Source organism: Arvicanthis niloticus, chromosome 18 (genome assembly GCF_011762505.2).
Source record: "Arvicanthis niloticus isolate mArvNil1 chromosome 18, mArvNil1.pat.X, whole genome shotgun sequence".
Taxonomy (NCBI): Eukaryota; Metazoa; Chordata; class Mammalia; order Rodentia; family Muridae; genus Arvicanthis; species Arvicanthis niloticus.
This window is the reverse complement of record NC_047675.1, coordinates 47,367,682-47,508,595: the sequence shown is the minus strand read 5'-3', so window position 1 is coordinate 47,508,595 and position 140,914 is coordinate 47,367,682. Positions and strand designations below refer to the sequence as shown.

Here is a 140,914-nt window from a genome sequence, read left to right as displayed (position 1 = left end):
GCTCTGCACAGATAGAGCCCCCTTCCAGGCCTCACCCAAAACAGCCAGCAGAACAGGCTGTGGCGACTTCCACAGATCAATCTCTGGTTGCCTGCCAGGTGTGACCAGCCTCCGGGATGCCCACAACTAACCTGTGGAGGTTGTGACCTGAAGACAAGGAGCAATTGTAGGTTGGTGATACCCAGAGTCACCACAGGATCCTTGCAGAAGGAAAGCAGAGAGGAGGATATAAGTGCTGGGTATTAAACTCACCGAGCAGGCCACCTCTGCAGTCCCCAGCCCACAGTGTCTGACTGTGAGACCCCCTCAGTGTCTTTCATTGTGAGTAAGTGTATGAGAAGATTCTCATGTAATCCGTAGTAAACTCCTGATCAGAGCGACCATCAAGCCCAGAGGGAGCATGGTACAGAAGGGACGACAGCCAACCTTGTCACTTGGGCCAAACTGTGCTAGTAGAACTAGCCTCAGGGCTCTTCTCTAGAACAACCCCTTCCCATCCTCTATGCAGGGAGGCCCCGTGGTCCTTAGACAGGATGGCTGGTCTCCATTAACCAGCCTCCTGGATCCAGAATCCAGACCCCCCTCAGAGCTCTGGCTGAGCCACTAAATTAGGGTTTAAGGACTGAGGAATTGTGCTCAGAGGAGACCATGGAGCTCATTCTCTGCTGATGGGCAGTGGCAGCCCGCAGTGGGGAAGGATTGCCCCACGTCCCTTGAGCAGGAGCATCTTGGAGTCCCTGGCACTTTGCCATGGACAGGTTCTCTCAGGCCTTGTTGAAACCAGAACTCAGGGTTCATGGGAGAAGGATGGGGCCTGGAAGTCTGGGGCTCAGGGAACTGCCCAGCTCTTAAAGCCCCCATCTGCCCATCTGTCCCCAGGAAAAAACAGCACCAGGCCTTCAAGTGGCTCTCAAGATGAACAGGACACACAGTAGTGAAAGCTCTGTCTGCTCAGAAACACAAAGCTGTCCTGAACAGCTATAAACCTATACCAGGGACTTTCCATCTTGAGTTTATCACCTTGGCGGTGGTAATCATTCAGGGACCAAACAATGTCATTTATGGCAAGATCTAGAATGGACCCGACCACAGCAGGTACCCTGCAAACTGTGCCTGAGAGCAAGCAGGCACGGGCTTCCTGCATCTAAGAACCTGAGAGTTTATTTGAAAACACAGTTGTGGGTGCTGTAGAGGCCAGGCCTGCAAGGTGAGGGAGCTCAAACACTACCTAAAACAAACCCAGTGACCAAGAAGTGTGACAGGTTTGAGGACTAACTCTGGGCTTAGAGGGGCCATCAAAGGACACTCGACGTGCAGACAGGTTTAGCCAATTTTTCACACAGGCAGCCATAAGCTCTGACCTTGTCCCTGGGCTGACTCAGTCGCTAACAAACAAGGCCTGGTAACAGGCTACCTCACTCCTTCTTAGACTGACACCCCCCTCAGCCACCATCTGCTGTCTCACCTGGCACCTGGCACAGCCCCATCCTCCTGCCAGGAAAGGACAGCCCTGCTATCTTGGATCTCCTCCTTGCTAGTTCTGCCTACATCCTGCCCTACAGGAAGCTCAGAGCAAAGCAAGACCATGGCGAACTTGCAACAGACCAGAGACTACACTGGGGGAGGGGACAGGCAGGTGGTCCAGGCCTTGTTTTCCAGCCTCCTTTCTGGGCTCTATGTTGAAGACCAGGTAACAGTCACAGACGACAGAATTCAGAGGTGCCCAAGGCTCCTTCCACAGCTCCGCACTTTGCACAGATGAGCAGTTCTGTGCGGGGCAAGCACAGCTTGGGGCACGTATCACCCTCCTCTACAAGGCCCCAGTTAGCGCTGGCTTCTGGAAGAAGCCCTTCCTACCCAGAAGCCCCTGGTCTACGAGCTGAATTCCTTCCAGGGCTTCTGGACCGGCAACTATGATCACCGGCAACTCTTGCCACTGGACTTGCTGTCCTAGCCAGGGCTGTCCATATCAGAATCCCAGTCTAAGTGGGATAAGTGGGTATGGTGTTTCACGACTGTAATCCCAGCACTCAGGGGACTGAGGCAGGAGAATTGCTACAAATTCAAGGTCAGACTGGGTTTCATAGGGTAACTCCATCTTAAAAGAAAGGACCTAGTAGGATGTAAAGAGGACGAGGGAGGGAGGGAGAGGGAGGAGGGAAGAGGGAGGATGGCAAGGAGAGGAAAGAAAAGATTGGGAAGAAGATAAGATGAAGTGGACGGCCCCTCTGACGCCCCTTGGGCTTCCAGCCTCCCCAGAGGTGGATCATGTGACCAGTGTCCCACTGCCACAGGGTTATGTGAATACTCAGTTGTTTCACTTTTTACCCAAATGACAACCCAGCTGCTGCTCTTTGGTCTTTATTCTTCTACCTGATAAGGTGCCTGGCCTCCCTCTGAGGGGCTGCCCTCTGCAGCCCCTGTGTGTGTGCAGCCTAAGAAGACTTGCCCACTGCTGGCTGAGAGGACCCCAGCTCTTCTCTGTCTTAGCGCACTTGTCAGCCATGGCTTGGGCCAGATAGTTAAGTCTGGCGCACAGAGATGGCCCGATGACAGCCAGATGGAAGGCCAGCAGGATACCACTCCACAGGCCTGCCCCCACCCGTGAACTTGGCTTTTACCAACACTGGGGCTAGCCTAGGCCCTAGGAAGGCTGACTCTTGCCTTCGGCAAGGTCCAATCACAGGAAATCTGGCCACCCCCTCAACTTAGCCCTGTCTCACCCCTGGAAACTTGGCCCTTTTCCCAGGACAATGGCCATAACCGCCAACTGAGCCCTATAAAGTTGGTCTCTTCCCCAGAAGACATGGTCACGTCCCTATACACCTGGCTCTTCAGAGCCAGAGTTCCCTCAGAGTCATGGCTACACCTCCTGTACAGCATGCTCCTCCCCCAGGAAACAGGACCCTACTGGTCTGTTTTTCCTCCACTCCCACCTCCTTTGGCCCTGTCAGGCCCTGCTGTCTAGTTCCCAGACTGCTTAGTGACACCTTTTCCCGGGTCGCTCTCTGCTTCCTCCCCACTCACATGACTGGTTAAGTCCTCCTCACCAGGGATGTGCAGACCTCAAGAGTGGATGCCCTCACCCTCCCTTCTACAGGAGCAGCCTGTCTCCTCTGCGCCGTTCCCATCTACCCCTCTGCATTGGCCACACAGCCCTAGTTACCCCTTCTGGCCCACTTCTCAGAGCTGGTGACCTGGGCATCCTCACCCTGTTTTCCCAGCCATGTCCTCCCTTAACTCTCCGACAGTTCTAGGTCAGACCATTATTTGTACTGTGCTCCCCTGGGATCCACACCTGGGGCTTGCTGGTTAAGAGAGGACACAAATGAGGAGAGCAAAGGAGAAAGAAGAGGCAAAGAAAATCCCCCGGTTTCCATAGCAACAACAAGGATGTAGTCCTGTGAACCAAGGAGCTGATCTTCTTTCTGTGAATAGTGAGGGCTGAAGTGGCAGTCCCCTGGGGAGGAGATAAGTCGTAGCCTTTCAAGACAGAAGTGGACCCGGATCTCTTCTAAGTCTACAGGTCCTTAGCTAGATCACATCTTCCCTGAGGGACGTGCAGTGGTGACTGGAGGTCATCACATCAGTGCGCAGGTCACCCTCACCACAAAGAGCTATCGGGCCCAAAATATCGATGACGTCAAGGCTGAGACCTGAAGCCGTTCAGTCCCTGCTCTCAGTTATGCCTCCCCCATCCCCACAGGGTTGTCTCAGTCTTTGCGTCCTATGATGGAAGCATGCTGCCTCTGGGAACTGCTGGCCTGAGGTAGTAAGCTGGGTAGCAGAGCCGGGGCTGGCTGCACAGGGAGGGAGGTGAAGTATAGATCTAAGCCAGAAGAGCAACAATGGGCTCCCACTGAGGGCTGTCCTAGGAGAGCTGTCCAGTGAACGGACATACACTCAACTCTTGTCTCCAGGCTCTACAGAAGGAGGAAGGATAATCCCAGCACTCAGGAGGCAGAGGCAGGCTGATCTCTGAGTTCTAGGCCACCCTGGTCTACAGAACGAGTTCCAGGACAGCCAGGACTACACACAGAGAAACCCTGTCTTGGAAAACCAAGAAAATATAAGTAAATAAATGAATAATAAAATAATTTTTTTAAAGGAGGAAGGGAGGAAGAGGAGGGTCTTTCTGCTAGGGCTCAGTCTGGGGTCTCCCATCTTGGAGCTGCAAAATCAGCATGGGAGAGACCAGAAAGAGAGACAGGGCTTGGCCATTGTCTCTAGAAGCAAATGTATATCTCTAATATATTGAAATGTGCCTGGGAAATAGCTCGGTGGTTAAGAGCACTAATTGCTCTTCCAAAGGACCAAGGTCTGATTCTCAGCACCCACGTAGAGGCTCAAAACTGTCTGTAACTTCAGTTCCAGAAGATCCAACACCCTCTTCTAGTCTCCCCACACACCAGGCATATGCACAGTGACAGACATAACTACAGACAAAACTCCCATATGGATAAAAACAAAATAAAATTGTGTTAGCGGTCTGCATTCTGCAGTACTGAAGAGACTTTTCATAACACATTAAAAGTGAGGTGATGGGCAGTGGATGGGTGGGTAGGTAGATCACGGATGGATAGCAAATGGATGGGTGGATGGATGGATGGATGGATGGATGGGTAGATGGTGGGCAGATGGAAGGGGGGATGGATGGGGGATGGATGGGTGGGCGGATGGGTGGGTGGATGGGTGGGAGATGAGTGGATGGACGCTACCTCACATTTCTGCCACTGTGTCTCCCCCACCATGATTGCCTCTATGCTCACACTGTGACTCACAATAAACTCTTCCTCCCTTAAGCAGTTTTTGGTCAGGTTTTTAATCACAACAGTAAGTGTAGAAATTAGTGAAGATGGCTAGAGAATGGATGAGTGAGTAAAGGATGGGTGGGCAGATGGGTGGGCAGATGGAAGGGTGGATGGGTGGGCGGATGGGTGGGCAATGGGTGGGTTATGGGAGGGTGGATGTGGGTAAAAGTGGAGGTGGTTGGAAGGGTAGATGGTGGATGGATAAACAGATGAGTGAATAAATCCGTGATGGGTTTTGGTACAGGAATAACTTAGGCTGCCCCCTAAATGCAGGAATCCTAGGGTAAGCAGACCTGGGATGGAAGCACAGGTCCGCTGTCCATGTGCTCCTGGTCTGAGTTCGTGAGGGACTTGCCGGCCCTTGGCTTTACCCTCAGAGGAATGGAGATGGCACCCACCTGGGGACCAGAGGTAAGAAGGTGTGACCATAAGGTCCTGCTCCAACTTTGGCTACTGTGACCAAGGCCTCTGATTCTGGCAAAGCCACAGCTGTGGGAACTTGAAGGGGCCCATCCATCCATCCATCCATCCATCCTCTGGGCAATGGGAACCTTTAAAACTCTTGATTCAGGGGCTGGGGAGATGGCTCAGTGATTATGAGCACTGGCCGCTCTCGCCGAAGATTCAGGTTCAGTTCGCAGCTCCCACACAATGATTCACTACAATTGTAAGTCCAGTTCCAGGGGCTTAGACACCTTTCTTCTGAGCTCCACAGGTACCAGATATGATTGGCTCACAAAGTGTGCTCCCCACAGGCCAGTGGGCTGATCCTCGGCTGGTCTTCCCTTCCTCCCCTCCTTTATTTGAGGAAGAGTCTCCTATCGTCATTTAGTATGTTGGTGAGACTTGAACTCTGATCCCTACGCCTCTACCTCCCGAGTGCTGGGATTACAGGTGTGGATCACCACATTCAGTTTATGTTGCCCTGGGATTTGAACCCAGGGTCTTGTATATGCTAGGCAAGCTCTCTGCCAACTAAGTCACATCCCCTGGTGTTTAGATTTCTGCTCCATCCAGAAGGAAGGAAGCAGGCTTGGTCTTAGGTCTTACCAGGTCCTGTGCTGGAGAACAAGGAACAAGGACTGCTCACCATGCCCTTAGGGTCCGGCTGGCCAGAAAAACCTCTGACCCTGATGCCCAGTCCCCTCTTGCCACCTGCCACCCAGCTGTTTTCCTGAAAGGCCTGGCAGGATGGGTCATGCTGGCCTGGCCCAGAGGTGGAGATATCAGACAGCCATGAGTAAGCATAGCTGTGACCTGGCCTGAAGCTAGCTGGCAAAATGTCCAGACTGTTGCCTCTGGCCCTTTTGCCCTGGGCCCTGGAGCCCTGCCCAGACACTGCTGCCTCATGGACAGAAACAGAGAGGGCATTCCAGGCAAAGGCAGAGCCTGGGCAAAGGTGAGGCTACAATCCTGAGATACAGGGTCCAGTATGAGAAGAACTCCTAAACAAGAGAAGAGCCCACCCCCATCCCACCCTCCCACCCCCCCCACTACTGATCCCCCCACCCCAACACTTCTGCCTTACCCTGTCTGTCTTCATGGTGTGGGGATCTCTGTGAAGTTACCTCCCCTTGCAACACTATTTTCTTTGTTACACAATAACCATACATGCTGGTTGCAAAGTATTCTGGAGATAAAAAGTATTCAAAGGACCAAGAACATGGCTCAGTGAGTAGAGAGTTTGGGTAGCATAGTCCTGGGGTCAGTACCTAGCAACACGAAGATTGGGTATAGTGGCACATACCTATAATCCCAATACTCAGGAGGCAGAGGCGGAAGGATCAAGAGTTCAGGTCCAACCTGGGCTACATAGCAAATCTGAGGCCAGCCAGGGCTCAGGAGACCCTATCTCAAAAAGAAAAAAAAAGAAGCTGTGTCAGTTTAGAACGTGACACATTGTGTCTGTGCTTGGGCTCCGCCATCTTCCCAGTGTGCCCTCCATCAGGCACACTGCCTGTCTGCTCCACTCAGCATCTCTTCTTTTCCCACCTTAGCCCTAGGTGGCCGACTTGTCCCCAGGTCCCTGAGTCCCCTGTCCTCTTGACCTATAGGTGAGCCTGTTCAGAGAGACGCTGAGAGTTCAGAAGAGATGGGCTTTATCCCGTGGGCTTCCTTAGCCCAGGTCACTATAGGTGGTGGCCATGATCCTCCCCAGGCCTGGAAGCAGCTCTCTTCTCTCCAGCCTTGTGTTGTCTCCTCTTTGGGGATGACAATGTTTCCCCCGCCCATACACAGCCACAAAGCCTGACATTCCTATTTCTTTTTCCATTCTGACATATAAATCTTCAGGATAAATTCCAGGAAGTAAAATTTCAGGGTCCTGGGACAGACACTTTATGATGTCTGGCCAGCACTGTCCACTCTTGATGACGCCATCATATACCATCCGAAGGAAGCAGCATTGTTACACACCCCACAGCGAGTTGTTTAAGGTCTCCTCTATGGTGACTCACCGCAAGATGGATGCCTGTACACTCCAGTTTATTCCAGCTGGCTGGTTTTATTACATCGGCCCCAGAGAGAGGAAGATACCTGAGGACCTTTGAGGCAGTATTTTATTTTGCGGTCCATTTAAAACATGTTAACTCCCATCTTTCCATCCACAGTGACTTTATCTGTATGGTGGCATGTCCCTACAGCCGTGATGTTTAGGGTCACCCTGCTCCAGTGCGAACTCATCTTACTACAGCTGTAAATGATTTAATTCCAAATAAATTCCTGTCCCAGGACCTGGGACCAAAGCTGACCGTGATTGTTCACAGCTGAACCCACCACATTCTCCAGAAGGATCAGGAGAAGCTGCTCAGGTGCCTATGTGGAGGCCACAGAGTCTCTGGACGTTAGTCCAGTCAGTCTTTCCAGAACCTTCTTTGCTGGGGATGGTCATGATCTTTGCATTAAAATGAAGAAAAAGAGGCCCAGGAAAGTTCAGCCCATCCCAAACCACACAGCTTCGGCGTGATGCCGCTGAGAAAACCTGCTAAGAAGGACCCACAGCACCACAAGCTGTTTCTTGGGTCAGGCTGCCTGTGCCCAAAGGAGGTAGACCTGAAGGGCTTCCAATCTCCTGGGAGAATGAGAGGCACACAGCAATAACTGTCCTGGAGGACCTCGGGCAGCAGGTACTTGGCAGCACAGATGCCTTTCTTTGGGTCCCTCCCTGTCACAGGCTGGTGGCGGGTGAGCAGTGACGTCGGGGTCAGGAACTCCTCGACAGGGCAGGATCCTCTTATCCTTCAACACCAGGAGGCCCTGGTCAGCTCTTCATGGATCCTGTGCCCAGCAGAGATCAAGAGTCTCAAACACGAGACTGAGGAATAATTACCCGTTGTGCAAGGGGAAGCGGGAAGCTCCAGCCTTGGTTTCCTCATCAGTGCGAAGGGGATGGAACAGATACCCCAGATAGCCTACTGCAAATGGCGTGGGCTGCGCCACCTGCTGGATGTACTCGGTAGTGCACCAGCCTGCACCAGGTAGGGTTCAAGGCCTACCCTGAGGTGCTCACAGAGGCCCCATTCCTATGTCCCTTCCTGTGCTGCTAGGTTCTGCCCTCAAGGACCACAGAATGGCCCAAATGCCTGTGACAGGGAGGGAACCAAAGAAGAGCCAGTCTAGGGGGTAACCCAAGGTCATCTGGTTTGGAAGCCACAGCTGCATTCCTGAGGCCCAGATCCTGAGCTCAGCAGACGCATCTCACACATTCTCATAGGCACTGTGTCGAACATTGACACCCATAGATGGATACACACGGGCATGTGTGCTTACACACACAGACACACTCACACAGCAGCAAATCCTTCCACACACTCACACGAGGATACATGCTTACATGTGCACACCTGATTCCTGCCTCCACTGTACAAGGGACCCTCACTCAGGAGTTCCTCAGGGCAGGGGTGGGGGGAGATGCAGCACCTTTCTCTGGGATTCTCAGACTTCCTATAGAGGGGATGTTCACCCCCACCACTCCCCTTTTCTGACTCCAGCGATATTTGGAAGTTCCTCTGTGTAGCTTCTGTTCGCCCACTGTCATTGTTCCAGAATCCCCTTGAAGGAGTCTGCTCTGATTGGTTCTGAAATGGTATCTGTCAGCACTGACATGCGTGCCCGTCCCAGCACACTGATGCTCTGTTCAGTGGACCTGTGGTGTAACTTTCCCTGCAGAGGAGTCAACAAAAAGGTCCATTCTTATAAAACAGGTGCAGACCACAGACTAAGAAAGGACTCCACCCACAACTGGCTTAGTGGGCCAGTGAGTTTCCTGGAGTTGCTCACAGCATCGAGGGTGAGGAGGGTCACCCACAGTGACATGGGTGAGGGGGTGACCCACAGCAGCATGCAGACAACTCCACCCTAAGGCAGTTGTCTTAGGGCCATACCTACTAGTGCCACACTCTGGGCCAAGCATATACAAACCATCATACAGACATAGGTTGATCTTTGTGAGTTCCAGGCCAGCCAGGGGCTACAAAGTGAGATTCTGTCTCATAATCAATCAATCAAACAAACAAACAAACACTCCAACAAACCAAAAAATAAAACTAACCAAATAATTAAAGAGATGCCTTTGGCATCATGTTAAAAAATAATCCCTTTGATTTGATTCGGATGTGAAATGTCTTCCCAGAAGGCTGGTGGTTTGAATCCTTGCTCCCCAGCTGACAGTACTACTTTAGAAGGTTCTGGAAACCTTAGAAGGTGGGGCTTAACTAGAGGAAGTAAGTAAATGGAAGATGCCTTTAGTTTATATCATGTCCCAGGTCCCTTTGGGCTGCTCTTTCTGTTTCTGCCAAGAGGTGAGCATCCTGGCCACACACTCCCTTTTCCATATGTCCTGCATCACCCTGGACCAGAATCTTAGAGCCCAAGTAAATCCTGCATCCCTAAGTCACTTACATCAGGGACCTTGTCACTGCAATGAAGAACTTAAATATCCCGAGGGACAGAAGGTACAGGAATGGGTTAGAAGCCTTCTGATGTCAGTCATGAGGGAGGGAAAGGATCCAGACTGTAAGAACTCAAAGCCCACAGGACATGTAAGGCTGTGGAAAGGGGGAGCCATGATGTCGCCTCAAAGGGGAGGGAACCTGACAGTTGATAAAGTACTTTGAAAGTACTCTCCTGGGTCATGGTGTGCTTCATGTCCACATGGAGCAGATTGGCAAAGAACGCCTAGGATGCCTGACCACACAGTGAGGCACGGATGGGGGAAAGAAGAAACAGAGGTGTCCTGCTCTGCCTGAGGGTCACTGCTGTCAGTGTCCAGCGGGGCAGAGATGTCTACCCTAGGGCTACAGTCCTGTCTATGTAGGGAACCCCTCCACTTTTAAACACCCCCTTGTGGAGAGAGGAGAGAGGGTCACAAGACTCAGGAAGGAATCAAAACCTTTAGGAAACTCCTGAAACACACTAGGCCTAAAGCTTGTATGTAGTAGTAATAACTGCTGTGATGGTCTGTGTATACCCGGCCCAGAGAGTGGCACTATTAGAAGGTGGGGCCTTGTTGGAGTGGGTGTGGCCTTGTTGGAGTGGGTGTGGCCTTGTTGGAGTGGGTGTGGCCCTGCTGAAGTAGGTGTGTCACTGTGGGTGTGGGCTTTAAGAAAGACCCTTCATCCTAGCTGCCTGCAAGTCAGTAGTCTGTTAGCAGCCTTTAAATGAAGATGTAGAACTCTCGGCTCCTCCTGCACCATGCCTGCCTGGATGCTGCCATGTTCTCACCTTGATGATAATGGACTGAACCTCTGAACCTGTAAGCCAGCCCCAATCAAATGTTATCTTTTATAAGACTTGCCTTGGTCATGGTGTCTGTTCACAGCAGTAAAACAGAAGTTGGTACCAGGGACTGGGGTATTGCTGTGATAGGCCTGACCATGCTTTTGTTTGGAGGAATGTGGATTTAGGGACCTTGGAAAGCAGTGGAATTCTTTAAGTTGGGCTTAACGGGCCATCCTGGTAGGAATATGGAAGATGTTGTTGCTGTGAGTGATTTGAACTGTGCAGACCTGGCCCAAGAGGTTTCAGTGGAGAATTTCAATATGAGACCTAGAGACTGGTTTTGTGGAATTTTGGTGAAGAATATGGGTGCTTTTGGCCTTTGTCTGAAGAGTCTGCCTGAGGCTAAGGTGAAGAGATTTATATTAATTACATTGACAAAGGAAATCTCAAAAAAGTCCAGCAGAGACTTTGTTCTCTGGTTAAGTCTCATGAGGAGCATTTAAATTGAATCAAGGGAGTAGTGGCTTTGGGGCAAGCTCCTACCCGGCTAAATTTAGATCCAGTTGTGGTAGTACACACCTTTAATCCCAGGAGGCAAAGCCAAACGGATCTCTGAGTTCAAGGCCAGCCTGAGACAGAGCAGGCTCTAGGTGAAGAAAAGCTTAAATCCAGGCATGGTGGTACTCACCTCGAATCCAGGAGACAGGTATGGAGATCTCTGAGTTCAAGGTCAAGCTACAGAGCAAGTTCCAGGACAGCCAAGCTTAGGCAGAGAGGGAGTCGGAAAACAGAAAGCTGGTCCTAGAAGGGGTGGGGGATGTCCCAGCCCCAGCAAGCAGCAGAACTCAGCAGCCTTGGCCACGTGGCTCTGCCTTTAGAGTGCAAAATAGAAGGGACTCCTGGGACAATTGATGCTGGTTAGCTGGAGCGGAGAAATTAGTGATGATTAATAAGAGACCAGCATCACTGAGATGAAATTTGGGAAGCGTTTTCTGAGAGCACAAAGACGCTGTGTTCCAGAGACGGCCAAGGTTGTAGCTTGTGCTGCCCTGGACTTGGAAATGTGTAAGAACCACCCAGGTGGTACTGGTTTTGAAGGCATGAAGGGGTCATGGAGAGCAGCTGAGGTGTGGCACTGTGAGAGGCCAGGGAAGGCCATTGGTGAAGGTGCAGCCTCAGCTGCAGCTGATGGCCCAGGACTGAAGGGGTCATGCAAAGAAGTTGAGGCTTGGCACCATGAAGGGAGCCTATGAGAGGCTATTGGTGAAGCCTAGTTGCAGCAGAAGACCCCAGAGACAAAGCAAGAGATCTCTTCACAGAGGAAAGGCACACACTCAAGGACTGAGAGGTGACTTCTGGGAAAGTCGAATTGCTGGGACCTCTGATAGCTTTAGGGATGGTAATCCAGGACTTAAACTGGAGGAGGGGCTACTGTCGTTTCTGTCCTCAGGTGAGGAATGGGAGCAGGTAAGTGTGTGAGGCAGATCACGTGAAGGTGTACTTTAATGAAGCAGAAAGCAGTTAGTGGCCATCTTGGTCCATCACGCTGGTCCCATCCTGGTTTGGATGGTCTTCTGCCCTTTCTGTTCGAGCAGTTGCAGCTGCATGGGGCTCTGCTGACATGATAGCTGTTACTTGTCCCTGTGAAGCCACCATGACTGTGAATGTGCCTCTATTTTCCCCCCTGAGACAGGGTCTCACTATGTAGCCCTCATTCACCTGAAACTCACTATGTAGATGAGGCTAGACAGGAACTGACAAGAGATCTACCTGCCTCTGCCCTCGCGCCTGGCTGAATTAGCTCCTTGTTTTTCCTGTGCCTAGTTAGCCTAATTCAGTTCTAGCTGGCTTCCTGAATAGATTTAAAACAACAGCCAACAACAAACAGGCCCTTAAAGCTGGGAGGTGGAGGTGGAGGGGCTCCACCCCAGGTCTCTCTGATGGTAGCTCTGAGCCCAGGCCTCCTGGATAGAAATCCACCGTCATCAAGGCCTCCACCAGTCCCTGGGAACCTGGGACGCCTCATAGCCCTGTTGCCATGGCAACAGCAGACAATGGTTTCTGTGGAGTTCTGTTCTATAAATAACTTCTAGATCAGTCAGGGTGAGGTGGGCTCTGCTGGCAGGTTCTCAGTAGCCAATGCCACAACAGCGAAAGGGAAGTGAGGTCCTGGCCTGGGAGATTGGCTCAGGCTCAGCCCTGGCGGGCTGTGTCTTTTCCTCCTGAAGCAGCTAGAGTTGCCTTTCAGGGATGCAGCTGACGGATCAGAGGCGCCGGTCTGGAGCGGTGTGAGGGTGCAGCAACTCAACCTGGAGGCGCAATAAAATGCTGGGCAGGCATTCAACAGGCCTCCTAAGGAGGACCATTCTGTGGCTCAGCACAAGCTTCGGACAGCCAAGGGCACCTGCAGACTTAGTTCGAGAGATGGGCTGAGCTGCCTGGTGCCCAGAGTCTGAGAGGTGGGCAGAGCCGCCTCGTGCCCCTGAGCCGTGGACAGAGCGGCCCCGTTCCCCTGAGAGGTGGGCAGAGCTGCCGGGTGCCCAGGGTCTGAGAGCACAGGGAGGAAGCAGCTCGGAGAAAGGGAGGAAAAGATCGAAAAAACGGTCTCTGGGTAGAATGCTTGCTCAACATGCACAATGCCCTGTATTTCACTGCACCACACGGATGTAGTGGCACACCCCATATCCCAGCACTAGCGGGGGGAACAAGGCAGAAAGGTCAGAAGTTCAAGGTCATCCTCTAATAGTTGGACCGCATCTAATAAATAAATGAATTAATTCATTAATAAACAAGGCAAGGGATTAAAGACAAGGCTCAGTGGTTAAGAGCACTCACTAGCTGTTCTTCCAGAGGACCTGGGCTCAATTCCCAGAACCCACATGGTAACTCACAGATGTCAGTCATTCCAGTTCCAGGGGATCCAATGACCTCTTCTGGGCTCTGTGGGTACCAGACATGCACGCGGCACACAGACATACATTCAGACAAAGCACCCTCCACCCAACGCACACGCACGCGCGCGCGCGCACACACACACACACACAAAAGGCAAGCCCTGCATTTTCCTCAGACACTTAGGGGAGGCTGGAGGCCGATCACCGCTGGTCTGGACGGCTCTGTCTCTGCTTTGTCAGGTGAGTGTGGTTACACAAACCCCTGAGAAGGTCAAATGTCAAGTGTCATAAGCAACTCAAACCTGATAGCTGAGGAAGACACTCTCTTTAACAGCAGCCTTGGCGAGGCATTCTCTCACGACTTTAAAAGCTTTTTTTTTTTTTTTTTTTTTTTTTTTGTCTTACTAAGGGACTCTGACACTGCTGCTATCACTTGGATGTCAGCTTGGTGACGGCACCCTTGTTAGCCAGAGAAGTCAGAAGACCCAGAAGGCAGAGATGACCCTGACGTGGGAGAGTACATGGCTGGCGGATCCCAGCGACTCCTGAGTTTTCCCTTAAGTTGTTCTTTCCCAAGTAGCAGGAACCTTGTCTTAAAATGGCAAGAGCAGATTTGTGGAGACATCTCAGCAAGCAATGGCCCTTGCTGCACCATTGCAATGACCTGGGTTCCATCCCCAGATCCCAAAGGGGAGAGAGAGAGAGAGAGAGAGAGAGAGAACTCTCATAAGTGATCCTCTGACCTCTGAATGAAAAGAAGAAACAGAAAAAGGAGGACATGACCGTTCCCAGGTGTGGTGGAGGAAAAGGTTTATTGTGGATAAATGGGAGAGCATAGCCAGAGGCAGGGAGACCTGGGAGAAACCAGAGTGGAAGGGACCCTGAGGAGAGGGGGGAGGGGAAAGCCAGAGACCAGGAGGCCAGGAGAATCAACGAACATAAAAGGACTGGGTAACCAAAATGGTCGGATTATACAGGGAAGGGCAGCCCAGCCCCTGGGCTGGAGAAGTTTAGTGTAGTAGTATAACAGGAAGGGACTGAGGGATGCTGGGAGAATCTGGCAGCCAGGTCCATTTTGATGTATTATAGGCACCTCAGCCATTTGTCCCTGGTTTTGAGACATTATCATGCACACATACACAAGGATGATTGTAAGTTAAAAAAAGAAAGGAAGGAAGGAAGAAAGAAAGAAAGGAAGGAAGGAAGGAAGGAAGAAAGAAAGAAAGAAAGAAAGAAAGAAAGAAAGAAAGAAAGAAAAAATCAGCCATGGTAGCCCACAGCTGCAAGCCCAGGACTTGGCTAAGCAGAGGCAGAAGGATCAGGCGTTCAAGGCTTCAGCTAGGTAAGGAGTTTGCTGCCAGTGGGCTACACGAAATCTGTTACAAGAGAAACAGCAGCAGCAACAACAACAAAAAAAATCATAACAGAAACAACGAAACAAAATCTTTCCAATACCAAGTTTCACCTGGGGGTTCAGGAGGCTTCGTTCAGCTTGCCTCAAGGGCTGGGAGGCAGCCAGGCTGGAGAACCCCAGGCTAGACCCACATGCTACAACCATGGGCAGGGTGATAGACGGAAATGCAGGTCCAGATTTGGAATCAGGCTGCAAAAAGGTCAGCTGAGGCCATGAGGTAGGGAAGATGTTAGTGCCCTTGTAACAGAGGGCACCAGGGGGCGCTCTCTCCTCTTCATCTGGACTGTAAGTGAAGGCAACTATGGACATACCAGAAAAGACCCGTGAGGCAGGTTGATAGCCCCAGGCTAGCCATGTTGCCCCTGAGGCAGGTTGATAACCCTAGGCTGGGAAGCTGGGCTGGCTAGCCTCACTGAGGCTGGCTGGGCCATAGGCTACCTCCAAATGACCACTGAGGCCATGATGGCAATGCACTATGGCAGGTCACCTCTGTGGAAAGAGGAAGAGCAGTGGGAGAGCTGGGGGCTCAGGAGAGCAAGCTCTATTGTCCCTCCATTCACATGGAGATTCTAACCTCCTCTCCTAGCAAGAACTCCAGTCTGAGTTTTCTTCACCACAGTCTGGGTGGGCCTTGACAGTGACTGAGGTGGCGCTATGTGGCATCACAGAATTGGCCATAGGAGGGGATGTCCCAGCCACTACGGGTGAAGTGGTTTGCTTGGCAGCAATCACTAACAAAAATGGCAGATGAGAAAGCAGAGCAGAGGCCTCTCCATCAGAGCCTTTCTTTCTGGAAATGAGAAAAGGCAAGAAGCAGGGGCATCAGCATTCCTACTGTGCCCCTGCCGTGCCAGAGTCAGAGCAGGGCCTGGCCACCCGAGGGAGTCTCTGCCTTGTAGACACAAAGGACTCAAACCCAGCCTCAGGAGGTGCTGAGAGAAGCGAATGGCCAGGAAAGGGTGAGGCCATGGAGGGCTCCCCAGCCTCTCTACTCAGGTAGAGAGAAGCCAGGGCATGCGACATCCTCCATTTTTGAACCAGGTCTGGTCTTTGCTAAATGTCACTCTGCAGATGTGGCTCTGAGAGACACTCTCCTTTTGTTTTATCAGGTGGGAGTGTGTGTGTGTGTGTGTTTGTGTATATGCAAAGTATTGGTTAATTGTTGTCCTGGAAGCTTGTTTGCCTCAGCCTGCTCTCAGCCTGCTAGTCTAGGCCTAGCCCTGGACACGTCTAGCTTCTGTACAATCTAATGTAGGCCTAGAATGTTTCCAGCCTCTGAGACTTGCTGCTGAATAAGCTCACCCTTTCTAGTTCTTTCTGATCTCTGGCTGGCTGGCTCAACTCAGCTGTTCTGGTTCAAACTCCTCCCCCAGATGACTGATTCTATCTTGGCCTCTCCTGAGTTGCTCTACTTGGTCTCAAACTAACTTTGGCAATATGCTCTAATCACCTGCCTCCTTCTCACTCTCTGGCTCATTCTGTCTTCATCTGTGTCTTGCCTGTTCTCTCTCTCTGCAACCTGTCTTTATACAACTGTCTTAGTAAAACTGCCTTCTCTCTCTCTCTCTCTCTCTCTCTCTCTCTCTCTCTCTCTCTCTCTCGTGCTATTCTCTTAAGTCACCTCTTTTTTTCTTTTCTTTCTCCTGTGAGTTGGATGTATTCTATCTCTGACTCATTCTGTCATATCTTTCTCTGATTCATCACTTTGTCTGGCACTCAATTAGACATCACTTTCAAACATGGCTGCTTCTGTCTACAAACTACATAAATCCCAAACCTTCATTGTTTGGGGTTACAGGTGAGTACTAAGGGCATGTGTGTATTCCAGCCACACTGAGCCATACCACACGTAAAAATAGCCTTTTTCAGCAAATAATACAATCTTCTGGGGGTGGGGGGCACAGTGTGATCAAATATCCTGCAACACATGTGCATATATATGTGAGTACATATGAGTGTGTGCATGAGTGTGTACATGTGTGTGTGTGTGTGCCCAAGTACATACATGCAAAGGTCAGCTGCCAAGGTTGGATGTGTTTCTCAGCCATTCCCTACCTTGTTTTATGAGACTGAAGTGTCTATGCTGGGCAATCAGACAACCCTGGAGATTCTCCTGTCTCTACCACCACAGAGTGGTTCTGAGGATCTGATCTCCGACTCTCATGCTTACGTAACAAGTCTGTTGCCAGCTGAGTCAGCTCTGGGTCCCTTCTGGCCAGTGGTTTCGGTGGGTAGCCCCGTCCTCCCACAGGAACAGTGATTCTTGTCAGATTCTGGTTTCAAGGGACACTGGCCCCAGGGGATAAATTGAGAATGGCCCTGCTTTTCTGGATCCTGGGAGCAGTCATCTGTGGCTGAGCTGTTGTTGGGAGCATACCTGCGAGCCTTGTCGGCTTTCTTGTGAATCTCCTAATCCGTTCCTCTACTGGTTGTCTGACCTCTCCGACTTGCTTTCTTTATGAGTGAGTTTAGGCAGATTCCACGTGTGGTTTCCCCACTCCCCTGCTGCTGTCTGCTGAGGTACACTCCTGCCATCACCCTCTCCTGTCTGCTTACCTCTGTGCCTCCCACAATTCCCTCAGAATCCCTCTCCTGTTCCTCTCTCCTCACATGGGTTTCCGAGTCTGGAGTCTCAGAGCTACAAGTGACAGATCATTGGGCCATACAGGAAGCCATGGACTCCCTCCCCAGCGCTCAAACAGGACATGATGATACATGACTATAACCCAGGCACTTAGGAGGTGGCAGTGGGAGGGTTCAAAGTTCAAGGTCAGCCTCAGTTGTACATGGGCTAGAGGATACTATGGGCTTCCACAAAACTCTGCCTCAAAACAAACAAATAGCAACAAAATCCAGTGACAACAGTGACAACTGGGGACTGGAGAGACGACTTAGCAGCTAAGAGGACAAAGTGCAATTGCAGAGGGCCAGAGTTTCAGGATCCACACTGAGTGGATGAGACTGCCTGAAACGCTAAGTCCATGGGCATCTCGTGCCTTTGGCCTTGGCAAGAATCTGCATTCATGTGCACACACTCATGTGTAGACCCACAAATACACACATAATTAAAACATAAAAATTAATCACCAGATGTGGTGATGCACATACACACTCATGTGCACTCTCTCCGTGTATGTGTGTATGTGTGTACGTGTATGTGTGTATGTACATGTCTTCTTATACCAGCTATACTGGCTGGTTTTGTGTGTCAACTTGACGAAAGCTGGAGTTATCACAGAGAAAGGAGCCTCCCTTGAGGAAATGCCTCCATGAGATCCAGCTATAAGGCATTTTCTCAATTAGTGATCAAGGGTAGGAGGGCCCATTGTGGCTGGTGCCATCCCTGGGCTAGTAGTCCTGGGTTCTATAAGAAAGCAAGCTGAGCAAGCCAGTAAGTAACACCCCTCCATGGCCTCTGCATCAGTTCCTGCCTCCAGGTTCCTGCCCTGTGTAAGTTCCAGCCCTGATTTCCTTTGGTGATGAACAGCAATGTGGAAGTGTAAGCTGAATAAACCCTTTCCTCCCCCAACTTGCTTCTTGGTCATGATGTTTGTGCAGGAATATAAACCCTGACTAAGACAACAACAGAGAATCTCTACTGGATTGCAGAAGCAGCCAAGCAGATGCAGGCTGTCTGCTGCGGCCAGAACGGGCTCACCAGGGCACTGATCCCACTGAAGCCCACAGTCTTCCTCCACATGATGGCATAATGGCTGCCACAGTGTATACACATGACAACGTCCAAGAACAGGGGGTGCCTCTTTATCTGCATCCCTTCCAGTAGGAAGGAAGTTTCCCCCCCAACCCTCCCCACCCCATGCATACTCTCTCAGGTTCTGTCAAGAGGGAGGGCTCAGCAAACACACAGCTCTCAGATATCGGATGAAGAAGCCAGCCTGGCCCGCAGAAGTGTGGTAGAGCCTGAGGCAGCAAGCTGGATGTGGCTTAAGCTGATTGTCCTGCCTGACCCTCTCCTGGGCTCTGGGCAGCTTGACGGGTAACATTGAAACCTGTGGTCTGCTGATACACACTTAACCTGACTGACTCTCTGGACTGAGGGTTTGGAGTGAGCTGGGATTGAAGATCTGTGGTTCTTTAAATGTGTGTTGGTTGATTTCAGGCGCCTGGTGCCGACCGCTGAACAGGGGGTTGGAGGGATGCAGCTGGCTCTCAGGAGCCCCACCAGCAAGCTACTGCAGCCCTGGCCAAATCCCTAGACTCTGTCTTCTGAACAGAGGGAGTGGTACACCCTGGCTAAGAATGACTGCGATGCTGAGTACTTGCCGCAGGCAGAGGAGAAACATCCTCTGAGCGTTCCTCTTCCCGAGTGGCAGTCACTTCCAAACCCTGTCTTTACTCCACAGCCATCTGTGATGGGAGTGGAAACTGAGATCAGAAAGGTCACAGTGGCACATGGAGTGAGGACCTGGACCCAAAGCTGTACATGTCCAAAGTCCTCTTACCCTTGGGCATGCAGCTGTCCAGTGGGAACGCTGGCGTGAACCTAGGCCCAACTGGTTCACAGTGCAGTCTGAACGCTTCTCTGTAAAGTGGGCTGGAGATCCCTGGGGGAGCACCTCTTTATCCTTCCAGGGAGGTGGTCCATAAGGTTACTCAGCCTAGAAGCTTCTGTGTTTCCCTTGGCAGGGAAGCAGAAACCAGGTGCCAAAGGGAAGGAGCCAGTGTTAAGATGGCACATCCTGGTCCCTTGTGTCACCATCCTGCCAGCAACTCTGTATTCTGCCTCAGCCTCACTTTCGGCTTTATTTGCTGACAAAACAAAACAAAAACAAACAAAACAGATGACCAGGTGTTGGTGGCACATGCCTTTAATCCCAGCACTCAGGAGGCAGAGACAGGTGGAGTTCAAGGCCAGCCTGGTCTACAGAGTGAGTTCTACACAGAGAAACCCTGTCTCAAACAAACAAAAACAAACAAACAAAAAACCATGAGGGACTAGAGAGAGGGCTCAATGGTTAAGCGCTCTTGTTGCTCTTCCAGAGGACCTGGCTGGGGTTCAATTCCCAGCACCCACATAGCAGCTCACAACCAACTTTAACTCCAGTCCCAGGGAAATCCTTCTGTCATCCTTGGGCATCAGGTATTATATGCTGCACAGACCTCCATGCAGACAAAACACGATGCACATAACAGTTTTTAATTGACTCGGTAGGAGCTGAGGTGTGGCTCAGTGGGTGGAACCCTTGTCTAGCATGCACAGAGTCTTGGTTCAGTTCTCAGGCATGATGGGGCGTGCGTGTCATCCTAGAACTCAGGAGATAGACATAGAAGGAGATTCTTGGCTACATCATGAGTTCAAAGCTGGTCTGGGTTACCTATGAGACCCGAGAGATAGAAATAGATGATACATAGATAGATAGATAGATAGATAGATAGATAGATAATAGATAGATAGATGATAGATAGATGATAGATAGATAGATAGATAGATAGATAATAGAGATAGGTAGATGGTAGATAGAAAATAGATTGAGACAGATGATAGAAATAGATGATGGATAGATAGATGGATAGGTAGGTAGACAGGAGGGGAGGAGAGAAATAAAGAACAGGCAAGAATGAGATTGCACACCTGGGATCCCAATACTCAGTTGGTAAGAGGCAGGATGCTTGCCTCAGTGTTAGCCTGGTCTTAAATAGGGAGCTGTAGGCTAGCCTGAGCTGCATAGGAAGACTTTGTCCCAAAATCAAAACAAATCTGGGGAGATGACTCAGTAAGAAAGGTGCTTGCTTCATAAGCATGAGGATCTGAGTTTGGATCCTGACGTCTACATAAAAGTCAGCTGTGGCAGTGCTTACCTATAATCCCAGGGATGTGGGGGTGGAGACAGGAGGATGTCTAAGGCTTGGAACTTGCTGATCAGTCAGCCGAGACACAATGCTGAGCTACAGATTCAGTGAAAGACCCTGTCTTAAAAAAAATAGGTGGAGAGTGACAGAAGACTCTGGACGTTGACCTCTGACTTCTACAGGTGTGCCCGTGCATGTACACGCGTGCACACATTCATGCACATGCACACACACATACATCCATGCATACACACTCTCACTCATGCACACACATGAACACACACACATACACTCATGCACATCCACACATGGGTGTGCATACATGCTCATGCCTACGTGCATACATGTGCATACATACGCACTCATGTACACACACTTGTGAACACACATATGCACTCATGCACACACACACACATGCATTCACATATGGGTGTACACACACACACACACACATGTCCCAAATATTTTTGGGACCCAAAATTGGGTCAGACCCAAATATTTTTGTAAATTTCCACTATTTCATTTTTACTGGGTCTCCTTTAAGATACACACAAGGCACTGCATTGTTCTTTGTGTGCAAGTGAAGTGGACTTTTAAAAATATTATTTATTTTCATGCACATGAGTGTTCTGCGTGCACGTGTGTCTGGGCACCGTGTCCTTGGAGGCCAGAAGAGGGCCTCAGATCCCCTGGGACTGGATTTATAGATGGCTATGTGCTGCCATGTGTGTACTGGGAATCAAACCCGAATCTTTTGGAAGAGCAGCCAGTGCTCTTAACTGAGGGGCCATCTCACCAGTCCCACAGATATGTTTTCTATGAATTTCATTTCAAAATAAATAAAGCATCATCCTGAAGCCTTTTTAAAAGCCGTGGCATAGGTGGAGGGCTAGAGACAGGTCATTGGTTAAGAGCACTTGCTGTTTTTCCAGAGGATCCAGGTTCAGTTCCCAGCTCCCACACTGGGTGATTCACAACCACCTGAAACTCCAGTTTCAGAGAAATCCCACACCTCTGGCCTCCCAGGCATTTGCACATGTGTACATATGGATGTGTTGGGAGCCGACTCCGAGCAGCCATCTCAAGCCATATACCCTGACAAGAGACTTGTTTTCAACAGCCTACAACAGCTGAGCACACTCTGATAACATCTTGTTTATCCCACATAGCTTGTTTTGCTGTTTAGTGACCCCAGTTGCGTGGTGCACGTGGTAAAATGTCTTCACCTGTGTTCTCCTGCTTGTGCTTATAAATACCCAGGGTTTCCTTGCAATAAAGGAGACTAGAGACTAGATCACATCCTGTCTTGTCTCCATTCTTCACGTCTCTTGCCCCTCCATCCGCACTCTCTGTCTTGCTAGACCCTGTTGTCTGACCCCCTCATATCAGAGCACTTAGCCCCAAAGCATGGGGCAGAGCAGTCCTCAACATGGATGCATACATATAATTAAAAGTAACAAAAATCAATCTCTTGTTTGTTTGTTTGAGTCAAGGTCTCTCTACATAGCCCTGCCTGTCCTGGAACTCACTACGTAAATCAGGGTAGCCTCGAATTCACAGAGATCCACCTGCCTCTGCTTCCTAAATGCTGGAATGAAATATTCATACCTCCATGCCTGACCAAAACCAAATACATCTTTTTTAAAAGGCCACTGGGCAATGGGACAGAGAGGTAGCTCAGTGGTGAAGAACACTGTCTGTCACGGCTGCTCCTCCAGAAGATCCGTGTTCAATTCTCAGCACCTGTATATGTGACAGTTCACAAAAGTCCAGTCCCAGGGTCTCAGGTGCATGTTACTGGCCTCTGCAGCACTGCACACAAATGGTGCACGCACAGACCGACATGTAGGCAAAATATTCCTACTCATAAGGTTTGAAAAGACACCGGAAGCCAAAGAGATAGTTCTGTGGGTGAAGGCACTGGCTACCAAGCCTGATAATCTGAGTTTGGTCTTTGGGAACATACCACTGTGAAGGGAGAAAACTGACTGCCACCAATTGTCCTCTGACTTCCTCATACCCCCCCCACACACACACACACTAAGTGCAATTATAAAAACTGTAAAAACTTCAATGTCGGCGCTGGAGAGATGGCTCAGCGGTTAAGAGCACTGGCTGCTCTTCCAGAGGCCTTGGGTTCAATTCCCAGCAACCACATGGTGCCTCACAACCATCTGTAATGGGATCCGATGTAGCCTTCTGGTATGTCTGAAGACAGCCACAGTGTACTCGTATGCATGAAATAAGTAAATAAATAACCTTTAATGTCATCGAGTCAGCATGGTCCCAGGAGCTAGTGAGATAGGTAATTTCCTTCCAGCTCTCAAAAAATAATGAAACTGGACCACAAAAAGAAACAAATGAAATGTTTCCTTTGGTTTAAATAGAGCGAAGTATGCAGTGTCCTTTTAGTTTATGCCCTTCTGAGGAAATGCCAAGGGAGTCTCAAAGCTCACTGGAGTCTCTGGCCATGAGGACTCTGTTCCTGTTGGGTTTCGTTTTCTTTAAGACAAGGTCTCACTGTGGATGGCCTCAAACTTGACGAGATCTGCCTGCCTCTGCCTCCTGAGTGCTGGGATTAAGGGCATGAGCCACTACATCAGGTCCCATGATTGTTTTTTAAGACCCGGTCTCCCTAGGTAGCCCAGGTTGGCCTGGAACCCACAATCCCCATATCTAGCCCCTGAACGCTGGAATGTGACAGATGAAGACTGTCACACCTGCCTCTGTAGACTCAATACAAGTCCCCTTGCTTGCCTTGCCAGACAACTTCCGTGAACTTCCGAGGCAACATGTCTGCCAAGTGGATTTCCTTTTTTCTTCAGAAGAGAGGAGGGATGGGCGAGACTGATATCCCAAACTGAAAGTCTTTTTGAAGCAATCTTTGTGCAGTAACAAATTAAATCCCTGACGGGAATGTTTTGTCAATGTTGTTTTCCTGGAAGGAAAAATAAAATGAGAAGAGCCAGAGGGCTCCAAGGAGGTGTCTGGTAACAAATTCCCACGTGTGCGTGCGGGTGGAGCCACGTGACAGGCTCTGCTGATGCTTCCGGGGCTTGTACCCGTAGATCTGCCCTCTGACCGCAGCCCTAAGGGGCTGGCTGAGCGCCGCCTTTCCCTCAGTGAGAAACAGACCTTTCACGTCGTCGGCTGGTGTCTGAGATGCCTTGCAGAACTCACAGATGTGCCAGGGGGCGGGGGGGGAGGGGCGGGAGGGGGGAGCAAGCATGGGGAAAAGGAGATGCACACAAACAGAGCCAATTCCACCGCAAAGGATGCTCAGGGCTGCACAGGGTCCTCCAAAACTCCGGAGGTCTCCGCCAATGGAGTTAGTTGGGATAAAGTCAGGCTGGATCTGGGAACCCTGAACATAACAGGAGTGGGTGTCTTTGTAAGAAGAGCAGAGGATGGAGGGACACACAGGGAAAGGCATCCAGGGGCAGAGGCTGGTGCCAAGGACTTGTAGCCAAACAGGAACTGGGAAACCCAGGCAAGTTCTGCCTGGAGCTGTCAGACGGATGGGGGCAGGGGGAGGCTCAATCTTGTTAGGTTCCTCCGATCTGTAGGTTCCTGCCATCTGTCATGACAGCCATGGGAAGCTCACCCAAGGTGTCTGAGGGAAAACATGGAAGTGTGTGCGCTGTTTGTCATCCTGTCCCATTTCCCCGCTGTTCCTCTGTCTGGCCAACAAGGACAGAATCTGATTTCAGAGCAAGAGCAGAATGTGGGGGCGGGGTCGGCCTGCCTCTCTGGCCTTTAGGGAGTTCACAGGCTCACTGGACCCTGGGCATTTGTTAGCACCTGCTATGTGAGGCCACCTCCTTTCTCCCACGGGTATACTTGGTGACATTAATAATAAATGACACACATGGAGATCTTTATGCTCTCCTGGTACTCTCCAAGAGAGCGCAGACGAACGCAGACAGTTTGCATATTCTGTCTATTGCATCAATAACTTTTAAAGACTTATTTTACAGCTGGGTGGTGCATATCTTCAATTCCAGAAAATCTTGGAAAGCAGAGGCAGGTAGATTGCTGAGTTTGAGGGCAGCCTGGTCTATAGAGGGAGTTCCAGGACAGCTAGAGCTAAACAAAGCAACCTTGTCTTTAAAAAAAAATGGGTGGGAGGGATGGAGAAAGGGGATAACATCTGAAATGTAAATAAAATATCCAATTAAAAAATTGAGTTGTATTTGCCAAAAAAAAAAAAAAAAAAGTTTGTATTTGTGCATACACACACACGTAAGTGCAATTCCCTGAGAGGCCAAAAGAGGGCATCAAATCCCCCTGAGTTGGAGTTCAATTCCTTGTGAGCCACCTGACGTAGGTGCTAATCGCCAAAATTGGGTCCTCGGCGAGAAGAAGACTCTTAACTACTGAGCTGTCTCAAGCCTCTGCGTTAATAACTTTATCAGGGCAGGTGAGATGTGAGCTCCACTGACGAAGTTACTCTCCAAACAACTACGTTGTAGGTCACTGAATCAGGTACCGAAATCTGCAAGGTACACCGCTCGGTATAGACTCTTAAGAGTGACTGAAACTGCCCTTTAAACATGCCATTGCTTGTAAACACGTCTAACATCTAACATCTAACATCTAACAATGTTAAAGTGAGTCTTAGGGTTGGTGAGATCTGGTGTTAACAGCACCCTGTGCCCCGGGTTAGGAATACAAAGCTAATTCCAAGGGAGAGCTAATATGACCCCCTACGCCTTCGTGTATTGGCGCAGTTGGTGCCACCTCCCATGCTCCAGAGCTTGCCAGCTATCCAGTGCACACTGACTTAGGCTGTGCCAGCTGTTACTGTCCAGGCTCCATTCTGCCCATCTTTCAACATTTGAACTTGTAATTAATTCTTAGTGGGGCACATGATCACTCAGTAAAAACTACATGTCCCAGCCTCCTTTGCAGTACGTGTGGCCATGTGATAAGTTTCTAACCAATTGGAAATAATCAGAAGAGGGGGAAAAGCCTTCTAAGCATCATGCTTTATAAGGAAGAAAATTCCCATTCATTTCCCCCTTCCCTTTGTGTTTCTGGAATGTAGATGTGTTGATAGAAGCAGAAGCATCCAGCGTAGGTCTTAGGGTAGAAACCACATGTTCAGGGTCGGCAGACGGAAGAGACACACACAAAACGAGGCCCAGCACTGGCCTGTTGACTAGGGTTACTTAATCCTTGGCTGTTTCATAGGAGGTAACCTGCTCTTGTCTATAAGGCGGCGGCGTTAGTTTGACCTCTGTTCCGGCAGCAATGCTGCTGACAAACCCACACCAGAATCTGGCTCATGCCAGCTGGGGGACGGTCTCTATCTTCTGAGAACAGCAGGCTGACCTCACAGAGATGGGGCTCAAGTGCCTGCTTCAGGGCTGAGCGCAGTCTGGACTTCAGCACCCACCCTGTTTGGCAAAGTTAGGAAAGACACAAGTCTCACTGTATTGATTTTTCTCCTGATACCTAAGTCCCCAATAGATATAGCGTCTCTTTTATAGACAGAAGCTTTCATGTCAGCTCCAGACATGGCTTCCTACACTCCAGTAGGCCTTGACTAATGCCCTCTCCCTTAGCCTAACAAGACATCCCCGGTGCACCACAAGGAGCCACCTGGCTGGCTCCTCACAAGCCAAATGAGGTGGCCTCTTTGCCGCCACCCTTCATCAGGACAGAGGGTCACTCATGACTCAGTGTGGGCAGGTAGCTGGAGCTTGACACTTGGTTGGCTTCTTGTCTTAGCGGCTTCAGTCTGCCTTAGTGGGGAGGGTCCTGTAAGATTGGCTCTGACTGTGGATGAGAGAGAGTGGGAAAGGGAGGAGGGGGAGGGGAAGGGGAGGAGGGGGAGGAGGGGGAGGAGGGGGAGGAGGAGGGGATGGACAGGGAGGAAATTTTACCAGACACTGGTTTGTGGCTATGGGCAATCTGCTGATCTGCCTACTGGTTTGTGGCTATGGGCAATCTGCTGATCTGCCTTCTCTGCTGTGATTTTGAGCATCTGTGGGAGATGTCACAGTCCTAATGGCTGCATGGCAAATTACCCCAGAATCTCTGTAACTTAGGACAACCTTGGCCCCTGGTCATGAGGAAACAGTATTGTGACCTTTTGGTCTGCAACACAGGAATAGGGACCGGAAGACATAGCCCTTAAGGCTGGGACCTGCTAAAATTGGATTGGTGTCTTGTGCACTCCTCAGATGGTACCTCCTGCCAAGGGAGTCTGTCTCATCAGGACTCCTCCTGTGGATTCACTGCAGACTATAGTGTGGGCTCACACTCCACCCCTGACCCACACCCACGTCGCAGGGCAGCGTTGCTGGTTCCAAAGGCTACATGTCACTAGTGTAAGTGAATCAGGCAAGCAGATTACCCATTCAGGCCCAATTTTGGAAGTCATGTGTCCATTCTACGGTTCCAGAGACAAGGTCAGGAGGAAAGGTCTGAAAGACGTCTGCTCACATTGTAAGGACATTTGGATAGACATTAAGTACCAAATTCAAAACATATAACTGTCTATGAACCGTAGGACTGCCATCTTTCCTTCTCAAACAGACATGTCTGTCTACAAAATGACCCCAACACACAGAGAAAAAGCAAGGGTGTGTGCCCAGTCCTGGTCCCTGGGTCCAGACCCACCTGTGAATTTCTTTTCCATTTAATAAGCCAATGAAGGGGCATCCGTTGTGGATCAGCCAGTGAAGTGCTTGTCTGGGGTACAGGTTGCCCCAGGTTCAGTGTCTAACAGCTCAGGAAACTGTGTGTGACAGTGCATGCCTATAATCCCAGGACCCTCGGGAGGTGAACTGGGAGACTCAGAAGCTTAAGGTCATCCTCAGATACACAGGGCTGTTGTTGTTGGCTTTTTTTTTTTTTTTTTTTTTTTTTTTTTTTTTGGTTTTTTGAGACAGGGTTTCTCTGTATAGCCTTGGCTGTCCTGGAACTCACTCGGTAGACCAGGCTGTGTTGGCTTTTTTCTAATTCTTATTTTATTTTGTATATACTGGTGTTTTGCCTGAATGTATATCTGGTCACTGTGTGTGCCTGGTACCCACAGAGGCAGGAAAAGAAACTTAGATTCCCTGGAACTAGAGTTATAGGAAGTTGTGAGCAGCCCTATGGGTGCTGGGAATAGAACCCAAGTCCTAGGGAAAAGAAGCCAGTGCTGGAGAGATGGCTCAGCAGTTAAGAGTAGTAACTGTTCCTTCAGAGGACCCAGGTTCAATTCCCAGAGCTCACAAGGCAGCTCACAATTGACTCCTCCAGTTCCAGGGGATCTGACACCCTCTACCTCCTATGGCACCAAGCACCCATGGGACACACAGACATACATGAATGCAAAACACCCATACACACAAAATAGATAGTTTTTATTTTAATCCCAGCACTCAGGAGGCAGAGGGAGGCAGATCTTTGCAACTTCAAGGCTAGCCTGGTCTACAAGAGTTCCAGGATAGCCAGGGCCACGCAGTGAGGCCCTGTCTCAAAACAAAGCATTTGTTCCAGTCCCAGATATGTAGAGTTTGAGATCACCCAGGGCTTGAGACCCAGTCTCAAGAGAGAAAGGAGAGAGGGAGTGAGAAAGAGAGAAAAACTTGAGAGAGAGAGAGAGAGAGAGAGAGAGAGAGAGAGAGAGAGAGAGAGAATTATTTGGGGTTGTAGGTGTGGCTCACTGGCAGAGTTTGTTGTTAATGTAGATGGTACCAGTTCCTGAGTCCTAAATTATACACACACTCACATGCACAGACATGTGCACACACATTCGTGCACACACACATGCCCAAGCACATGCATGCTTAGTTACAGCTGACCTTCTGCTATTGGCACTCAAGAGAGTCCTGATTAAGGCCAGGACCGCATGGAGGAGCCCAGTTGGTACCAGGACAGTGTCTAGAGCTGTTAACATTCCTTAATTTGTGGGGTTTTTTTTAAAGACAGATTTATTGTAGCCCAGGTTGCCCTTAAACCCACTATGCAGCCCAGACTGGCCTCCGACCTGAGATCTGTCTGTCTCAACCTCCTAATTATTGATATGTGCCACCATGTCTGGTCTAGCTGGTACTTTGAAGGGATAGTCTTCCTCTGTCCCTGACTAGCAGGTGCCTCCCTGGTGTGAGCCGTTGCTTCCTATGGATGCAAGCTTTCGGTCAGTCGGGTTTCACTTATTGTTATTTGATTTGTTCATCTATTGACTGGTGTGTTATGTCGGGGGAGTGGCATGGACACACCATGGTGCACATGTGGAGGTCAGAGGGCAGCCTGAGGCCATGTAGGTTTCAGAGATGTAACTGAGATTGTGAAGCTTGGTGGCAAGTGCTTTTACCTGCTGGAGCGTCTTGCTAGCCTTTCCTCAGGTTTTAAGTACTCAAAACATGCGCTTCTTTCCCCGAGGGCAACACAGCATCTACGTACAGCCCTTGGATGGTGTCGTGAAGTGGCCTGGTCCAGAGGTGGGCAACTGTAGGCTGGGACAGCCTCGGTCCCCGGGAAGAACAGAAAGTCCACGGGGTTAACATCCATCCCAATGCCTAGCACCGACCTGGTAACTGACAACAGCCCTGCAAAAGATGTCTCATCCCGGTGTCACAGAGGAGGAAACCAGGGTGGTGGTGGCTCGTGGCTTATCCTGGCTGTCAGCCTGTATGGGGACCCTGGACTGAGGAATTGGCTCCATCAGATTGGCCTGTGGGCATGTATATTTGTGAGGCGGTTTCTTGATAGCTGACTGATCTAGGAGAGCTCAGGTCCCTGTGGGTGATGCCAACCCTAGGCAGGTGGGTCTGAGCTGTGTAAAAAAAAAAAAAAAAAAAATAGCTGAGCCGGCCAGAGGGAGCAAGTCAGTGAGCAGCACTCCTCAGTGGTCTCTGCTTCAAGCTTCTGTATTGAGTTCTCCCGCCTTGACTTCTTTTGACGATGAACTGTACCGTATCGGCTAAAGGCAAACCATTTCCTTCCCAAGCTCCTTTTCGGTTAGTGTTTATTGCAGACAAAACAGAACACAGAGGCAGACAAACGGGGCACAACACCCAAGAGCCACAGCGGAGAAGCTGTGAAGCCGGCCATGTGCCTGCCCTGCCTTCCTTAGCGCCAGGCCCAAGGAACCTTGAAAGGATGTGAGGAATGGCGGCTAGGGAAGAGAAATTCAAGGGATGGGTGGGAGGGACTTGGCTTCTGCTAAGTGCAGCTTAGCTAACTAAGCTGGGGTTGAGTGGCTGCGGACCGCCCCCACCCCTGCCAGTCGCTTGGCTGGGTAGCCACAAGTGAGTCACACTCCCCGTGCCTGCCTGGCCCCCCCTTCTGCCTGGTCCTCAGTCTCATGATCAAAAGAAACAATGAGTCTGAGGTTGCAGGATCTGGGAGGAAGCCCTGATCAGGGCACACAGGGATGGGAACCTGCTCTTCTCTAGACCACAGAGGTCTATACAAAGACTGAGTTCTTTGTACAACGGAAGAGCCAGGAGGGAGCAGAACACCCCACCCCCCAGGGCATGCCCCATCCCCCATTCCCAGAGCCACTCTCCTGCAGCCTTCCTGAGACCTGATTGTCACCTTTCCATTGATAAGCTCCCTCATATCCCTGTAGCAATTGTCGAAGCCTCATCTTGTCGAAGCCAGCCCCGGGGTCTGCCTCTGTTATTACAGCACCCAAAGTCCTGGCTGGAACATCAGGAGAGTCTCCAGTTCATCAGCCCACTACGGCTATGGTTTAAGAAGGAGCAGGCGGGTGGCACCCATGGCCTTCAGGCCTTCTTGGAAAGGGCCTTTCCTCCTGTGGTGCCAATAGAGACAAAAGAAGTCCTCATCGGAGGGATCCTGGCATAGGAGGCTGCACCCTGTGCAGTTGGCAGGGAGGGTGCTCGAGAGTGGGGTGGGGCTACACGTGTCAGAGCTGCTGAGACGCCAGGCAGGATGTGATTAACATCGCAGTGGGTGTGACAGCCATCCTGCCTGCCAGCCCCCAAGCCCATTGTTCCGCAGCCCAGCGGCCCCCTTTCCTTCGCCCCACCCTGCTGCAGCATGCCCAGCCTCTGAGCGCGTCAGGTCCCCTCTGCTCCCTACCCAGCACTTATCCACGGTGCCAGGCTCCTAAAAATAGCAGCCTGCCTGAAATGGAGGCCTGAGGCGAACTCCACAAGAGGAGATGGCCTCCCCCTTGTGCTCCCACAAGCCATTCATGAGCTGTTCACCCTGAAGCTGAGCTGAGGGCCCTGCCTTCGCCCGCTGCTCTAAACAGAGAGAAAGGCACCGACGGGCTTCTGCTTATAGCCCAAGCACCTGGCTCTGCTTCTGTCTTTCCAGGGATACTCTCTTCTCTCCAGGCAGCCTCTCTCCAGGCCCCGCCATATCCCACTGGGCTTAGCCTTGGCATGAGAGAGGAAGGAGGGAGCCTGGCCTTGAGCAGACAGACAGCATGTAGTTCTTGCACCTCATTACCTCCATCCCACCGCTTGGTCCTGGAACCCTCTCTGACCACATGTCTTGTTGGCATCATTGAAAATAGCTGGAGAGATGGCTCAGTAGTTAGAGCACTGGCTGCTCTTGCAGAGGACTGGGTTCTATTCTCAGCACCCACAGGGTGTGTCTCACAACTGTCCTAGGGGAATTCAACATCCTTTTCTGGTCTTCAAAGCTGTGGCACACACAGTTCACAGACATACAATCAGGGCCAACACTCAATACACACAAAATAATTTAGACTTAAAAAAGAATAGCAGAAGAATGTGGACGTGGTGGCACGTACCTTTAATCTCAGCACTCGAGAGTCGGGGGCAGACGGACCCCTGTGAGTTCAATATATATATTGGAAGAATGCTGAAACTCGAGCGAGCCGTGTGCAGTGTGACAAGGTTCCAGGAGTCAGTTCTAGGGTCTCTGGAAGCATCGTTTTTGTCTCATCTTAGACACTGTCACATGTCTGTCATTCACGCACTGAGTTGGTAACCCCACTGTACATGTCATTCACGCACTGAGTTGGTAACCCCACTGTAGGGGGAAGAAAAGAAATGGCTGGGATGTGTCTTCTGAGATTCATTTTAAAACACCCGTGAACCTGACGTGTTGGTGTTCCCCGGAATCTGGGAGATGAGGCAGGGGGAGGGTGAGTTTGAGGTTAGTCTGGGTTATGTAGTGAGCACCAGGGTGGTTCTCAAACGTAAACAATAACCCCAAAAACGATGACAAAACAACTCAAGGTGTCTCTCACCTGTTAATCTCAGAGCCCTAGAGGTTCGGTCAAAAGGGTCTGGAGTTCAAGGTCATCCTTGACTATTCAGCAAGGGTCTGTTTCTAATATAAAAGAAAAGCTATCAACAAACACAGTTTTGTTTTATAAATATTAACCTGTGAGAAGCCCATGCTGTGGTAGGATGTGGTATATATGTATGCTTCTTTTTTTTTTTTTTTTTTTTTGGTTTTTCGAGACAGGGTTTCTCTGTATAGTCCTGACTGTCCTGGAACTCACTCTGTAGACCAGGCTGGCCTCGAACTCAGAAATCCACCTGCCTCTGCCTCCCAAGTGCTGGGATTAAAGGCATGCGCCACCACCGCCCGGCATATGTATGCTTCTTAAAGATTCGTTTCATTTTATTTATATGGATGCTTGGCCAGCTTCTGTGTCTGTGCCCCTCATGTGTGCCTGGTGCCCTCGGAGGCCACAGGAGGGTTCAGAATTACCGAAACTGGAGTCACAGGAGTTACAGATGTTTATGAACCACTATAGAGATGCTGGGAGTGGGGAGGGGGAGGGAGGGAATCAGCAAGGGAGGGAGGGAGGGAGGGAGGAGGGAGGGAGGGAGGGAGGGAGGGAGGGAGGGAGGGAGGGAGAGAGTCTGTTGAGACTTGGTGGGATGGTTTGGTTTGGTTTGGTTTGGTTTGAGACAGAGTCTTACTGTGTCACCTAGGCTGGCCTTGAACTCACAGAGATCTGAATGCCTCTACCTCCAGAGTGTGCCTCTAGATTAGAGGCGTGTGCTACCACACCCAGCTCAGTTGAGTATATTTTTAAGATGAAAAAAAGTGGAGTGTTGAGGATGGAGATAGCTCAGATGGTAAAGTCTTTGCTACAAAGCACAGGAATCGGGCTGGAGAGATGGCTCAGTGGTTAAGAGCACTGACTGCTCTGTCAGAGGTCCTGAGTTCAATTCCCAGCAACCACATGGGGGCTCATAACCATCTGTAATGGGGATCTGATGCCCTCTTCTGGTGTGTCTGAAGAGAGCTACAGTATGCTCACATACATAAAATAAATAAATAAAATCTAAAAAACAAAACAAAAACAAAGCACAGGAATCAGAGTTCAAATCCATACTGGTCACGGAGAAAGCCGGTCTTGGTGGTTTGTGCTTGTAATCTCAGCTCTAAACTGTAAATTAGAGGTTATAACCATCCCATGGTTGACACAAACTCAACAGGCTGTTCTCTCTCCCCTCCTCCCCATCTTTCTCTTTCTCTCGTTCTCTCTCTCCAGACAGGGTTTCTCTGTGTAGCTTTGGGTGTCCTAGGACTCACTCCGTAGACCAGGCCAGCTGGGATTAAACCCTCTTTACTGGAGGCTGTTAAGACTTATTTCATGTATGTGAGTACACTGTCTCTGTCTTCAGACACACCAGAAGAGGGCATTGGATCCCATTACTGCAAGCCGAGAGGTGGTTGCTGGGAACTGAACTCAGGACCTCTGGAAGAGCAGTCAGTGCTCTTCACCGCTGAGCCACCTCTCCAGCCCTGGAGGCTGTTCTTAAGAGTAGAGATTATTGAAATGCCTGCTCTCAGCCGAGATGCTGTGATGAGCTTTGTGAGCTAGAACAGTCCCTGGGCTTGAGCAGAGCAGCAGAAACACCAAGCATGGAACATTGGACACAGAGGTCAGGCACTGTGGCAGAGCAAGGTAAAGGGGTGTGGGTAGCAGTGCATAGAAGGGAGGGCTGGGGCAGGCACTGCAGTAGCTGCTGGCTGAGCAGCTTTCACCCCAAGGAGCCACTGAGGGACAGCTGGGAGCCTTCCAAGAGCAGGCAGTGCGGACTCACTTCCTGGAACTCAGCTGAGCCTCTTTCTCTAGGAGACCCCAGACGTTGTCCAAATAAACAAAAGGCTGCTGGGAAACAGCCGGCGGGAGGTCAGGGAGCCTGGCTCAGCCCTGGGGAGGAGGAGGAAGTCAGTGGTTCCCGGGAGCCTGGGATTGTGGGCTGTGGGCTCTGTGGCTCGCAGCTGGCTCCTGAAGTCTAGGTTCTGTGCAGCAAACAGCCCAGATGCTGGCAGGCTGGGCCCAACCGCAGAGGGCTAGGGCTGGGCCGCTGGGATCCGTGGCTTGTACCAGGGTGAGCACAGACTCTTGTGTTTGTTCTTTAAAGACTCCTGGCCCTATAGCATCTTGTGAGGGTTACAGACCCCTGAGCCTTAAGAGTAAACAGACTGGGGCTTCGGAGGTGACTCTCCGTCCAGTACCAGCCTTGCAAGCCCGAGGACCTGTTTGACTTTCAGAACCAATGGATGGATGGAGTGGCTTACACTTGTAATCCTAGCACTGGGGAGGCAGAAACGAACAGATCGTTCAGGCTCCCCCAACAGCTGGCCTGGCCTATTTAACAAGCTCCATGTCAGTGAGACCCTGTCTCAACAGCAACAGAAAAGTCTGGAAGGTGCCTGAGGAGTAATTTCTGAAGTTAACCTGTAGTCTCCAGAAGACAGACAGACAGACACACACACACACAAACACACACACACACACACACACACAAACAGGAACCTTCTTCACTGGGTGCAGACGTATAAATATTCACAGAGGTTTCTGTCTGGACATCAGGAATGCCTTCTGCCACTCAAAACAAATAAACAAAACAAACAAACAAACAAACCAGCACCCACTTGCCTGGTGTCTGTGGCCAGCCAGGGCCTGTGGATGTTGCAAAGACCTTTTCTCCCTCATTCTCTCTTTAGAATGACCCCCAGAACCATATCTTCCCTGGAACTGTATGGAACATTTAGGACCAGAATTCTAAGGGGAGACAAGGGCCAGGACTGCCCCGTATTGTCTTTCAGCGTGCTGAAGATTCCTCCAGCTATGTTTGACACCCAGGGTGGGGAGACAGTAGAGGGAAAGTCACTCCTGTGTTTTAACACACCCATAAGATTGAATAAAACCAACACCAAACATGCTAGCCTTGTCTATCCGCAAGCCTGCCCAGATCTTCGAGTCTCCTGTCAGCCTCCTCGTGTGCTTCTGAGCGCACTGTATGCTGTGTGCATGGGGTCTCCTGCCTGTTTGATGTTTGCCTCACTGTGGTGTGAGCTAGCCCCCCTTCACAAAAGCTGCTCCTCTAGCTTTACCATTGACTTTCTCCGAAGTGAGCGCCACACGGCCATGGGATGATCCTCTCTGGTGGTGCTAGGCAGGAACAAGTGGGAGAAGCCAGCACTCCAGATGTGCCATGCTTGCCCAGCTGTCTAGCAGATCTGGTGTATTGGGCCCATTTTCAGTTTATTGTAGGAATGCCAGGATAGCTTGTTGTGACAAAGTGCAATGGGTCATTCAGGAGTGTCCATAATCCGTTTGATTTGGATTTTCTCAGCAATGACTAAAACACACACTTGTGGGGGTTTTGTGCTGGGTTTTTTCTCTCTTTCTCCACCCCCCTACCCCACAAACACACACATACGCACACAGGTATACGCCACGCTGCCTAGCACACATTAGGTCTTAGTGCAAAGGGACTGTGTAGGCATGAAGGCTGGGAAGCCAGGGGGACCCTGACTTCATGAATGGATTTCCTTACGTTCCCCCCCCCCCGCCCCCCCCCCCCCCCCCCCCCCCCGCCATGCTGGCTCCAGTGCTCTTTCGATGACTCATCATAAGACTCCTGTGGGGGGTGTCTGCCTCACCTGCAGCCCTACCACAGAGGGATGGCCAGAGATCCCCCACAATGCTCAGCCCTCTCCAGGTGGGCTGAAGTCCTGTGAACTCTGCTTGTCCCTCTGACAGCTTCTTGATGTCCTCTCCAGGCTGACTTGGTCACTTGGGTGCCTCTCCTCCACAGCTCATGTGTCTGTCTCTTGGGTCCGCTGGGAGAACCAGTCGGGCTGCCTCAGCGGCGGGGGATCCATCCACGCAATGTCTGTGTCTTAGGGTTTTGTTGTAGCTTTGTGGTTTCTGTGTATGTCTCTGTGTGCGTTTTCCTGTTGCTGTAATAAATCACCCTGACAGAGCAACCTAAGGGAGTTTATTCTGGCTCGTAGGTAAAGTGTATACAGTCTATTCTGGAAGACAGGGTAGCAGGGGTGTGGGGCAGCTGGTCCCATCACGTCCACGGTCCAGAAGAAGAAAGAGGTGAATGCTGGTTCAGGTGGCTTTCTCTGTCTTATACAGTCCAGGATCCCTGCCCAGGGAATGGTCCTGGTCATAGTCAAGAAAGGTCTTCCCACATTAATTAATATAATCTAGATAATCCCACACAGTCGTGCTCAGAGGCCTCCCTCCAAGGTGGCTCTAGATTCTGTCAAGTTGAAGATTGCTACCAGCCCTCACAGTCAGCAAATGAAATGTAAGCAGAAATCTGTTAGATTGTCTCTCAGGAGAAGAGAAATAGGTTTGTTTTTACCTCCAGCATGAGGCATTACACCTTTGTCCCCTGGCCCGGCACTGAAGGCACAAGTTGATATTTGTGCAATGGCAGCCATGTTGGTATCGTGAGGAAACACCCAGAGCCTTGTGAACACTGTCCCTGACATAGCTCACCAACACCGGGCTTCCTGTCCTATGAGAAAACAAACTGCACGCGCGTATGTCACTATTCATTGTAGCTAATGACATTGTAACATTGTAGTTGTTGTTGTTGCTGTGATAAAATGCTTGGCTTACAGAGCCTTAAATGACTTAATGGGTTTATTTGGGCTCAGACTTTAGGAGTCCAGTCTGTCATGGCTTGGAGAACATGGAGGAGAACAGCTTTCTGCTTGCTAAGGATGACACTGAACTTCTAACCATCCTGCCTCCAACTCCTAATACTAGGACCACGAGCTTTTGCTACCATATTTGATTTGTGCAGAGCTGGGGGTGGAGCTTACGGCGCTCCTCACACTGCTCAAGGACTCTACCAAACTGAGCCACATCCCCAACCCAAGCTTCACCTGAGAGAATTCCCTTTCCTCATTTGCTGACTAAGGGGTTAACCTTGATGGCCCTGGGAATCTGCTTCCAGCACAGGTCTTTTCCATCCTGGGATTATTGCCAAGAGATAAGAAATACCAACACTATTTTGGAAAACGTCCATTTTGCAAGCATTCCAAGGGAAACCAGAGACACACGTGACTAGTCCTAATTGATGGATAAGACCATCAACGGAAGGAACGGCCCCAGTCCCTGGTCTGCACCAAAGTGGACTTTGTTTGGAAGAAGCATCACCGAGACTTATGCAGGAAGTCAGACCGACCACGGACAAGTCTGAATGAACGCCTACTGTATACACAGGACCCACTGAGAGTTGGAAGTCCACAGTAGCAGGGTGTTAGAGTAGTCTTTGCTCTTTAGGAGTTTCTGCCCTCACTGGGGACTGTGACGTGTGTCAGCGGGGCTGCCCTGTCAGGACACCACAAGCTACATGACGTTTGATCACACTGACAGCCGTCCTGTATCGGTGTCCCAGAAGTCATCCCTGGGGAAAACAAAGTGTTGGGATGTCAGGGAGGACCAAAGGGTGGAAAGGAGCCACAGGGGTGACATGTGAATATATGTGAATAAGCAGATTTAAAAAAGATCCAGACTCATGGCTCAGCTAGCAAAGCACTTGCCCTGCAACCCAAAGGGCCCGAAACCCCGTGCAAAAAGAGCCGGCGTGATGACTCGGGCTTATAATTGTAACATTGGGGACAGGAAGGTCTGTGGGGCTCCTTAGCCAGACAGCCTAGCCTAATGGGTGAGTTCCAGGCAAATGACAGATTATTATAAAAAACAAAGTGGATGTTCCCCGGGGAAGGGCAGACGAGATTATAACTGTCCTCTGGTCTCTATGTGTACACACGTGTGCAGGTGGACACATAAACACACACAAAAGAAATACAGACCCCCGAACTATCCCAAATGGCAGGAGCTAGATTCCCCCCCCCCCCGTGCTTCTCTCTCTCTCTCTCTCTCTCTCACACACACACACACACACACACACACACACACACACACAATCCCAGAGCCACTGGGAGTCAAACACAGGAGACACTGCGCTTGTAGAGTAGGGAGAACAGAGCTTTGTAATCAGCATTCCGATCCGGCCTTCCTGTCCGTGCCCGACTGCTGGGCTCTCTGAGTTTCAGTTTCCCTGTAAGGGGTGAGAGGGTAAGGCCGCACTGCTAACACAGGGCTGCGGCACCCACCTGGCTCCTCCACAGCAGCTGAGGCTGCCCGCCACTGTGCACTCGTCTCCCACACAGATGCCATCAGGTCCCAGCCCCGGTCTGCAGCCTCTCTTGGGGGACAGGGCAGTGGGTTCAGGACCACACGCCGTCCCTGCTGCCTGACTTCCTCTGCACGTGGGGACAGTGATATACTGACTTCAAAGTGCCCACAAGGGTGAAATGAACCGTGAAGGTGCTTTGTCTCCTGGCATTTTCGTCCCTTCCTGTTCTTGATGCCAAAACCTTTACTCTGGTAGGCTTGGCAGGAGACATGAGAAGGGTGCCACCCTCAAGTCGTAGCTCTGGCTTTTGCCGCGTCTCCTCTGCAAGCGACATGACCTCTCTGTGGTCAGGCTTTATTTATTGTCTGCAAAATCATGATATTCAGGACTGTGGTGCATTAGCCCACAGGGAATTACCGATTCATGTTGGAGTGTCTGCCTACACACACACACACACACACACACACACGTACACACACGCACACAAACACACACACACACACACGCACACACACATGCACACACACGGGTACACACACACACACACACACACACACGCACACACACACACACACACATGCACACACACGAGTACACACACACAAACACACACACACATGCACACACACGGGTACACACACACACACACACACACGCACACACACACACACACACATGCACACACACGGGTACACACACACAAACACACACACACATGCACACACACGGGTACACACACACAAACACACACACACATGCACACACACGGGTACACACACACAAACACACACACACATGCACACACACGGGTACACACACACACACACACACACACGGATACACACACACACACACACACACACACCACGAGGTGGGAGGTGCTTGTGACTGTTAGAGTCACCGTTTGCTACCCCTCCTCCTTCCAGTTCTCAGTGGAGGCCTGAGCTGCTTCTCTCCATTTCACAGGGAGACAGGATGGAGAAGACCAAGGTGAACTGCTAGCTGTGGACTAGACAGCTAGGGAGTGATCCCGATGAGGGAAGAGGCGGAGGCTGGAGGGAAGGTGTAGTCACAAGCCAAGGGATGACAGAAAGGCCCTCAGCCACCAAAAGCTGGCGGGCCTAGAGCCACAGAAGGAAGCGGCTTGTCTGCTTTAGTGGCGGACCTCAGGCCTGCAGTCAGCAAAGTGTATCGTTTCGTTCTTTTATGCTTTAACCACCAAGCTCGTGACCCTTTATAGCTACCTTGAGAGCTGGGTTAAAACTTGTAACATCCGAGCTGCCCCACGTTGGGCGGCCAAACTGTAACGGCCCGTTCTGTTCCGCAGGTCCGGGTCTAGCGAGAGAGAGTGTGGGGCAGGCGACACGAAGAATGGAGACAAGACAGAGGGTCTGATCAAGTCTCAAGTCTCTTTTATTGTGTCTCTCTCCTATTGAAGGGAAATCTGGGGGTTTTTTCTTTTCTTTTTTCTTTTTTTTTTTTTTTTTTTTTTTTTTGGTTTTTCGAGACAGGGTTTCTCTGTGTAGCCCTGGCTGTCCTGGAACTCACTCGGTAGACCAGGCTGGCCTCGAACTCAGAAATCCACCTGCCTCTGCCTCCCAAGTGCTGGGATTAAAGGCGTGCGCCCCCATGGCTCGGCAATCTGGGGTATTTATAGGCTTTTACCACGTGCCTTGTAGGCGTGTGGATATCACGTGCCTTGCAGGTGTGGATATGACGTAAGCCTTACAGGCGTCTATAGCGTGGACAGCACGTGCACCGTGCACCTTGCAGGCTTGGATACCACGTGCGCCTTACAGGCATGTATGGCGTGGATAGCACGTGGACAGCACGTGAACCGCATGCCTTGCAGGCGTGACTACCACGTGTGCCTTGCAGCTGGGGGCAGTAAACAGCAAAACAAAATACGTTGGCTATCAGAGTGTGCTTCAGCTGTTGTAGGCTGTTGAAAAACAAGTCTCACGTCAGGGTATATGGCTCGAGATGGCTGCAAAGCTGATAGCCACTTTCTGCTAAAAGTAGGCTCCCAACAAAAACTGGTGTTAAGAGGCTGGAGAAATGGCTCAGCCATGAAGAGCACTGGCTGTTCTGGTGGAGGACATGGGTTCGGTTCCCAGCACCTACATGGCGACTCACGACTATCTGTGACCTTAATTCCAGATATTTGACGCTTTCTTCTGGCCTCCTTCAGTACTGGGGGATGTCATGGTGCTCAGACACACACGAGGACGAAACAATCAAGCAAACATTTTTTAAAAAATAGGTTTAAATAATTTTAAAATAAGAAATGCTTTAAAAGTAAACTTAAAAACCGATTTTGTGAATCTTTGATTAGAGGCTTTGGCTCAGTGGGTAGAGCACCTAGCACACACGAAGCCCTTGGTTTACATCCCAGCATCTCAACTGGGCATGGTGGAACACACCAGGCAGGCCAGAAGTTCAAGACCGTTTGGGACAAATAATGAGTTTGAGGTCAGCCTAACAAAAGGGATTTTACTTTAAAATTTATTATCCTAGGAAGAGTCTGACATTCGATAGTGCAGCCACCTGGAAGCTTGTGGGTAATTTTGTGAGCTGGGTCTTTTTTTTCACCTTTATTTGGGTCCCAGGAATTCAAATTCAGGTGGCAGCCCTGCACAGTAAGTGTCCTTACCCACTGAGCCATCTTGCCTGCTGTTCACTTTATTTTCTGAGCAAGGTCACCCTTTGAAGCTCAGGCTGGCCTTGAACTTCAAAGTTGCTAGTTTCTCCAGTCTGGCCTAAAACTCCATCCTCCTGCCTCAGCCTTCTGGATGCTTGGATTGTGAGTGTGTATGACTACACCTGTCTTGCCTCCAAGAGTTCAGAGGTACACTCGCTCACCCCACCAGTGCTTTCTTGTCCGGTGGAATGTCTTACCATGTATCAGTCAGCGTGTCTTCTGAGACCTCTAACACAGCAATGGACACAGGAAGGCTTCGCCTGGAGGCAGGTCAGCTCCTCCATCTCTCCGGTTGGTCTAGAACATGATCTTTCTATGAACCCCAGTCCAACTCAGGTGGGACAAAGTCCAGGCAGGCAAGACTGTGCTCCGTGGGTGTTCCCTCAGCATAGACTTGAGTGCCCGGAACTGGGAGATGTGTCCAATTGGTTAAGACACAGCAAAGTGTTATGCTGACATTACACCACCACTGATATCAGCACTGGCTAAGAGATGTCAGGGAGCTGAGAAAAATATATGCATTGCTTGCTGCTGCTGGTGGCACACACCTTTAGTCCCAGCACTCAGGAGTTAGAGGCAGGCAGATCTCTGTGACTTTGAGGCCAGCCCGGTCTACAGAGAGTTCCCAGATGCCAGGGTTACACAGAGAAACCCTGTCTCAAAACAAAAACAAAAGTAAAACAGAACCCCCCCAATATGTATGTGTGTGTATGCATGCATGTGTATATGTGTGCATGTGTGTGCATGTATGTGTTCATGTATATATGTATGTATATGTGTATATGTATGTGCGTGTATATGCATACATGTGTATATGTGCATGTATGTATTATGTGTATATTGTGTATGTATATGCATGTATGTGTTCATGTATATATATGTGTGTATGTATATGTATGTGTGTGTATGGATGTGTATATGTATGTGCGTGTAAGCACACTGTATGTGTATATCTATGTGTGTCTGTATAGGGCTGAGTGGTTAAGAGTACTTACTGCTCTTCCAGGGAACCTGTGCCCTGCTCTCAGTATCCGTGTAACAGGGGCACACGGCCTCCCTTAACTCTGGCTCCAGGGGACTGGAAGCGTCTGACTTCTAAGGCCACCCTCACTCATACATGCATCTATGACACTTTTTACTATACGATAGTCTTTAAGAGCAAATCCATCCCAGATGGAACCGGAAGATAAGGTGTGAGAGTTGCTGCCTTCCTCCTGCAGCTTTGGGCGGTTGGCCATCTTCCTGATGCCCACCGATACAGTGGAAACAAGCAGACGCCTGTGCCTTGTGAGGGGGGTGAGACAGGCGCTGGCCTTGAAGCACACTGCTGTGGAATATAGGAAACACAGACCTAGAAGGAACACACACACGCCCGCGCACACGAGGAAGTCATGGAGTAAGGGACCTAAACTGAGGGATCTACCAAGCCTCAGTTTCCCCTTCTGGGAAACAAGGAATGTCTTTGCCAAGTGGTGTGTGTTTAAAACTCCATCTTTGTTGTGCCTTTTGACCATTTTAGACTATGTATTCTGGGCTGATGTTGAACCCTCTATGTAGCCCAGGCTAGTAATTCTCTTACCTAAATGCTGAGATAACCTGTGTGAGTCACTCCACCCAACAAAGAGTTTGGTTTTTTTGTTGTTGTTGTTGTCTGTGTTTTTTTGTTTGTTTGTTTTTCGAGACAGGGTTTCTCTGTGTAGCCCTGGCTGTCCTGGAACTCACTCTGTAGACCAGGCTGGCCTCGAACTCAGAAATCCACCTGCCTCTGCCTCCCAAGTGCTGGGATTAAAGGCGTGCGCCACCACTGCCCGGCCCGAGTTTGTTTTTTATGTGGAAAAGCCTCTAAGAAGGGAAAAACAGTTTTGACTTTTGTTTTTAAAAGTATATGGTAGATGGAAAAAAAAAAAACCCAAAAACCAAAAAAAACCAACTCATTCACAATTCTCTAATGTTTCTTTTCAAGGCCACCAAGACAAAGTCAGAAATTTAAAATAAAAACCGTGATATATCTGTACATGCCTCCTGGAAATCTCAGCACCTTAGGTTTCTTCTACACCGTCTCACCTGCATTTCCTTCTGCCCAGTAACCCTTGGGTTAACAGTTTATGATAATGTGAGAATGTATGCACAAGATGGTTTTATAATTTCATTTCGGCTTGACTCTCTTTCAAAATATTGGGTAAATATCAAAAGAACATATTTCTATTTTTAAATAAGTATTTTGTAAGAGATGATTAAAAAAAACAAACAAACAAAAGGAGGAAAGTCTCTAGGGGGCTGGGAGCAGAAACCCCACATCTCAGGAGCACTTCCATAGTGTGTGTGTGTGTGTGTGTGTGTGTGTGTGTGGTGTGTGTGTGCGCGCACCATGGCACACATGTAGAAGTCAGAGGACAGCTGGCGGGAGAGGGTTCTCTCTACTACCACTATCTGGGAACTAAGGTTGTCAGGCTGGGCAGCAGGTGCCTCTGCCTACTGAGCCATCCTGCCAGCTCCTTTATTTTTAAGGGTCTTGATGTTTCTGTTGTGTATTCCTGGCCAGTCGGTCCCTGAGCCTCTGGGAGAGTCTCATCTCCACCCTCCTCCCATCTTGCTCTAGGTTGTTCAGACTACAGAGGGCAGCTTTGCCTAACACTGCGCCATCACACTGGCCTCTACCTTTTTTTTTTTTTTTTTTTTTTTAGATAAGGCTCACACAACCCAGGCTAGTGTTGATCCTCCTGCCTCAGCTTCCTGAGTACTGGGGTGGGGTGACAGGTGTATTCTACCACATCTGGCATCTGGCAGGACTCTCCATTTTAAATAAGAGCCCAGGTGGTTTTTTTGTTTGTTTGTTTGTTTTTGTTTTTGTTTTTGTTTTTTTTCTGTTTCCAATGGGAAAATAGAACATCTGGCCCTTCATCCGACCCCTGGGAGAACAATTCTGCTGTAGACAAACCTCGGCTGTGCAGATGTGAGGTCCAGCAGTTCTGGGGGCAGATACCTGCTTATGGCCACAGGTGGCCTCAGTCCCACGTAATCTGTCTCACGTGGAAGCTAGGGTAAAATGGACAGCCTTGTCCCCTGGGGCTGGCGAAACATCGAGTCAACAACTGTGCTGCCTACAATTCTGCCCTGGGCAGGGTGTCCCCCGTAGGTGACTGACATGCCAGTTCCCATTTCCCACACAGGTGAGCTGCCCTGCCAGGCTGCTGTCTGAACCGGTCCACAGCTAGGGATTGTGATTTCGGTAACAGCATTAGGACCCATTGCTGAGGTGGTGGTGCTAGGAACCTGGGCCTGATGTAAGAATCCCATTAGCAGCAGCTGCAGAGATGGCTCAGAAGTTAAGAGTGTCTGTTGCCATTGCAGAGGGCCGGGGTTCCATTCCCAACACTCACATGCGGCTGACAAACCATCTGTGGTAACTCCAGTTCCTGGTGATCCGGTGCCCTCTTTTTGTGCTCTGTGGGCACCAGGAATACATGTGAACGCACAGAGGAGCAGACAAAGCATTCACACACATAAAATTAAAAGAAAAGAAGAGGAGGAAGAGGAGGAGGAAGAAGAGGAGGAAGAGAAAGAGGAGGAGAAAAAAGAATGGAACCAGTAAGTTGGGGTCTGCTTGAGGTCTAGGCCCCACTTAAGGGTTTAAATCTTGGGAGGGCAAGCTTGGGCCCCCATGCTAATCCTTCTCCCTGGATGGATGTGGAGGCAGAGAAAATGCAGGACCCTGGCACTGGGGGAAGGGCCCTTGGGGAGGAGGGTGATTACGGACACAGACACAACACAGGAACTTCACATGATTGGGAAGGCCTGTTCTGGGGACTTGGGGGTGGGGAACACCCCATTTCTGTCTCAAGCAATCTTTGCTGTACTTAGTTCTTTTGAGCTCCCAAAGGAAGCCAGTTTAGAACAAACATAAATGCAAGCAGGCAAGCCAAGCTACCCCAGACCGGATAAACGCTCTGGATGGCTTCAGGGTCATGTGTATCAGCAGCACCCCCACAGGTGCGTTTCCAGGCAGAGGGCCTCCGCCTGAATGACAGCCGCTTCCATTTACAGCAGGCCTTCTCCTGGGCTGCTCCCTCAGAAGCTCGGCAGCCCTTCTGGCTCAGCCTGAGTCCCAGGGTCAGTTCTCAGCGCTCCGTAGGGGTCCCTCAGCCCTTCCTAATATCTTGTGCTCCAGTACTTTGGAAGGAGTAGACAGGCCAGGTGAGGAGACCATGAAGATTGGAGCTGGCATGCAGCCTGTCATCCCTCGGACCTATGCAAACATGGAGTGGCTCAGGAACCCACGGCCAAGGCTGTGCCAAGAAGGGAGCCTTGAGCGCCCGGCAACAGTGGCACGGGCAGGGCGTGCTCAGGACTGAGCTGAAGCTGGGAAGACAGGGTAGGGACGAAAGACCTCTAAAGCCTGGGCGTGTGGACTTGGGTCTCTCATCAAACCCCAAATGAGGTCTGGTGCTACAGCTGAAGCAAAGGGGGACATAACCTTCCCGATTTCCTGCGCTTGCCCTCAGAACCGACATCATCATAATCTGTATCTTCTTCCTTGGAGACCATCTAGACGTGGTTGTGGTGGCCAGTGTCCCTAGGGCATGTGGAGGATTGGGCCAGCCTCCTCAGCTCTTGCCATCCCTGACTAGACTATAAGGTCTATCTTTACACGACCTTTCTGCCCTTGGCTCCAAGGAAGACACAGCTTTTCTATTAGGGCATTCTCATTGAATTTGGGGCCTGTCCTGGCACCATGCGTCTTGATTCTGACCTTTGTTGTATCTGTAGAGAGCCTATTTCTAAACAAGGCCACATTAGGGGGTCCGTGTGGATGTGAACATTTAGGGGCTGTTATTTAATCCAGCACGGCCTTAAATAACACACAGCAAGAGCTAGAGAAGGAGGAGGAGCTGGGCCCAACGCCTTCTATGGTTCCAGCCCCTGCTTTCCAGCTAGAACGAGCCTTGAGCAGCACCCACGACCCCCAGAATCATCTGCCAGGCCCGGCTCTAGGCTGCCTTTACAGATGAGGACCCTGAGGCTCAGAGCGGTTGAGTCAATGGCCCAGGTTACCCAGCTAGCCACAGTCCGGGCAAGGTACCCAGGTGTCCGTGGGTTCTGGGGCACTCCCGCAGGAAGTAGGGGTGTGCTGTGTTCTATGTCAGGCTAACTTGATTCCTGGCTCTTAGATTTAGGAATGGATGTCTTCCCCCAAACTGCAGAGAATCATGATTCATTCAGTAGTCTGCCCTGGGTAAAGGGGTCGGGGATGCCTAGTGGACTCCCCCTAAGCCTCCTAGGTACACTGGGGTAGCTAGGGAAATGTGTCCAAGAAGGTGGGTAGGGCTAGGGGAACAGTTTCACGGCTTTTGGCGGGCGACGTCCGCTCAAGGTGGGAGATCCCAGGCCAGGAATGTTCTGCCGAGAGAGTTTTCAGCACCCTGGACCAGACTAGAAGGAGCTATTTAGTGGCTACAGGCTCCGTATCGGAGCTCAGCTTAGCCCAGGTCTCGCCACTCGATGCCCAGGGCCAGTCGGCCTATACCCCCAGGACGTCAGAGGACGTCATCTAGGAGTGGGTTTGGGGCGTCTTGTCCTGGGCCTCAGTTTCTCTGTCTGCCCAAGGCAGATGCCCTGCATCCGAAGCACTGGAAGCGGCGCCCCTCCCCCAACTGCTGCTTTTCGCTGCCAACCAAAAGCCAGGGTTGGTGGCAGTCCTTGAATCTGCCTCTGCCCGCGGGTTTGCATTTTCTCGGTTCCAGGGCCCGAGGTGCCGGCTGACAGGGCGAGCTGACAGACTTGGCTAGCAGATCTTGGGGAGAAGGCTTGCTCCTCCCATCATCCTCGCCCTAGGCAGACCCGCCGCCTCAAAAACGCAGGTGCTCGCCCACTGTGAGCTCACTGCCTTCTCGGCAGCCCCCCGGGAGGGTATTATTACCCGCATCTTCCCCGGGAGGCGCAAGGAGCTCAGAGAGAAATCGCGACTCGCCCAAGGTCACACAGCTCGGCTCAGGCAGATCAGAGGGATGTCCGGCGCCAGTAGTTCTTCTGGGCACATCGCCGCCTCCTTGCCGTCACGTTCGTGAATAAAGCACCGAGGCCCAACGCCCGGCTTTGCCCAAAAAACAAGGCTTCGGGCTAATCTGAGGGAACAAAAGCGCCCAAAAATCCATCCCGTGTTTTCTACCACGCCGATTCCCACCGACCAATCCGCTGGCGCCGGTCGGCAGGGGGCGGGTGCAGGCGGACCCGGCGTGATCGACAGCCCCTCTTTGGGGCGGGGCCCAGACTTCGACCAATCCTGCGGAGGTACTGAAACGAGCCGGCGCGAAGGACAGGCGGCCTGGCCAATCAGCGTGGGGGGGCGGGCCCGACCAGCCCGGGCTGTCGCGAGAGGCGGCCACCCCGCCCACTCTGCTGGCCACGGCCGCCCGTGCTCGAGAGCGCGCTCTGCTCAGCTCCGACGGCCCGGGCCGCGATCCGTCCGCGGGTCCGGCTGGATCCCTCCGCCGCGCCAGGCCCGTCCGGGCGCCGCGCCCAGCCTCGCAGCGGGTAACGGCCGGCCTGGGCGCAAGCGCAGGAGGCGGCATGGCCGGGGCGGCTCCGTCGGGGGGCGGCCTGCACTGACAGACCCTGCGGCGCGCGGGGAGATGGGGGCGGCCGCCTCCCGGGCGACGACGACGACGACGAGGAGCGGCCGCCGCCGCTGCCGCGCACCGGCCGCCGCTGGGGACGGGCGCGGGCAGGGCGCCTCCCCGTGAGCGGCGGCCCCGAGGCCGCTCGCCGTCCCCGGCCGCCCCGGCCGCGGCCCCGGCTCCGGCCGCCGCGGGGCCCCTGGCGGGCGGCTCCCCTGGCCCGCGCGCGCCCGGCCCGCGCCCGCGCCCGGTTCGCGCGCGCGCGGCCTCGCCCGGCCCCGGCGCCCGGCCGCGGCCCTGCGCGCCCCCCGGCCGCCCGCGCGCGGCTCCCGGGCCCGGCGGCGGGCGCGGCGCGGGCGGCAGCATGGTGGAGAAGCGTTGCCCGCTGCAGAGGGACGGCGTGTACCGCTGGTTCTCCGAACTGCCGTCGCCGCAGCGCGTGGAGTTCCTGTGCGGCCTGCTGGACCTGTGCATCCCGCTCGAGTTGCGCTTCCTCGGCTCGTGCCTGGAGGACTTGGCACGCAAGGACTACCATTCGCTGCGCGACTCGGAGATCAAGGCCAACAACCCGGCGGACCTGGGCAGCCTCACCAACCTGACGGACGAGGTGGTGCGCAGCAAGCTGCTGGTGTCGCTGGCGCTGCTGGGCTCGGAGCAGCGCGAGGCTGCGGGCGTGTTGTACCGCACGCTCACGCACACCGACTCCATCATCCACAACTACGGGCTGCAGCTCAACGAGGGCCGCACGGGCGATGAGTTCCTTCTCCTCTTCACCATGGCCTCCAACCACCCGGCCTTCAGCTTCCACCAGAAGCAGGTGCTGCGCCAGGAGCTCACGCAGATCCAGAGCAGCCTGAACGGCGGCGGCGGTGGCGGCGGTGGCGGCGGCGGCGGCGGCGGCGGTGGCGGCGGTGGCAAGAGCGCGCCCGGGCCCAGCGGCGCGCTACCCACCTGCTCGGCCTGCCACAAGGTGAGCGCACGCTCGCGATGGGGCCGCGCGGCTGGGGTCCTTTACTAGCCAGCCTGGAGAGGACCGGGTGCCTGGCGTCAGCGCGCAGCCTCTTTGTGTGTTCGGTGTCACAGCTCAGGCTAGAACGCGATAAGGCCTTTGTCCTGTCAACCTCAGCTCTTGGGTGACATAACATCCAACAATATGTCGATTTCCTCTGACCAGATGTGGCGCTGGAACCTGGCTCCTGCCTGTCAGGCACAGGTGTCCCCGGGCGTGCATGGCAGGGTATACAGGGACCCGTGTGTGCCTGTGCGTTCGTGGGGGGTTTGCATGCTGGTAAGCGTGTCTGTCTGGAGATCCTGGCCACTGGCAGGGGCTTTTCAGCCTCAGTGGGTCTGCGTGTAAGCTGTCACTGGTGATCCATCAACGGGGAGAACCCAAGCTCACTGAGGTGGGATCTGGTCTTAGGATGATAATGTGCGCTTGCTGGCCAGATAGGGCAGCCTGATCGTCCGCTCAGAAATGCCAGCTTTGGCCTAAATGTTTGAGGACTGGCGAAGCACATGGTTCTTGTGGAAGCTGAAGGAGGCCATGGTGAAAAGCAGATGGAATGCATCTCCATATCCCCCTTAGCTGCAGCCCGTAGTTGTGGATGATACAGTCGGTGTGCATTTGGGCCTTTGGAGCAGCGGTGGAGCCTGAAACCCATGCTTGTTGTGAGAAAAAGGCTCTCCAGTTGGGGGGGAGGGCAGGAGGGGCATTGAGGTACCACACAGTGCCCTTGGTAGTAGGAGGCCACATTCGGGCCTCCTGCCAGCTGCTCGCAGTCTGAGTTTTTTGTAGTTAAAACTCTTGTTCTGCTTCCCCTGCCCAAGGTGAACGAAGTGATGGTTGGGGAATGAGGCTTTGGTCGGGTTTTCTTTCAGCTCTCTTTGAACCTTGGGTTGTGGCTTCTTCTTTCTAATTGTCTTCCTCTAAGAAGCAGCTGTGGTTCCTGAATGGGTTTCTGTGGCATCTTATCTTTTCACTGACTGCGGTTTGCTTTTTTTTTTTCTATACTTTTTCACCTCACTTCCCTCTTGCATGCTAGACAGCTGTCAACAAGAAAGGCAGGGCCCAAGGACAGTTCAGTTCCTCAGGCCATCTTGCTGTCACCTGTCTGTGCTCTCCTCAGCTGCAGATAGTTTCATTGAAGACCAGGAGCTTGACATCTGCCCTGTGTGGCAGGACCCCTGTGTGAGTGAAGCTCACGTGCATCAGGGTCTGTGTCACTCTGCAGAAGATAGGGGCTGGTTTTAACGGGGCAGTGAATTCAGAATAGAAGTGTCTGGAACAAATGTCTTGGGTCCTCTCCCACCCACGCAGTACTAGGGATGGAGCCTCGAGCTTGTGCATGCCAGGCAGGTGCTCTGCCACTGAGCCCCACCCACTACAACCAGCCTCATGATAAGTTGTATAAGATAGCCTTTGAATCAGGCAAAAGTCCATTGAGAGATGGAGTTAATGTAGTCTGCAGGGTCTGGGCACTGGGCACTGCCTTTGTTTCCTGCACTGTAGAAGGCTGGGCGGAAGCCCTCCAGAGGTGAAGGCGGCTGGCAGCTGTGTTTTTCATGTGCTTCCCAGCCATGTTGGCCGTTCATGCATTTGCAGAGGCATTCGTTGTCTGCTTGAATGTCTGTCTTCCCCTAAGCATTGCAGCTGCTTCAGTTTTAGGAATCCTGTGGGCCTGACACGGTTGGGGTCCTCTTTGGAGAGTTAGGGACATTGCTTGGCCCTGGCACAGGGGCCCTTGACTTAGCAGTGAAAGCTGGGTCTCATTTGCTTCAGTCCAGACAGATCCCTTTCTCTCTCTTTCCTGGGCTCTGAGTCACTCACAAAGGAACTGTTCTCAAAAGCTGGACTTTGGGCTCATCTGTGGGTCTGAGATGGAAGCATGATGCTGTACTGGAGGGCAGTCAGCTGAGTGTCCATGGAGCACCGGACTGAACTTGGGCCTTTGCTTCCTCACAAGAAGGTGGCTCTTGAGTTTCTTCCTGAGCTGTGTTACTTGGTCTTGAACTTAGGACTGAGACTTTGCTCTCAGAAGTGAAGGTGTGGAGTGTGTTTGGGTATCATCTGATTTAAATTTTTATTTCTCTGAAGTGAGTTTTCTGGAAAGCTTGTTATTTGTAGTCGCTTCTCCAAGCCCTCATTTCCCTTTTTATTTTAAAATGAGGAGGAGTTGTAGAAGTTTAAAACTTCAGAGGAGTTCTAGAAGTTTAAAAGTGTAGCTTATTTTAAAGACCAAGGTTTTGGGAATGTGGGGAGGGACTCTGTGAGGTGGGCAGCGTTTGGGATGTAAATCAACAAAATAAAAACCAAGGTTTCATTGTGTTGCTCACCATGGCTTGGGAGTTGCTATCCTCCCGCCTCAACCTCTGGAGAGCCGAGAGGATATATATGCACCAAATCCAGCTGTGGACCCATTAAATAGGCGTGGCTTACTTCAGAAAACCATTTGCGGTATCTGCTGATATGGGAGCACAAGGGACTGCAGGGCTTCATCTACTGAATGCTTTCTGTCCCTTAGGTGTGGTCTCAGGATGCTGACAACAGTGTTTGCATATTTAAGTAGAAAACCTTGGTTTTGGAAGCAGGTTAAATCAAGAACTTTTATTTCTATAAGGTACCAACTTGTAACCAACCCCAGCACTCAGGAGGCTGAAGAAGGAGGCTCTGACTTCAAGGCTGCCCTGACGTCTCAAGTTGGTGCAAGAGAGCATTCAGCTTGAATGGTGGTGTTCTGGGGTGTTGTACAGAGCTGTGTAGCCACTGGTGTTGAACTTCAGATCATCTGGTTACTCCTGAAAGACACCAGTGCCTGGGAGCCCTCCCTCTGTTCTCGGCCACCCCTTAGCAGACATGATCAAATGTCTGTCTCTGAGTTTGTCTTCTCTGATCGTGTCGTGTAGACGGAATCATAAATACTTGCCCTTTATGCTGGGCTGCTTTCACTCGGCTTGCTTTAAGGCTTCTCTTTAAGAGTGCACAGCACTTTGCTCTTTGATTATGGCTGAGTACTATTCATCCATCATGTGGCCGGACCATAGTCTAGCTGCTCACCGTGGGGTGGAGTTTGGATAGAGGCTTAGTTGAGCTTCATGGTAAGCTCCTGGATGCTTGACACTAACACATACTTCTTGGCACATTATCAGCAGATGGCTAGCCAAGGGACTTCATTCTCAGGATGGGCTGCTGCTTGGGGGGTACTTGATGGTGCTGCATAGCTGTCGGGCCCTCTGGGCTCTGTGGTTACAGTGATGGGCGGAGCTAGCTGTGTCTGTCCTGCTCTGTGTGGCAGAACACAGTCCAGTGGCCCTGTGTGGGTTGATTTTTTTTGTTTCGTTGTTTTTTGGTTTGGTTTGGTTTTTTTCCTTTAAAGAGGTCGATTTTGAACTTCAGATCATCTGATTACGCCTTAAAGACACCAGGGCCTGGGAACCATCAGCAGACACGAACAAATGTCTGTCTCTCTGAGTATGTCTCAGAAATGGTGTGCTGCCTATGGGGTATAGTGAGGTTCTGGTCTTGGTTTTGGTGGATATCTGTACAGTTCCAGAGCTGTCCACCTGGGTTTGGCCATGTATGTCCTATGTTAGCCTTGTGTAGACTTTGAACAATCTCCACAGACTATGAATAAAGTTGCTAGAAAACTCTTGCCTGAGATGGGCTACAATTCCACTTGGCTGCTTGTCTCTAGTAAGCTCTTGCAAGTCCTTACTGTTCAAAGGTCAGGTATTGAGGCATTTTTGTCCTGTGGGTATCATGTGAGGACTAGATGGCTTCGCTTGGGTTTCTCTTTTAAGCCTGACCCCTACACATGGTTGTCAAAAGCCCCTAGCATTCCGGAAGAGCTACAACAGATTAACAGATTGCATCTTCATCAGTGATCCGAGACTGAGGGTGCCATTTTTTTCTAGGGCGGTCGGACCTCTTCCAAGTCCCTGTCTGTATTCATTCCTCTGTGTGTTTCTGTCTAGGTGGGAGTTCTCCAACACCACACCCTCAATCTCTGTTTTAATGCCCTTCTTAGTGGCATATCTCCTATAGCAAGCAGAAGCCGAGTCTTGTCTTGAGTTAGAGCAGGCCCCCTTGAGCCACTGGTGTGCTGTGAAGCTCTGAAGAACTGTCTGTCCCCACACATGGGGCGCCAAGGCGCTTGCTTTGACGGCAGCCAGCCCACGTGCTCCTTCACCATTTGAACTCCATCTGAGCTGTGTGCTGGAGCATCATGCTTGAGAAGCTGGAACCTGTCACAACAGGGTCTGATGCATAGCACAGTGCCACTGCCTGCATGGGTAGCTAGCAGATGACCAGGAACAACAGTGGCAAATCTCACTGCTTTTCTGAAGCCATTTTTGCTGAAGTTTGGTTCTGTCTGGTGTGCCTCCATCCTGTATGCCGTACTCACTTTGCCTTTGGGTTGAGAGCACACTTAGGATATATAGTTTCTAGAACATTGGCATGCAGACTGCTACAAGTGCCACCTACATATGCCATTGAGTGGACGGCTGTTGGCTTCTGGGAGGCTAAGGGTAGATCACAGTACATTTTAAAAAAGATTTATTTTTATGTTATGTGTGTGAGTATTTTGCCTGTATGTCTATATCACATACATACCTGGTGCCAGTGGAAGACCGAAAAGACATCAGGTCCATGGGCCCGGAATTACTGCCATGTGGTTGCTGGGAATTGAACCCAGGTCTTCTGGAAGAGCAGCCAGTGCTCTTAACTGCTGAGCCAATTCTCCAACCCCACATTTTTTATAAACTATTTTTTGCCCTGGAAAAGTAATTTCTACATTAGGGTTCCCTCTCTTTCTTAGCAGGGTCAGATTTCAAGAAAAGCCTTCAACCTTCAGGAGTTGAGCTGAGACCCATCAGGGTGAGCTCACTAGTGGGATGGTTGTAGGCTTTGACTTCAGACCTTAGCTGTACTTTCTGAGGCAGTTTCAGCAAGGGAAGAAGGAACACAGAAGCATGGCCTGCCAAAGGGAACGTTACTTTGTCCCTTGAGAGTCTTGGGCCGAAGGCTTGTCATGAGTTCAAGGTTAGCCTTGGACACATAGTGAGATCCTATTTAAGACAAACAAAACAGCAAAATGACCATCAAACTTTATAAAGCAGGTGACTCTGAGATTTGTTTGGGGTTGTTTAAAGTGAGGCCAGGAGGGACGTAAACATTCACTTGCAGTGGTTGGTCTCCTAATAGTCTACAGGGCACTTGGCTAAGGTGTGGAGGAACCTAGGTCGGTCTTGCACCAGCCAGCTTGCCTCCCACTCCTTGGCCACAGTTAGAAAGGTACAGGCTTCTCTTGATGTCCTGGCCTTAACCACCTTGTTTCCTTGGGGGTTCTTAGGTCAGGTGTCTGAACTCTACTGCTTCTTGTCTCTCCTCTTCCCCTTCAGAACCCTTGACCTCCAGTGTAGTAGCAGACCGTGGTCATTGCCATTCAGAGAGAACCTTCCCCTAGGCCTTCTCCAGGTGATGTTGCACATCTTCTCAGGTGACCTTGTCACCAGTTTGTCACTGCTCTTCCCACCAGTTACGGAGCTCTGTGGTCTATAGAGTCAGCTGACCTCTGAACGCTGACTGTAGGAGGAGCTGCGTTTGTTTTCCTGTCTTTGGCTTTCCCCACGGTTTGACTGGTTATGACGTATATGAGCTTTGGTGTTTGGCCTAAGTAGATGATGTGTACTGAGAAGGGCACATATGTGATGCACACATGTTAAGCGTGACACCGCCTAAGTGAGGATACTTCCCTGTATCTTCTGGCCAGAACTTGTTCAGTCTCTTGTCTGTCTTGGCTCGCCCCAGTTGGAATTGATTTGGTGTGATCATGATCATGGGCTGGTCTTTCTCAGCTTTGTGCTGGATGGAATTGGTCTGTTGTCGCACCCAGCACTGTCTGGATTTGCTGTTTTTTGGGTGTGGGGGAGGGTTTTGTTGTTGTCCAGTTTTTAGTTAGTTACTTTGCTTACTTTGAGATGGAGTCTCTCTATAGTCTAGGTGTTCCTGGAACTCATGATCCTCCTACTTCAGCCTCCCTCAGGCTAGGACTAGAGTTGTGTCCCAGCAAGCCGGCTCCTGTGAGGTCGTCCCAGGGTGAACTCTTAGCAGCCTTCAGTGGAATCTAAGCCTCTGGCCGGGCCCCTGGCACTCTTTCCTTGTCCAGGGAATGCCAGCTTCTTGGTTTGGTGAGAGCAAGCATGGCTGTTGAGCAGTCCCTATGGTGTGTGGGTGGGGCTTATCTGTCTGCACCGCACTTGTGTGAGGAGGCTGCTTTCTCTTTTCTTTCTTTTCGCTGTATAATTCATGGTATTTTCAGCTTTGACTTTGCCATTCTCACTGATAACTGTGCTCCTCCACACCCCGAATCAGGGCTGGAGCTCCAAGTGGGCATCCCTAGTCAGCTGGCCTATGGCAAGGCAAACTGCTCATTCCTGCCCCACCCAGATACCCAGGCCTTCTAGGTATCCTGGTCCCCACTGAGGGCTACTTGTCAAGTTCTGTAGCATCACAGCCTGGATTTGTGTCCCCACGTCCATGCCTGCTTCTCTCTTCCCCACTCTCTTCTGTCTCTTCCTGCTCCCAGCAAGATTTACGGGGACAGATACATGGGACAGTGTCTATGCTCACTCAGATGAGTGAGCATAGACTCAAGGACTCAGATGGTACCTGGGGCGTGTGCTGTGTTTTTCATGCACTGTGGGCTGTTCCTAGGGAGCTTGATGCTCTGTGTCTTACATGATGGTCTTTGACTTGATCTTCCCCCAACACTGGCTGTGCATCTCTGGGGAAAACACTGCTGTATGGAGCCTTTGGCTCTGTGCTGTCTTCACTGCCAACACAGAACCCTCAGGATCCTGAGAGAGCTCACCCAGTGATGAGGGCCCTGGGAGGCATGGGAACATCTTAGCAGATTGCTCTCCTGTGCAACTCTGGTCCCTCAAGTCATGTTTGCAGAGTAGCTGTTGTTCCTGAGAAAGGCTTGTGAGCTGTGTTCCTCTTGTGTTCGCGCAGCAGTGTGGCAGGCTGGGTGCTCTGGTTGCTAACGATGGCAGGAAAGGGAGCAGGCCTGTGGCTTGAGTAGCCTGCTCTCTTAGTCTAACTGGAGACATGGAAGGGAGAACCGTGGAGTCATTTCTGATTGTTGTAATAAGCATGTCCTCAGGCCTGTACTGACTCATCCGGGCCTCATTACAGCGTGTGCAGGTGGGACAGTCACAGGAGACCTGCCATTGGCAGCTAAGATTCAGTGTATCAAGAGAGGCCCAGCCCCTATGCCATTGCTCTGGACACGTGGGAATGATGCGTGCGTGGCAGCCTCGTGGGGCTGTGCTTGGTAAAGCTGAAGGGATGTTTGCGGTGTCAAGTGGCAGCTGGGGAAGGTTGTGGTGGTGTGCCCATGTGTTGTGTAGGGTGCTGAAGGTCGGCAGGTGTAGCACGTGGGGAGGGCAATCCTCTGAGAGCATGTTGGGGGGGGGGGTTGGGAGGGAGTGCCTGAACTGTAAAGGGAGCAGAAGCCTCTAGAGCCATCGGGGTGGTCAGGGAGGCCCTGAGGACCCTGGCTTCCTTTCAGGGTCAAGTGAGATGTGAGGTAGAGAGCACAGGTCCAAGAAAGGAGAATGATGGTAGCTCACACCTGCCCTGCGTTCAGCTCTGGCTCCAGTGCAGCCCAGGGGTGTGCTGAATTGTCACCACAGAGTTAGTTGATCTATGTTCCTCTTTTGACACCAGGGAAATAGATAAGCCTTAGCAGTTTGCAAAGGTGGCATCAGCTAGTGGCTATTTTTATTATGTGAAGACAAAATGACGTCATTTGTTTTAGTTCATTATTAGAAATGAAAGGGAATCCCCAGGGAATGAGGTTGGAAGGCAGCTGTGGTCCAGGAGGATGCAGAGGTGGGCAGGGCCGGCCATTCAACAGGACTCTGGCTTGGGTCTGTAGTCATCTCCCAGGGCCTTCGGGCCGGATGTTGCTCAGTCCTTTACACAGTAGTTTGCAGTGGTTCATTTAAAGACACAACTTACACTGGGCACAAAGCATGGTGTCCCTGCATTGTTTGACTGTGTGCGCTGTCTGAGCCCAAGCAGGACAAGCCTGTCAGGGTAGAGAGGTCATTCTCTCTTCTGTTCCTGCCTTCCTCCCCTGACCTCCTCATCCCTTTCTGCTTGTCTTCTTTGTTCTGTCTGCTACTTTTCTACCCCTGAATGGTTTTGTGTATTCTGAAGGCTTCCTTTAACAGTCGTGGACTTCTGTTTACTCTTTCTTCCCACTGTGTGGTCTCATGGCAGGGACAGACACACACACACACACACACACACACACACACACACACACAGCGGGTTCTTGTGTCAACAACAGAAGCCCTAAGTCCCATAGTACAGTGTAGTAGTCTGCTTCAGTGGGAGGAGCTTTTTGTTTTATTTTAAAATCAAAATAAAGATAGAGGCTGGGCTGAAGCTCAGTGGCAGAGTACTTGCCTAGTGTGTACAAGGCCCTTACACCTTAGTTTAGCATACAAATACACAGAGGGGAGGGAGGGAGGAGGGAGGGAAAGGGAGGGGAAAGGAGAGGAGAGGAGGAAGGAGGCAGGAAGTGATGGGGCATACCAATAATTCCATCATTTGGAAGGCTGAAATAGGAAGACCCCAAGTTCAAGGCCAGCTTGAGCTCCAGAACAAACCCATTGGAATGACTGAGTGAGTGCACAGGCCTTTAAGGTTTGCCCGGGTTCTTGTATTTGTGGTTTTTTGTCCCTTGGGAGCCCAGCTTGGTGCCACATTCTGTGAGTATGTGCTGCACACACCACTTTTGCCTTTCTCCTCAGCGGACATCCTCACTGAGTTCAGCGCTGGGTTGATAGTTTTCTTCCTCTTCTGGCTTTGAGAAGGAGAGCACTATCCAGCTGTTCTGTTCGTCCTTTGTCTCCCTCTGGCTGGGCTCAGGATTTTCTTGTGGTATTGATGGCTCTGCTGTGTCTATGCGCTCTCCTGAGCTTGCCTGCTGGGTGTTCTCTGGACATTTTGGAGCTGTGAATCTACACCTTTTGCTGAACTTGGGGATTCAGTAACACATTCTAGCCGCATGTGTGTTCTCATGAGGATGCAGTCACAGGCATGTTGCCTGTTGTTCCCCAAAGATGTCCTCTCAGCTCTTTTGTCTTTTGCTATGGGGACACTTTCCACGGATCCATGTTCAAAGCCACAGTGTGTTGCTGTCTTGAGCCTGCTGCTAAGCCCTCCAGTGGATTTTTAGTTCAGAAATAACATCTTTTGGTTATGAAGTTTCCACATTTCAAACTTCATTTTCTTGAGGGGTTTGGTAGCAGACAATTTTTATCTCAGCACTCAGGAAGTGGGTGGATCTGTGTAAGTTCTGGGACAGCTAGAGTTGTGAGGTCCTGCTTCAAAACACCAACCAACCAAGTAAACAAACGGAAACCCTCTTCCAGACCATGTCACTTTTCTCATGTGCCTTTAGTTCTTCAGTCTGTGCTTCCCTTGTATTGCTGAGTGACATAACTGCTGTTTCTACCTGAGACTCTGCCAGCTTGGTCTTTGCCAGGAGCCTTGTACTCTTCTGCCAGGGGCCTATTTTTGTTTTTCTTGATTTGTGTTGGTTTGGTTTGCTTTTTGGATTCTGTGAGGGAGATACTATAGGAGCTGTGGATTTGATTCTGGAGAATGAGGATGCTTAGGTTGGCTGGGCGTACCACACGTTTCTCCTTTAAGCCCATGATCAGCTGTGATCTCCCCCAGCAATTCTAGTTGTCTAGAACACAGAACAGTTACTGTGTTGTCTGTCACAGGGAAGCAGTCAGTCAGGTGGCTTTTTCACATGTGTATGGTTTATTGTCTACTCGTCAGGGATAAGGAAGGAAGGAATCAGCAAAGGAACCCGATAACCTGAGGTCTAGCTCTAAGTCATGCCAGGTATTCAGAGGCAGAGTTCACATGTGGTCGTTGGATAGAGGTGGCCCAAGCCAGGCACATGTCTGAATGACAGTGCACAGCAAGCTACCATGTTCACATCTTCTTATGGAGAAAGATGGTGACTCGGGCTGCCTCTGCACAAGATGCTCCCAGAGAGTGACAGAGGCTGGTTATGGCCTTAGTTGTGCTGCTCTCTGTCATCTTGGGTGCCAGACACTCAACAGTCACTCAAGTCAGAGCCAAGCCAGAGGCAGGAGGTCCTGGTGGCAGATGTGGTCACTGAAAGGGACCTTATTGCTAGTGTATATGGCTCATGTATGTTGAGCTGAGATACGTAGGAGACCGGTGTCTTTGGAGCTGCTGGGAGCTTTGGTTTTTAAAGCCCTTGAGTGCTTTTTTGGTCCCCACTTTGGATTGTTGGGGCGGGGGGGAGGGTCAGGGCTTTGCCGGTTTTACCTAGGCACTTGCTCTGATATCAGCACATTAAGCAGGCTGGTTGTACCCGGGGGCTTGTTCTGACATCAGAACATCACCTCCATCAGCGCTTGCTTTATTCTGTATTCTAACTATTCACTGTCCATGTGAAGTGTCTTAGAACTAGCCTCCTACCTGGGTTTCACATTTCTTTCTGAAATGTGGCACAGTTGATAGGTAGGGTTTGGGGGGTCTCTCTCAGAGTGTGTGTGGTGGCGCGGGGCGGGGGTGTCTCTGTGCAGCTGTACTGGAGCCCTGCCAGCAGACTATACCCTGGATCAGCTTGTGGGTTCCCTCTGGCCTTCCGTGATGCGTACAGCACAGCTCACAGGATAAGATTCTACCCCTCATCCTGGGATAGTCTCACTAGTCTGCTGCCTTTGTTGCTGTTGAACTTATCATCTTCTGTAGAGGGTTTGGACTGGCTACTGATAGTCGTTCTGATGCTGTGGAAACCATGTCTAGGGCTACACAGCAGGCCTCTTAGCACGCTCTCTGTTGCGGAGGGTCCATCTCAGGCTACACAGCAGTCTCTTAGCTCTCTTAGTTGTGGAGGGTCCATCTTAGGCAGCTGAGTCATTAGTGGATTTAATGTGACTTGGCCAATTTCTCATACAGAACTCCAAGGCGGAAAGATGTTTCTGAGCCAGGTTGTGGTCACAGCCACCTGGGATCCTGATGTGAGAGCATTGCTTGAGCCCAAGACTTCAGGGACTTGGGGATAGCCTGGACAAAGTAGTAAGAACCCTTGTTAAAGAAACATATTCCTAGCCAGAATATTCGCTGTAACAATACTGTGTGTGGTTTGTCTTTAAAGTCCACAGTCCTTGAGATAAACACCCACAACTAGTGTCTCTCTCCTGTCCCTTGGGTGTGGGGTTGGGGCCTGACTCCCATTTGTAGTTGTAGAGCAGAGGATAACACACGCTGCCTGAGTTTTGGGGTCCTGGGTTTCTGCCTGTCAGGTTTTCTAGGAGCGGAGGGCTGAGATATGGTTTGCTGCATTATTTTAGGTGGCAGATATTGGTGTATTGGTATATTCTTGTACCAGGGTTCATTGTGCCCTTTAAACTCGGCCTCTGGGGGAGGAAGAGATAGAGTTCATCAGTACTGCTCTTCCAGAGAACCTGGGACCTGGGTTTGATTTTCAGCACCTACAGGTAGCTTACAGAATGTCTGTGATCCTAGTTACGGGGTAATTCAACACTCTCTTTTGGCCTCTGAGGGCCAAATCACTAAGCATGATGACACACATCTTTAATTCTAGCACTTAGGGGCTAAAGGCAGGTAGATCTGTGATCGACCTGGCCTACATAGAAGGCTCTAGACCAGCCAAGGCTCCATAGAGAGACCCTGCTTCAAACAATAACCAACAAAAGTTATGGGCTGGAGCGATGTCTCAGGGGCTAGGAGTGCATACTGTTTTCCAGAGGATCTGAGTTCGATTGGCAGTGCCACACATCAAGCAGTTCACCAACCATGAGTAACTGACTCCAGGAGAAACCTGACTCCTCTGACCTCTGCAGGCACCTGTACTGTGCACACACCCACACACAGAATTTACAGAGTATAACTTGACCTCTGAGCATTCCTTCATGGTCACGATCACGCCTCAGTGCTAATAGTGGATCTTTCTTTGAAACTGTGGCACTTCCTACTTTCACCACCCTAGCCGGCAGCCCCTTACCACCCGTCTCAGAGGAGACACTGAAGCTGGAGCCTGAGTCTGAGGAATGCAGAGTTCCTTCTGCCTGCTTATGTCTTCTGATGGACTCTGTGTGACAGGCACCATTATGGGCTGCTCTTAAGAGCCGGCAGCTTTAGTCTTGAGGTTCATACAGTCTGTTGGAGAGGCTGCCTGCACCCTCCTGTGACTGCACAACCAGTGTATGGCCTAGGGTCCCAAGAGTGAGAGTGCATGGCTCGTGACTATTGGAGGCCGATGGGGTTTTCCATCCTGTTCATCTCCAGTGCCTGGACTCGCTGTGGAAACCTGGGATGGAATGCTGGGCAGTAATGTTGCCACATAAGGCAGAAGCTATAAGCAGCGAGGCAGTAGCCAGCCCCAGTCAATGGGGGAGTAGGAGGAGAGGCAGAGAGTGTCCTAGGCTCACTGCCTCAAACTGTGTCAGAAAGAGCACAGTGACAAGAAGCAGGGTATTATTACTTTGAGGGGCATCTTCTGTGCATCAGCTCAGCCTTCAGTCACACACATCTGTGGAGACATGTTTCAGCACCATAAGCCAGAGAGCGCAAGGTCACCAGGGGGAGCCTGTTACACAGTTCCCACCTCCGATCACTCGCTCCGCTCGCTCGGGGCAGCAGGCCAGGGCTTTTTGCTGGCTGCGTTAAATAGCTGTCCATTCAGGGTGTGGGACCAGTTTGTGATGGGGTGTCTGTGTGTCCTACCTAGTAGCCCTCGCTGGCTGTGGAAGAAGCCTGCTCTGCTGGTCGCTTAGGAGTCCCTCCCAGTACCTCTGCCGTAATCAAGCAGTCTGTCTTCTTTATCCTGTTTGTCTTTCTGTCTCCATTTTCTCTCTATCTAGTAAGAAACATTAAAAGGAAGGTTTTGTGTGGAAAGTGGTTTTTGGTTAGCATTGGCTTTCATTTGGCCTAAGTCAGCAAATAGCTTTCACTATTAAACTATTTTCTCGTTCTGGTTTAGAGACACATAATGACTGTTTTAGTAAAGTGCTTACGAAGCAGTTTTCTTTTTGGTTTTTGTCTGTTTTTTTCCTACATTGACTTGGAGGCATCTAGCAGATGTTACTGTTTCCTGCTAGGCCTGGCTAGTGCTTGGCTAGACCGTGTTTGGGTTGTAGTGGAGCCCCTCCTGCCCTGGCTCTGCTCACTGTCGCGCCTGAAGCCGTGTCCCCGGGATTTGGTAGCTTTTCCTGCCAGTCAGGCCCATGGTGGTTTCCTGACCACTGTCTCATCTTTCCCACTTGATTACCTTGAGGTTGTGATCTTCCCAGTGAGAAACAAGGCATCTGGGGGTCTTGCTCAGGTGTCTACCCCTCCCACAGTCCTGGGATAGCGCCCTGGGGACCTGGCTTATGGATGAGTATAGTGTAGAGGCTGTAGAAAGGCCCACGGCTCTGTGTGCCTTCTGAGCTGCTCACAGTTGGAGGGGTGCATCTGTATGTACACTGTATCTTTAGCTTCTCTTTCTAAAAGTAGCGTCTGCTCTTCGAAGAAAAGTTGGAAAATGGTAACCTAGAAAATAAAGTCAGAGCCGGGTGGTGTGCCCTCTAAGCTCAGTACTCCAGGCTGAGGCTGGAGGATCACTGTGAGTTTGAGGTCCTTTTGGCTCATAAAGTAAGACACTGTTCCAAACATTTAACTAGCCTTTGGCTGCTTCGCACTGTTACCTCTGTTCTGACGCCACTGCTACTGAGGTGCTTGACCAGCTCCACCCTGTGGCTGGGGACGCTCATGCCCAGTTCCTTCGCAAGCTGCTGCAGGAGCAGCTGGAAGGGAGGGCTCACTTCCTGCTTCCTGTGTTGCCTCCTGCATGCGGGCTGGGTCCTGCTACCCGGTCACATCTGGAGAACTACAAGAAGCAGGAGAGAAGTGGGACTGTCCTCCCAACATCCTGTGACCAGACGACCTTTGCCAGCTCTTCCTGATCCTGTCTCCTGTGGTCATGACTGGCCTTCCCCGAGATCATGGTTCAATTCCAGTTACCCGTTCTGCAATTATGACATCTTGATGTCTCCTTGGTGACAACTGAGACCACATTTATAGCTCTGCTTGATGGAGTTCCCCTTATAACAATAAAGTCTATTTAAACCTTGCTAAACAAATAGTAGTCACCCATATAAATGCCATAATAGTAGTCACCCATTAAATGCCATAATAGTAGTCACCCATTAAATGCCATAGTAGTAGTAGTCACCTATATAAATGCCATAGTAGTAGTCACCTATGTAAGTGCCATAGTAGTAGTCACCTATGTAAATACCATAGTAGTAGTCACCTATGTAAATGCCTTGAATTCCTTTTGAGTTTTTCTTGTCTCTTTCTGGTGCCTATCTGCTTGTAGATACACTTTCCTCTTTTCACTGCCTATGAACATTCTATATACTTTCTGTTTCCTCAAATTCTGTTTAAAGGACTCTTGGTCTGCAGTCAGATGGCTGTGGCTTGTCTGTGTCACACACACACACACACACACACACACACACACATTTTTGGTTTTTCGAGACAGGGTTTTTCTCTGTGTAGTCCTGGCTGTCCTGGAACTCACTCTGTAGATCAGGCTGGCCTCGAACTCAGAAATCCGCCTGCCTCTGCCTCCCAAGTGCTGGGATTAAAGGCCTGTGTCACTTATAAATTTGCTGCATGTTGATGTCATTGGTTTTCACCCTGTGAAGGTGAGTTGTGTCTTTCTGCATACAAGTTGTTGACCTTGTCACTGGTTGGTGACAGCTTAAGAATCTGTTGAGTCCTCCAGGTAGCTTTAGATGGTCAGAAGATGCAGAGGTGTCACAGATAACTCTGCCCTGCCTCTTGGCTGTCCAGCAGTGACACCAGTTGAAACTTGCCAACTGAGGCTGACTGCTGCTTGTCTTGAAATGAGGATTTTGTTTTACTGAAGTTTAAGTGATGAAACAACTTCTTAAACTGTCATTGCTAGTTTTAGGAGAGATGAAGGCCTGTCATGGTGGACTTATAGGGGTCTGTTTGAAGGAGTAGAGACCCCTTGGACTCTAGCGTGGGATGTGGACATTGAATTCTGCCCAATGCCCAATGCCCAGGAGGTCAGGGAAGCTCTGTAAGACCCGTGCCTTGCAACCTTTCTGTGTGGTCTTGTTTTTTCACTGTGCTGTCCGTGGCAATACTATAGTCCACTGGGGTGCCTTAGCAGACACACTGTGTGCCACAGCATTAGCAGTAAGTGTCTAGTTTCTGTCTTCCAGCTTGGTAAACTCAGTAAGTGCATTGTAATGATCTCTAAAGCCCCTGGAGCTACCTGCTATTATTTCCATGTTGTAACAGAAGAGGCTGAGGCAGAACAAGATGAAATCTCCCGAGCAGTCTCATAAGTGAGCAAGGCTGTACTGCACAACCTGTGTGCAGAAACGTGTTCTTTCCCACTCTCTTTTCTTCCTGTTTTCCCTTCCTCCTCTCCCTCCTGTTTGTTTTAAAACAGGGTCACATTATGTGGCCCAGGCTGACCTAGAACATGTGACTCTCCTGCCTCAGCCTCCTTGAGTACTAGAATCATAGATGTATGCCACCGTGCCAACTGGTCCCTCAACTCGGGAGGCTGCCGTGTTTCACATTTTCCTTCCCAGCTGGGCATGTGGCCCTAGATACAACGTTGGGAGCTGTGCTTGAGTTTATTTGTATGTGGAGATTTCTAAAGATCATGTTCCTGATCCATGATATTAAAGTGAATTTACATGCAGCTTTAAAGAAGCCTGTGTGAGGTTTTTATTAGGGCATACAATCTGAGGAAAACCTTTAAAAAATTGTCCTTATCTGAGGGACAATTACTAGCTATCGTGATGGGACCAACACTGGCCATAAAGCCACATGACCTCCATGACTTAACTGGAAGGGATGAACGTCCATTTGGTCTGATTGTCCACGTGCCCCCAGGTGTCTGCTCATGTCCCTTCTTATGGGGCAGACCTTTGGTCTGACCCAGGTGTAATCATTTATTTTGAAATGTCCTGGTAGTGAGGAATGTAGAGTTTCAGGGTCTACCTTGGAACTGAGTTAGAATACACATATACCATGGAAACTCTGGGAACTGAGTTAGAATACACATATACCATGGAAACTCTGGGAACTGAGTTAGAATACACATATACCATGGAAGGTCTGGAAACTCTTGTTTTGTTTTGTTTTGTTTTGTTTTACATGGTCCTGGGGATCAAGTCTAGGCCTTGCATGTTCCAGGTGAGACTCTGAGTAAACTGGGGACACTCTCCTCTTTTCACTTTTTGAGACAGGCTGTCACTAAGTCACCCAGGCTGTCTTTGGACTTAGTCTCTAGCTTGAACTGGCCCTGAACCGTCTGTCCTCTTGTAATCTCCTGATTATCCGAGGTTACATGCCTGTGCCTCTAGGTGAGACCTGAAGGTCCTTACCTGACAGGTCTGGATGCGCCAGCTTGTATCTACACACCTAAAAGATACACTTCATGAGCCAGGGCTCTGCTGCTTGGGACCATGCACCTAAACTGCGCTCCAGCAAGGCACTTCTGAATAGGCAGCAGCACTGGAGCTCAATGAGCTTCCCTGGGGCCCTCAGGAGGGAGAAGTGTGTTCTGGTCTTGGAGCAGGCGCCGAGAATCAGATCTGCCTGTTGGTGTGGCCCAAGCAGAGTGGCTGAGATCCTAGTGATGCTGGCCGAGCAAGATGTGAGTACAGAGCATCACCTGGAAATCACTGGGTGCCACTGGGGCCATGGAATATCCTACAGATGCCTGCCTAATGTCTAAGTGGAAGGCATTGTTTTATGAGCAGGGGATCCCTCAGTGAACAGAATGGCCCCATAGAGATGAGGCACTGAGGGAGCCACATGGACAAGGAGCAGAGTCAAGGTCCTCTAGAAGGGACTGTGTGTCTGCTGGGCCAGGGTAATAAATGGGATGAGGTGCTTGCCTGGGTCTCTGTGCGCTGTGCCACAGGCCCTGGTGGTTTTGGCCATGATGATGAAAGGACAGTTAGCCGGACAGCAGAACCTCTGACCTTCCATGAAAGTAGAGTAAGGTGCTTTGCTCAGAGAGGATTTGAACTCACAGGAAGAGCTGGGGAAGGGGGTACCTTGGCTTAGTCCGCAGGCCTTGCACAGGATGGGAGGGAGACATGTGCACATGGGGCCAGTGGAACTCTGCTGAAGTGAGTCAGAGAGCATCTGAGTCGAACTGTGGGTCATGTGGACAAATTAACCTAACCAAAAATAACCTAAAACAGCATTTCTGGGAATTCCAGTTGAATACAACGTCCAGTGTAAACAGAAGAGTAAGAGGTGAGAGGAGGAAGACCAGGCAGACAGACGGGCAGACAGACAGGACATTTGGCCTGGAGTCATCACTTTTTAAAGCGTTTTCTCTGCCTGTGTTTTCATCAGGCAGCTCACAGCTTTGCACTGACCTCGACCTGGCCAGTCGCTGGCCTGAGGACAGCAGCCCTCAGCTCTGGGTGGACTCTACATGGACACAGGAAGTGCTTCCTGTTGTTGTCACTAGAGTCCCCAGGGGGCATGCTGATGCTTTGTGAAGTGGTCCTTATCTTAGCCTGGGTCTTGGTACCTGGATCACACAAGGATACTACCCTGCAGGACTGGCCCCGGGTGCCCTGTTGCCAGCACACCCTACCCTGTCTTCATCTCTAGGCTTGGGTTGGGGAGCTGAGTTTTGCTAGTGGCTCTCTGGTGATGGGGGATGCAGGTCTCCTGTGACTGGTCAGAACACCCCTGGCCTCCTCTTGGAACCAGGATGCAGTGTTAGGAGCTGTGGGAGTCAAGCAACCAGAACAGGTTGCTGATGATGGCTGGTGGCCATGTACTGAAAGGTTGTACCTGAACTGCTCACAGTCTCCTGATAAGGATGTGTCTTGTCTACAACTTTTGGGTTGGTTAGTGGAGAAGGCGTTCCTGTTGGAAGTGTTCACCTGCTGAACGGTGGGGCTGTGAAGCTGCAGGTGCCCGGCTCTGTCATCCAGCCTGGTTTGGAATTCAGGGCCCTTCCATTCTGACTTCCCAGTGCCAGGGATCATGGGTGTATGTGAAATAGTAGCTTTATAACCGTAAGTGCTCTCTGGCATCTTGTATAACTCTATTAGTATTGTGTGCACATGGTGTGGGTACACTGTCGTCCTGACATACTCATGTGGGGTGCAGAAGACAGCCCTGGGGAGGAGGTCCTCCTACCCTCTTACGTCGTTTTCAGGGATTGAACTCAGACTTGTGAGTCAAAGTCTTTATTCACTGAGCCATTTTGCCCAGCCTCTTCATTGACTTCTTTCCCTCCTTGCCTGCCTGCCTGCCTGAGACAGAATTTCATGTAGCCCAGGTTAGCATTGAACTTGTTATGTAACCAAGGGAACTCTGACTTCTGATCTCTCTGTCTCTACCTCCTGGGTGCTAGGATTACAGGTTTGCTCCATCCTGCCTCCGTTTTATGGAGTGTTGGGCATCAAACCTAGGAAGTCATGTATGCTATGCAGGCATTCTGCCAATACTCTCAGACCCAATAATAATTTCTTGATACCTTCTTGGTAAAGTTAGCCATAGTGAATTGTCTTGTAAAGTGAATGAATGACTAGGATTTATTTTCTTGAGTTTAGTTGAAACTCATAGAGACTGGCTGGTGGCACATTGCTTATAGGTGTCTGTTGTGTTCCACTGAACACTGGGATGCAGAGTGAGCCTTTTGGGTTGTTGCTGTTGTTGTTAGGACAGGGTCTCTTTATATAGCCCTGGCAGGCTTGGAACTCACAGTGTAGGTCAGACTGGCCTCTAACTCACAGAGGTCCACCAGCCTTTGCTTTCCAAGTACTGAGATTAAAGGTACACCTTCATGCCTGATCAAGAGTAAGCCTTCTTGACCCCAGTTTAGCCAGGTTTCTGCTGAGTGGCTCTGACACGGCAGCAGCCTGTGCCTTCTTTATTCACAGGCTTCTGTCTACCTCAGCTGCAGGCCTCTGGGCCTGCCATCTGCCACCACCAGGCAGGTAACAATGGGAAGCCGTGGGCAAAGGGATAGGATTTCAGGGGCAGCATATCCCAACTGCTCACTCCTCAGGTTCAAGGCTCTGGATCAAGAGTAGCTGCTAGCTCCTCAACTTCACGGCCCCATGGTGCACAAAGCTGCTCAGTTGCGGAACCTAAAAGTCTTTGCTAAGATTTAAAATCTTGAGCCTTTTTTTTTTTTGGTTTTTCGAGACAGGGTTTCTCTGTGTAGTCCTGGCTGTCTTGGAACTCACTCTGTAGACCAGGCTGGCCTCGAACTCATAAATCCGCCTGCCTCTGCCTCTGCCTCCCAAGTGCTGGGATTAAAGGCGTGCGCCACACCGCCCGGCGAGCCTTTTTCTAATATTAGAAAATTTGAGATTTTTTTTAAAAAAGATTTTATTTATTTTATGTAGGTGAGTACACTGTAGCTGTCTTCAGACACACCAGAAGTGGGCATCAGATCCCATTATAGATGGTTGTGAGCCACCATGTGGTTGCTGGGAATTGAACTCAGGACCTTTGGAAGAGCAGTCAGTGTTCTTAGCCACTGAGCCATCTCTCCAGCCCCAAAAATTTGAGATCTTAAGACTGAATGAAAGCATTGCTATTTTAAAATTTTACATCTAGTCTATTTGTGCTGTAAAGTTTTTCCAATATTGATGGGGGAGGAGGGGGGAAATGGGGATACTGCAGTTCCTTTCCTTCCCAAGGGCCAGTCCGCTGACCAGGGCTTGTGGACCCAGTTCCATGTTTACATATGAGAATCTTCTCCTTACACCCAGAGAAGCCAGGATGCTGTGTCACAGTCCAGCTGTGGTGTTCCATGGTGTCTATACAGGGTCCCTGTCTCTGGATGCTAACATTTTCAGTTAGTTCTCTTCCTATGTAAAGCTTTGATGTGGTGAACCCTCCTGTGTTACAGAACCTTTCCTGGAGAGGTGCAGAACACATCTGCTCACTCCAGATAGGGAGCCCAAGACAGACCAAAGTACAGATGCCAACAAGTCCAACTTGAGGCTTATTAGGGCTACTTAGAGGAACATAAATGACTCGAAAACAGTTCCATCACCAAGGCCCACCCAGCATGGGTGACAGCTCACAAAGCTGGGAACCTGGAGCGTACTTGATGGCCTGCAGGTAGCTTGAAAGGTTGGGGGGTGTCCTTTCCAAGTGACGCAGTTGTTCTAAACCCTTTTCAGGCAGCTTGGTCTCTGAGTCTTTGCAACTTGTTCTCTTGAGAGTCATCTTTCCAGCTCAGCTTCACGGCCATATTTATTCCTCTGAGAGTATTTGCTGCTTGGCTTTCTTCCATCTGAAAGGACTTTCAGCTTTTATTGTTTATTCTGGCAGGGAGGGCTTGGCCTAGTGACTCTGGTCAGTTTCAGGGACTTCCTGAAGCTGTCTTGAGTTGTTTACCTTCCTGTTCTAAGAGCTTCCTCCCAGGATGGAATGTTTCAGTCTAGGAGGAAGATATTACAGAGCAATCCTTAGAAGTGGAATTGTGGGATTCTCTTTGAGCTGTTCAAGTTGTACCTGGACAGGTGCGCTGTTCTCTGCTTTTCTGTGGCTTTCAGAGCTCTGTGGAATTTGTCACAGGAAAGCATTTAATTTAAAGCTGTACAAACAGGGTTTTGCCTTAGATGAAAGCATTGATGCATGCCACCCTGGGTAGGACTGCCGTTCTGGATGGTTGATGACTCAATCTAGACAGATGCCAAGGATCACTAATTGGTCTGGGGAGAGGAGTAGACAGGAAGTATGCCGTGTTATGGTAGGGAAACTTGAAGCCATGTTTGTGTATGTGACTTTCAACAAGAAACAGTTGTGTAGAAAAAAGTAAGAAGATGATATTCTGTCTCCTCAGATGGCTCCCAGAACTGAGACCCCTGTCAGCAGCATCAGCAACAGTCTGGAGAACGCATTGCATACATCAGCACATTCCACGGAGGAGTCCCTGCCCAAGAGGCCTTTGGGAAAACACGGCAAAGGTGGGTGAGTTATGCTGGACACTAGTGGGAGATCCCAGGTAGAGGAGAAGGCATGCACTGCACAAGGCTGTGGACTGTTGAGACATAGTTTCTTCAGGTGTGCTCAGTCAGGCTGTCCTTCTGATTCTCCCAAGGAACTCGTGATCACACTTCAGCAATATGAACTTGAAACACTGGTGTTTATTAAGGGAGGGGGAAAAAGGTTTAAATATCTTCTGCCTCTCACACCAGAACAAAGCCTCAAATCTAAAGCAGCTGAGCTGTAGGACACTTCTTTCCCAACAAGATGGGCTCCTAAGTCTTACTGCATGCTGATGTGGTGACAGGTACTCCTGTTGTCACTCAGTGCCTGCCACCAGCCTCAGTGAGGTCCCACACTGCCCATGCCACTGAACAAGAACCATTGTAAAAAATCTAACTGGAGTGTGGGTTGCTCGGTGTGGACCTGTAGCTGATGGAGCCTCTCACCACAGGTCTGGGGCCTTCTGACTTAATGCCCAGATTGGCTCAGGAAGCATCTGGGTGGTCACAGTAGTGACTGGGTATAATTAAACAGGATGAGGGTATTGGTGAGACTAAACCTTAGTGAAATTAGGCAGGGGAGGCTCTTGGGAGACTGCCCATGTCTACTCCTCACAGATGTGTCTGTCCCTTCTGTCACTTGAACAGTCCTTCTGCCCTTCTCCAGTGCTTGTGTCCCAGGTGCCAGCTTCTTATCTCACAGCTGCTTTCTGTGCTGCTCTAACAGCCTGTGCTCACTCTGTGTGTACTGCTATCTGCTCTGCTAGGTCACAGCTCAAGGTGGTCTGCTTTCTTGCTGCTGTGTCACACATGTGTCTTGAGACCATGGTACAGTGGAGAGCAGTGGGTGACAGATCCTGTGAAGCCTGTTTTTCCACCTGGCACTGGCAGCAAGGTCACAGTATACATGGTGAGGGTTGTTCCCAGGAGACTGTATTCCTCTGCTGACTATTTGTCTCTCCAGGTCTTCTCAGCAATGCTACCTCAGAATGGAGTTTACATCTTGAGAGCAGGGCTTCCCATGAAGGCTGCTTCCCCTGTGCTGTACCTTCCAGACCATGCAGAGCATCTACCTTGTACCACAGTGCTTTTTCTTGAGACATAACCAAGGGGTTATAGGGGTATAATTTCTCTCTTCTCCCTCTCTCTCTCTCTAAGGTTTCTTTTATTTCATGTATATGGGTATTTTGCTAGCATGTACATCTGTGTGATGTCTGTGTAGTACTTGTGGAGGTTAGAAAAGGTATTGGTACCTTGGTACTGTTGTTATAGACCCCATTACATGGGGTTCTGGGGACATAACCCAGATCCTCTAGAAGAGCAGCCTGTGCGCTGACCACTGAGAAACCTCTCCAGCCTCTGGGTATAATTTTAAAACATGGCTGTTACCTACTTTGCCCTGATTGTATGTGTAAATGCCAAGGAGGATGCAGGCTGAGCAGATGTGGCACTGCTGTGGTGGAGCACAGTGTGCAGGTTGTCCTGTAAGACTGTGCTGCTCACTGTCAGCCAGCCTAGCATCAGTCATCAACCAACACCAGGAGCTCCTTCTGTTCAGCATAGGCAGGCGAGCTAGCTCTGTGTTCAGTACCTTTCTCATGGTCCTTCCTCTGTGCTAAGCTGTTTTTCTCTGCTGTCTTAGACGTTTTAGGACAGTATGATGGAACTTAGAGAATGGTCAGGCACTGGGCAGCATTCTGAAGCATCTCGTGTTCCCACTTTTTCACTTGCTCTCAGGAACCTGGGAGCATGGGACTGAAACCCTTACTCCCCACAGTAACGCACACTGCTTTGCAATTGAAACTTAAGCCACCGGTGAGCTATGTCTGAGAGCCTGCTGGGATGAAGAAAGGAGAGGAAAGGGAAGGGTTAATGCCAGCAGTGCAGTCTCTCTCCTGGGGCTATCTCTTACCTTTCTGTGTAGGAGCAGAGATATTGGTTTGGTATGGGAAGTTCACAGGCTTGGTGAGTGTTTGCCCGCCCGCCCTCCCTCCCTCCCTTCCTCTCTTCCTTCCCCACTGACATGATTGGGGACCATTGTACAGAGAACTCATCTTAGATCCCAGTTCCTGTGCCAGTTGTTACAAGTTAAGGGCCTACCCGAGTGCAGGTGGAAGAGGAGACACCCAGTGATGCTCACTGTGAGTGGGAGTAGGGTGGGGGGTGGTCTGTGCCTGTGCATCTAGAGCTGGAGTCGCTCACCTATGTCTGACAAGACAGTGAAGGCAGGCTGCTTCTGTTGCCTTGATTAAACTGCAGATCTGAAACATCTCAGAACTCGGGTTCTCCAAACACTTAAAATGATAGACTTGAAGGAATTTATGTTTACAGGTATCATGTCTGTCATAACTGTACACCATGAGACAAAGTGGAGGTGCTGAGCCTGGCCAGTGTTTGGTTCTGTCCCACTTGGGCTTACAGCTTTGTTGTATAATGTGAAGAACAGCTACAAGACTGAACCAACCGCAAGAGTCTTGGGCTTTTAATAAAAACGAAACTTCACGTAAAAGCATGAATTTTAACAAGATGAGAGTTAAGGATGTAAGCTGATTCCTGAAATCATAGCAGTGTGTTCTCTCCTGAGTTGCTCTGGAACCACAGTGTGGAAGGGATAAGAAGCCTGAGTTAGTTCTGGGACATTCCTGGTTCTGTGCTCTGCCTCACTGTGAGGACAGAGAGCACAGCTCAGAACTTTGCGGCAAGTGCCTGTACCTGGACCACAGTTTTATGCGACTGTTGTTGTTGTCCTGCAGTGCTAGAGATGGAACCCCGGGCCTTGCACAATGTGTCTTAAGTCAGTGCTGTCCCGTCTCTAGGCTGGCTGTCCACAGCTGTCCTCAGCAGTTCTCACTTAAACCACAGGACACACCACAGGATTTGAGTGGCTGCTTCTTCCGTTTCCCTAAAGAAAAGGAGGCTGGGATCTGGGATCTGGGACGTCCCCTTGGAGTTTGTCTAGGAGGCGGCTGAGTCAGAGGAGCTGCAACATGTGCAGAACTGGGCAGTGTGCGCCCTTCACCTGTCAGCCTCCGCGCTGAGCTAGTGTTTCACCACTTTGCATGAGGTAGAAAGCTGGCTCGGTGGCCCAGAGGACAAGGCTGCTCTTTAGGAGGACCCCTGATTCAGTCCAGATGATGTCTCAAAATCATCTTAATTCCAATTACAGGGAGTACTGTGCCCTCTGACCTTTATGGATACCAGACATATATGTATACATATATAAATGCAGGTAAAATATACACATACAATTAAGTAAATTTTAAAAAGCATAAATCTATGAATCTTGACCTGTATGTGCACATCCCAGCTCTTGAGATTAAGTGTCAGCACTGAAGTCTGTGGCAGCAACACCTCTGGCAGTGGCCGGTGCTGCGAATGAGGGTGTCAGCATTGCCGCGGTTCTCCGCGTGCCCTCTGCAGAGCTGCCACATGGATCAGAGCTCCAGATGCTGTGTGCTGTGTGCTCATAATATGACCTTAAGGCTTTTATGGAGAAAGGATCGTCTTTGAATGATCTGTGTTTACCCCCTGGCTGCCCTTTTCTTCCTGAAAGCTTCTGTTCCCAGTTTATTTTGTGCATCTCTGCAGGTATGGACTCTGCCCTTTTCATTAGCCTGGCACTGTGGCTCCCTGTGACTTCACTCTTGCTGCTCATGGAATGCTTGGCTGAGTTGGTTTCACTCTTTAGCTTTGCCAGAGGCGGCTCTGTCTGTCTTCCTGCTGTGTGTGGTTGGCAGTCTTCATGCCAGTGCTATTTTTCTCTGTTTGTTTTTTTTTTTTTTCTTCAGTTTTCTTTGGTTGGGAGTCATCTGACTACACTGTCCCTACGTGTGGTTTTTCTTATAGCTCTGTCACTTCTTGTACTTCCCAAGTCGGGAGGATTTCTTCTGTTACTGACTCCCTCTTCTTTCCATCAGGCACTCAAGGGGCTGTGTGTGTTGTTCCCTCCCCATGTCAGACCTGTTTTCACCTTACCCTCTCCTCTCAAGACAGGACACATTCTTTGCTCTACAGATCCAGTCCCTTGTATTCTCAGCCTGCCCTCCACTGGGTGTTCTTACATTAAATAATGCATTTCCTCATTTAAAAATCTTCATTTGGGGGACTGGAGAGATGGTTCAGTGGTTAAGAGCACTGACTGCAATGTCAGAGGTCCTGAGTTCAATTCCCAGCAATGACATGGTGGCTTACAACCATCTGTAATGGGATCAGATGTCCTCTTCTGGTCTGTCTGAAGGCAGCTACAATGTACGCATATAAATAAAACAAGTAAATCTTAATAAATAAATAAATAAATAAATAAGCCGGGCGGTGGTGGCACATGCCTTTAATCCCAGTACTTGGGAGGCAGAGGCAGGCGGATTTCTGAGTTCCAGGCCAGCCTGGTCTACAGAGTGAATTCCAGGACAGCCAGGGCTACACAGAGAAACCCTGTCTCGAAAAATAATAATAATAAATTTCATTTGGTTCTCCTTTTGTTGTTTGGCTTTGATTTGTTGAGATAGGATCTCATGTAGCCCAGGCTAGCCTCAAACTCAGCTCCATAGCTGTCGATGAGCCTGGGCCTCTGACCCTGTCCCTCTCTCCCCAGTGCTGGGCCTCTGACCCTGTCCCTCTCTCCCCTGTGCTGGGCCTGGGTCTAGTTACCACACTCGGCAGATTGGTGCTGATGGTGATGAGGGCATGCAGAAATGGTTTGTTTTCTCCACTGAGTACAGAACTGAAAAACAGTAACGAAGATTTGTGAAGGCTTAGTATCGACGAAACAGAGAGCAGGTGCCTGGATGATGAGGAAACTGGGTTCTTAGCAGAGCCACCGTATGATCGACACCAGGGAACTTTGGGTCCCTCCTCGTGTTCCTGGTCTCATTAATAAACTAATCAAGATGAGCTACAAAGCGAAGCTTGAAGAGGATGTACTAAAATCTGAAAGGAAGCCCAGGCAGCAAGCTCTAAACCTCACAGCTGCCTAGAGAACAGAGAAGCTCAACTAGCATGGGGGCAAGTCATGGCAGGCAGAGGCAGCCACCCAGAGGAACTGGAGAAAACACAGAAGCCTAAAGCAGTAGTTAGAAAATAGGCCCTGGCCATCTATAAGAAAAATAAAAGAAAAAAGAAGTGTTTACACATTTCTAAGTTAGGACCAGGAAGGCGAGCAGACCTGGCCAAAGCTCATGGTGTCTCACTCATAGGGACTATGGCGGGCAGGGCAGGGCAGAGCAGCATGGTGAGAGCTCACGTGTGAAAGCACAGACACATAGTAGAGAGAGCAAATTAAAAGTGGTACGTCGTTAAACTCTTAGAGCTCACATCTAATAGTGTACTTCTTCCACAAGGCCACACATGCTAAACCTCCCCACACAGTGAGGAGTTTTAGTGCCCCAGACCATGGGGGACATTCTCATTCAAACCACTACTTAGGACTAGAGTTTGGTTCTATAACCCTAGTCCTAGGGGATTCTGTGCTGCCTTCTGACCTCCACAGGCACCTGGCACACATGTAGTACATGTAACATATACAGGCAAAGCATTCATACACACAAAATAAAATTTAAAAACCTGGAAAAAAATATAAAGAAAAAGGAAATGTCAGACAGCTTGTCTCTTACAGGATGGTCCTAGCCCTGTGAACCTGTCAGGCCTGCATCTTCATCTCAGTGTTCTGGGCTCTCCATCCTGTTCCTCTGGCTTTGTTGTCTAGGTGACGACTGCTGTCCTAGCTCACAGCCTGGCAGCATCCCAATTCCCGGTGCTGTGTGTGTTGATCTGCTGTGTTGTAGTCCCCTGAAGCTGGGGCTAGGGTTCCTCTCCTGAGATGAATACATGAGGCTTACAGGGACCCGACCCGTAACTGCCAACACTGAGCAGCTAGCCTCACTGCTAGCTAGAATCCTGAGCTGCCTAGAACATAGAGGTGAGCTCAGGATTCCTTCACATGGCGTCATGGTTGTAGCCCTCGTTCCTCTGACCTTTTCCTTGACCCTGGTCTCATCTGACACTGGCTTCAAGGTGCTTGTGGACAACAGCAGTGTCCTGCCCCTAGTTCTTGATATGCATCAGCTGTGACTTGTCCACACCAGTGCTGGGTAAAATGCAGGTGGCATGATGCCAGCTCTTCACATGGCTCTTTGAGTACCTGCTGCCAGCCTCATTTCCCTAGATCACAGTTTAGTGTGGAGCTTCGAGGTCCTAAGAACCCCCACACTGTATCCTGAGAGGATACAGGAAAGGAAGAGCAGTGGAAGCAGTGCTCAGAGTGTCCTTTACTTACCCTCTGCCCCACCCCACTGCTGACCACTGGGTGCTGTTCAGAGCAGTGGGCAAGGTTCTGGGATGCAGCTTTGTCAGTGCCCTTAAAGGCAGGCACACAGAGCTGCAGTGCTGTTGTGTGGAAGTGTATGTTTCTGTGTTTCTGGCTCTCTTGTCCAAAGGAGGAGGGGCAGCAACCACACGTGTGTCCAGGCCAGCTGCAGGTGTAAGGTGCTATTGGTGTGACAGTTTCCAGTTCCTGAAATCCCAGCAGCTTCCTGGGAGTTGAGACCTTCCTAGTGCATGGTGTTGCCTCTGGCCTCCTACACATCCTTCATCTTTGTGCAGTTGTGTGAGTGTTTGCCTTTGTGGTATTGGGGCAGAACTCTGGAACCGAGGCTCGTGTACCTACAAGGCATGCACTCTGCCACTGAGGCAGGCCCTCTGGTTCCTATAATCATGGCACCTAGTGATCTCACGCTGGGGAGGACACTGAAACACGGTGTTTAAAGCATTCTTATTACGTTTATGTGTTTGTTTATTTAGTGTGTGTGCTGTGACATAGCACATCTGTGGAGGTCAGAGAACTAGTATAAGCTGGTTCTGTCCTATACGTGGATCCTGGGGATTGAGTCAGGCCATCAGGCTTGGTGGGAGGCACCTTTACCTGTTAAGCCACTACCCTGCTCTGAGCATCAGGAGCCTGGAAGAAGCGCCTACAAAGAGCTGGAGCTGAGGCTGCCAGCAGTAGGGCAGTGAGATTTGTACTTAGGTTTAAAACATAGTTCATGGGCAGTGGACTGGCTGTGAGTCCTTGGCCTGGCTCCAGAATGCTTTTATATTCAGACAGCTAAATGATATTTATCTACTTTTCCCATTTTCCTGTCCAGCTCTGAGTCACTTCCCTTGGTCCAAATGGGCTTTTCCTTTTTCCCTTCTCGTGCACCCTGATACTCTGGTCTGGGAACACTGGGTTCACATCGATTCCCTGGATAGGGCAGGCACTGGTCCTACAGTTGCTTAGAGAATGAGGCAGTCTAGAATGTTGTTACTGAGTATGCCGAGAGTTCCTTCCTGCTGGTCTCTAGCTGAAGGAGGAGGGGCTGGAATGGCCAGGGCACCGTGCTGGCCGTCAGGATAGTGGCACATCTCTTTTCCCTGTGGGCTCCTGACTGGCCTCCATTTTCCCTGCAGCTGAGCTGGGCTGGGCTGAGTGCTCTGCTGTGGTGCAGCACTGTCCGGACAGCAGCACTCCCAGGACAGCAGCACTCCCAGTACAGCCACGCAGAGCAGGGTGCATTGCTGAGGTTTTCCCCCTGTACATCTTTTGTCTATGAAACTTGTGGGCTGGCCCTCAGCATCTTACAAGACTGGCATTCTGGAAGGCACTGGCTCTGCTGACCAGACTGCACCTGCTGGGAGGGTAAAGCCTGTTGAGAATCTCACTCACCGTGCATTGCTAGGGCTCCTGGTGTACCAACATGTCTGCAGTGTATGGAGGTGGCTGTGCTCTTCCCTCGTTGCCTCACACTGGCTTATGTGACCGCCGTGCCTGTGGAGAGTGATTGCCTGGAAGAAGAGGCTGAGTCCCTGGGTGGGATCCATCAGCAGCACTGTAGTCTGGAATAGGCATGTGCCCAGGTAGAGAGCTTGATTGTGAGCGTGTACTTGGACTTACCTAGAAACAGTGCTTAGAGTTTAATGGCGTCGTTTCTTTTCTGAAGAGAAAGATTTGGTGACAGAAAGTCTCCTTTAGACTTTTAAAAGCATTGTCTGTGCCCAGTCTTGTAATCATGTCACACTGTCTGGGAAGTACTGATTCCTCCCAGACCTTGCCATACAGAGCTGCCATGCGTGCCCTGGCAGTAAAGCTGAGTAATGCCATAGAGAGACACTCCCAGAATGCCCCGGGCTTCTCAGAGAGTTCACCATGGGTGGACATGGTCATGCTCTTCCCAGGAATTGGACCCAATTCATGACCGTCTTGAAGGACAGTATGGGATAGCCACTTGTTACATGCCCAGCAGTTGTGTTTACTCAAGGTCGGTCTTCCCTCTCATAATTCTGTGTTTGTTTTCACAGTGAGTGTTGAAAAGATCGACCTGAAGGGATTATCACACACGAAAAATGATAGAAGCGTTGAGTGTTCCTTTGAGGTAAGATGTTGTTTTTCTCCTCTCCTTGGAGGTATTCTAGAGGCACATGTGTTGCTTCATGTACCACAGTAAAGCTTTGCTTCCTGTACAGCAGTGTGCAGCTGAGGTGGGCTTGGAGCCTGGCTGGGGCAGGTGTCTCTAAGATGGGCCAGAGTGTTAGGAGATACCCACCTTGTCAGAGAGAAGCTAAGCTCTAGGGCCCATGAATGTAGTCCTGGTCACATGTAACTGGGACAGTGGCTGAACTGGCCTTTTTCCCTGGGGGAGGAGAGACATGGTGCATTTACTCTGGGTGTGGAGAAAATGAAATTCAAGCTATGGCACTGGGCACTCAAGGGCAGTAAGTCCCTAGATGTCTGTCCCCCGATGAGACACATATACATGTTGCTTGCATGCCTGTGGCCACTTGGTCTCTCTATAGGGGAATGTGCTCCAGATTGACGCACCGTGGAAACTGGACTGTGTGTGATGAGAAGCCTGCCATAACAAAGGCCCACACAGTCCAAAGGTTTCTTTTATTTCTTGTTAACGGTGTTCAGGGAAGCAGTCCCAGGCCTCCATCAGAACTCGGTCCTAGCTAACTCCAGCTTACCTTGTGCATGGCTGCATGGTATATAGTTGTTGGCCTTGTGGTCCAAGATGGCAGCTGGGGTCTGGTACTCACACTTTGATCCTTCCTGGGGGACAGGATGCAAACTAGAGAGGAGGAGTGCGCTCAGAAGCACCTGGCAGAGTCTCCACTTACAGTTTGTTGGCAAGAATTCAGTTTTTTGCTCTTACTTAGCTGCATAGGAAGCTGGGAATGTATTTCTGGCTTGTATTCATGATTCTGTTACTTAGCAGGTTAGACATTTCTTAGACCCTGTCTTCAGACATGGGCAGATCATGAGACTCTGCCCCAGCAGTAATGGTAAGCACACTCGAGAGACTCCTGTTTGGTGTTTAGCACTGTGTGAGCCAGACCTGTTTTTCAGGAGGGGCTGTGTGGTGAGGACCCGTTGTGTTGCAGATGGTCTATTCTGAACACGAGGAGAGCCTTGGTTCTGGAAGCTGTTGACTGTAATGCGCTGGAGCACCGTGACTCCAAGCCCCAGTGCTCAGGCTGGTGTGGGAAGCAGGGTCTAAAGAGCCTGGACGTACTGCGCTCACAGTCTACTTAGAAACTTGGATGTTTGTGGTATTTTAAGAGGTGATCTTGTGTCACTCCTTCCTGTTTTTCTCTGGTATATATGAGAAGGATGCTCTCAGACAAGCAGGGACTGTCTGCAAAGATGCACATGGAGCCATCTTGGGAGCCAGCCTTGCTTCTGCTAGTCTGTCACAGTAGGTTTGGATTCCCCTGGTCCTCAGTGCAGCTCCTGTGACAAGGGAATCTGGGCTTTGGTACCTGGTACCCAGTACTGCCTACAGTAGGGCTTTTCTATGTAGAGCAGGTAGTACGGCTTCCTGACTGGTCTGAGTCACTGCTGTGTGCTGAGGACAGAGCAGCAGAGGTCCCAGAGGTGAAGCGTGGCTGGAGCAGACTTGCTTGGTGCTCATCTGGTGACAAACCAGTGGCACAACACCAGCAGAGATGCTTTCTGCCCCAGAGGACTGAACTGGTCGGCTCTATAGAGGACAGGCTCGGGGAAGACAGGCTGGCTTGGAATAGACATCTGCTCCAGGTCTCCCTTAGCTTGTTAGCTCAGAAATGACTGAGGTGTAACTTGGAGTCAGATACTGTAAAGTTCCTAGAACGCTCTGGGAAACAAGCTAGTGAAGGCTTCTGAGCCCAGTGCTAAGACGTGCTCTGTACAAGTTGCAGCTCAGAGGCAGGACTGTTGTCTCCTGTAAAGCTGCTGTTCAGGCCTCTGAAGAGAATGAACAGTGGATATCCGGAGTCTACAAAGAGCTCTCAGAGCTCAGTAAGGAGAACATCCGGTCAGCAATGAGACCAGACTTGGTAACACACACCTTCAGTCCCAACACGGGGCGGAGGGATGGGCTGGATCTATATGAGTGCAAGGCCGCTTGGCCTACAGAGTTGCAGGCCAGCCACGGCTACAGTGAGACACTGTCTCAAATAAAACAGAAGACGGAGAGAGACAGACACAGATCTACGGGGGGCGGGGGGGAGAGTGGGGAGAAGAAGAAAGAAGAAAATGGACAAACGATGATTTGGACAGACAGTACCAAGAGGCCTGGCAGGCAGTGAGCACGCATGGGAAAGGTGTGCCAGCAGCCTGAGCACTGGTGCACAGCGTCAAAGAACTCTTGTCATGGACAGAGCTGACATGAGGAAGGCTGGCCACACTTGATTTTATAAGAAAGACGGGTTCTGTGTGCATCTGCTGCTGGGGGTGGGAGTGGCTAGGCACACTGGGCAACTGACAGCTTTCAAGAGGCAAAGAGGCTCCTCAGCAAGATGTGAGCGCATGCCTGCTGTAGACCCTGGTTTACATTTGCGCTGCACAGCCGTATTCATGAGGCTTCAGGATGCAAGGTAAATGTTGTGACCGCCGTCCTGAGAGCCTGTCCCCAGGTGGGACATGAGAGGCCTGCAGAGGGACACAGTGACTCAGACTCTCTTCCAGACAGGGATAGACTGTCAAGCCAGTTACATACAACTCTATAAAATGCAAGCTCCTTGGTGAAGGAGCTTACCAGAAGCTTCTGTGGAAAGACGAGAGTCTGCTGAGGGCCTGTGTGATGTGCTCAACTGTCCTGAGTAGGAAGGTTTCATGAGCGCCAAAACATCTGACCACTCGGATGTGGCTCACCATCAACTATAAATCAAAAGTGAACACTTCTTCTTTTTTTCCTCCTTCTTCCTCTTCCTCTTCCTCTTCCTCTTCCTCTTCCTCTTCCTCTTCCTCTTCCTCTTCCTCTTCCTCTTCCTCTTCCTCTTCTTCTTCTTCTTCTTCTTCTTCTTCTTCTTCTTGACAAAGTCTTAAGATTTTGCTGTGTGTCCCAGGCTGGCTTTGAACATGCCATCCTTTTGCTTCAGCCTTCCAATTGTGGCTTACCATAGTTGGTATCAAAATTTTTTTTTTTTTTTTTGGTTTTTCGAGGCAGGGTTTCTCTGTGTGGCCCTGGCTGTCCTAGAACTTACTCTGTAGAGCAGACTGGCCCCGAATTCATAGAGATCTGTCTGTCTCTATGGCCTGAGTTATTAAAAATGATTTATTTTTTGATTTGTAGTGATGATAAGCCACATACAAGTGTGTAGTCAGTTGTTTTGGCACCTGTAAAACCCCTCCTACGCGGGACACTTAAAGGTGCCTGTTACCACTGCTGCAGCCTGACGCTGTTTTCAACTACCCAGGCAAGGTGGTACAGCCTGTACAAGAGCATAGGGTGACCGGCAGCACCAGCCAGCTAGTGCTGAGCTGGACGCTTTCCTGGCTCATCCAGGTCTATCCTCCCCAGAGTTGTGGTTGTAGTTATTGTCATTATGTGCCGGCCTCCCCCCAGACGGGTTCTCTCTATACAGCCTTGGCTGTCCTGAAACTCGCTTTGTAGACCAGGCTGGCCTTCAATTCACAGAGGTCACTTGCCTCTGCATTTTGAGTACTGGGATAAAAAGTGTGTGCCACCACCACCTGGCAAGTCCTCCATTTTTAACAGTGTCTGGAGGGGTCTTAAGGGCTAGTCAGGTAATACCGTTCGATGCTTCCTGTTAGAGATGCCTCACCTGTCCCCCACTGGCCATTGATAATGGATTGGCTATGGCTTCTTTCTATTTCATTTTGTTTTTTGAGACAGAGTCTCTCTATGTAGTGTCAACTGTGCTAGAACTGTCTCTATGTAGACCGGGATGGTCTTGAACTCACAGAAACCCTCTTGCCTTTGCCTCCTGGGCGCTGCCACTAAAGGAGTATGCCATCCTGTCTCTGCTCAGCTTTTCTTTTAGTTGGTCTGTCTGGAGGCTCGCTGGCTATAGGCCTTCCTTCAGGTCCTTCCTGGGGCCTATGCTGCTTGCTGTGCCCGACCGTTACCCTCCCTCCCCCATTGCCTCAGCCAAGCTCTTCCTGTGCTCTGGCATCAGCCCCTGAGAGTGGACTGCAGCCTCTATCCTCCATGCTGTGTTTTCCTTAAGATGTCTGGGCTGAGTAGAGTCCGGGAGCTTAGGCTGTACCTGCTCCCAGGTACCTTGTGGGCTGGGTAGGCCCAGCACACTCACAGCACCTGCCTGGTACAGAAGGAAGCACATGGCACTATGGTGGCTCCAGACAGAGGTGCGGGGTGTGGGGCTGGCCTGAGCCTGTGTGTTGCTTGCCTGTTGTGTCTTTCTTGTGTGATGCGATATTCAAGTGAGGAAGTAGTCGGTGTTGTGTGCCTCAACCCTCCTGCAGTGCCTATTTATGGAGCAGGAAGGAATGGGTTCCTGAAGGCAGATGGCAGATGCCAGCTCTGATTGGGTGTGTGCCGCATACCGCTCTATTACATCTCCCTGCCTTGTGATTGCCTGTCTTCCTCCAACACCTGTGCTGAGAGGTGGACAGTGAGGTGAGGCCAGTGCAGCATTGGGCCCTGGCCACCAAAGTTGGACAGCTTGGAAATTAATCCCAGTGGCTCTCTCAGGCCAGCCTGGGACTCTCCCACCCTGTGTTGTTGGCTGCAGAGAGGATCCCAGAACACACACAGGCACAGCGGTGTCATGGCAGGGTTGGAGTGCTGCTTTCAGCATGGCTGTTGTGCTCCCCTTGTTTGCGTGGGCTTCGTGCTTTCCTGGGTTTGATGCATCCTGTGGGATGGATGTGGAAGCAGAGACTCCTGCTGGAAACAGGGTGCCAGCCACCTCTACTTAAGGCTTCGGGTGACTCAAGTTTTCACCTCAAATCTGGAATGTCAGGGTGAACATGGTCCACACTTAGGGACCTCAACTCTCTAGTATTGTTAGAGGACAAGCCACACTGAGGCATCTTTCTACCAAGTGCACACAAGTCAGGATGGAAGCCACCCTTCTGGCAGCAACTAGCTCAGACTGGAGTTGCCCCACCTGTGAAGTCACTGGCCCCTCTCCATTTGCTGTGGCTCTCTCAGGTTGTGGGTAGAGGTCTCAAGGATACAGAGAAGGAGTTGGAGGCCTGGCATCTTGAACCCTTGCCTCTATACCAGGCTAAATGTAGTGTGTCCTTCTGGGCAGTGACTTGCTGCTTTTAGGCAAATTGTGTTTTGTATCTCCCAGTCAGCCTGCTTCTCAGTCCTTCTGTGCTTGCCTTTCTCAGTGGATACAGGTTTTTTGCACAGAACATCCCCGCCCCCAAGTAAAACACACACACACACAAACACACCCCTACACCTACCTGCAGAAGTAGCTTCATTCAGGCTGCATAGCACTGTTGTGAGCATAGGCATGCTGCAGTCAGCAGGGATGACGGGAGAGCTCAGCCAGTGCCAGCAGCTTTATGAAGTCAGAAGACTGTGCTGGCCACAGTGTTATGGCTTGCAGCAGGTGCCAAGCCCACAGGCATGTGCAGCGTCTGCTGTCAAGCCCTGCTCGCCTCCCAGAATCTGAGGGCCCAAGCCAGTCTTGGCCTCAGGTTTTTCTGTAGCCACAACACCTGTGTGGCCCAGACTCCTGCTTCCAGGTGAAGAGGCTGATTTCTGTGACTTGACGCTGTGTCCAGCATCACATGCACTGTGAAGAGAACAAAACACGCCTAGCGCACGTGGGTATCCAGATGGCAGGTGATGTCCTAGGAGTTTATCCCGGGTCTAGTTCGTGGATGCACTTGAGTCATATGCGTGTTGTCTTTTTTTCTTTTCTTTTTTTTTTTTGTTTTTCGAGACAGGGTTTCTCTGTTAGCCTTGGCTGTCCTGGAACTCACTCTATAGACCAGGCTGGTCTCAAACTCAGAAATCTGCCTGCCTCTGCCTCCCAAGTGCGCGTGTTGTCTTCACAGCAAGTCAGGAGTGTGAGTGTACCCTTTTCCAGGCAGTAGTTACTAGCTGTGAACCCTGGACAGTTAGATTCTGAGTATGTGGCATCTGGTTTTTAAGGCTTGTTTATTTGTTTTTAAGGTCTTATGGTCTGATTCTTCAATAACATCAGTAACTAAGTCTTCCTCAGAAGTGACTGAATTTATTTCAAAGGTAAGGTGATCAAGGCCTCTCCAGCAGTGACATCATTGGTGTCTGTCCTTCCGCTAGCCATGACAGTCAGCAGAGAGGCTCTGGATCACTAGCACGAGCCACCGTTATGTGTCTCCTCGTGACACTGGCAGTTGTCCCCCTGAGCTGTATTTTCTCATGTCTTTGAGGCATTGTCTTTGGACGGCTGTGCAATCTGAGGAAGCGGTAGGTAGTCATGTTTACAATGAGAACTCATCTCCCCCAGCCCAGTAGTGAGGTCCTGGGGGCAGTCTTGGCAGGCATGGCTGGCTCTGGAACATCTTTGGTGGGCTGCTGTTTCCTGGGTCTTGAGCTGCCAGGAGGATTGGAGGGAGGGCTTTTCAGAGCTTTGCTTAATACGCAGCTCTCAGCAGTCTCGGTGCACTTTGAGGCACAGAGGATCGTATGTGTGCCCCCTCTCAGATGGTCACCAGTGCCATTACCTGGTGCTGGACTTTTGGTAAGGGTAAGAGAAGGGTTCTCCACTCTCCTATCCTGCTCTTGGTCCTAGACCAGGGTGGTCATGCCTGGGTTTTGGAAACTAGACTTTGTCAGAGCCTTAGCCCCTTCCTGGTGAGCTAGAGTCCTGCACCCGCGGGGATTTCATGCCCTTGCTCCCGGGCTAGAAGATGTTTACTCTCTTCTTCCAGAGCACTGCCTGCAGAGAAGCTGGGGCCTTTTTTATACACTGAGCCAGGAGTAGTCTCTTTCTTAAAGGTTAAGGACCTCTGCCTTGGAGACAAAGCCCTGGGAGTTTAGATCTGTTTCCCGGGTACTTGTGCCACACTGGTGGCTCTGCCTCTGTATAGTGGCCATGTGTGGCCCAGGGGAATACATCCATCTTACCCCATCTGTGCTGGCCATGGCATCAAAGAGTCTGTGCTTTCCTTGGAGGCCTGGTCCCTGTTTAGATTGTCGTCAGGACCTGGCCATGTGGCTCACATTATGTTAGACTCAGGGAACATTGAGTAGATTGTGGGGCTTGGCTTGCCTGTGGTGGAATAGGTGTCCTGCATGCATGTAGAACCTTAGTAGCCGGAAGGGTCCAAACTGTCCTCCTACAGATGTCCCCAAGGCCCATCACCATGACTCTTGAAACAAGGCAGGCTGCTGGTGTGCCACAGAGAGGAAACTCATCTTCCTTGTCGTGTCTTTCAGTTATCCCAACTCTGTCCTGAAGAGAACTTGGACAAACTCATTCCTTGCTTGGCTGGCCCAGAGTCCTTCTATGTGGAGCGTAACCACGTTGATTTGGAAGCAGGCCTAAGGTAAATAAGGCTCTTGGCCAGGTGGCTGTGGCTGTCTGTGTGGGCCTGTCCTTATCTGCAGGACTCTGCTGTGAGGGTTTGGAGGGTGTGGACAGCCTTAGAGTCAGTTGAGGATGAGGTGAAGGAACCACGTGCTGTGCATGTTGAGGAGCTTTGCTCTCTGTGAGATGAAAACAACCAGCTGTGTGTGGACAGAGTGTGGAAGGGCTCCCCGAGTCTTCACCGTACCCCACACAGAAATAATGGCACATGGCACATGCGGTGCTGGGACTCAACTGGCTCTGTTCTGTTGGTGGGTTTTTTTTGTTTGTTTGTTTTTGAGATTGAGGAAGCCTTGGCTCCCCAGGCCTGGGATCACAGGTGTGCTCACCACACAGTTTATGTGGTGTTAGGGATGGAACCCAGGGCTTTGTTTGTGTCAGATAAACTTTGTACCACCCGAGCCACAACTATGGCTGGGTCTCTAGTGTGTAAGAAGCCACGGTCCTGTCTGGGCTCTGGCACCAACATCTTCATGTTGTGCCTTGGTTCCAGCAGACTCAAGGGCTGCTGGAGAGCTTGACCCATTCACTGCAAGAGACAGCAAAGGATTTGAGAAGAACTATACAGATTGAATGAAAGCAGAAGTGTCAGCAAGCCGTGGGCCTTGTTCTTCTCTAATACCTTATTCTCTTGGATGGAGTTTTCAGATTCTCTCAATGTCAGTTGTTTTCTTTGTATTTTGGGTGTCAGCTCAGTGTTGACCAGCCGCTGTGTTACCTGGCAGGTACTTGGCTTCAATACCTTCACATACACTGAAGCACGACCACGTTAGGAGGTTCTTCACTGCTTCATCTCCCTCCCAGCAGCTCCAGAGTCCAGGTAAGTTTGTGAAACGGTTAAAAAAATAAATAAAGTTACATTATTATTGTCTGTAAGTTCTGTGATCCTTTTCTTCTCCTTTGTAGGTCCTGGCAACCCTTCCCTTCCTAAAGTGGGTGCCGTGATGGGCGTGTCTGGCAGGTTAGTGGCCCTCTTGAGCCAGCATGGTCAGCAGTGCTGTGTGTGTACGCAGCTGCTCTTGGAGCTGCTTGGCTTACATCTTGGATAATGCCAGGAGAGGAATTAGGCAGGAAGAAGCAGTTTTCAGCTTCCCAGTTTTATGGTTTTCTCATTGCTGAGTAGCTTGTTTTAACGCATGGTCTACTGGTATCATTTTGTTCCTTGAAGTGACAGAACCAGGTAGCTCAGTTGAATCTCTGGTGCATACAAACACACACAGCGCACGGGCACAGGACCCCAGGTGTGCTGCAAGCATGGCACCTCTAACCTCCTGGTGTCACTTGGCAGCTTTGTAAAGTAGCGCCTGCACTCTGCTGTCCTTGTTCTGCAGGCCCGTGTGTGGCGTGGCTGGCGTCCCGTCCTCGCAGAGCGGCTCCCAGCAGCACCTGCAGCACTCGGCCAGCACTGCAGCCTCCTTGCCCCACTGCTCCCACACAGGGGGCGCAGGCTCCGCGCTGCCTTACCGGACCCAAGTGGACAACTCGCCCGCCATCCTGATGCCCTCTAGTCTGCAGGCCCCTCAGCCCCAGGAGCAGAATGGGATTTTAGACTGGCTTAGGAAGCTGCGTTTGCACAAGTATTACCCTGTCTTTAAACAGCTCACCATGGAGAAGGTATGTTGGCTACTCAGAGGGTCACACAATGTCCTTGGTGTTTCTAGTAGCCTGTGCCCTGTCCTCATTCCTAGAGGGATCAAGTAAGGCTTTTAGACGCTGTACATGGAAGGGCTTGGGTGGTGATCACATGGCTCGGTGTCAGAGGGGACCAGTGTTTCACTCCCAGCTTACAGCCAAAACAAACCAAAGCAGGACAAACAAATCACTTTTCTAGCTGTTTCAGGTCTTGACAAACCAGGAACTTTATGACTGGAAGTGACTCCATCCCTCAAAGTGCGCTGATAGGCAAAGCCCCCTCAGGTACCTCCCGCTCCTCTTTAAAGCCGCTCCAGTAGAGCTCATGTCTCAGTGTGGCCAGCCTTCAGCGGCATAAGCAAGCGGGGCTCAGACAACCCAGGCTGTATTTAATGGTCAGACCTGAGGTCATGAAAGAAAGCTGGCCTGCTCAGAGAGCCATGTTTTAGTAGACGGTTTGGACTAGGGATGCAGGTTGGCATTTTCTAAGCCTCAATGCCACTGATTAAGCCAAATGATTCCTGCACAAGATATTTGAAATCTCACTCCCTCTGCTGGACAGGATGACTCTTAACAGCTCCACCCATCTCAGACTCCATTTGCTAACCTGGAGCCGGGCTTCGTGGACAGTGGGCGTGCAGCGATGTGTTTGCTGTGCTGCTGCTCACGGTCTGTGAGTCTTCAGGGCAAGATAGGTTCTTCTACCAGTGTTCATAACCAGTTTGAATTTTCTACTCAGAGTTATGATGAGGGGCTGAATCCCACAGCTGGCTATGATATAGCAGGCCGGTTGTAGGCCAATTAGTTGTCTTGGGTATCAGGCCTGCGAGTTCACCATTTCATCTGGATAGTGCCTTCTTTCTAGATTTCTTGGGTCCTCACCAAATTGCTGAAGGTGATATCTTCCAGGTCTTAAAGCCCAAGTAACTGTAGTCTGTTCCAGTGTGCAGAGGCTGGTACACACCCACAAGACCATCTCCAGAGGACAGGGGCAGCCTTCAGTTGTAAATGCTTAGTGATTAGAATTGTGCATCCCTGCCTAGTGACTGGGTTGCACAGAGTGCCTGTCAGCTATACTCCTCTGAGGTGCAGAGAGGACACAGCTCTTGAGAGCCGTGGGAAGTGGTGTCAGGCTTTTGCTTGCTCTCCCCTTAATCTGTTACCCACTCAGTTCCAGAGTCCTGCGGTCATCTCAGTAACTGTCTTTTGTCTCTCCTATGCAAGTTTCTGAGCCTTACTGAAGACGATCTGAATAAGTTTGAGTCCCTCACCATGGGGGCAAAGAAAAAGCTCAAGACTCAGCTGGAGCTAGAGAAGTAAGCATCATATCATTAGATGTATGCTGGGGGAAGGGATGCATGCCCTTAATTCTAGCACTCGGGAGCCAGATCTCTTTTTTGAGGCCAGCCTGGCCTACAGAATAAGTTTCAGAACAGCCTGGGCTATACAGAGAAATCCTGTCTCAAAAAAACAAAAAAGGAAGAAATGAAGAAATCCTTTGACATGCCCTTTGCCGGGTGTGGCCACAGTGCAATCCTAGTACTTATGCTGGAGCTTGGGGATTTGAGTTTGAGGTAGCCTGGGCTACATAGTGAGACTGTGTCTTGAACACCAAATCAATACAAAATGAATTGTGTTCATTTTAATTTCTCATGTACCAAGCAGTGTTAGAACCTGCAGGTTTTTAAAATGTCAGTGTCCAGGTTACTTTATTTCTTACCCAGTTCTCAGGTGCCACTCAATATCACAGGTGTAGCTTTGGCCTCGTCTGGGAGACACACTGTGCTTGTTATTTACAGGGAGAAGTCAGAGAGACGGTGCCTCAACTCCTCAGCCCCATCCTTGGTCACCAGCAGTGGAGTGGCTCGAGTCACCCCCACCAGCCACGTGGGGCCTGTGCAGCCTGGGCGTAGCAGCCATGCTTCAGGTGTGTAAGGCCTTGTAGTTCAGACAGATGTGTGGCCTGTATAAAGTGTGGTATGGTGGTGGTTTGACTTTAGAAGAATTTAGACTTCCGATCACTCTTGTTTTATACTTACTGGTTTCAAAAGATAATTTCCTTTATTCTGACTCAATAGTGTCTAGTACATGCAAGTGATTGTACAGATGGCTTAGACACCAGACACGAGTGCCTGGCCTAAGGTTATTTGGGCAGCAGTGTTAGATCCTGGACTCTTAGACTGTGGGGGAAACGAGAGGGGAAGGCTCTCTGCCACACAGGTGTCTGTCACGAATGAGCTGTGGCTGTCCTGCAGGAAGCACGGAGCTTTGCTAGTTCATCAACAAGATGAGCAGCTCAGGGCAGACTGGGAAGGAACCAGTGTGCACCGGACAGTGCCGTGGGCCTAGGAAGCCGTGTTCTCTGCTCCACAGCATGGATCAGGGTGTCCTACACTGACTAATATTCTCAACCTTGAGTGGACTAGCCTGAGTCACAAGTACCCCTTTGGGGCTGGAGAGATGCTTCAGTGGTTAAGAGCTCTGGCTGCTCTTCCAGGGATTCAGTTCCCAGCACCCACATGGCAGCTCACAACTACCTGTAACTCCAGTTCTAGGGGGTCTAGTACCCTTGCACAGACATAAATGCAGGAAAAACAAATGCATATGAAATTAAAAAAAAAAAATAGAAAAAAAAAAAGCAATACTCTTTCTGATGTGTCACCGAATAAGACTTGAGTGCTTGCTGCAGTTTTCCTGCATGTATATCTTTTTTTTTTTTAAGATTTTATTTTATGTATATGAGTACACCATTGCTCTCTTCAGACACCAGAAGAGGACATCAGATCCCATTACAGATTTACAGATGGTTGTGAGCCACCATCTGGGTGCTGGGAATTGAACTCAGGACCTCTAGAAGAGCAGACAGTGCTCTTAACCACTGAGCCTTCTCTCCAACACCTATTGGTGCAGTTTTCAAGATACTTGGAGCTTGGTCTGACTTTGGCTGGGGCCGTGCTTACTAGTGTTCATGGCAGGATTCTGCCTGTGGGCAAGTGCCACCCAGCTGTTGACCTCTACCTGCCTTCTCCACAGAGCTGCGGGTGGAGGTGGAGCCAGCGGCTCACCAGCTGCCCCGAGAAGGCAGCTCCTCCGAGTATTCCAGCTCCTCTTCTAGCCCCATGGGTGTGCAGGTTCGTGAGGAGAGCTCGGACAGTGCTGAGGAGAGCGATAGACGTAAGATCCCTGTGCTGTGGCCTGGGTCCTGCCCCACCCACTGAGCTCGCAGGTACTCTGCTAACAGTCTTCCCCATCCTCAGGTGTGGACATCCATATTGAGGGGACTGAGAAAGAGAAGCCTGTGATGCTCCTGGCTCACTTCCCATCCAGCTCTGCAAGACCCACGGCCCAGGTTCTGCCCGTGCAGAACGAGACCGGCTCCAGCCCCGCCGCTCACCATGCTCTGCCCCCACAGCTGCTGCCTGCAGCCTCACACCTGGCACCTGTCCGCATGCTGAACTCGGTGCACAAGTCAGACAGAGGCAGCACGGACGTGAAGCTGCTCTCCTCGTCTGTCCACTCCCTTCTGTCTCTGGAGGAAAGGAACAAGGGGCCTGCTTCTAGAAGTGGCACAAAGGTGGACAAGAGCTTTGGCGGGGCTGTGCTGGACACACTGCCCTCAGCAGCACCCCACCCGCCAGTGCAGGGCCTCTCGGGCCTCGTAGAGAACAACTCTGTGTCACCCACCGTCTCCTTTGGTCCCCGGGCCAAAGTTGTGCATGCAGCCACACTGGACAGGGTGCTGAAGACAGCACAGCAGCCAGCCTTGACTGTAGAGACCAGCTCAGCCGCCACAGGGACACCAAGCACCGTCCTGCACGTGGCCCGGCCACCCATCAAGCTGCTGCTGTCTTCCTCTGTTCCTGCTGATGCTGCCATCTCTGGCCAGACTTCTTGTCCCAACAACGGGCAGATCAGTGTGCCCCCTGCAATAATGAACCCCCGGACTGCTCTGTACACAGCCAACACCAAAGTTGCCTTCTCTGCAGTGAGCAGTGTGCCCGTGGGCCCACTGCAGGGCAGCTTCTGCGCCAACAGCAACACTGCCTCCCCCAGCAGTCACCCCTCCACATCCTTCGCGAGCATGGCCACTCTACCCAGTTGCCCAGCCCCCAGCTCCAGCCCTGCCCTCTCCTCTGTCCCTGAAAGCAGCTTCTACAGTGGCGGTGCTGGCAGCAGCTCCCCAGGGAACATTCCTGCCTCAAGTCAGAGCCACCACCACCACCACCACCATCAGCAGCCCCCCGCACCCCCCCAACCTGCGCCACCCCCACCTGGTTGCATTGTCTGCACATCCTGTGGGTGCAGCGGCAGCTGTGGCTCCAACGGCCTGACGGTCAGCTATGCCAACTACTTCCAGCACCCGTTCTCGGGGCCATCCATGTTCACCTTCCCTTTCCTGCCCTTCAGTCCCATGTGCGGCAATGGCTATGTCAGTACTCAGCAGTATGGTGGTGGCTCTGCCTTCCCTGTGGTACACACACCCTACAATGGCAGTGTGACTCCAGACCCTGTCCTAGGTGGGCAGTCCACGTTTGCAGTGCCACCCATGCAGAACTTCATGGCTGGGACAGCGGGGGTGTACCAAGCCCAAGGCTTGGTAGGCAGCACCAATGGCTCCAGTCATAAAAAGAGTGGGAATCTGTCCTGTTACAACTGTGGGGCCACTGGCCACCGTGCCCAGGACTGCAAGCAACCGTCCATGGACTTCAACCGGCAAGGTAAACACACCAGGAGGTGCCTCGTCCTCCTGGTTCTGTTGCTTGTGGCTCCTGGGAGAAGTGCCCATGGCTGCTTGGCTCTGAAAACAGTAAACTTGTTTTTAAAGAAACCCAGGTTAAATTCCTGTAACCCATGATGTTGGGCTGTTCACAGCTACCTGTGATTTTAGATCCAGGGAATCCACTACTCTCTACTGGCCTCTGTAGATTACACGCGCACGCACAGGCACACTCACACGCACACACACACCCCACCCCTCCCTTCCAAACAAGGATCCTCTTTCCCTAAACAGCAGGAGCCTAGTGGATCTTCCAGGATTACAGAGCAGTCAGTGGTTGCTGCCCCCTCCTGGAAGATTTGTAAAATTGAAGGATTGAGCATCAGTTAAGGAGTCCCTAGCCAGCATAGCATAGCCCCCTCTGCTGGTCTGTTCGTTCAGTGTGGCTGTGTGCCTGTCAGGCTGTGTCCTGCCGACTGGCTGCTGCTTCCTTCCCAGTGTTTATTTCCTGTAGTCTGTGTTATCAAATTGAAATGTCTACTGTATTATGCCAGTTTATTCTTTGTTTGATTGTCTGGTGTCAGCCTCCAGAATGCTGGGATGATTAACACATGTCACACACCAGGTTCACTCCTGCTATTTGTCTTGGGAACATTACAGTATGGTTAGGAAAATTGGTCCCGCCTTGCCCAGCTCTGGACTGCCAGCACCTCCGTCTCTGGTTGTGCAGGTTTCCTGTTGATCCTCGCCCTGCAGAGCTTTTGAAGCCCAGTCAATACCTGTGGCCCAAGAAAGACAGTAGTGGTGCAGGTTGCCACGTCCCTTCCCAAAGCTGGCCTCCATCTGCTCGGTCCAGGCCGTCCCTGCCCGTGGGTGTTGCCAGCTTGAGTATGAGGGCCATGTCCCGAGAAAGATGCGAGGCGCTGAGGCGGGCAGTGTGCTGTGAGATGGGCACTGCCCCCACGCGGCTGTGCATGGGTGTGGTCTGTCCTGAGTGGCATCTCAGAGCAGATGGGCGGTGTGTGCACTTCTGTAACTGACTCAGGCTTCACACTCTTCTCTCTCTCTCTCTTTCTCTCTTTCTCTTTCTCTCTTTCTCTCCAGGAACTTTTAGGTTGAAATACGCCCCTCCAGCAGAAAGTCTGGACTCCACGGACTGATCCTTTTTTTTTTTTTTTGGCAACAGAACATTTTATTAAGCCATGAAAAATCACATAGAGAACTGAAGTCAAGTTGCTGTGGAGCCATGGAGACCTAAAGAAAACCACATAGAGAGCTGAAGTCGAGTCGCTGTGGAGCTTACTATTTTTACCCAAAGGTGCTTTACTTCACTAGACTGGATAGAGAATCTAGCATACAAGGATGTCAAACTCGATTTCATTGCCAAACTCCTAGTTTTGGAGCGTGATCCAAGGATTGCCTAGTGGACATCGCTATGGCAGTAACGTGGCCATCATACCATTGCTGCAGCATGAAGACCTGTCTCCTGAAGATGGATGGTCCTTCTAGGCTCACATGTAATTCCAGGGCAGCTATGCATGACCTGAGTCCAGACTGCAGGTCGGAGTTCTCTCAAGTTCCCCAGTTGGATCTAGGACCCCTTTTGGGGCTAGGAAGCGCCAGCTGGATTTTGCTGTTTTCTAAAGTGGGAGCCTCATGTCTGGCTTCTTAAGGATTGCACTACCTGACAAGGGCCTCTGCAGTCTGGGAGGCAGACTCTGCTGGGACCCGACAATGTAGGGGACTCCATTGGTGGGCATTGGAGTTGGCACCAGCAGGCTGCTCCGCCAAGTACACCCTGGAATCGATCACAGGGTGTTCAGTAGACACTTGGAGCAGTTCCAGGTTTTTAATATTTTTTTTCTGTAAACAAATTTACACTATATTAGTAAATAAGACATAGCTCACTCTCGACAACTTCATTTCTAAGGGTCCAAGTTCCAGGGAATGCAGTTACCGAGGCTTGAGACCACCCCTCCTGTTGGAGGCTTTGAGCCTGCTCTCTCCAAACAAGAACCAACTCTTGAGGACACAGGAATGACTCGGTTTTGTGAGTTGACTGTGACTGGCAAGCCTCATTCTTCAGGAAGCTGGCAGGCTGTTGTGTCTCAAATGGCTTCCCCAGGACCCCAGCCCCAGAGCTCACTGCTGATGAATTCACACTTGACACAGACATCAGCAGTAATACAGTCCTGTGATTCATGAACAAAAGACTGGAAACTGTCGGCTTCTTTTGTATTAGGCTGTGTGTTGATTGTTAATTCCGTTAAAATTGCCTGGAAAACTTCAGTAGAGAGATGAAAGACTCCTCGAAACCGCTCGCTCACCAGTTGCTCAGCAGTTGCAGTCCAGACCAGGGTGGGGGTGGGTCCTCAACAGGGTGTGAACATTTCAACCCACCACAGCGGAGGCATAAGGGACTTAGACCTCCGAGGTTAAAGGGAATTTTATGCTCAAATAACATTATAATGCTAAAGCCTTCAGTATTAAAAAAAAAAAAATCGATGGTAAGATCTTGCCAAGGATTTTCCAGCTTCCCATTTATGGAGAAGAAAAATCACAGTCCTTAAACCATTCTTCAGATGGGACAATCACCCTCATGCAGAATTAGTGTAAATCACAAAATACCCTAGAACTGGAGGCGTTGTGATACAAGGCTTCATATTCTAAGATGGCTTTCTGTCTGTGGAGACCCACAGAAGGCTTGAGTGTTGTGGATTCTATGCAATGCAAGATTGCTAGGCCTCTGATCTGTCCATGGCACACAGGTTCACAGTATCTGTTCTGAGGTGATGGCGATGAGGCATTAGGGGATGCTCTGTTGATCTCTCACTCAGAAACACTACAAATGTCAATACAAGAACTGACACAACTTTGCCTTAAAGAGCACCAGACTGGGATTGGTCGTATCGTGTTAATAAGGAAGACTTAGAGTGTTCACTGATGTTTACGATTTTAATATTTCTGAAGGCCATCACGGTGGCCTGGGTATGTGCTGAAAGCCAAACTTTTAAATTTTTTGGTTTTTTTTAAACAAAGAAATATTTTAAATAAATCCTAATTCAACACGAGTTGTTGAAAACTGTCTCATAGCAAAAGAAAAAGATCATATTTAAGTTTTCTGTTTTGTGGTCAGTATAGGGAATGGAGGTGTCTTAAGGCTCTTGACCTGAAAGGCAGCACTCTACTGTGGCAACTCTGTTACCTGTGGCATGCAGCCGAGGTGAGCGAGCTTCAGTACCGTCTCAGCTGTCCAGGCAGCAGAAGTCTGTGTCTGGAAGCGGCCAGCTGCCTCTGCAGAGCTTGTGTAGTGTGGTATCGCTGTGAAGCCGACCGACCAGTGAGGGTGAAAGGCGCAGGCGCAGCCTGGAAGCACAGGTGGATGTTTGCAGGTGGGGCTCGCCCTCGCCTCAGAGCCTGCAGGCAGCCTGGCCAGCAGGCACTTCCTCAGCAGACTGCATTGTTACACACCCGACAGACCAGCCCTTTCCTGTCATTTCTCTAAAACTGCTCAGTCAGATGGCAGTGGTGCCCAGGTGGGACGGCCCAGGACTCCATCATCAGATTCTAATCCTGTGTTAACATCTCAGGCCACAGGGGGGGGCGGGGGGGGGGGAGTATTCAGATAGGAAGGAAGGCACAGTGTTGGAACAAAACAGCTATGTGACCTTTGTTGTTGTAGCAAAATACTCTGTTTTCTACCTTCCTTTCTAGTTTTTATTTCATGGTCAATAGTGAAAATTGGAAAGTATTTTAATGCTGAAAACTCCTAACTGCTGAGGGGCACTGAGGGACGGATGGGACCTAGCGCTCACAGTGAAGACAGTTGTGCTTGAGCGTATGGTTGGCTATCAGGAATCCAGTGGCACCGTCATCTCCCAAGATGACAGCAGCAGCCTGTTAACACAGTACTCAGCAGGTCAGTGTGGGACTCACTAGGCTTCTGGTCCTTTCTGCAGGTTAGCCTGGCTTGTACCACACGCACGTTGCACGTGTGTCGTGACAGTGCCATGAGGACAGCCCGATGGGAATTGGGTCTTGCCCTCCTCACTCCGTCCCTGTGTCTCTGCTTCCTGACATGTGGTCTCATGTGCTAGTATTACAGCCAGCTAACGGGTGACATTACCTGCCGAAGTCTTAAAGGGTTGCAGGGACTTGGTCTGACTGTTCAACCTCATCCCAGTCTTGGGGAACTTGAGCAGGGACAGCTGTCCTTTCCGAAGTGCAGGTGACTCCCGTAGAGCAAATCAGGTGACCCAAGAAACCATCAGTCCAGAGATGCGATTGCTGACCCGTCCCAGGGTTTCACTGAAAATGTAGGCACCTGTAGTCAACACTTGGCAATATTTCAGAAACCACATACTGTACTGGCAGGCCCAGGGCCCGGGCACTGCTCCGCCACAAGTGGGCAGTGACCAGCCTTCAGCACAGGTCAGTTCTCACGCACAGAGGTGTTGGTACCAAGACTGAAACCTTCATAGATTCTATTGGGCATATTTTCTTTTTAGGAATGAAGGACAATTCTCCCACTTTTGAGCCATTCTTTTGTCAATTCTGCAAAATTGCATGTAACTTTATAAATATTTTTAAAAGATATAGTTTTGTAAATATTTAATATTCTGCTAATTTGATTTTGAATTGTAAATGTCAAGTATTCTGTTTTTGGGGTTTTTATGTTTTATTATACTTTGTTAAAAAGGAAAAATTGTACATTTTTAGACTGTTTTTATGAGTAAATTTAATGTACGGAAAATAAAAATTTAAAAAAACTCAACGTGTTCAACATTCTCAGACCTTTGTCAGTGAGGCAGGTCCTTCCACCTTTCCTTCCTATCTGTCAAGGTTCCCAGCTTTAAACATTGTTGCACAGAACTCTGGGATATGGCCTGCCCTGCCCTTCCAGGAAGAGGACCTGCTAACCTGCTGCCTGAGCTGCTGAGGCAGTGCAGTACTGAAAGGCATCTCCACCTAGAACGGCCTCCCGGGCAGCCCTGAGGGACTCTGCAGCAGCTCTGCAGAGCCTGCTGTCTGCTCTAAGCTGCAGTCCGTTACGTCCCCCAAGTGCCAGCAGCCAGCCACATTGTTTAAGTCCTTTGTGTATGTTCTGGCAGTCACTGGCGTGTTCCGCGGCACCAGTATGCACCTGACAGCTGGTGGGCCAGTGAGCCACTCAGAATTTAAAAGCAGGAGCTGGTGGCAATGTGTTGACCAAGGAAAGATGGTCCTCTCCCTCTCCTCCCCAGGAAGAACAGCCTGGGCATACCGCAGAGCCCAGTTCCCACACCGGCGCCATGAGACAGCACTCAGAACAGGTTCAGTTGTGCCTTTATTGACTTAGTGCATCAGAGTGTACAGGTGTCCTATAATGGAGGCTGCCCTCTGAGCAGCATTTTTAAAGCAGTATTACAGGAATCCTTACTGATCGCACCATAGTTATAAAAACCAGGGACATAATGACGTACACAACCTACACAAGACAGAGCAGTGAGGATTGACACAATGTAAAATAACATTGAGGGTTAGCAAGGACAGCTGCATGCAGGAGGGGTGGGGTGCCTGTGAGGAGCTAGGTTGGGAGGTGGCTATGTTGGCTTCCGTCCATGACAGCAGGCAGCTCTCACTGAGATTCTCAGACCACAAGTAGGTGACCAAGGATGGTCTGAGTGTCACAGTGGACTACATGCAGGTAGCAGGCAGGAAGAGGCTTGCTTTAGTTGGAAGCGGCCGTATACGTCCACGGAACAGGTCTCCTGTTGCTGCTGCCTTCACAGCTGACATGTATGTACTGACATGAAATGGGGAGATCCCAGCAGCTGGCGGAAGCTCCCTTACAAAGACAGTTACACACTAACAAACAGCCACGAGCCAAGTCTGGAACGAGCACTGGACTTCCAGTCGACCGTTTTGACAACTGCATCCTAAGGCCAGCATTGCACACCTGCTTGCTTTTTCCCTGAAGCAGGCATGGACCAGACAAAATCCAAACCAGGAGAAACACACTTTGCTCTGCAGTCTCTTACGAAGCTGGACCAAGCAAGCCCTGGGCAAGGCTAGAACTGGCCTCTGAGCAGCGGTGTGTGTGGCGACATCTAGACAGCAGCGAGTGAGCTTCCCTGCACTGCTGAGGGGGAAATGGCATGGCTGGGGCAGGACCCGGTCCCGGCTTAGAGCGAGATCCTACACACCTGACCTGTTCTGGGCAAAGCCAGAGCCCTCTGGGGACCTCTGCCAGGCAATCTGGGCCGAGGGACTGTTAAGAGTGACTTCTCTCCCGAGTGGAAGCCCTTTTAGAGAAGGCAGCAGGTCCCAGGAAGAGACTGCCCCGGCACGGCCCCGGTCCTGGCCCTGCTATTTTGAGTCCCTACTAGGGAGAGAAAAATGTCAAAATAACTTGGTCTTTTTATTGGCAACTTAGGATGCAAAGTATTTTATTTTAAACTCCTAAAGTTTGAACACAAGATAGCCTAGTTTAATGAGTTTCCAAGCTGAATGCACTTGCATGGAGCTCAGTTTCTGGCTGATAAACAGTTCCTAATACCCTATGTGGGTGCCTACGTTCTGATCTGTGGGTGGTGAGCTGACCAGCGTCCGCTGGTAACGTCCCTTTTTTGCCTTGGTAAGGGCTTAACAACCATCAGGCATTGTTCCAGCCTTACACAGCCAGCACTGTCCCGAATGTCTCCTGCGAGGCATAAACCATGTACAGGAAGCCGTCTTCATCTCTCTCGCTCTCGTACACTTCAGAGATGGGTGTGGACACACTCACCATGCTGTGCCCGTTCACCAGGAGGAAGAAGGCTTGGTTAGCATTGAGCTGCAGGCGCCTTCTGTGGAGGGAAGAGAGTTGGGAGACTCACTGAAGTCTGCATTCTGTGTACAGAACTTAGCCCCCCACCCCCAAAAGCCGACTGATGAACCAAACCAAGCACAGCCCCAGCCCCCAAGATGGCTGGAATTGGGGTTGCCGACTCCATGGCCATTACATGGCCATGTTCACAGCTTACATCTGATCACAGCCCTCTGGTTACCACAGCCGTGAGTTCACATCCTCTTACAAACTCCCGCTGTGCAACTTGAGTGTCCCTGACAGTTTACTGGGGGGTGGGGGGGGGGATGATCTCAAACTGGGGCCAGCAGCATCCACCATGCCCAGCATTCTTCAGATCGTCATCCAGTAGGTGTGTCAGTCAGTCCTTTGGCCCCTCAGGTATGATGTCTTTATGCTAGAGCACACTGCCAGCTGACCTGAGAGACACAGCTGAAGACACGCCTGACTTACAAGGACATGAAAGCAGCAGAAGGACCTAAGGCTGGCAGCGATGACTAAAGGACAAGTGTCACTCAAGAAAACAGGACAAGTGGCCGGATACCTAATTATCTTGATGAGCTCACTCATATTCACGTGATCAGGTACAAGGAACTTTGTCTTGTCCAGGACGGGCAACTGCTTCTCCCCCTTGTATCGCTCGATAATCACCTGCAGAGAAAGGCCAGACACTCAGCAGTGCACACACCACTCACTCCCCATGCTGTGCCTGGCACGTCATGAAGTCACCTAACCCAGCCCTTCTCTGCTTGCCCATAGCACTTAGGTGACCAGTGCTGGTTCACAGTGCTGCCACTGTCTCTGGCAAAACCTGGCAAGGCCACCAGGCACCTGTTGTCTGAACTGTGCTAGGATTAAAGATAGATGCCACCTCAGCTATTGTCTCACACTGTAGCCCAGATGTCCTTAACCCAGGGCTCTCCACCTGTATCAACCTCCTGTGCTAGGGTGACAGACATGAGTCTCATACCAACAATGTATTCAGCCCAAGTTTTATGGACCAGATGGTTGTGAGCTGCCATGTGGGTGCTGGGAATCAAACCCAGGTCCTCTGTGAGAGCAACAAGTGCTCTAAGCCACTGAGCCATCTCTCCAGCCCCCAAAATAATTTAAGAAATGTTAAAAGCAGCCTGGTGTGGTGGCGCAGGCCTTTAATCCCAGCAATTAGAAGGCAGATCTCTGAGTGTGAGGCCAGTTTGGTCTACATAGCGAGTTCCAGAACAGCCAGAGCTACATAGTGAAACCTTACATCAATAAACAAATCTTAACCAAAATAAATGTTAAGCTAGGTATGGATCTAAGGGCACCTATTTATAATCCCAGCATCTGGAGGCTCAGGAAATAGACTGCCTTGAATCAAGACTAACCTGGATAAGACCAGCCGCAAAACCAAACAAAACAAAAAGTTGCTACAAGACCTGAGCACCTCAGTTCACCACAGTTTCCAGGTGCCTGGACAATAGAAATCCATGCCCGTCACAGCATGGCAGAGGACACTGCCATGTGTACTTGCGGAGGGAAAGTACTCGTCTCCATACACACTCCCCGGCTATGACCTGTATGTGGTGCCCTGGAAGTCAGTCTTAAGCTGCCACCCCATTTCTGACTGAAAGCTGCACCTGTGGCTGCTCCACCCGCAGGAAGTGCCAGCTATGGGCGCCACACACCTGGGGCTTCGAGGCAGACTCTCCACGGAGAGCAGAGAAGGAGTATAGGAAGTCCAAGGTACTCTTCCACAACGGCAGAGCAAGGGGACACTAGAGGGCTGTCCCTCTCTCTCCTTGCTCACTCTCCTGAGACAGGCTGTGAGCAGGTTCCAGCCCCTTGTTGGGAAGCCCCACAGTGATGTCATCCAAACATGCCCGGCTCCCTCTCCACTTCCTGCTTTATTCTCTAGTTTGGAAAGATAGATTGGCTGGTCTGAAATAGGCCTCTGTCTTCAAGGTTTGCAGCCTAGAAAGACTGGGAGCCACTGTGGCCACCCTGTTCTCAAGGAGCCCGGCTGTTGTGCTTACTTGGTGTCAGGAGCCACTGGCTATGCCTAGCTGTGGCCTCACAGCTCACAGGAAGCCGTGTGCAAATCCTGGCAGGCTCAGGCAGCTGCTTCCTACAACTAGGTCGGGCAAGCACTCCAAAATGAAGGACCGTTTCAGTCCAGGAAAAGCTGCTCACAGGACCCAGCCCAGGAAGCCCCACCCCCAGGTGAGGACAGACAGGGAAATGTCCCCCACCCAGCAGCAAGTCTCAGTCACTCCCTTATCAAGGCTCCTTTAAGCAGTGGCCTGTCCATGCCTGACTCTGCCTAAGGTCTAGAACCAGGGCACGTGGTGCAGGGTGCTGAAGGCCGACTCTCAGTCCTTTTCTTATCTCCCATAAAGCCGCCATGCCACCGAGGACGACTGACTCCCACAGGAGTCATCCTTGTTTCCTTAGTGATGGCTGGAGTGCAGTTCATCAGTCAAAAGCTCAGGCCCTGTGTTCAAGCCCTGGCACCACAGAGAAAAAGCAGCAGTCTGGCCCACCCGCCCCTTTGCCATGCACAGGAAGAACAAGCTCGGATTAGGAGGCGCATGGTTGCTGGGCACACAAAGCCGCGGAGTCCAAGGGCTCCTGGGGGCTCTAATGGGGTTGGGGAGTCCCCTCTTGCCCAGAAGCCATCACAGCTGCAGGAGAACCTACTGGGATCTTGGTGGGGTGTTGCTCCCGGATGAGCCGGACATCTTCCACTCTTTGTTCTGCAAGAAAGAGACACACTGACATCAGGGGCCTGGCTGCCAGGGTCTGCTAGGATTGTCCTGTGTTGAGGCAGTCAGTGGAGCCTACCAACATAGCCCAAGGGGTAAAGCCTTCATTGTAGGAGGCTACAAAGCCAGATGGACAGCCACACAGAACAGGGTACCTGTGTAACCTGGGGAAAGTGGTGTCTCTTCTCTGATGACTTCTATCATCACTGTTTTGTTAAGTTTTCAACCCCGGTAAACCAAGGATTAGTGCAGTTTTTGCTGAGCACTCCCAGTTAAGGAAAAGAAGGATCCGTTTTGCTTATTTTCTGAGATGGTCCATGTATTCCAGGCTGGCCTCAACTCAGACCCTTTTGTCTGAGGCTTCCCAATACTGAAATTATAGCTGTGCACCTGGGCTAGTGAGATGGGCTCTCAAAACACACCCCCAACCCCAGTCAAAAACCACCATAAAGTCTACTGCTGAACACTTCTCTGAGAAGGTCTCCTTTCCATCACTTGCTTTTTGTGAGAGGCTTTCCTGTACCACAGCTCAGCCTCGAACTCATGTAGCTAAGGATGACCTTAAACTCCTTACTCATGCTGGGAGGTCTTCAGCCAGTAGCTGGTGCCAAATAGCTGGCCATGCCACTGGAAATGAACTTGCCCTGCACCCTTCTCTATTCTGAAGCACTGGCTGACCTCTCTGCGGTCAGCACCATTTCTCCGTCACCCCACAGATGGGATGGCACTATCTATACACATGGCTTCCCGCCACTTTCCAGAAGAACCCTCCATTGTCATGCCCGCTGACTACTCCAGGGTTTAGTCACTGCACTGAATTCATTCTAACAAATAAACAGGCACTCAGACACCTGGCACACTCTACACTTCCAGGCTTCAGAGGTGGCTCAGTAGTCCAAAGCAGCTTTTCTCCGAGAGGACCGACCCATGCTCAGCTCCCACCACCCCCAGTGGCTCCCTTTTCTGGCATTCATGGGCACAAGGCATGCACATGGTGCAGACATATATGCAGGCAAAAGATCCATAGATAAAATTTAAAAAAAAAAAAAAAAAAAAGGTTAAATGCACAGCACCTAAAATCCAGCTTGGGAGCTCTAGGTCAGTTTGAGCTACAGAATAAAGCTTCCCAGGGAGCAGCGACACAGTACGGCAGGCGGATCCCTATCTGAGTTTGAGGCCAGCCTGATCAGGGCTACATAGAGAAACCCTGTCTCAAAAAACCAAACAAAAAAACTAGGCACAATGGCACACCTTTTATCCCAGAACTCAGGAGGCAGACACAAAGAACTCTGTAAGTTCAAAGCTAGCCCAGGCTACACAATGAGACCCTGTTTAAATGTACCAACCAACCAACCACTGACAGCAGAAACCCTAGCACACAGTGAGATGGGGGCAGGGGCAGAGCATTAAGGGCAGAAACAGTTAACATTGGTAAGAGAAATACAGGCTGCAGGGCTCCACCACCACAAACTACCATGTCATTCTGATCTGTCTCAAGGAAAAAGGCAGGAATAATCTCGTCTTTACTAAAGCAAGCAAAAGCCAAAACTGGTGGCTTATAGGACCTGCTCAGCCCTGGCTGCCTGCAGGGACAGAGAACTAGAGGTGGCCTGCAAGAGACACTCGTGGCACACTGGTGGCCTTTTTAAGCAGACAGCTGTGCAGAAGCCAAGACTGGCCCTTAAACTGTGATGATACTTCTTCATGTCTCTCTGCACATACCGAGCCATGCAACCAGAGACAGTTTCAGCATCTCCTTGTCCCACAAGAGTCCCCCAACCCAGGCTTGACTAATGACCAAATAAAAGCCACTACATGGCAGAGACCCGGCAAGGTCCAGGCCTAGGCTCCTTGCCTTCAACCTCTGGAAACCAGGAGTCCCGAGAGCAGATTTGCTGAGAGCCCAAGTCTAAAGATGGACTGCTCTTACTAGTGCCATAGGACAGACGCCACCCACACTGCTATCTTGTATCTCTCAGCCTGGCCCAGCCCAGTAATAGTGTAAGTTCCTGAAGCCACCTGGTGTATTTTGAAAGAGAGAGGGGTCTCAGTGTGTAAACCAGTGGGGTTAAAGGCCTGGACCACCACACCTGGCATCTACTTTAGATTGATGGGAATCTTGCTCTTCCCCGGGGCTATTTATTTTGACCTAACAAACAAACTTTCCTGCAGACACCCAGTTCCTTAGAGTTTAGAAAAAAATAAAACGAGCAAACACTTGATCAGCCCAGAAAAACTCGGTGGAACCATTTAAGAGAGAAGCCTGAAATCATCTGAGCAGCTCTAACTCGGAAATGGGGCGCGACCTTCTAAGAATCTGCAAACCTGACAGCCTTCTGGCTGCCTTGGTCGCCTTGCTCACCGCACGCGGGATGATCGCTACTTACTGGAAGTATAAGAATTTATTACAGAAAGCTAATGGGACTCTGCCACTAGGCGGATCCTGAGCCTCACCGCCCTAAGCCCCACCCAGGTGCTTCAGCTACAAAGGGTCGGTTTGGGGTGAGCCCTAAATCCATCCACCCACTAAGTATCCCCTCGGTCTGGATACTGCAAACTCCAGAGCTCCAACCTAAATCCCTCCAAACTCATTGGAAAAGCGCAAGACCAGTCTGGGTCTCCTCAAGGGGGCCGCTCCAAACAACATCTGTGTGGTAAACCTCTGAACTGTCAGTGCCCACCGTCAGGACCAATAAGGTCAGAAACAAGGAAAGAAGCAGCCATCAGACCATCAGATGCCCGCGCTTTCTTCAAATAGCCTGGGTAGGGAGAGAGCGAAGGCAATCTAGGGAAAAACACCGCAAGCCAGGTGGAGCTTTGGAGAGATTACCCCCGGCCGCTCTGGGGACCCACACGTCCTAGCTAATGTGTTTCCCACCCACACTCCTTTCTCGAAGACTGTTCCAGAATAACTTACGATCACTATAAGCAAACAAAACAGCTGTTAAGTTTCCGTTATGAGACAAAGGCCACCTCTCCCACAGGTCCCCAGGCGACTGTGGGAGCAGAGGAGGCTGGGTGCTGCGCCGGGGCTCGCGGGGCGCTGGGACCTGGGGCCCACTAAGGACACAGCTGATCCGGCCGTAGCTGCGGTTCCCTCCACTGGGGTCGGGTCTCCAGTCCCGTAGGGGACGCCGAGCCTACCGGCGACTGACAGCCAAGGCGACGCTGCGTGCCCGGGCTACCCCAGCGACTGATCCGCCGGGCACCGAGACCCCACAGTCCCCTCGTCCCGGGCCCCACCGAGTCCCGGCCTCGCTAGACACCTCCGGGGTCCCGACCTCCACCCCTCCCGGCACCCGGATCTCCCATCCCCGGGCCCGCGGCACCCACCGAAGCTCCGGCGCTGCTTGAAGGTCTTCTCGGACGGCATGGCGCGCGGAGGGTCCCGGGTCAGACGATCTGGCTCCCGCGACGATCACTTCCCTTGTGTGTCTCCTCAGCCCGCAGCCGAGTCAGGTGACTCGCGGCTCGTCAGCGTGGGTGGGGCCGAGGGCGGCTCCGAGAGCAGCCATGACAGGCGTGGCGGAAGCTCGGCGGCGCGCAGGCGTACAAGCGCCCAAGAAATGGTCCTGCGCCTGCGCCTGCGCCTGCGCCTGCCGTACTGGGCACTCGCTGGGCGAGCGTCTGTATCTGTGGGCTGGGTACTGGTGCTGTGGAGTCTTGGAGACCTCATTCCCCCTTGCATGGCCGGGCTGGTGCTCCAGCGCCCGCGCCCTTGCCGCTGTATTTGACATTCCTAAATTTCCCCCTCCCCCCAAAACCAACAAGTAACTGACTTGAGGTTTCGCCTGCTAAATCTTTACATTTAATCGGTCTCCAAGACGCCTGGAGGTTGGATCTGATCTTGTGGTGCCTTCCCTGCGAGTCTTGTGCTGCCACTAACACAAGTATGCATCCCTAAGTTGAACTGGCAGAGAAGCAAGGTCTGAGGAATTAAAGACTTGTCACTGGAGGGCAAGTTCAGTGACAGCAAAAAGAAAGACGATGACCCCACCCGGTGTCCAGCCTGTCCACTTTCTCTTCCTATAAAAGCCCTTTTGTGTTTCTGAGCTGCTGAACACGGAGTTTGGAGTTTGAGGGACAGAGCTCGGCTAGACTTCCCAGGGTGCTAGCCCATGTGTCTCCTCATTTCCTATTCCACCACCTCTCATATATTTTTTTGGTGGGTGGGCAATCAGGCTGTGTCCAGGACCCCAGCAGAGGCCTGATCCGGGCGGGATTCACCTTGGAAAGTCCCAGAGGACAGTTCTGTTTGGATACTTATCTCACCCATCCCTTCACAGACAGATCCTTCTACTGCAGGTGACCCCTGGGTGGCTTTATCACAAGCCTGTCCTCACTTTGACTCCTGCAGAGTCTGCCCACTCCGCAGCCAGAGCTGATTACAGATTAGACAGGTTTCAACCTCCTCAGGCAAGGCCCATGGTCTGTCAGCCTTGGTTTAAGTTTAGCACCTTCAGTTTGTAGGAGCAGGTGACAGGTCTAGAGTTCAAGCCAACAGTGTGGAGCAGCCACCCCACCCCCACGGCCCCCAGTGATGCCACATCTGAGTCAGCCTTGGATCCTTGCAGATCTACTACCTGACAATGTAGTGTCCCTACAGCCCAGACTTCCTCTTTTAAATGGAAATAACCTTCTTCACGTTCTGTTCATCCAAAGGACCTCCTTATACATCCATGTAAACAGGAAAAGTTCAAAACACACTACAGAGTGAAATCTCAGGAGGTGTTTACATTTGTTTGCCTGCTTGCATTGCATTGCCTGAGGGCTGTTTTGTGTAAAGTTTCTGGCCTGAGTTGCAAGCATCCAGGCTAACAGTCAAAATGGAAGCCATTTCTGGTGGCACAAGGCATGCCATCCTAGCGCACCAAAGGCTGAAGCAGGATTATCAAAAGTTCAAGGCCAAATGGGACATGGTGCCTAGGCCTCTAATCTCAGCACCCAGACAGGATACAGTCTGGTCTCTGTGATTCTGAGTCAGCCTGTTCTATACAGCAAATTCTTACATTGTGAGAACCTGTCTCAAAAAAGGAGGGGAGGCATGACACAGGCGTGGGATTGGTGGGATGGCCCAGTGGTTAAGGACACTGGCTGCTCCAGTTGAAGACTTGGATTTGGTTCTCAGAACCCACATGGCTGCTCCACGGTAACCCCAGCTCCGGGAGACCTGACATCCTCTTCTGGCATCCTCAGGCACCAGGCACCCACATAGTATATATGTATACACATATGTATACACACAGGCAAACACTCATACACATGAAATAAAAATCTTAAAAAAAAATAAAAGACAACAAAACAAAATCCAAGGTGACCCTCAGCAACCTGATAACCCCCAAATGCTTCCCTTTGAGACAGGGTGATGTGTTTATAAACAGAGAGGTGGTTATGTCCTATGGAGGGGTGGCAAAGTGTGGGGGAAGGGAATGACTCGGCAGGCCCATCCTGAGACATCCCTTCCCCCGAGGGACCAGCCACATGACTGACTGGTCTATAAACTCCATAGTTTATTCAGGGCATGGGGAGGGGAGTTAAGAGGGTAGTAGAGGCAGAGGCAGAGGCAGAGGCAGAGGCAGAGGCAGAGGCAGAGGCAGAGAGAGAGAGAGAGAGAGAGAGAGAGTAGAGAAGTAGAGTCTGGCCTTGAGCACATGGAGAGAGAGGGAGGAAGGGAATGGGGGGTGGGAAGAGCTAGGAAGAAAGCAAGAAAGGAACAAGAGAGGGAGAAGGGGCAAGCAACCCCTTTTATGGTAGGTCGTCTACCTGGCTGTTGCCAGGTAAGTAGGGGCTGGAGTTTAGTCAGAATGCTAACACAGGGTCGGGAATCCCCACCCTTCCTTGAACTCTCTCTGTAGACCTGCTCTGCCTCCTGAGTGCTGGAATGAAAAGTTCAAGCCAACACATCCCTTTCAACCTTATTTTATTTTGTTGTGTTTTTTTTTTGTTGTTGTTTTTTGTTTGTTTGTTTGTTTGTTTTTTGGTTTTTTCGAGACAGGGTTTCTCTGTGTAGTCCTGGCTGTCCTGGAACTCACTCTGTAGACCAGGCTGGCCTTGAACTCAGAAATTCACCTGCCTCTGCCTCCCAAGTGCTGGGATTAAAGGCGTGCGCCACCACCGCCCGGCCCAACCTTATTTTAAAAGAGAAAAGAATGGAGTCACTCTAAAATGGATGGTCCAAGCATAAATTGAAACTGGTCGGAGCTGGGTGTAGTGGCCCACACCCTTGATCCGGCACCCGGGATGCAGAAGCAGGCAGGTCTAGCCTAGATAGTAAGTTCCAGGATAGCCAGAGTTTTACAGCGAGACCCTAAAAAAACCAAACAGACAGACAGACAAAGCCAGGGTAGGTAGAGCCATATCCTCCAGCAGCTCTTCAGCTAGCACAGAAGGTTCTTCCACCTTTAACAATTTCTAAAATAGTCTGATGTCAGTCAGTTTTCTATTGTCCGTCCCCACTTGGGAGGGAAAGTGACTTCGGAATGATCTGTGTAACGCTGCCGGCTTAGTGTTATTTGGTTGGTTTTGATGCTTTCTTCAGCCTTTCTCCGGTCTATAAAACAAAGCTCCTGCACCGGCTCATGGAGCACAGTCATGATGAACTGTTGCCTGACTTCTTGACAAAAAAAAAAAAAAAAAAAAAAGCAAATTAAAATCTTCAGGGCCCCTGGGATCATGGCCAAGTGGTATGGTGGTGCTTCTGTCTTACCTACAGAGAGTCTCTGGAGTGACAACTGCTAGGCAAGCAAACCAACACCCTCCGGGCTGGAGTGCCTGCCCGGTTTCCAAAAGACGCCGAGTTCCGTCCCCAACCTAAACCCGAACGAAAGGTGCACGATTTTTTATAATACGTAGAGTATGGTTTGTTTCTATGTGTGAGGCTCACCCTTATGCATTTCTGTACACCGTGTGTGTAGTGCTCACAGACGCCAGCATTGGATCCTCTGGAACTGGAGTTACAGACTGGCAGCTGCCATGTGGGTTCTGGAACTGAACCCAGGTCCTTTGGGTGCTTTTAACCCCCTAGAGACATCGCTTCAGGCCCCCAGTATAACTTGTTTTTAGTGATATTATCCCCTCTCCGAGATAGTTCACATACTAGAACGCAGCGTTTCTATCCATTTATGTTGCTTACTCAAAGAATCCCTGGTGCTTTTAAACTTCGCTACAGACTGGGCGTGGCGGGCACGCCGTTAATCTCTACACGCTGGATTCAGACGCTGGAGAGTTCCTGTGAGTTCCTTGTCATCCTGGTCTACGTATTGCGCCTTTGTCTAAAAGTAAATAACAAGTTAAAAAAAAAAACCAAATCTATCAACCACATTGCTCATTCTTGAGCCCAGGCAGTGGCACTGTAAAAGTTCCCATCCCACTGCTAGTTTATACTAATAGGCCAATGACAGCTGGAAACCGAGGCTCGCTCCCAGCCAAGAGCACAGGCTGAAAACTGGGCATTCCCGAACGCGGAGAACCGGAAGCCAGAACACCAAAAAATGGGCGGGCACTTCCGGCCGCAGCGCAGAGCCGAGGCGCCACACACAACATGGAGAACGCAAGTCCCCGAGCGTGCTCAGGACCGCCGGGGTCTAAGCAAGACTCGCCCCGCCCCTCCCTCTTTTTGATTGGAAGAAGCCGCCCGTCGGCTTTGTTGTCTGGGAAACTATTGGCCAACTGTGCAGTCAATCTTCGCGTCACCTGCTCTTCAGAACAAGTAAACAAGAATTGCTCAAGATCGTCTAGGGGAGCGGGGCGGCTGCGGGACGGCGGGATCGGGGCCAGTGGGTCGTCCATACCCGGGCCCTTCAGGCTAGCAAGATGGCTGCGCCACCGTTCCATCCCGGAGCCTGGTGTAGGGCCTTTCCCGCACTTTGTACCACTCCACTTGTGCATCTGGCACAAGTAGGCAAATAGACGTTTCTTTTCAGTATGTTTTTATTTATTTCAAAGGTCTCGTAGCACATGCTGATCTCCAACTTGCCTCTCTCCTGCTCCCTCGGTCTTCTGGGTGCAGAGATAGCAGGCGTGAGCCATCGTGATTACCCAAAGTCGACACTTGTTTTTTGAGACTGGGTTTTTCAAGCACCCCTAGGCTTGGCTTCCAACTTCCAGTGTAGCCAAGGGCGAACTCCTGATTCATCACCCTCATCTGCCAAAGGTTGGGATCGCAGCTGTCACACACAATACTACTTGATACTTGACTGCTGAATAACTTTAGAGGCAACCCACTGAAAAATAAACTGTCCTGTTCAACTATTTCCTGTCGCTGACACGTCACTGCTGCAAGCTTGGATAACTCTTCCGTGGTGGTGTTTTCCTGCTTTTAGTAGCAATGCAAGGCTGCAAAAACATCTTAACAACCCACTGATCTGGCTGGAGAGGACCTGTGGCCACCGATGGGGTCTCCTGGCTTCTCCCCACAGTCTGTGCCAAAAGTCTACACTGCTCCAGGATCCATTGGTTCCCCGTGTCTGGTGGTGGCCATCTGTACACAACCCTGCATGCCTGCGTCCTACCCTTCCGATGTTCGCTTCCTTTACTTTTTCCTCTCCTTTCCTTTCGGGGTCTCCCACCTCTGCAGGGGCCCTGCTCTGCTTTAAAGTCCTAAAACACACACACATTTAATTCTAGGGTCCTCATATGAGAGAAAATACTGGCTTATGTCACGTAATAGAATTTCCTCCACTTCCATCATCTTCCCGCAGATACCATCATTTCATTAATCTTTATAGCTAAATAGAATTCAGTTGTGTACATATACATTTTCTGCACCCATTCCTCAGTTTGCATATTTGGGGCTGTTGTGAACAGAGCTATAGTGAACACAGTATGTGTCACTGTGGCATGTGGACTCAGGAGTCCTCAGGTCTGCATCCAGGGGTGTCTTAGCTACAGATCTGCATTTATTTATTTATTTATTTATTTATTTATTTATTTATTTATTTGAGACAGGGTTTCTCTGTGTAGTCCTGGCTTTCCTGGAACGCACTCTGTAGACCAGGCTGGCCTCGAACTCAGAAATCCACCTGTCTCTGCCTCCCAAGTGCTGGGATTAAAGGCGTGCGCCACCACCGCCCGGCCAGATCTGCTTTTAGATTTTTGAGGAACTCGGATATTGATTTCCATAGCATCTAATTTCCATTTACAATAGCCCTGTGCAGACTGCCACCATTTCTTTCAAATGCCCCAATTTTTATCTGGAAAGAGAAAATTTGTAAAAAAGAACTTGGTTATATGTAGAGGTATCTATTCAATAGAGATGTATAAATTTTATTTGCTATGTAATTTTCACTTGTTTGTATCAAATGCTGGACCAAAACAGAGTGTGTTTGTGCGTACTCATGTGCATCCCACGCTGCCCTGGAAGCCTGAGCTGGCTTCCCAAAACACCACTTTCAGGATTGCGTCACCCTCCGAGGTCCTGGCTCCGTCTCCAGTTTCATCTTCTGCTTGCTCGGATTCTGATCTGGCCTAAGCCAGCCTCTCTGCCTACTCAGTCCCTGCTTCCTGGCAGGCAGGTCTTTGCTGTTCTAAATTTGGTGTATGCTGTGGCTTGGCACTAGCTTACTTTGCTAAGTTAGTACTTAGCAAGTACTTGCCTCTTCTTTCCAGAACATTCTACCTCCTTTGTTTTTCTCCTAACTTCACTTTTTTACATAAGTATATATTTTCTATAGTCTTTGTAATTTTTCCTCCTCCTCTTTCTTTCTTTCTTTCTTTCTTTCCTTCCTTCCTTCCTTCCTTCCTTCCTTCCCTCTTTTTTTCCCTCTTTCTTTCTTCCTTTCACAGGTTGTACTGGCTGGTTTTGTGTGTCAACTCCTACAAGCTAGAGTCATCAGAGAGGAAGGAACCACAGTTGAGGAAATGCCTCCATGAGATCCAGCTGTAAGGCCTTTTTCAGTTTGTTATTTCTCAGGACAGGCTGTGACCTGTAGTTCAGGGAATTGCCTGCCTCAGCCTTTGTTTTGCTTTGGGGGTCACTCAGAGATAAGCCATAACCATGAATAACTTTTAACAAGAGGAGGCTTTTTATTTCTGGCACCTGGACTGATTGGGGTGGGGTCTGAACCTGAGGCTTCTAAAGGCAAAAGCCATAAGTTACATGTATTTTGTCTATGTGTACACAGCACATCTCACATGTATTCTGTCTATGTGTACACAACACGTCTCACATATATGTCTTGCAGTTTTCTTAGAGGTCTTTTGAGCAGAATAAGCATGTTTGATTAAAAAGCAGAAACAACAGTTAGTCTTATGACCTACTGTGTTTTTATTGTTGTTGTTTGTTTGTTTCTGAGACAAGTTTTATCTGTGTAGCCCTTGGCTATCTTATCATTCTGTAGACTAGGCTGTCCTTGAACTCACAGAGATCTGCCTGCCCTTGCCTTCCCCCTCCTCCCCCCCAGTGCTGGGATTAAAAGTGTTCACCACAACACCAGACTAAGACCAACTATCTTGCTAAAACGTCATGTTTTACAAGAGCAGACAATTTAAGAATACTCTTTCTAAGCATTGGTGGCACACTCTGGGGGCAGAGGCAGGTGAATCACTGACTTGGAGGCCAGCCTGGTCTACAGAGTGAGTTCCAGGCCAGCCAGGGCTACACTGAAATCCTGTCTTGAAAAACAAACACACAAAAACCAAGCCAACCAACCAAAGAGAATAGTGATCAATGTCTGGGGAAATGAAGGGAAGTGGGGTGCTGTGATAGAGTTTGGACAGGCTGGGATAGCGGCTGGACAGGCTGGGATAGAGGCTGGACAAGCTGGGGGCTCACACAGGTTTTGCTTTTTGGTCTTTCAAACTTAGTTAAGCCTATACTTTAATGTTAGCCATCTCTCCTCCACAGGGCTGGGATTACCAGAGCGCGCTGTCACGGCCAGCATTGTTTTTGATTTGCAATAGACCAAGATGTAAACAGAGCAAGCATCACACTTTGGAATGGAAGCATGTGCAGAGCCACAGTGCCCAGCCTAGTCTGTCAGCTGCAAAGGCTGCTGATGCAACCACCAGTACCTTCGGCTTCCTCTCAGTCTCAGGTTCCTCGTTCTTCAGCATGACACCTTGTTTGTTTTTATTTCACAGGCTCGGAGAGTAAACACACATTCCCTGCCCCCATGTGCTTGCCACATCCAAACGGTGTTTATAATAAACCATAACCTTTGCTCTGGCATAGTGTGTCCTCTGAGGGACAACATGGGATGCTCCATAGAAGGGGTGGTGTTGATGCTGGGAAGAAGGGTGTTCGGTCCCCACAGATTGGGAACTGTGTTCTCCGGGGAACACCCCTGCTTCCTTCCTGTACCCCGGAAGCCAGTGAGCAGATGCACCAGAATGGAGGTGAGAGAGGTTAGGGACTAGAATGTGAGGAATGTGACCTGGGCAGGAGTCAGTGAGGTCAGGGGTCAGGAAATACCTTCCAGTCAGTGAGTAACACGGAACTCGCTGGCGTTGTGTTTATGTTACCAGGCAAAGGAACAGCGTGGGCATCACACACCTCACTGCTGTACAGTGAAGGCTGATTGACAGCCCGTGGATAATAGACCAGAAGGGTTCATCTTGGAGCAGCCAGTCCAGGGTCCCAGCCACACGCCCATAAAAATCTTACCCTCCCCATGGGCATTAACACAGGGGAACAAGAGGCAGGGTGGCTCAGCTACACTTTTACACGATGTTAATATTATCCTATAATTTGTCTTTTTTTTTTTTTAAACATCAAATCTTGCCGTGTTGCTCAGGCTGTCCTGAAAAGTCCCCATCCTCCTGACCCATCTTCCTAAGGTCTAGGATTACAGGCCACCAAGTGGAGCCTTTGCTTAATGTTATTGTTAATCAATCAACGAATGTATTAGGTAATATCTGTTTGCTTGTTGGGATATTTATTGAGTGGACTGCTGGGGGGTACAGGGTCTCATGTAGCCCAGGACGGACACAAAGTCACTAAGTAGCCAAGAGTGATCTTGCAGTTCTGATCCTCCTGCCTCGATCCCCCCCACCCCAAGTTGGGATTAGAGACCGCCATGCAAACGGTAATTTTAATAATAAAAAATTAGGCGATATTGTTATATAGGGTCATAAAGTGCAGAGCTGCGGAGGATACACCAGAGTTGCTCCCTGCTGGAGCTCCCGCCCGAGCTGCTAGTGGAGATCTTCGCGTCGCTGCCCGGCACGGACCTGCCCAGCCTGGCGCAGGTCTGCAGCAGGTTCCGCCGCATCTTGCACACGGACACCATCTGGAGACGGCGTTGCCGCGAGGGTGAGCAGGTGCAACCCCTGTCACGAGCACTCGGGATACACTACTTTCCTGAGAAGGAAGTTTCTAGAAGTCTTGTGCTACGCGGGGAGACGTGAGCTGGAGAGCAGGTTGGGGGACACCAGGAACGCCCACCTCACTGAGCACCAAACCCTTCCTTTGCAACCAAGGCAGCCACCGTGGCAAGTTAGTTTAGATGTAGTGTTGCTAGGCGACAGTAGCTTTGGTCTATAGTTTCTTTCGCCAGATTCTTTTTCACGGCGAGGCCGCCACCTGTGCAAAGGCCCTGGCAGCGAGCTGGTTGCTAAGGAGCCTCGTTAGCGCAGTAGGTAGCGCGTCAGTCTCATAATCTGAAGGTCGTGAGTTCGATCCTCACACGGGGCATCCTGCATTCTTTTCTTGCTTAAGGCAAAACTCCTTCGCAGCAAACAGGGTCAGAGGTGGGACTTGTAGGTGGGGTGTGTCATGCTAGGGGCGGGGCTCTCCGGAGCTGAACCCTGCGACCCTCTTTTAGTGAGCAGCTGCACATCAAAGGTTTCTGGGCAAACGGGGGCGGAGCCTGGAAAAGGGTGTGGCGCATATAAGGGCGTGTGCCCAAGAGAAGGCGTGACCACACTTAGGGCGGGGCTTACGGCTTAGGAGACGGGGCGAAGCATATGGGTGGGGCTTGCCGGGTATGGGCGTGTCTAGGGGCTGCCCCTACTTTTCTCTAGGGGCGGGGCGAATATTGCGGGGTGTGTGGGGGAATCAGAGGGCGTGGTCACGCTTGGGGTGGAGCTTGAGGATTCAGCAGGCCGGGCTAAGGCCGCCTCGCCGCCTGCGCAGATCGTTGTGCGTGCGCGCTCGCTCGCGTGCGCGCGTCCGCGGTGGTGACGGGCATGGCGGTGTGTGCTCGGCTCTGCGGCGTGGGCCCCGCGCGTGGGTGCCGCCGCCGCCAGCAGCGCCGCGGCCCGGCTGAGACTGCGGCGGCGGACAGTGAGGCGGACACGGACCCCGAGGAGGAGCGCATCGAGGCGGGGCCGGCGCGTTGCTCCCTGCTGGAGCTCCCGCCCGAGCTGCTAGTGGAGATCTTCGCGTCGCTGCCCGGCACCGACCTGCCCAGCCTGGCGCAGGTCTGCAGCAGGTTCCGCCGCATCTTGCACACGGACACCATCTGGAGACGGCGTTGCCGCGAGGGTGAGCAGGTGCAACCCCTGTCACGGGCACTCGGGCAGAGGCAGGAGCATGGTGCGGAGTTCCAAACCAGGCCTGCTGCAGAATGAGAAGACCAGAGAGCTAGCAGGCCTGGGCTGCAGAGTGAGACCCTGTCTTAGAAAACCAGACTGTCAAAAGGCCTGGGCTGCAGAGTGAGACCCTGTTTTTTAAAAATCTCAGCCCCCGTCCCCCCAAAACCAAACCTACAGCCCACCCGGTGCAGGAAGAATGAGGACGCAAAGCGGTCACAGTCCCACTTGGAAGGCCTTCCCTGCATGTACATACAGCAGGGTACTCAGCCTGAGTGGCTTCTTGGTGTGTGTCCTGGAGTCTCGCTGGTGAAGGGAACTTGAGGGATTCCACTGCCTGCATGCCACACAGGCTAATGCCCTCCCTGACTGTGGACTTCGGCTTTTTCTGTCTTCTGGCCATGGCATGCTGGAGAGTGCTTTGTGTATTTTGTAGAAATCCAGGGTATTTACATCTCTCCTCTGGGAACCTCTGGGTTGGTTGGTTTTCATGGGCTTGCACTTCCCAGAGTGGGATTGTGGGATGGCAGGCTGTGTGAGAAGCGGTTTCCCCAGGTCCTGCGGCAGGGTTCTTGTGTGATTTCACGGTTGACATTGGAGTTCTGGCTTGTCTCCACCTACCCACTGTGGGTAGTTGGGGTAATTTTACCCCAAATCTGAGTGGGAGCGTTTGGTGTCAGTGCCCCTCTTGAGGGCAACTTGGGTCGGGGCTTTTAAAAGGAGAAGCACGGAAAGCCCTCAGTCCTAAATATGGCTGTTTGGCATGTCTTTTGGTCCAGGTGTAATGTCCTATTTGTCTTTTGTCTTACTTTCTTTTGTGAGAATCCTCAGTAGTAACCTTTAGTCGCACAGGATAGGTGAAGTTTGTTTTCAGTTTCTCTCTGAGCACGGTGCTTTCTTTTTACAAATTACTTCGTTTGTTTATTATTATTGTATGTGGGGGGTGGGGAGGCATGCACGTCTGTGGAGGTTAGAGGACATCTTCTATGTCAGAGGCCCTCAACATCCCTTATGCTGCGACCCTTTAATACAGTCCCTCAAGTTGTGGTGACCCCCAACCATACAATTATTATTATTTTTTTGTCTGTCTGTTTTTTGTTTTGCTTTTCGAGACAGGGTTTCTCTGTGTAGCCCTGGCTGTCCTGGAACCCACTCTGTAGACCAGGCTGGTCTCAAACTCAGAAATCCACCTGCCTCTGCCTCCCAAGTGCTGGGACTAAAGGCGTGCTCCACCCGGCTCAGTTATTTTGTTGCTACTTCATAACTGTAATTTTGCTACTGTTGGGGATGGTAATGTAAATATCTGTGTTTTCCAATGGTCTTAGATGACCCCTGTGAAAGGGTTGTTCAACCCCCAATAGGTTCTCAATGCACAGGTTGAGAACTTCTCTCTGGGTTCAGATGTGTGCACCTGTGACACTCCAGAGTGTTCTCCATTGGCCAGCTCAGCCTGTGCTGATCTTGGGGGAATTGCAGGAGGCTCGGGTAGGTAGGTCATTGCTTAGACCAGGATCACAGACTTCTGTGAAACTAGAGATTTCAAAGGGATGTTCCGGCCATGCTAACTGAACTGGAGCTTAGGCACACTCTGAGAGTTGTGAACAGAAATGTATAGAGAGTCCCATTGCCAGTGTAGAAAGCGGTGGGGGCAGCTTGGGAGAGCCTCTTCTAGCCCCCTCTTCCACTGCTACAGCCTCCCACAGTTTGGTGGGACTCGAGCCATGACTAGAGAGCAAATCATCTCACCTACACCAGGATTCCAATTTTGAGAAATTAAAGGTTCAAGAACCAAAAGGCTGCCAAGTATTGATTTGAGCCACCACACCTAGCACTAAAAAAAGATTTATTATTATTATTTTTATGTGTGTGTGTATTTGTGTGTGTTCGAGTGTGTGCATGTGGTTGCAGGTACCTACTGGCTCCAGAAGAGGGGCATAAGATCCTCTAGAGTTGCAAATGGTTATGAAACACCCCATGTGGATGCTGGGGACCAAACACGATCCCCCAGGAGAGCAGTTTGTGCTCTTAACTGCAGAGCAATCTCTGCAGCCCTCACCTCGCATTTTCCCCTTTGGTCTGTGGGTTTTATTCAAGTAACCTGGGAGGATTCCTGTCTTATGTTTCTGTTGTGCTCAGGTGGTTTTGAACTCTTGGGTAAGTTACTGGCCTTAGAAGTTTGTGCTCAGATGGCCTCTGGCACTCTAAGGTGCTAAGCGGGGTCTGTGGCTATGCTGATTGGGTTCTTGGCAGCCCTTTGTGAGATCTCCCATTGTAGAGGAGGGTAGCTTTGAACTTTTCGTTCTCCTGTTTTTACTACACACACACACTGGATCACAGCCTTGTCAGGTCACCTGGCTATTCAGGAAGGTGTACTCTAATCCATGGCGATCAGGAGCAGCTTGACTGGCAGGCCTGGGATTTGTGGGTCTTCCTGAGGCAGTCTCTTTGTGCCTAACTTCCTGAGGAATTGCTGTGTGAGAGACAGTGTTGCCCTTATTTCTCTGGCCAGGGCATCCCAGTCAGTCAACAGGTTCTCTAGTGCTGGAGTAAGGATTAAAAAGAAAAAAGACAATTAGTCAACATTGTAGCATGACCCCAGCCAGTTCTGAGGCTGAGACGGGTTTATTTTAGGTTTTCTTAATCTGCGTTTATACCACTTTAATTACATGCAAGCGTTCAGTTCAGTTCTAGGTTGAGGAACTAGCAATACAGTAAATGCAAATAGTTAAGGAATAAGCCATGCAATCAGCAAAGTCCCACGATCACTCCCGAGATCACTGTTCCTAAGGGCTTATCAGATTCCTGCCAAGTGGCTCCGAAAGCTCTCCACATTTCTCTGAGTCCCTCCCTGAACATCTTCCTTCTTGGATTCCAAAATCAAATAGATTTATGTGAAAAACAGCACATAGCCCCTCCCTGTGAGCAGGCCTGGATCCTCTCAGCCTCTGCGGTTTCCTGGCAGGGTTGTGGTGTTCGGTAGTCTCAGTTTGTGGTGTGTCCCCGGAGAGTAGGTGAGGCTGCTTTAAGTGTTTATGAATTTATTGCTGAGATTTATTCTTGCTGAGACTTAAGCCAGGACTGACCATCAAGGTGTGGACCAAACATTTGCTTTAATAAGTTTGTAAATGGTCCTTGGAGGCCAGGCTTGTAATCCAGCTGTCAGGAAGCTGAGGCAGAGGGATCAAAAATTCAAGGCTGGCTTGGGCTATAGAATGAGTTCAGGGTTAGCTCTTGTCTCAAAATAAGAAGTAAAAAGAGTCTGGGGGTAGCTTAGAGGGTGGGCGCTGGCCCAGTGTGAGCGAATCCCTGGATTCTACTCTTGTTTTTTTTTTTTTTTTTTTTTTTTTTTTTTGGTTTTTCGAGACAGGGTTTCTCTGTGTAGTCCTGGCTGTCCTGGAACTCACTCTGTAGACCAGGCTAGCCTCTGTCTCCCAAGTGCTGGGATTAAAGGCGTGCGCCACCACCGCCTGGCGGTTCTACTCGTGTTACCTCTGAAAATGAAAACAGATGAAAAAAGCAAACCTGCTCTTTCTGCCGGGTAGGGTGGTCTCAGACCAGGAAGTTACTAGGACCCTGGGATGCTGTCATTGGTGGTTAGACATATCGAGCGTCTCAGGACCTGCGTCCCAATAGTGACATGAGCAGTTGCTGCCTTGGTCCCTCTGCTCTGCTGGTCAGGATGCAAAGTGACTTGGGAGAGCTGAACAGTGATGGAGTCCTCTCTGGGCGGGTCAAAGACTCCCTCCGGTTAAGCCAATTCTGCCTCTGGGGCTTGTGCCATAGGTGGTAATGTGGTCCCCAGAGGAGAGGGACAGGCTTAGCACCCAGCCACCTGGGCATAAACACTTTTTTTTTTTTTTTTTTTTTTTTTGATGCATCACCCCCTTGGCCAAAGGCCAACTGTATTTGTGTCCTGTGGGAAGGAAAGGCTGTAAATATATCTTAGTCTCCAGAGCAGCAAGGGCAGGAGCCTCAAATACCTGCCCTTGCCTGACAGGACTCTGGTTAATGCTCCACCTGATCAGTTGCTGGCTGGTTCTGATGCCTTATGGCTGAGTTTGTGCTTCCTTGAAGTCAGCCCAGGGCTATCGAGTTTAGACATCTCAGGCCCTGAGTCTAGATCAAACCGCTTGTTCATACAGGGCCTGGCAAGATGGCTCTGTTGATATGGCACCTGCCGTTAAACCTGATGCCCTGAGCTTACTCCTTGGATCTGTGGGAGTACTGCAGGCGGTCCCCTGACTAATGATACCGGTAGTTCCTCTACAGTGGTGTGATCTGGTCTACTTTGGGCTTGCTAGTCCTGCCCCTCAGCCTTGAGAGGAGAGGCTAGTGCCCCTGCCGCTCCCAGCTTGACTGTCAGGACAAGCGCTGTAGCTTTAAGTAGCTGAGCTTGGAGGCACTGTCTGAGGAGGATGTCTGAAATCCATTTAGGAATATTTAATGTCCAGTGGGCATGCTGATGGGGCACAGCAGAAAACACAGACTGTTCAGAAATAGAGGGACAGCAGAGCCTGTCCACATCCTAGGAGTGAAGGCCCAGAGTTGAGAGGTTCCCCCTCCCGCACCCCGTCTCACACTTCCTTCTGGAGAAGCAGTTCGGCTCTCAGATTATGTTTTATTTTTTTCCAAGGTTTAATTTATTTGTTTTATGTGAGTACACTGTCGCTGTCTTTGGATACACTTAGAAGAGGGCATCAGATCCCATTACAGATGGTTGTGAGCCACCATGTGGTTGCTGGGAATTGAACTCAGGACCTCTGGAAGAGCAGTCAGTGCTCTTAACGCTGAAGAGATGGCTCAGCAACCACTGAGTTGTACTTTTATGCGTTTGTTTTGGGTTGGTTTCTTGTGAGGCAAGCTCCCGTGCACTTTGTAGCCGAGGGTGTCCTCAGACTTGGACAGATCCTCCTGTCTCAGCTTCCTGAGTGCTGAGATTCAGATGTGAGCCACCATGGTGGCTTCAGGATCAAACCCAGACCTTGTACTTCGTAGGTGAACTCTCTACCATCGGCCTTTGGGCCTGACCCCCAGCCCTTCCTGTCTGGTTTTTTTTTTTTTTTTTTTTTTGTTTGTTTGTTTGTTTGTTTTTGTTTTGTTTTTGTTTTTGTTTTTTTTGAGACAGGTTCTTGGTTTGTGGTCCTAGTTGGCCTTGACCTCCACTGTGCTGGGCGTGACATTAGACCGAAACCTGTTTTACTTTTTGTGAGACAGGCCTCATTTGGTAGTCCAGGCTGGATTTGAACCTCCTGAAGTGGGATGACAGGGGTGTATGGTCACAGGCCAGATGAGGCATTTAAGAATTAATTTCCACACACAACCTGTGTGGCCTTTCACTTGGCTGCAGAGGCAGAAAGGAACTGGTGCTGAGGTCTTTTTAAGACTGCTTCACCACAGGAGAACGGGCTGGGTGTGAATCTGTCTCTGCAGGCATAAGGGAAGGCTGGCTTTGCCACAGTGTGTGGGAGGACCTGGGTGATTGGCTCTCTGAGATGGCCACAGGGCGTCTGAGGAACTGGGTGTGTCTTCCTTCTGGGCAGAGTATAAGCACAGCTATGCTGGAGACAGTTACCTCCTGAAGCCCACACATCCACCCCCTCTCCCTTCAGAGATGCCTGGGCCTGGTCATTGTGAGTCACTGCCCTCTGGCAGCTGCCCAGCTGTCACCAGTGGCGAGGGAAGGGCTGACCAGGACTTATAAGCCTGGCACTGATGTGCAGGGATGTCCCATGTCCCAAACCTCTGAAGGGTCCAGGGCAGCCTCCTCTTAGATTCAGACCACAGATGAATGGGGGCTGTGCCCACAGTGACCCAGTTGTGCAGGTGCCTCATGAGTAATACTCATGAGGGTAGAATGGGCTTCCTGAGACTGTCTCCTGGAGATGGAGATTGCTTGCCTTCTACTGGCTGCTTGAGAGGCCATGTCGAAAGCCGGCTGGTGGTGACGCACGCCTTTAATCCCAGCACTTGGGAGGCAGAGGCAGGTGGATTTCTGAGTTTGAGGCCAGCCTGGTCTACAGAGTGAGTTCCAGGACAGCCAGGGCTACACAGAGAAACCCTGTCTCAAAAAACCAAAAAAAAAAAAAAGAGAGAGAGAGAGAGAGCGAGAGAGATGAGAGCTGGCTTAGCAGCTAGGAGCAGTGGTTGCTCTTGCAGAGAACCCAGGCTTGATTCCCAGCACGCATGTGGTGGCTCACCACCTTCTGTAGTTCAGTCTCAGGGGATCCGAGAGGCTTTTCTGGCCTCATTGGGCACCAGACACACTCATGGTGCACAGACATACATGCAGTCAAAAACACTCATACACACTAAAATAAATGAATCTAAAAAGGGGTGGGGGTAGGGAGACAGGTGTGTCGGTGTGTCTTGCAGCCACCACAGTGGCTGAGTCCAGTGGCTGCCAGGACAGACAGACATCTATCTGGGTGGAGGGGTGACCTGAGTGTCCTCCCTGCCGCTGGTGAATTTATCTGTCATCTCCAAGCTCATGGCCTGGTCCTGTGACTGGACGAGGAATCTGCCTCTGAGGTCCTTGTGGGAGTCTAGTTTCACTTGCTGGCCCCTTGTCTGTGCCCAGAGCCAACTCTGTGCTGTCTGTGTGGGACTTCTGGGACACACATCGAAAGAGAGAGAGAGAGAGAGAGAGAGAGAGAGAGAGAGAGAGAGAGAGAGAGAGAGAGAGACAGAGAGAGAGACAGAGAGAGAGACAGAGAGAGAGACAGAGAGAGACAGAGAGAGAGACAGAGACAGAGAGACAGAGACAGAGACACACACACACACACATTTGGGGACAGTGACACTAAGTCCCCAGCGACTGAGACCACCTGTAGGGAGCTTTGTTGCAGGCCAGCCTTACTGGGTAGAAGTCTGTGTCCAGAGGCTGCAGCTCTGCAGTAGACCCCTGAGGGGTAGAACCCAGTGACTTGACTGTAGTCCTGGCTGGCCTGGAACTTGCTTTGTAGACCAGGCTGGCCTTGAACTAACAGAGATTCACTTGCCCCTGCCTTCTGAGTGCTGAAATCAAAGGTGTGTGCCACCACACCTGACTTCAAAGTATTTTTTTAAATAATTATTTTGGACATTTTCTTGTTAAAATATATGGAATATTTTTCCCTTAACACCCCCAGCCCCCTTTGGTATACCCCACTTTCTTTCATGTAGGTGAGGCTAGGCTTGCCTAGAACTTACTATGTAGCCATATGTTGGCCTTGGTTCCGTAGGTGATCCTCCTGCCTCAGACTCTACCATACTAGGATTATAGCCTATGCTAGCTTTTCTTTTTCTCTTTCATTTTTTTAAAAAAAGATTTATTTATTTTATTTATATGAGTACACTGTAGCTGTCTTCAGATGTACTGGAAGAGGGCATTGGATCCCGTTACAGATGGTTGTGAGCCAACATGTGGTTGTTGGGAATTGAACTCAGGATCTCTGGAAGAGCAGCCAGTGCTCTTAACCTCTGAGTCTTCTCCTCTCCAGCCCTAGCTTTTCTTTTCTTTCCTTTTCTTTTTTTCTTTCTTTCTTTCCTTTTCTTTTTTCTTTTTTTCTTTCTTTCTTTCTTTCTTTTTTTTTTTTTTTTTTTTTTGAGACAGGGTTGTACTGTGCATTTCTGGTTATCCTGGCCTCAAACTCATAGAGATTTGTTCTCCTGCCTCTGTCCCCAATTGCTGGGATTAAAGGTCTTCACCATCATACCTGGCCCGCCTTCCTTTTTGTGTGTCTCTTGCCGTCCTGGAACTCACTCTGTAGACCAGGCTGGCCTTGAACTCACAGAGGTCCATCTGCCTCTGGAGTACACTGCCGAGATCAAAGGCATGCACCACTGCCTGACGTTTTAAAAAAAATTTTATTTATTTTTTTCTTTTTTTTAATCATTAAACTTTTCTGTAGTATTTGAAGTGAAGTGGTAGATTTTATTTTGTTTTGCTTTTTATTTGTTGGAGTAAAAATATATGTAACAGCTTGTGCATGGAGGCGCCTACCTGTGATCAGAACACTCAGGAGACAGAGGTTGGAGGACCAGAGGTCTGAGGTCAGTCCGTGCCGATTGTAAGTAAGGTCACGTTCCAGGAGACCTGCAAATGTTCGTCTCAAAATCAAATTTCCCTTAGGTGTCTGAGCTCAGTTCAGGGATGGCAGGCTCATCCCTGAAGTATATTTGTCGGCTTGCCCTCCCTAGAACTGTCCCTGCAAACTGAGGCAGCGTCAGGGTTTTACTGCTGCTAACAGACACCATGACCAAGGCAAGTCTTACAAAGAACAACATTTAATTTAACTGGCTTATAGGTTCAGAGGTTCAGTCCATTATCATCAAGGTGGGAACAGGGCAGCATCCAGGCAGGCATGGTGCAGGAGGAGCTGAGAGTTCTACATCTTCATCTGAAGGCTGCTAGCAGAATACTGGCTTCCAGGCAGCTAGGATGAGGGTCTTAAAGCCCACACCCACAGTGACACACCTACTCCAACAGAGCCACACCTCCTAACAGTGCCACTCCCTGGGCCGAACATATACAAACCATCACAGGCAGTGTTGGGGTTCAGTGCTGCCCCCCGCACTCCCCTCGTTTTGCTCGTGTCTATGTAAGCAATGCTTCAATTGCTTCAGGGTTCAGAAGCGGAATCTCATGGTGTTTGCAGGTTGTTGGTTTACAGTGTCAGTCCCTCAAAGATTGTCCACTTAGGGTCAGAGAAGTTTCTCTGCATGTCTGTGCCAGGATTTAGGGACCTCCCTCAGACCCGCAGTGTTCGGCTGCTATGTGGGCCATATAAACAAGGAGCATGGCATCTCCAGAGACCCTGCCCTTAGTTCCTCAGGAACGAGCCTATTCGCAGACACGCTGGACCATGTTGAGTCTAAGTTGAAGCAGGTGTGTAGATTGCCTGTTCTCTGCTCATGAACACACCCTGCCACTGTGCTGCCTTTTTGGTTTTTTGAGACAGGGTTTCCTCTCTGTAGCCCTGGATGTCCTGGAACTCATTCTGTAGACCAGGCTGGCCTCGAACTCAGAAATCTGCCTGCCTCTGCCTCCCAAGTGCTGGGATTAAAGGCGTGCGCCACCACTGCCCTGCAACTGTGCTGCCTTTTGAGGGGTAGGTGGTTCTCAAGGAGAATTTCTTGTATACCACTTCTTCACTACTGTAAGAAAAACTGCCAACCTGCAGCGTTAAATTCATTACTTAAGGAGCACTGTGCACCGGGCTGAGATGGCTCAGGGCTCCATCCCTAGCACCGTGCAAAAACAAAAATCCAAACCAGGTTGGCCTGCTACCTTCAGTGAGCACTTATTAGCTTTCCTGGAAGCGGGGGAGGGTACCACCTAGCTACTGTTCAGGGTCTGACGTGGGAGCCAGGCTAAGGGCAGCTTCTGATGACAGTGCCAGGATGTGGGATTGATCGTTCTTAGCCGTCTGCAGATAGGAGAAATGGTGGGGTCAGAATGACTCTGCTCTTGTGACTCCGCTCTTCTCTGGTGGTGGGTGAGAAGGAAAAACCCACAGTGGCTGGCTGCCTTCACCGGTCCTGCGGCACAGACTGGCAGCTCTCAGTTCTGGTGCGGTTAGGCTGTAGAAGGGACAGACTGAGTCACTGCTCCTCATGACGGGTGCACCGTGTGGAAGCCTGTCAGTCGGATGGTGCAGGATGAGGAAAGTGGTCCCAGCCCGCTGGTCTCTGGAGCAGACCTGGGGTCTCCGAAAGTGGACGGGGAGCTCCATTTGTAGCCTTCGCCTCCGCCCAGTCTGAGAGTCAGGGTTGCTGGGAGACAGCTTGTCATGTTCAGAACTTCCAGAACTTGCAAGATGACGTCACCCAGGCAACACTGGGTGGGCAGCCCGGGGTGTTGGGAGCGTTCACGAGGCTGCTGCCCACTCATCTATAGATGCTCCAGCTGACCAGGCATCCCACTAAATGCCACTCTGATCCAGCTTTGCACACTGGGTGGTGCACCTCAGACCCCACACTCAGTTCCTACAGCCACCATCATTGGTCAGGTAACCACACCCTCAGTCTGGCTGCCACAGGCTTGGAGGGATGCAAGGACAATTCTGTTTACCCTAACAGCTTTTGCTGAGTTTGGGATGGCCACTCTCCAGCTCTAGCCTAGCCCTTTTTTAGTTTTGAGACGTCTTCTTACACTGTGGCCCAGGCTAGCTTGGAATTCACTCTTTAGCCCAGGCTGGCCCCTGACTCACTATCACTATGCAGCTCAGGATGACCTTGAACTTCTGATCCTCTTACCTCTGTCTTCCAAGTGCTGGGATAGCCGCAACGCCTGGTTTGTGCTGTGCTGGGACTTGAACCCTGAGCCTTGGCTCTGTCAGGTTCTACTCACTGAGCTACATCCCTAGCACAAGTTACACTTTTTTGAGAGTAAAGAAAGTACCAGCAAAAAGCAGAGAGCCGGATCTAAGTTTTTGGGGCTACCCTGGTCTACTACAAAGCGAGACTATCTCACAGAAATAAAGGACAAAGTAAAACAAATGTCACAGTGTTAGGTGTCCTGAGGCTCTGGCTCAGTGGTGATTGGTGGAAAGGTTGTTTTCCAGGGAGATTCAAGGATTGCAGAGAGTGTCACAATCCTACAGGACAGCCCTGCTGCCTGACCTCTGGACGGGTTCTGTACAGGTACCACGGAGCGCACTGCCCACTTGGCCACTCACCTCGGCCATATGGCACAGCCACCGTCCTGCGGAAGCCCGCCTGAGGGACACCCCAACCCCCAGTGCTGGGGAGGAGCACAGGCCCTCAGGTATACGATAAATTTGCAAACTTAAATCTTGTTAGTGATCAGATTTCCTCTTTGAGGTTAGTCTGGTGCCTGGATCAAATCTGTCGGTGTTTCTTTACAAAGGTCTGAGGCCCCACATAGTGTTTCTCCCTGATAATCAGGTGGGCATCTAATGTCCACCAGCCTATGGTTGGTTACCCCATAGAGTGTAGCTTGGACATCGGAACCCTCTGGCTTTGGAAGGCACTTCACACAGATAAGTTGTAGGCCTGAGGACCTGAGTGGAGGCAGCTTTAGAGACTCAGGTTAGACAGCATGAAGAACTGGCACCCCACTGTATGCACCTGCTGTGCAGTAAGACCCAGTGCAGCTGTGCTTGGTAGTTGGTTCTGGTTCTTCCTGGCACAGTTGGCAGGGACGCCTCCAAGGCAGTCAAGTTCAAGGTTCCTGGGTCTGGGCCACGTCACTGCCTTTGTCTCAGCCCCTCCCTTCTCAGCTGACGTTATCGGAGTCACTCAGCTGCAGCAATCAATTGCAAGGATAGACTGCTGGCTCATTGTGCTGGCTCAGCACCTCTGAAGTTGTAATTGGGCTGTGGGGGTCGGTGGCTTTCTGGAAGGTGAGCCAGAGACACACAACTGAGATGCCCACGTCCTGGCCCCGCTGACCCATGGTCTCTTCACTTCCTGTCTCTTCTGTACATTTGTTGATCAGCACCCTTCCCTCCAGTTAGAACTGCTGAATAGGCGGGGCCTTACAGACAGCTGGCCGAATCCCTCTGGTGTGCTGGAGAGATGAGCTCACCAGTGGCGTGTGCCAAGGTGTGCAGCCTTGGAGCCAGGCTGTGACCCCTGTGTGACTCAGTCTTCAAGTTTATTCATCAGTAACATGCACACACACACACACACACACACACACACACGCCAGGACCTTGCCTGGATCTTTGCCTTGGAGGGGACAGCCAGACACAGCTGAGAGAGAATGCTGAGTGGGACAGTGGGACTGTACTCTCTGGGGCCTGGGGTAGAGGGAGGAAGCTTATGACACTGGAGCCCCTGCCCCCACCAGAGCCCCGAGAGCCTCCTGGATGCCTGCATCCGACAGCCCGTGAGTACTGGCAGGATCCCTCCATCAGAGCACAGAGCTGGGGCATCTGTTACTGAGGGCAAAGACCAGCCTCTGGGGATCGTCAAAGCCGAATGCTGGTGTCCCGCCATGTGGCAAGGCTGGAGTCCTGACAAGGGAGGCCATTGTGAACATCTGATGGGGCTGTGCTACGAAGCCCGGCCTGACCCTGCACATTGTATTACACTGGAAGTGTGAGCTCTAGCTGTCTCTGGGACCCATGGCTTTCTTACCTGGTTTTTTTTTTTTTTTTTTTTTTTTTTTTTTTTGGGTTTTTGAGACAGGGTTTCTCTGTGTAGCCCTGGCTGTCCTGGAACTCACTCTGTAGACCAGGCTGGACTCAAACTCAGAAATCCGCCTGCCTCTGCCTCCCAAGTGCTGGGATTAAAGGCATGCGCCACCACTGCCCAGCTTTCTTACCTGTTCTCACACCTTGTGCTCACCACTCACTTTCGTCCCGGGTCCCACTGTTGGCTCATGGGTGGATGTTCTGGCCCAGGGTCCTGGCTAGCCCTTGGGGATAGCACTGGGGGCAGAAGCTGCTCTGTGACAAGGGCTGGTGCAATTAACTGTGCTGGTTGTCCTCCCTTCCCCTGACCTGAGACCTGAGGCAGGGGGCTGGTGCTTGGTTGAGATGAGTTGGGTGTGGGGTGGGGGCTGTGGCAGGATGACGGCTGCGCACATCAGTGGGCTGGTGACCGTGGGGGTAGGGCGGCGGTGGAGGGCGTGGGAGGGTGCTGCGCACCTTTGTGCTGATGTGGCATTAGAAATGGGTCTGTGGTGTCAAGAAAATCACATTGTCCAAAGTATTCAGAGAAGAAGATTCCCTTCTGTAGAAGTGTTTGTGGGTAGCTGTGCCAAATGAAGCCAGTAGCCACTCTCAGTGGGGTCCCCACTTGGCTTTTATTCCAGAGTCAAAGACAGGTCCTACAGCTCGCCTCACCCTCTCACAACACTGTCTGACTTAAAGGGACAGTTGTTAGCAAAGTGCCCTTCATGAGCAGGGTGCACCTTGGCCCTGCTTTGATCTAAGAGCCGACTGGGGAGGGATTTCTGCCAGATGCCTCGTTACAGATTTCTCTGAAGATTTGACAACCTTTGTAACCCTTTGACAGAAAGGACAGTGCATTCCATTTGCATTTTCCTCATGGGGACTAGGGCAGCTTACCAAAGGGACATTGGGTGCTGCTCTCCAGAGTCTATTGTAAGGACAGGTCCAGGCGTACTATGAATTAAGTAGGCCTCTGGCCATCTGGGACCTAACACCAGCATTACAGACCTTATAAAGGTGCGAGTGGCCACCACCATTTCCAGAGTACCGGGTTCCTCAGCTCACTGTACAGTTAGGTTGCTGGACCATAGCAGAGCAGACGGCAGAGGTGGGCGGCTCTCACTGCAGCGCAGCAGGGCCTTCATCTGTGAGCAGTCAGGTCACACAGTGAAGTGAAGGCTGGTCCCTGCCGATGAGGGAGTGTCAACCCCGAGTCCCCGCCTGTCACAGTCACCATGTCTGCTGCTTTGCGAGTTCTTGGTTTTACATCTAGCGTGTTTCTTGTTGCAGAGTATGGCGTTTGTGAGAACCTGCGGAAGCTAGAGATCACAGGCGTGTCTTGCCGGGACGTCTATGCAAAGCGTGAGTCAGTCCTCTGTCATCTGCACCTTCTTTTGTATCAGGGCTCAGCAGATAGCAGCAGCCATGACTGTCGGTGGGGCTGATGCTTGCTGCTGTCCTGGACATCCTCCTTTTAAGTTCATGACGGTTAAAGGCATCCAGGGCCTGCATTTCTGTTTATTTAATCTATATTTTACTTTGGTGCTGCTGGGGACTCAGTGCTAGGCAAACAAACGCTCTCTTTGTCTGTGACTACATCCCAGCCTGTATATTCTGTTGTAACATACATGACAGTTGTGTGTATCTGTGGGATGTAGTAACCTCAGTGCATGTACACAACGTACACTGACCAGATCAGGGTGAACGGCACATCCGTTACCCCAAACATTTATATCCTTTTGGGAGCATTTGTGGTTCTGTCTCAGTGAACAGTTGTCTACAGTGCTGTAACTCCCACCCAACGGCGGCTCGGCTCGCACCGCTGTTGGGGACAAGCTGAGAGTGTGGGCTGGGGATGAACACTCCGGCCAAACACTCCGGCCAAACACTCCTGCCTTCTGGAGTTGAGTCGGGCCTGCAGCCTGGAGAAGTGGAGCCATGTTCTTCGTCAGCTCCCTCAGTTTCAGAGGGGCTGCCTCTGCTCCATGCTCCCCGTCCTTCTGCAGCTCCGGTTCCCTCTTCTGTGAGCTTGTCAACCTGGTCCTGTTTCCCATCATCTCCCTCACTTCCCAGAGTCTCTTCCTCCCAGATCTCAGCATCCCTTTCCCTGTTAGCCTCTCTTCAGAACCTGTGTGGCTCACAGGTTCCCACACTTTGGTCAGGTGGCTGCTTGATGGTCACATCTTAGGTGACAGCTACCCTTTCTGACTGCTGAGTGTGGCCGCCTGACCCTCATCATTACAAGCCAGCGGCACAGCTTGCCCCTCAGGAGTGGCAAGTACCAGCAGCCTCATCCTCATGGGGACACAGCTGTGGACGTTAGCCAGGTGTCAGTGTCCCGTGACAGCGCACAGAGCGCACACAGATGGCGTTCCTCAGAGCTATGCTCCTCTGTCCTGTGGAGAACCCTCCCGGGTGCAGGGTCTGGAGACGCTGTGGTGTGGAGGAGGCAGACGGGAAGGCGAGGACAGCGGAGTTCTGCTGTTTGGCTCTGTGAAAACGCTGCAGCCTCAGAGCCAGCCTCTGCCTGCTTCTTAGCACCTGGGCGTTTGTTTTGCATTGGCCAGAGCTTGCTTCAGTGGTGAGTCGCAATGAAATATGGGAGCTGAGAGTCTGCAAACACTCCTAAACCTGGGGTGATGGCTAAGGAGAGTCAGCCTGAGTCCCTGAACAGGTGGCTGCACAGGCCATTCTGGATTCAGCAGTGACTGGTGTAAAACACACATCATGAGGACACAGAGAGTTTGAGGCCATGTCTCTGCAGGGACAGAACCCTAGGGGCCTGTTAGCCACTTTGCTCTCCCACTTCTGGATCCCAGTGAGCTATGACAAGGGAGTGAGGGGGCCACAGGGGCCCCCTGAATTTATGGCTGTAGCAGTTGCAGTAAACAGGGAGACCTGCCCCATAGTGTGCTCTGCAGCCGACCAGGCCAGTCTGGTGCAGCCTGACCCCCCAGAAGTAGGAGTAGCAGGAGGAAGAAGAGGCCAGGTCACATGGCAACTACTCCCATGTGATCACAAGGCAGCCGCTCACGTGTGAGGGGACCCTCAGCCTTTCCTGCTGTGTTGTTCAGGTATAAACCCTCGCGTGAAGTCAGGACGCTTCATGAAAATTCTCCCCGATTACGAGCACATGGAATACAGAGATGTGTATACCTGCCGTACGTACCTCACGCCCTGCTCGCCACTGTGGCTGCTGCTGTTGCTGCATGGGCGGTCACGGGCGGGCAGGCGGGCTCGCTCGCTTCCCACCGGCCTTTGCTCCTTTGCTCTGCTGCAGCTGTGGCGGGTTGTGCTGAGAGGTAGCCTAGGCTCTCTGTGTAGGGGCTGGGGTTCCACAGTAGCTTCTGTGGGCTTGGGCAGTACTGTAGAAGTTAGGCCTGGTTCTAAATCCCAGCCCCATGCTCCCAGAAATAAGACTCAGACTCAAACTATATTTTCAGATACCTTGGCCATATAGCTAGGCTCTTCTCTGACTATATCATAACTTAAGATAACCCATTTTTTATTCGATATTTATTTACATTTCAGATGCCACCCCCTTTCCTCATTCCCCCGCCCCCATTAACCCCTATCCCATCCCTCCTCCTCCTTTTTTGCTTTTATACCATTTAAATTACATGCAAGTATTAAGGTCAATCCTAGGTTGAGGAACTAGCAATACAATAGATGCAAATAGTTAAGGAACAAGCAAAACAATAAACCCAGATAATCAAAGAACAAGCAGGACCATAAACAGTCTGCTGATTATGATCACTGTTTCTAAGGGCTTATCAGGATGACCAAAATATCTGAGCCTACTTCCCTGTCTTAGCCCAAAGTCATCATCATGCCTGAAGCTACTTCCTTGTTCTAGCCTAAGATTTAGATTCCTGCCTGTAATAACCCTTTATTCTAATCTCCATTCTGCCGCATAGCTGGTTACCTGTGCTCAGGTACCATGTGCCTGTCCCCTCACATCTTCCAGGGCAAATCTCCTCAGCCTGGCTCTATCCTAGAATCCTTTCTGCCTCCCGGATGTCCCAGTTTTATTTCCTGTCTAAGCCATAGGCCATAGGCTTTTTAATTGACAGGAGATGCATCTGTACAGTGCCCAAGATGTGCTTTCTCTCTCTACAGCACAGTTGCGATGATTTGGGCAGGGACTAATATTTTTTTAAGGCAGTTGCAGAAAAAGTCAGGTAGAACAGAGACCAGAAGGCCTCTAAGACTCCTCCATTCTAAAATAACATGTAACTGGGCTCAGTGTCACCCCAGCACTCCAGAGGCTGAGGCAGGAGGATTGTTGTGAGTTCTGGGACAGCTTGAGGTATAGAATGGGACTACTGTCAAAACCAAAAACAAAATAAAGGCCCCCCACCCCCTCAAAAAGACCCCAGAAGAATGTAAACCAATCTCTACATTTGTCAGTTAACTATGTGAGCACACAGAAAATTCCTGTGTAGTGTTCTGTCCCTCCCCTCCCCGTCCCCCACGTCAAAAGAGGGGTGGACAAACACACTTGCCTTGTAAACCTGGTTACCTGAGCTGACTCCATCCAGTTGTCTGGCTTCCAGGTTCTGACTGTGGTGTGTGTGTACTCACATAAACAAATAAAATGATAATGGATTTTTTAAAAGCCACCCGCTTCCCCGGCTCTGACTGAACGTTTTCTTTGCCGCTGTGAGGATGGGAGAGAGGATTTCAGCTGTCAAGGAAGATCAGAGCTGGGATGGCCCTGCCTGCCCGACCGGCTCCTGGTGGAGGCGGGAGAATTCGGCTCAAGGCCAGCTTTGGCCGTGTAGTAAGTGTGAGGCGAGTCCTGCTTCCAACAAGCCCCAAACGTACAAGCTGCGAATGACCGTTTCCTGTCCAACAAAAGCAACAACAAACTTGTGACTTGTGACTTATTTCCCAGAGTGCTGTCAAGGTCTGGACACCAGGTTCCAGCTCCCCGTGGGGACAGTCCCAGCTTTGTGACATGTTGCCTTTGTCTGTCGTGTTCCTGGGCAGTGTGTGGCCACTTTGAATAGCTGCTAACACGCACCTTTGCTTACACTGGCTGGCACAGAGGTGGACTGACAAGGTCATGGCCAGGGTACGGGAAGACCTGGGCATGGCGGGGCACGGGACCTGGGCAGGGCTTGAGCTTGGGAAGACTGGCAGTTTGCAGAAGAGGCACTTCCCACACATTGTTGGACAGGGTTTTAGAACACTGTGTTCTGAGCCCAGCAGCCCTCCCTGCTGAGCAGAGAGCAACAGGTCCTGCCAGCCCCATGGAGAGAGCATGGCTCTGGGAAGCCATGAGAGAACAGCTGGCCCCATGCAGGGTTATGTGAGATTCTTCCAGAACTGCCCGGACGCCCAGCCCTCCCAGAGGTCTGTGAAGAGTGCAGAGTCTTCTTCCTCATCACTGGGAGGTGCTGCTGAGTGCCTGGATTTCAGCCTCCTGTTTGGCAGCAGAGTGGTAGGGTGGGGGTGGCTGTCCTGCCAAGGTTCGAGTACATTTGAGTCACACAACACTTGGTAGGGGCATCCCTGGTGGTGAGCCCCTGGTAGCCCATGGTGTGACAGAAAAGAAGAAAATAAGGCCCAGCCCCTGACCATTACCCTCTCCTTCCTGGCTCAGTCCCTGACCTGTTGCCCTCTCATCCCTGGCTTCCTGGCATGTAGTACCAGCTGGGCTCTCAGCGAGCTCTCTGACCAGTCTGCTCTGACGCCTTGCCACATGAAGGCTTTGGGACCTGGCCCTGCTTGGATTCTCGTCACTCACAGGGGCTGCTGCCTGAGGTGGGGCTTGTGTGTACAGGCCTTTGGACCCCAGGCTCCTGGGCTGGATGGGCTGAGAAGAACCGAGAGAAGTGTCCCGAGGGTAGGACTGTCCCAGGCAGGCTCAAGGTACCACAGATCTGTGCAATGCCTGTGTATTAGAGTATTGAGGGACACCTCTGTCTTTGTCTGTCATTCTTTGTGTGGTTCACTTGGAGTGACTGGGTGCCAGGTGATGCTCCTGTGGTCTGGGGACAGGAGAGACTTGGTAACAGGATGTGATGGCTCCTGAGATCCCTGGGCTGCACACTGGAGTGTGGTGGGAAGCCCCCTACAGAGCTCCCTCCCCTCCCCTTCCCTAAGGAGCCCCTAACACTGACGCCTCCAGAGTGGCCAGGAGCGCGTAGGAAAGTCTAAAAGCAGACGCTCAGGGTGAGCTCATTTTCTGATTCTTACTGTGCACTGAGAACTGCTGGCTGTGACCCAGTAACCAGGATGAGACAGGACTATTAGTTGCATCTTTCCTTTGGAGGAGGAAGTATGGGGTCACTCCCAGGCTCACCCATGGTCTGCAGAGAGACTGAAGACATAAACACACTCAGTTCTTTTCCATTGTGGGCAGGGGCCATGTTTGGAGTTGTGCTGTTTTTCTGAATATTGCTGAACTGGCTTTGTTCTGGGCGAGCCTGGGCTGTCACTCTGGATAGCACAGGACTCGCCCTGGGAGGCGGGTTGGTTCTGTGGCCTTCGTAGGCAGCTCTAGACTGGCTGCTGGGAGAGGCAGCTTGCTTCTTCTCTGGGTGTCCAGCTCTCTTGATGGTGTGAGTGGAAGGGAGGGGGCTGGTTGCTTCTTCCCAGGGTTTATGTGTAACTTAATGCCCCACCAGATGGAGTCATCCGCCACAGGTCGTCCCTGTTCCCGCAGCACGAGGTCACTAATGTGTGTGATTGCAGTTTTTTTTTTTTTTTTTTTTTTTTTCTCAAATGATTCTGAAATGGGTGATTTCAGCAGCTGTTCCTTTTATATTATTTTTTAACCGTAGGCGATGGCAGAACATTACTTTTTCCTTCTCAAGCCCTCAAAGCTGTCTCCTCCTCATGCTGCAGGATGACACGGCGGCCACTCCTAGGCGTGTGCCCCCATTACCCCGTACTCCAGGCTCGTGTGCTGTGTGCTGTGCTTGTGGCTTCAGAGAGAGTTGATGAGGCCACCTTGGGAACTGTGGTCCCTGGGGCTGGTGCGCCTGCAGCCTGTGTGGCCTTGTAGTTCTTTGGAAACGCTGGGGATGTCACAGCTAACCAGTCTCACTGACTGGAGCTGCTGAGGGTGTGGCTGGTTGTTGGTGCACTCACAGTAAGATGTCCACATTAGTGCGCCCTGTACCTGGCCTTCTGTGTGAGTTCTGTGTGAGGCCCTGAGCTGCTTGTCAGTAGCTCAGGTGTAAGCAGGTGTCATGCATGTGTCACGGCTGCTTCACTGTATCTAAAAATCTAGGGGCCTGAGCTAGTGACCCACGCCTTGTCTTTAGAATCCCTGTGATGGTCTTGGTCTGGACCTGGGGGTGGTGGTAGTACTTCTTCAACAGTATCCAAAGGCTGGGCTGTCCCTCTCTGTGAATCCCAGGCCAAGGCCTCTGGCCCCTATCCCTTCGTGGTCCTGCCTGGTTAACCTGAGTGTAAGCTGTGGTCAGTAGCCGCCTGGGACTCCAGGGCCTTCAGAAACACCCTGATTCACCCGGCTGTCACTCTGTGAACAGAAGCAGTGGCTGTGGTGGCGGGCACAGGCTGGACTGTCACTTCTAGTGGCTCCTGGTGGTGGTGTTTCATCTGCTCTGGGAGCATGCTGGGTGAGTGGAATGGGCTGGGTAATTGTGTCCCTCCTCTCCCAACAGTGCTTCACCGATACAGACACATTTTGGGGCTGTGGCAGCCAGATATTGGGCCGTATGGAGGATTGCTGAATGTTGTGGTGAGTGGGGGCCTGGTGGTGGTTCTTGTGCAGGAAGGAAGTGCCCACACGGGAGATGGGCAGTGAAGCTGCTGCCCCAGGGTTTCCTTTCAGGGCCTGATGTTACTTTCCAAGCAAACAAAGGTTTATTGTAAGCAGTCTTTTGGTCTTCTGTCTGTGCCCCTGGCCTGTTTAAGAGCCACAGGGCCCTCAGTCCTGGATGCAGAAGCTGCAGGCTCATGTACGAGGACACAGGCTTTGATGTGCACTTGTTGAGAGAGAGCAACTTGCCTGGTGTGACTACTGTCCCTCTGCTGCAGGTGGATGGACTGTTCATCATTGGCTGGATGTACCTGCCTCCTCATGACCCCCACGTTGGGGACCCCATGCGATTCAAGCCACTATTTAGAATCCATCTGATGGAGAGGAAGTCGGCCACGGTGGAGTGTATGTATGGCCACAAAGGGCCCCACAATGGCCACATCCAGGTAGAGGAGAGCTGGGTCCCCTGTGACGTGACATGCATGTGCGGTGAAGGGCTGTCTTCCTTTGGCTGTCACAGCCCCAGTGCTAGCCTGCTAGGTGCCAGGCACCTTCACCTGCAGCCTGTCACAGTTCTACCATAATCCTGTGGCTGCAGGCTGTGGTTGTCCAGCTCTGTGGGGTGGGAAGGGTCTTCCCCACACTGTGTGAGGCTGTGTGAAGAGGGGGGTGCCAGAGCCCACTGGACCATTGCCCCCTAAAAAAGTTATTTGGGTGGGTATTTGAGGATGCCTGTGGGTGTGCATTCACCTGTGTGAGGATGTAGGTGTGTGTGTATTCACCTGTGTGAGGATGCCTGTGGGTGTGCATTCACCTGTGTGAGGATGCCTGTGGGTGTGCATTCACCTGTGTGAGGATGCAGGTGTGCATGCATTCACCTGTATGAGGATGCCTGTGGGTGTGCATTCACCTGTGTGAGGATGCCTGTGGGTGTGCATTCACCTGTGTGAGGATGCAGGTGTGAGTGCATTCACCTGTGTGAGGATGCCTGTGGGCGTGCATTCACCTGTGTGAGGATGCCTGTGGGTGTGCATTCACCTGTGTGAGGAGGCCTGTGGGTGTGCATTCACCTGTGTGAGGATGCAGGTGTGAGTGCATTGACCTGTGTGAGGATGCCTGTGGGCGTGCATTGACCTGTGTGAGGATGCCTGTGGGTATGCATTCACCTGTGTGAGGATGCCTGTGGGTGTGCATTCACCTGTGTGAGGATGCCTGTGGGTGTGCATTCACCTGTGTGAGGATGCAGGTGTGAGTGCATTGACCTGTGTGAGGATGCCTGTGGGCGTGCATTGACCTGTGTGAGGATGCCTGTGGGTGTGCATTGACCTGTGTGAGGATGCCTGTGGGTGTGCATTCACCTGTGTGAGGATGCCTGTGGGTGTGCATTCACCTGTGTGAGGATGCCTGTGGGTGTGCATTCACCTGTGTGAGGATGCCTGTGGGCGTGCATTCACCTGTGTGAGGATGCCTGTGGGTGTGCATTCACCTGTGTGAGGATGCAGGTGGGCGTGCATTCCCCTTGTGAGGATGCCTGTGGGCTTGTGTGTGTGTTCATGTGGAGGTGGGACTGGCTTCAAGTGTTCTTTGCTGTTATCTATAAGCTGTTTCTCTTGTGTTCTGGGCCTCTCGCTGTGACCTGGGACTGGCCAGTTATGCTAGTCTGGCTAGTGAGCCATAGGACTCTGCCAGTCAGTCATACTTCCCCAGCTCTGAGATCACAATCCGCCTGTCATACTTCCCCAGCTCTGAGATCACAATCCGCCTGTCATACTTCCCCAGCTCTGAGATCACAATCCGCCTGTCATACTTCCCCAGCTCTGAGACCACAATCCGCCTGTCATATTCCCCAGCTCTGAGATCACAATCCGCCTGTCATACTTCCCCAGCTCTGAGATCACAATCCGCCTGTCATACTTCCCCAGCTCTGAGACCACAATCCGCCTGTCATACTTCCCCAGCTCTGAGACCACAATCCGCCTGTCATACTTCCCCAGCTCTGAGATCACAATCCGCCTGTCATACTTCCCCAGCTCTGAGACCACAATCCGCCTGTCATATTCCCCAGCTCTGAGACCACAATCCGCCTGTCATACTTCCCCAGCTCTGAGACCACAATCTGCCTGTCAGTCATACTTCCCCAGCTCTGAGACCACAATCTGCCTGTCATACTTCCCCAGCTCTGAGACCACAATCCGCCTGTCATACTTCCCCAGCTCTGAGACCACAATCCGCCTGTCATACTTCCCCAGCTCTGAGATCACAATCCGCCTGTCATACTTCCCCAGCTCTGAGACCACAATCCGCCTGTCATATTCCCCAGCTCTGAGATCACAATCCGCCTGTCATACTTCCCCAGCTCTGAGACCACAATCCGCCTGTCATATTCCCCAGCTCTGAGATCACAATCCGCCTGTCATACTTCCCCAGCTCTGAGACCACAATCCGCCTGTCATATTCCCCAGCTCTGAGATCACAATCCGCCTGTCATACTTCCCCAGCTCTGAGACCACAATCCGCCTGTCAGTCATACTTCCCCAGCTCTGAGACCACAATCCGCCTGTCATACTTCCCCAGCTCTGAGATCACAATCCGCCTGTCATACTTCCCCAGCTCTGAGATCACAATCCGCCTGTCATACTTCCCCAGCTCTGAGATCACAATCCGCCTGTCATACTTCCCCAGCTCTGAGACCACAATCCGCCTGTCAGTCATACTTCCCCAGCTCTGAGACCACAATCCGCCTGTCAGTCATACTTCCCCAGCTCTGAGATCACAATCCGCCTGTCATACTTCCCCAGCTCTGAGACCACAATCCGCCTGTCATACTTCCCCAGCTCTGAGATCACAATCCGCCTGTCATACTTCCCCAGCTCTGAGACCACAATCCGCCTGTCATACTTCCCCAGCTCTGAGATCACAATCCGCCTGTCATACTTCCCCAGCTCTGAGATCACAAGCCTGCGCCCCCTCACTACCACCCAGGTCCTCACAGGTCCACCACAAGCATGTCAGAGCTAGCACCACTGAGGCCGAGTTATGTACCCCAGCCCTCTTTTACTTTGAGACAGTTCACTGGGTTGCCCAGCCTGGCCTGGGGTTCACCTTCTCACTCAGGCAGAACCTGGGGTCTCCTGCTTCAGCCTCCCAGGTGGCTGGAATTGCAGGCCTGCACCACCAGACTGGACGTTTGGGTCTCAGTGGGTTTGTGGGGAGGGCGGTTGGCGGACACTAGGACTCACTGTTGCTCCTGGTCTTTTCCCGTCCATGGTCACACTGCAGATCGTGAAGAAGGATGAGTTCTCCACCAAGTGTAACCAGACAGATCACCACAGGATGTCCGGTGGGAGGCAGGAGGTGAGTCCTGGAGTCTGGGAGGGAGGCTGTGGAAAGACGTTTGCATGGCTGGTTGCCTTTTCTTATGGTCACTGGCCTGGCCTCCTGTTAGGTTAGGTAGAGCATGTGAGGGTCATCGGTTGGAATCACGGCACTGTCCCCCCAGCCCTGTCTCTGCAGCGTGCCTGCGGTCCACCTTACAGAAACATCCACCGCCTATGTTCTCTGACCAGGCTGAAATCGCTCACTGTGCTTTCCTGCACTTTCTGGTGGGGGTAGGGCGAGGAGGCTGCCTACTGGGGCTGCCCATGCAGACTGCGGGAAGCCGCTTCTCCATGTGCAATCGGGGGCTCTGAGGGCTGTTGAGAGCTGCTTTCTTCACTCACTCAGGGGACTTGGTGGCCTGGGTTTCTAGGGATGGCTGCACAGTAGATGTGCATGTGCTGGGCCTCTGGCGTAAGATGGCGCCAGGTGCCAGGCACAGTGTGGGTGGACATGAATGTCACTCCTGAGCTGGGTTCTAGGCCCTGATGCTGTTCTTGTGTAGCTGGGACTTGCCCTGGTGATCACTCTGCTTCAGACCTCGGCTCTGAGCGGTGTGCTGGAGTTTTCCTAATGACCAGGTAGCTCAGTGTGGTGCTGAAGTCTTTGTTTCTCCCACTCAGTTGGGTTTATTTCATGTTACCTATTGGAGTCTTATAAATAAAAGTGTGTTCCTTTAAAAATAAAAACATGCTCTTGTGCCCCTCCACAAGAACAGCCATGGTAATGAAAGGTTTAATTTCGAGGGTGGGGCAGGTTTCACTATCAGCCTGACTGTCCTGGAGCTTACTGTGTAGCTCAGGCTAGCCTCCAGCACAGAGAGAGATGCCTGCCCATGCCTTTTTAAAATTTGTGTGTGTGATATTTATCAGAAGAGTCCAGAAGAGTGTCAGATCACCTGGAGCTGGAGTTAGGTCATTGTGAACTGCTTGATCTGGGTGCTGGGAACTGAACTCGGGAACTCAGGTCATCAGAGAAGCAGCAATGCTCTTAACCACTGAGCCATCTCTCCAGCCCCTGGAGACTAATTTTAAGACCGTTAAACTTTTTTGGGTCCCTCTGTTTTATGAAGCCTTCCTTATCTTTGGTTTGCAGACTGCCCTCCCCTTTAAACAGAGGCACGGTGAGCCCCTGTTCGTGCCTTGACCCCTTGCCTCAGCACTGGGGTAGAAAAGGTTTTGCTTTGTGGTCGTGTCTGTGGCCTCTTGTGTGTGTCGTAATGGAAGGCTCTGCTGGTCGGAGACTTTCTTCAGTCAGGGCTTGGATATCCCTTGCTGAAAGTGGGCTAGATCTTGGTCCCATCTGTCTTATGGCTCCAGGGACCCACCCCCTGGTCCTCATGTCATAGCTGTCTGACCATGGCTGAGTGGTATGGAGACCTTGTGATGTCTTCCCATTTCGTCCGCGTCTGGGTTCTTTGCATTTCTGTGGAGCTCCAGCGTGGGCTCACTCACCGGCTTCTCAGTGCGGTGAGCTTGTGTGTGTGAGGCGGTGGAGCTCCAGGTCAGTTTGCAGAGGATCTTGGTCTTTACGGAGTAGAGTGTACATGTGGCTGTAGCCAGCACGCCCAACTTGCCCTCATGCCTTTTCTCGATCCAGCGCTGCTCTGTGGCCTGCACAGTAGCGGGCCCTGCACACACTGTTCTCACGCCCCGCTTTGTGCGGGATGCTGGAAGCAGAAATCTGTATGGTTTTGTTCTGCTGCACTGAATCTCTGGCTTCCTTTGGGCCCCACAATGTCTCCTGGGTTCCTGAACAGGGGCTAAACTGTCCTCAGTGATCAGAAGCTGTCCCGAGTGAGTGGGACTTTCAGGACACGACAGCACAGTGCACATGAGTTACTGTGTCTCACACATCTCACACATGCTGTGTTTATGAAGGCCCCTTCTCTCTAAATATATATTGAATGGTCTCAGCAAGTGTCGTGGGAAAGGAGAATCCACCCGTCTGTCAGACGAGGTCCCCCTCTGTTCCTCATTGGCAGCCACAGGTGGTGGCCCACTGGCTGGGCTGGGCTGGTGGCCGAGCTCTTCCAGGTGCCTGAGGTCTCCTGGCTGTGCAGGGTGGAGCTGTCTTCCACTGTGGGCACAGCCAGGCCAACTCACTGCCACCCAGGGCAAGGGTTCTGTCCCTGTGACCTCGCTGCCCTCTTGAGAGTCTGAGGCTGTACATCCTGAGAAGGTGGGGATTCTGTTTTTTCCCAGGAGGGCCATTCTCAGACCCAAACCCCAGGTGCTTATAGCCCCTGCCCCAGCCTGCTCACCCGGAAGCCCATTCAGCGCCACACAGCAGACCCTCCCTTCCATCTTGGTGACTCCCACGCCCTTGTTCTCTGAAGGAGTTTCGGACGTGGCTGAGGGAGGAGTGGGGTCGCACGCTGGAAGACATCTTCCATGAGCACATGCAGGAGCTGATCCTCATGAAGTTCATCTACACCAGTCAGTACGAGTGAGTGCAGCCCTGCGGTGCTGAGTGCACAGTAGTCACCTCACTGTAGCTGTGAGTACAGCCTCTCTGTGGGAGGGAGAGTCTGGCCTGCCTATGGGGCCATGCTATCCCCAGTCTCTGGATACTGTGAACACAGTTCTCCGCTCTCTGGGTACTGTGAACACAGTTGTCTCCCCTTTTTGGATTCTGTGCATTCTGTTTCTTCCTTTTCTGTGTGGGTACTGTAGACTTAGTCCCCCTTTCCTGAAACTCTGCATTTTGTGGGTGTAGGTCCCCTTTCTGTGGGTGCTGTGAGCACAGCTCCATCTCTTATCCCTACTGTGGTATCGGTTGTCTTGTGTCACCCCAGCACAGCCATCAAGTGGCCAGTGTGTGCCGAAGCCACGTGTCCCTCTTCTTAGCCTCCGGCTCCTGCCTGGCCATCCCCCCTCCCAGTGCTGTGGGCCCAGGCTCCTTTTCTGAGGGTAATGCTGAGCTGTGCTGTGCTCATGGGCTTGCCCTCCTAGGCTCTGAGATGCACACGAGTGACAGGAGGGCTGTGCCTAGGCCTAGGGCAAGTGGCTTAGCTGAGTGGCTGCTCAGGAAGATGCCTGTCTAGC

The 140,914-nt window shown here is 51.0% G+C and overlaps 3 protein-coding genes and 1 non-coding gene across 10 annotated transcripts in view; 3 read left to right on the top strand and 1 right to left on the bottom strand.

Annotated features, from left to right (window-relative positions):
* The first annotated feature begins 47,632 nt into the window (after nt 1-47,632).
* Zcchc14 (zinc finger CCHC-type containing 14) lies at nt 47,633-96,366 on the top strand. 3 transcript variants are annotated; one of them, XM_034522349.2, is made up of 13 exons: nt 47,633-48,299; nt 69,289-69,412; nt 77,765-77,838; nt 83,845-83,916; nt 85,093-85,202; nt 85,969-86,063; nt 86,150-86,204; nt 86,575-86,857; nt 88,100-88,191; nt 88,675-88,802; nt 89,909-90,049; nt 90,133-91,593; nt 92,779-96,366. In XM_034522349.2, exons 1-13 carry the CDS (start codon nt 47,694-47,696, stop codon nt 92,796-92,798), a joined length of 3,261 nt encoding a protein of 1,086 aa, XP_034378240.2. In that variant the 5' UTR covers nt 47,633-47,693; the 3' UTR covers nt 92,799-96,366. The 3 variants fall into 3 exon arrangements, with proteins under 3 accessions (XP_034378240.2, XP_034378239.1, XP_076772097.1); XM_034522348.2 differs by having other exon boundaries at nt 92,697-96,366; XM_076915982.1 differs by lacking the exon at nt 83,845-83,916 and having other exon boundaries at nt 92,697-96,366.
* A 539-nt stretch (nt 96,367-96,905) lies between these two features.
* Map1lc3b (microtubule associated protein 1 light chain 3 beta) lies at nt 96,906-104,652 on the bottom strand. The gene is made up of 4 exons (XM_034522868.2): nt 104,496-104,652; nt 101,098-101,153; nt 98,963-99,069; nt 96,906-98,419 (listed from the first exon to the last, which is right to left on the bottom strand). The coding sequence occupies exons 1-4, from the start codon at nt 104,533-104,535 to the stop codon at nt 98,245-98,247; spliced, it is 378 nt and encodes a 125-aa protein (XP_034378759.1). The 5' UTR covers nt 104,536-104,652; the 3' UTR covers nt 96,906-98,244.
* Nucleotides 104,653-113,720: 9,068 nt separating this feature from the next.
* On the top strand, nt 113,721-113,793 carry Trnam-cau (transfer RNA methionine (anticodon CAU)). The gene has a single exon. It is a non-coding gene; the product is annotated as a tRNA-Met (tRNA).
* Nucleotides 113,794-114,140: 347 nt separating this feature from the next.
* Nucleotides 114,141-140,914, top strand: part of Fbxo31 (F-box protein 31) — a 30,094-nt gene continuing 3,320 nt past the window's right edge. The window contains exons 1-7 of one of the 5 annotated variants that reach the window (XM_076915978.1): nt 114,141-114,585; nt 128,045-128,116; nt 129,829-129,915; nt 134,395-134,471; nt 134,771-134,938; nt 137,772-137,846; nt 140,206-140,315. In XM_076915978.1, coding sequence (XP_076772093.1) covers nt 114,288-114,585; nt 128,045-128,116; nt 129,829-129,915; nt 134,395-134,471; nt 134,771-134,938; nt 137,772-137,846; nt 140,206-140,315 — 887 coding nt within the window. In that variant the 5' untranslated portion in view covers nt 114,141-114,287. Of the gene's footprint in view, nt 114,586-126,310; nt 126,466-128,044; nt 128,117-129,828; nt 129,916-131,518; nt 131,538-134,394; nt 134,472-134,770; nt 134,939-137,771; nt 137,847-140,205; nt 140,316-140,914 lie in introns of those variants that run through there. The other 4 variants (XM_076915979.1, XM_034522577.2, XM_076915980.1 and 1 more) reach the window with 4 other exon arrangements.

Coding starts and splice junctions, on each gene's coding strand:
- Map1lc3b (XM_034522868.2), bottom strand. CDS start 104,535: ATGCCGTCCGAGAAGACCTTCAAGCAGCGCCGGAGCTTCG. Junction 101,154..104,495: donor CAAGCAGCGCCGGAGCTTCG/GTGGGTGCCGCG, acceptor TCTTTCTTGCAG/AACAAAGAGTGGAAGATGTC. Junction 99,070..101,097: donor AACACCCCACCAAGATCCCA/GTAGGTTCTCCT, acceptor CTTTCTCTGCAG/GTGATTATCGAGCGATACAA.
- Zcchc14 (XM_034522348.2), top strand. CDS start 47,694: ATGGTGGAGAAGCGTTGCCCGCTGCAGAGGGACGGCGTGTACCGCTGG. Junction 48,300..69,288: donor CCTGCTCGGCCTGCCACAAG/GTGAGCGCACGC, acceptor CTGTCTCCTCAG/ATGGCTCCCAGAACTGAGAC. Junction 88,192..88,674: donor ACTCAGCTGGAGCTAGAGAA/GTAAGCATCATA, acceptor TGTTATTTACAG/GGAGAAGTCAGAGAGACGGT.